The sequence below is a fragment of the Papio anubis genome, chromosome 7, assembly GCF_008728515.1.
Source record: "Papio anubis isolate 15944 chromosome 7, Panubis1.0, whole genome shotgun sequence".
NCBI lineage: Eukaryota > Metazoa > Chordata > Mammalia > Primates > Cercopithecidae > Papio > Papio anubis.
The window spans coordinates 141,915,362-142,054,058 of NC_044982.1; the positions used below are offsets into that span (position 1 = coordinate 141,915,362).

General features: G+C 50.8%; 5 protein-coding genes and 4 non-coding genes across 16 annotated transcripts; 6 read left to right on the forward strand and 3 right to left on the reverse strand.

The window, feature by feature from the left end:
* The first annotated feature begins 2,723 nt into the window (after positions 1 to 2,723).
* On the forward strand, positions 2,724 to 2,852 carry LOC116276241. The gene has a single exon (XR_004185669.1). It is a non-coding gene; the product is annotated as a small nucleolar RNA SNORA11 (small nucleolar RNA).
* Positions 2,853 to 16,091: 13,239 nt separating this feature from the next.
* Positions 16,092 to 16,163, reverse strand: TRNAH-GUG. Its single transcript has one exon. It is a non-coding gene; the product is annotated as a tRNA-His (tRNA).
* A 667-nt stretch (positions 16,164 to 16,830) lies between these two features.
* TRNAH-GUG lies at positions 16,831 to 16,902 on the forward strand. The gene has a single exon. It is a non-coding gene; the product is annotated as a tRNA-His (tRNA).
* A 1,290-nt stretch (positions 16,903 to 18,192) lies between these two features.
* Positions 18,193 to 55,232, forward strand: SHF (Src homology 2 domain containing F). Of its 7 annotated transcripts, none has more exons than XM_021940528.2 (7): positions 18,193 to 18,500; positions 37,923 to 38,060; positions 40,785 to 40,991; positions 42,498 to 42,638; positions 43,909 to 44,080; positions 44,225 to 44,344; positions 48,085 to 49,002. In XM_021940528.2, the coding sequence occupies exons 1-7, from the start codon at positions 18,197 to 18,199 to the stop codon at positions 48,269 to 48,271; spliced, it is 1,269 nt and encodes a 422-aa protein (XP_021796220.2). In that variant the 5' UTR covers positions 18,193 to 18,196; the 3' UTR covers positions 48,272 to 49,002. The 7 variants fall into 7 exon arrangements, with proteins under 7 accessions (XP_021796220.2, XP_009208350.1, XP_031524621.1 ...); XM_031668760.1 differs by lacking the exons at positions 18,193 to 18,500; positions 48,085 to 49,002 and adding exons at positions 28,347 to 28,846; positions 55,210 to 55,232 and having other exon boundaries at positions 37,919 to 38,060; positions 43,909 to 44,078; XM_009210085.2 differs by lacking the exon at positions 18,193 to 18,500 and adding an exon at positions 28,347 to 28,846 and having other exon boundaries at positions 37,919 to 38,060.
* Positions 18,591 to 18,662, forward strand: TRNAH-GUG. Its single transcript has one exon. It is a non-coding gene; the product is annotated as a tRNA-His (tRNA).
* DUOX1 (dual oxidase 1) lies at positions 50,585 to 85,693 on the reverse strand. Its single transcript, XM_031668762.1, is given in 36 exon segments — positions 50,585 to 51,389; positions 52,251 to 52,379; positions 52,482 to 52,637; positions 53,782 to 53,940; positions 54,189 to 54,421; positions 55,155 to 55,308; positions 60,225 to 60,352; positions 62,462 to 62,511; positions 62,980 to 63,079; positions 63,936 to 64,166; positions 64,443 to 64,621; positions 65,224 to 65,349; positions 65,775 to 65,844; positions 68,090 to 68,265; positions 68,543 to 68,636; positions 68,883 to 69,108; positions 71,477 to 71,662; positions 72,322 to 72,521; positions 73,224 to 73,337; positions 74,582 to 74,719; positions 75,286 to 75,404; positions 75,623 to 75,798; positions 76,948 to 77,120; positions 77,379 to 77,481; positions 78,536 to 78,626; positions 79,973 to 80,072; positions 80,193 to 80,250; positions 80,641 to 80,794; positions 80,899 to 81,014; positions 81,017 to 81,097; positions 81,284 to 81,396; positions 81,399 to 81,450; positions 81,453 to 81,469; positions 82,267 to 82,431; positions 82,628 to 82,711; positions 84,539 to 85,693. Coding segments are annotated over 36 exon segments (4,632 nt in total). The 5' UTR covers positions 84,597 to 85,693; the 3' UTR covers positions 50,585 to 51,266.
* Positions 85,694 to 86,696: 1,003 nt separating this feature from the next.
* DUOXA1 (dual oxidase maturation factor 1) lies at positions 86,697 to 99,305 on the forward strand. Of its 2 annotated transcripts, none has more exons than XM_021940524.2 (7): positions 86,697 to 87,531; positions 93,625 to 93,800; positions 94,428 to 94,485; positions 95,446 to 95,580; positions 95,863 to 96,076; positions 96,348 to 96,565; positions 97,305 to 99,305. In XM_021940524.2, exons 2-7 carry the CDS (start codon positions 93,654 to 93,656, stop codon positions 97,562 to 97,564), a joined length of 1,032 nt encoding a protein of 343 aa, XP_021796216.1. In that variant the 5' UTR covers positions 86,697 to 87,531; positions 93,625 to 93,653; the 3' UTR covers positions 97,565 to 99,305. The 2 variants fall into 2 exon arrangements, with proteins under 2 accessions (XP_021796216.1, XP_021796217.1); XM_021940525.2 differs by lacking the exon at positions 97,305 to 99,305 and adding an exon at positions 96,736 to 97,296.
* Positions 98,571 to 102,503, reverse strand: DUOXA2 (dual oxidase maturation factor 2). The gene is made up of 6 exons (XM_003900878.5): positions 101,948 to 102,503; positions 100,823 to 100,880; positions 100,417 to 100,551; positions 99,945 to 100,158; positions 99,366 to 99,580; positions 98,571 to 98,940 (listed from the first exon to the last, which is right to left on the reverse strand). The coding sequence occupies exons 1-6, from the start codon at positions 102,092 to 102,094 to the stop codon at positions 98,747 to 98,749; spliced, it is 963 nt and encodes a 320-aa protein (XP_003900927.2). The 5' UTR covers positions 102,095 to 102,503; the 3' UTR covers positions 98,571 to 98,746.
* Positions 102,504 to 103,192: 689 nt separating this feature from the next.
* On the forward strand, positions 103,193 to 123,724 carry DUOX2 (dual oxidase 2). The gene is made up of 33 exons (XM_021940526.2): positions 103,193 to 103,371; positions 103,642 to 103,727; positions 103,996 to 104,160; positions 104,756 to 104,943; positions 105,126 to 105,327; positions 105,434 to 105,600; positions 106,014 to 106,074; positions 106,203 to 106,299; positions 106,747 to 106,837; positions 107,107 to 107,209; positions 107,786 to 107,949; positions 108,516 to 108,691; positions 109,291 to 109,409; positions 109,783 to 109,920; positions 110,112 to 110,225; positions 110,416 to 110,618; positions 110,910 to 111,095; positions 112,369 to 112,594; positions 112,681 to 112,774; positions 114,718 to 114,908; positions 115,426 to 115,495; positions 115,862 to 115,945; positions 116,485 to 116,663; positions 116,821 to 117,051; positions 117,229 to 117,328; positions 118,355 to 118,404; positions 118,672 to 118,799; positions 119,022 to 119,175; positions 120,355 to 120,587; positions 120,819 to 120,977; positions 121,318 to 121,473; positions 121,719 to 121,847; positions 122,138 to 123,724. The coding sequence occupies exons 1-33, from the start codon at positions 103,298 to 103,300 to the stop codon at positions 122,258 to 122,260; spliced, it is 4,641 nt and encodes a 1,546-aa protein (XP_021796218.2). The 5' UTR covers positions 103,193 to 103,297; the 3' UTR covers positions 122,261 to 123,724.
* The last annotated feature ends 14,973 nt before the right edge of the window (positions 123,725 to 138,697 follow it).

A 138,697-nucleotide genomic window follows, 5' to 3' on the forward strand; every position in this document is an offset into this window, starting at 1 on the left:
TACTTGGGAGACTGAGTGGGGAGGATCACTTGAGCCCAGGAGGTTGAGGCTGTAGTGAGCCCTGAACACACCGCTACACCCCAGCCTGGGTGACAGAGTGAGCCCTTGTGTCAAAAAGAAAAAAAAAAAAAATATATATATATATATATATATATAAAATATATAGTTTTATGTATATAAATATATATTTTTATATATATAGAAGAAAACATAAACATAATAAGGAGAGAAACACAATACAAAAAGATATAAATGGAACTTCTAGAGATTAAAAATATAATATCTGATACAAAAAAATAGACTGGGTGGGATTAACTGTGAACTTGAAGATACAGCAATATAAACCATCCAAAATGCAGCACAGAGAGGAAAAGGAAAATGAATCAAACCTCAACAACTGGCCGGGCACAGCGGCTCATGCCTATAATCCCAGCAATTTGGGATGCCAAGGTGGGCGGGTCGTTTGAACCCAGGAATTTGAGACCAGCCTGGACTACATAGGAGAATTTGTCTCTTATTTTTTAAAAGAAAAAAAAATTTAAAACGTAAAAAATAAAACAATAAAAATAAAAACAAATCTTAACAACCTGCAGGACAATAGCAAGCAGTCCAACATACATGTCCATAAGATGGAAAGGAAAAATACTTTAACAGGCCCAGTGTGGTGGCTCACGCCTGTAATCCCAGCACTATGGGAGGCAGAGGCAGGTGGATCACCTGAGGTCAGGAGTTCAAGACCAGCCTGGCCAATGTGGCAAAACTCCGTGTCTACTAAAAATACAAAAATTAGCTGGGTGTGGTGGTGGGAGCCTGTAGTCCCAGCTACTCTGGAGGCTGAAGCAAGAGAATCGCTTGAACCCGGTAGGCGGAGCTTGCAGTGAGCCAAGATCGCGCCACTACGCTCCAGCCTGGGTGACAGGGCGAGACTCTGTCTCAAAAAAAACCAACAACAACAAAAGAAAAACAAAAAGTAGATTTCAGAGCAAGAAATATTTGCAGGGATAAAAATGATAATTTCTTTTTTTTTTTTTAATAGTTTAACATATTTTAACAGCAAACTTACAGGAACAGCACAGAAGACAGACAACATTAAACACATGTGCTTGCATGTAGGACAACTCAGAAAAGTATAGTGAATGGATAGAATCTCCTATATGATAAAAATGCTATCAACACTATTTACTTGCTGTCAATAAGAAATTTACTTGTTTTAAAAAAAATCCGGCCGGGCGCGGTGGCTCAAGCCTGTAATCCCAGCACTTTGGGAGGCCGAGACGGGCGGATCACGAGGTCAGGAGATCGAGACCATCCTGGCTAACACGGTGAAACCCCGTCTCTACTAAAAAATACAAAAAAAAACTAGCCGGGCGAGGTGGCGGGCGCCTGTAGTCCCAGCTACTCGGGAGGCTGAGGCAGGAGAATGGTCTCAACCCGGGAGGCGGAGCTTGCAGTGAGCTGAGATCCGGCCACTGCACCCCAGCCTGGGCGACAGAGCAAGACTTCTGTCTCAAAAAAAAAAAAAAAAAAAAAAAAAATCCAAATGCTGGCATTGTCCAGAAAAATGTAACAGGTTTATTTACAATTATTATAAAGTTGAACTGCTGAAACTTGTTCACTGAAACATTTTAACTTGCATTCATGCTTTACATCCTCTCATTTATACTAAAAATTCACACACAAGCGAAAATGGAAAAACTGCCCCAATACCTGATTTCTGTCTCCTATTTTTGCACTAGTAATTCATATATACTTAGGTACCTTTTGACCTTATGGGGGAAAAAAAAAAAAAAATCTAACGTTCAGAACTACCAATAACAGGAAGAAGATTTTTTTGTTTTTGGAATGAAATGTTTCCCATCATAGTGGATTCTTAAGCACGTTCTCTACGTGTGCGGAGTGCTAGCTGGATATCTTTTGGCCTAATTGTTACACGTTTGGCATGGATAGCACACAGGTTGGTGTCTTCAAAAAGGCCAAGAAGATAGGCCTCACTTGCCCCCTGCAAAGCACCAATAGCTGCGCTCTGGAAGCGCAGATCTGTTTTAAAGTCCCGAGCAATTTCTCTTACCAGCCGCGGAAAGGAAAGTTTGCGAATTAGTTCAGTGGACTTCTGATAACGCCTAATTTCACGGAGTGCCACAGTAACAGGCCTATAACGATGAGGTTTCTTCACCCCTCCAGTAGAGGGCGCAGTCTTGCGAGCGGCTTTTATAGCCAGTTGCTTCCTGGGTGCTTTACCACTGGCCAATTTGCTGGCAGTTGGCTTTGTACATGCCAAGGTATAGAGATTTCCTTACTTATCCCCTTCTCCTTCGACTGGAGCTCGGCGAGGGAGAAGCGGCTTTGGCGTTGGTGGCTGGGCGGCGATGGCGACTGCGAACACAACTCGATAATTTCTTTTTTCTTTTTTGAGACAATTTCTCGCCCTGTCGCAGGCTGGAGTGCAGTGGCGCGATCTCGGCTCACTGCAACCTCTGCCTCCGCCTCCCAGGTTCAAGCGATTCTCCTGCCTCAGCCTCCCAGGTAGCTGGGACTACAGGCGCTCACCACCACGCCCAGCTAATTTTTTTTTTTGTAGTAGAGACAGCGTTTCACCGTGTTGGCCAGCATGGTCTCGATCTTTTGACCTCGTGATCCGCCCGCCTCAGCCTCTGAAAGTGCTGGGATTACAGGCGTGAGCCACCGTGCCTGGCCTCGATAATTTCTTCATAGTAAAGAGGTCAGGGATGTGCTCAGAGCAGGGGGCCTGAGGAATGGTTACTCTGTTTACAACACACCCAACAGGAATCGGATCCTTGTGACGAGAGGTACTAAAAACTTGTGGCCTTCCTATGAACAAATGCCCTACATGTGAAGGGAAAGAATAATAATAAAATAATAATAACGTCAATTCATCAGATAATGTGACAGTTTTAAATTGTATACATCTAACAACAGAGCTCCAAAATACACGAAAGCAAAAACTGAAAGAGTTGAGAGATATACAAAACCAACTCAATTAGATTTTCCAACATCTCAATCACTGATAGATCAAGTAGAAAGAAAATCAGTAAGGATTTAGAAAACTTGAATAACACTATAAAACACCTTGACCTAACTGACATTTATAGACATTTCATCCAACAACAGCAGAATACATATGCTTTTCAAGTCCCCTCAGGACATTTACCAAGAAAACCTGTATTCCAAGTCATAAAACAAGTCTGGATAAAAGATTGAAATTCCACAATGTTTTCTAATAGCAACAGAATTAACTTAGAAACCAAGAACAGAAAGATAACTGGAAATTCTCTAAAAATGCCATTTATAATAGCATAAAAATATTGAACACTTAGGGATAAATTTGGGAAAAGATATCAAATTAAAGAAGATCCAAGTAAATAGAAAGATGTGCCATTTGCATGGATTGCCGGACTCAATATTGTTGCATGTCAATTCCTCCACACATTGATTTAGTCATGCAATGCCATTCCAATCAAAATCTCAGCAAGTTTTCTTGTAAAAATTGACAAGCTGATTCTAAAATGTATGTGGAGATTTTTTAAAAGGCCAAATAATTTTTAAAATAAAAAATAAAGTTGGAGAAATACTACTACCTAATTTGATTACCAATATAAATCTACAGAAACTAAGACAATGTTGTTTTGGCATAAAGATAACCATTTAGATCAATGGAACAAAAAGAGTTCAGAAATAGACTCACACATACATAGTCAACAGATTTTTTTTATTTTTATTTTTTATTTTTTTGAGATGGGGTCTCACTCTGTCACCCAGGCCAGAGTGCAGTGGGGTGATCTCGGCTCACTGCAGCCTACACCTCCCTGGCTCAAGGGATCCTCCCACCTCAGCCTCCTGAGCAGCTGGGATGCGGGTACCACCCACCACATCCCGCTAATTTTGTATATTTTTGGTGCAGACAGGGTTTCACCGTGTTGCCCGGGCTGGTCTCAAACTCCTGAGGTCAAACAATCCTTTCACCTCGGCCTCCTTTGGCCTTGGCCTCCCAAAGTGCTGAGATTATAGGTGTGAACCACTGCACCCAGCCATCAATTGATATTTGACAAAGGTCCCAAGACAATAAAATGGGGAATGAATAATCTCTTCAACAAAAAGTGTTTTAACAATTGAATAGCAGTGTATTGTTAAACAATTAAAAACACTTACCTCTTAACTTACAGAATATACAAAAATTAACTCAAAATGGATCATAGGAGGGTTGGGCATGGTGGCTCACGCCTATAATCCCAGCACTTTGGGAGGCAGAGGCAGGTGGATCACCTGAGGTTGGGAGTTCGAGATCAGCCTGACCAACACGGAGAAACCCCTTCTCTGCTAAAAATATAAAATTAGCTAGGCATGGTGGCACATGCCTGTAATTCCAGCTACTTGGGAGGCTGAAGCAGGAGAATCTCTTGAACCTGGGAGGCGGAGGTTGCAGTCAGCTGAGATCATGCCATTGCATTCCAGCCTGAGCAACAAGAGTGAAACTCCGTCTCAAAAAAAAAAAAAAAAAAAAAAAAAAAGTCATAGGCTTAAATGAAAGTTATCAAACTCAGATGTTTGTTGCCAAGAAGCCTCCACTCTCTGCACAGGGCTGCTCGGGTGTCCTCACATCATGGCAGTTGGCTTTAGTGACCCAACAGAGACAGCAAGAAGAAAGGTGCAATGCCTTGTATGACCTCACTTGGAAAGTGACACACTGTCACATCTGCCATATTCTATTTGTTAGAAAGGTCACTAAATCCAAATTTCTCTCTAATGGGGAGAAATTAAGCTCTATATCTTGAAGAAGATACTTGGAAGAGTATCAAGGAATTTGTGGATATATTTTTAAACCACCATCTGGCCACAAATTATTTGTAATTTTCTACACAATATATATTCACTCCTTTCCTAAGGGTCCCAAAAGTATCTTCTCATTTCAGTATCAGTTCAAAATCCAGAGTCACAGCATATAAACCAGGTCCAGAGGCAGACAGTGCTTTTCAGGTGTATTTCCTTAAAGACAGCTTCTCTCAATCTGAACACCTGTGAACTGGAGCTAAATTATCTTCCCCAACATACACAGACACCCACACATACCACACAATGGTGGGATGGGCATACGATAAACACTATAAACACTCCTGTGCAAAAAGGGGAAAAACAGGACTGATCCATAGTGGTTCTGAGACCCAGCTAGGCAAAGTTTGGAGACTCTTTTATTAGGATTCATTCCTACTCATCCCCATGACTCTTGGCCCCTACCTTGGAGCTCTTGGTTCTGCTAAGTCATCCTTCCTTTTCCATGAGAGAGAACTCATGTTTTTCAGCTGTGGAGTTTTCTGTCTGATTACAGCAGGTGGAATTTTGGGAATTCAAAAGTCTCTTCATTCATGTAGTCTTTGTCCCTTTCATTCCAAGCTGTTTCTGCCCATATGGTTCTAAAATGTTGTGAGTCTTCTGTGAATCTTTCTGTGGTTCGTTCCATAAGTCTAAGATAGCAGCCACAAACCTCTCTGCAATAAGGCCTTCTCAATATTGGGCTTCGGCTGAGGTGCAGTGCTCTTAAGCTTTTGAAAAGCGCCACTGTTTAATGGAGAGTATCTAGAAAGCATACCCTTAAAATCTTTAGAGGGCCTTTTGTCTTACTGAATGGTACTCTGAGGCTCTACCTTGGATCATTGTGACACAGCATTTTACTTTGTCTTTAGATCATGTTTTCCCAGTAGTGCCCTAGATTTAATCTTTGCTCAGAATTCACTTCTTGGCCAGGCACGGTGGCTCATGCCTATAACCCCAGAGCTTCAGGAGGCCAAGGCAAGAGGATTGCTTCAGTCCAGGAGTTTGGGGCTACAGTGAGTCATGATCATTCCACTGCACTCCAGCCTGGACCTCAGAGCGACGCCCTGTCTCTAAAAAAACAAAAACAAAAACAAAACCCCAAAAACCGAATCTATCTCTTACATTTAGCCAGTTAGAGAGGCTGAAAATTTTCAAACCCCTCATATTCTGGTTCCTTCGTGTCCTTCATGTTGAATAGTTCTTGACTTACCTCTCTCCTCTTGCATTTTACTATGAACAAGAAGAAGAAACCAGGAGACGCTTTCAACAGGTTGCCTGGAAATCTTTTCGCTAGATCATGCGGTTCATTTGGTACATTTTTACTTTCTACATTACCCCAGGTGGCAGTGTTGCTACACTTTTTGCTGCTCTATCATAATGACCCTTTTCCTCCAATTGACAGCAAGATTTTCCTCACTTTCCTCCTTTGTGCTCTCACTTACAATCTCCTCAAGGGCCCTGAGGCTTCTTCAAGGTGTTCAGACTTTTCACTAACACTTTCCTCCAAGGCTCCCCAATTCCAAAGCCACTTTCACATTTTAGGTTTTTGTTATGGCAGTGCCCCCACTTCTAGGTAACAAAATCTGTATTAGTTACTTATCACAGTGTAACAAATTACCTGAAAACTTAGCAGCTTTAAAAGACAGACATTGATTTTCTCACTTTTTTTCTTTTTGTAGACAAAGTTTTGCTTTGTCACCCAGGCTGGAGTATAGTGGTGCGATCTCGGCTCACCGCAACCTCTGCCTCCTGGGTTCAAACGATTCTCATGCCTCAGCCTCCTGAGTAGCTGGGATTACAGGCATGCGCCATGAAGCCTTGCTAATTTTTTTTTGTATTTTTAGTAGAAACGGGGTTTCACCATGTTGGTCAGGCTTGTCTCAAACTCCTGATCTCAAGTGATCCACCCACCTGGGCCTCCCAAAGTGCTGGGATTAAAGGTGTGAGCCACCATGCATGGCCTCTACTTCTTTAAAAAAAAAATTTTTTTTTAGAGATGGGGTCTAGCTATGTTGTCCAGGTTGGAGTGCAGTGGCTATTTACAGGCATGATAATAGTGCACTGTAGCTTCAAACTCCTGGGCTCAGGTGATCCTCCCACTTCAACCTCCCAAGTGGCTGGACTATAGGCTTGTGCCATCAAGCCTGGCTAAGCTCTACTTCTTGAAGGGAGAATTTGTGAACATATGAACTTGTGAATCACTGTAAGTTTTCTTGGAGCATTTGGCCAAAGAGAATTAAAGGAAAAAGAAGTTATTTGCAGCTTTGATTATATGATTAAAAATAATTTATCTAGACTCAGGACGAGGCCAGTCAACCAGAGTAGTCATGACACAGAAACAGTTTGACTTTTTGAAATTTATTTATTTATTTATTTATTTATTTATTTATTTTTTATTTTTATTTTTTTTTGAGACGGAGTCTGGCTCTGACGCCCAGGCTGGAGCGCAGTGGCCGGATCTCAGCTCACTGCAAGCTCCGCCTTGCCATTCTCCTGCCTCAGCCTCCCGAGTAGCTGGGACTACAGGCGCCCGCCACCTCGCCCGGCTAGTTTTTTGTATTTTTTAGTAGAGATAGGGTTTCACCATGTTAGCCAGGATGGTCTCGATCTCCTGACCTCGTGATCCACCCGTCTTGGCCTCCCAAAGTGCTGGGATTACAGGCTTGGGCCACCGCGCCCGGCCGAAATTTATTTATTTTTATTTTTATTTTTGAGACGGAGTCTCTCTCTGTTGCCCAGGCTGGAGTGCAATGGTGCAATCTCGGCTCACTGCAACCTCTACCCCCTGGGTTCAAGCGATTCTCCTGCCTCAGTTTCCTGAGTAGCTGGGATTACAGGTGCACGCCACCACGCCTGGCTAATTTTTGTATTTGTAGTAGAGACAGGGTTTCACCATGTTGGCCAGGCTGGTCTTGAATTCCTGACCTCAAGTGATCCGCCTACCTCGGCCTCCTAAAGTGCTGGGATTACAGGCGTGAGACACCGTGGCCAGCCTGACTGAAATTTAGAAGAAAGTTTGGAAAATAAAACAAATTCAAGTCAGATTGTTGCAATTTTTGTATGTATCTCTCCCTTTTAACTTAAAATTACATTTGAAATTTGCACATTGTACCATCATGTCAAATGCTCAAAACTAACAATGATATCAGTATAGCATGGATACGTCTCTTTTCATGCTGTTTTGGCTACACTGACTCTAGACTCTAGAAAACATTATATACTTGATATTAGATCTTCCTCTTTTGATCTGAGAGACCAAAATAGATGCCCCTTTATCAAGTAAGATAGACCCAAAGGTTAAGGGAAGTAACTTATCTATGGATCCAAGGTTCAAGCTGGCATAGCAAATTGCTAAATTCCTATGGCTAAGGTCCCTAACAATAGGAGCTATGAACTCTGATTTAAAACCCAGACAACAGTCTGATTAGACAGAAGACCAGCCTTACAAATACTCTTTTCTCAGAAGCTATTGCAGACCTTAAGCCAGTTTCAGACAGTTTACAGAGGCTGTGCACAAATTGCCTTTGTGTCCTATAGTTCACCTTTTGATGTGCAGCCAATTCCACCTCATTTTAATGCCAAAACCTTACCCCAAAGTAAACGTGGCATGTATGTTACATACATGTTTACTCATTGCACATACACTCAGTTCCCCTCATAAATATGTATAGCTTTTCCCCAAATCTGCTGAATATGTATGACACAAACTCTGTGAAGCATAAAACCCAACCTGTCCTTCCCCTCCTTGAATAAAGAGCAGGCCGGGTGAGGTGGCTCACACCTGTAATCCCAGCCCTTTGGGAGGCTGAGGTGGGTGGATTGCTGGAGCACAGAAGTTCAAGACCAGACTGGGTAACATGGTGAAACCCTGTCTCTACAAAAAATACAAAAATTAGCTAAGTGTGGTGGTATGTGCCTGTGGTCCCAGCTACTTGGGAGGCTGTGATGGGAGGATGGCTTGAGCCCAGGAATTCAAGGCTGCAGTTAGCTGTGATCACACCACTGCACTCCAGCCTGGGCGACAGAATAAAATACTGTCTCAAAAAAAAAAAAAAAGAAGAAGAAGAAGAAGAAGAAAGAGCTCCATTGGCCCAGGTTGGAGACTTTCTCTTCCCAGCTGCATACTGATATCACCAATATAGCTCTCCTTTCTATTATCTAGCCATCCTGGTGATCTTCTGGATGACACACTCAAGCCTCATATCCATTTCTTTTTTCATCCAACATGTTCATCCCCTGTACCTCCACGCTAAAGATAAAACATCTATGGGTGTGATTTGAGGGAAGAGTCCCTCGTCCATCCCCAGATGACTATTAAGTCCCTACACTCCAACATCAACTACTAGTCCAAGGAGCAGAAATTATCTTCTGTCTCTCCTGAATAAAGACTTTTATCAGGATATAATTATCCATTTACACCTAACATTTCTAAAACACAGATATGACTATGTCTCTCTTCTGCTTAAAAATGGGAACTTAAATGCCCCTCTCACCGCAATGCCTGACACAAAGCCTATGGACAGCCTTCAGGAAATTTGTGAATTCCTGATATTTTATCATAGGTGTATTAGTTTGGAGAACAAGGCTATGGCTGTCAATGGATTCCCAAAGCAATGTTATCAGCCTCCAGGAAAGAGGCCTGACTCAATAAGGATAAGAGATTCATCACGATTTGGCTCCACCCTCTCTCACCCTCCACTCTCTCCTTCATATCTTTGTTGTTTCTTTGTTGATTTGTTTAAGGGGAGGTTACAGGCATGTGCCATTGCTCCCAGCTAATTTTTGTATTTTCAGTAGAGATGGGGTTTCGCCATATTGGCCAGGCTAGTCTTGAACTCCTGGCCTCATGTGATCTGCCCTCCCTGACCTCCCTCCCTTCCATATGTGATGTTGTAGCTACAACTTGTCTTTTCCTATGCTATCTGTACATTCATACTTCCTTGCTTTTACTTCCACCTTTCTCTTTGCCTAGAATACCCTTCCCCTCTCTGCTTTTTTTGTTTGTTTGTTTGTTTTTGTTTTTGAGACAGAATCTCATTCTCTCACCCAGGCTGAAGCGCAGTGGAGCTATTTCAGCTCGCTACAACCTCCGCCTCCCGTCCTCAAGTGATTCTCCTGCCTCAGCCTCCCGAGTAGCTGTAGAATATCCTTTCCCTTTCTTTTCCAGGAAAAGTACTATGCATGCCTTGGAACTCAGATCAAATGTTGTATCCTGGTAGAATCAATGATCTAAGCTCCAATACACTTTGTATATATGTCTGGCATAGTTCTAATTAGTTCTTCACCCATCTGATTAACCCCGAACTAAAATGATCTCAGAGTAAGAATGGATCTTATTTAATTCATATCTCCAAGGCCTAGCACAGATTGTACTAGGCACTACTGGTTGTTGGGCGGGAGGATAGGTGTCAGCATGGACCATTGCCCAACAGACCAGGGACACATCTCCCTCTGAGCATGCCTCCTCAGACCCTCTACTCACCCAGGACCATTTCTGCTCAGCCTGATTCTTCTGCTCTCTGGGCTCTGTAGTGAGCTTTGTATTTGCAGATTTTACTGGCCAGTAACTCAAAACTAATTTTGGAGGCCAACATTGCCAATTTAAAATGTTTCCAAGAAAAGATGTTTTTTAAAACCTATCACTGGCTGGGCGCAGTGCTCACACCTGTAATCCCAACACTTTGAGAGGCTGAGGCAGGTGGATCACCTGAGGTCAGGAGTTCGAGACTAGCCTGGCCAACAAGGCGAAACCCCATCCCTACTCAAAATACAAAAATGAGCTGGGTGTGGTGGCATATGCCTGTAATCCCAGCTACTCGGGAGGCTGAGGCAGGTGAATTGTTTGAACCTGGGAGGCAGAGGTTGCAGTGAGCCAAGAGCAAGACTCCGTCTAAAAAACAAACAAACAATCACCTACTTTCTCCATAGTTTTATTTTTTTTTTTATTTTTTTTTTTTTTGAGACGGAGTCTCGCTCTGTCGCCCAGGCTGGAGTGCGGTGGCGCGATCTCGGCTCACTGCAAGCTCCACCTCCCGGGTTCACGCCATTCTCCCGCCTCAGCCTCCGAGTAGCTGGGACTACAGGCGCCCGCCACCACGCCCGGCTAGTTTTTTGTATTTTTAGTAGAGACGGGGTTTCACCATGTTAGCCAGGATGGTCTCGATCTCCTGACCTCGTGATCCACCCGCCTCGGCCTCCCAAAGTGCTGGGATTACAGGCTTGAGCCACCGCGCCCGGCCTCTCCATAGTTTTATAAAAGTCACTTTAATACCTCAAAAATAAGAAGGGCATTGTCTCAACCTAGAGGACGGTCCTTTGAATTAAATGTATTTAGCATTTCAAAAGCTTACCACATTGACCTCATTTTTTCATTCAATGGTGAAAAGTTTGTCCTAGTTTATCAGTTCTAAAATGTTTGGAAGCCATTGATTTAGACTTTTGCTTCTGCAAGGCAGCTCCTGCATTCTTCCTGACTCAGGAATTAGTTTCAGGTCTCTTGACAGCAATGAAGTCCTGCACGATGTCTCCCCACAGTTTCTTTTTGTGGATATGGAGAGAAGTACCTAAAAACAAGAGACCAACTAATGCATATTGAACAGTCTATGCTAGTCACTTGACTTTGGATGAGGGGCAAATCTCAGTTGACAAACTCAGCTCAAAAATAAACTACTCTGGATAAGAAGTATCTTATACAGCTTTGCAGCTCCCCGTGACTTAAGAACTAAAAGATGCTAGTTTATGGGAAGAATGAATGAATGCATGAATGATGAATAAGTGGGTGGATGGATGGATGGATAGATGGATAAGTAGACGGATGAAATTTGAGTCCTGAATATCCAGAGAATCCCTGTGGAACAGGCTCAGTTAAGTTACAAGTGGTATGTTGCAAATTAAATGAGTCTTTTCCAGCCTCAGCTTTTCACAACTACTTCCTGGGGCACAGCGCCTTCTAGTGGAAATCCAGATGTGCTGCCTCCTCCCTAGACGGCCCTAAACATGGGCCCTTTGATGACCCCCTCCCAGATCACCATCTCCTTACTGTGAAAACCTCAATGACACCCCCATTGATGAGGCTCAGTAGATTTAGGCAGGTTCCTTCTAGTAACCCAAGTACTCACAAGATGAACAATGAAGGATTCCATTAGAGCTTTAGGCTGGAGCAGCACTTCTCAAATTTTCCTATGCAGATGAATCACTTGGAGAGGACTCTGTTAAAAATGAAGACTTTCGGCCGGGCGCGGTGGCTCAAGCCTGTAATCCCAGCACTTTGGGAGGCCGAGACGGGCGGATCACGAGGTCAGGAGATCGAGACCATCCTGGCTAACACGGTGAAACCCCGTCTCTACTAAAAATACAAAAAACTAGCCGGGCGCGGTGGCGGGCGCCTGTAGTCCCAACTACTCGGGAGGCTGAGACAGGAGAATGGCGTGAACCCGGGAGGCGGAGCTTGCAGTGAGCTGAGATCCGGCCACTGCACTCCAGCCTGGGCAGCAGAGCGAGACTCCGTCTCAAAAAAAAAAAAAATGAAGACTTTCACTGGGTAATTCTGAGTTGTGGATCAAGATTCTGAATTTTGAACAAGACTTCCAGGACCACAGCCTGCTGGTCCAGTGGCATATGGCTGCTACTGCAGCTGCTCAACACTGTGCCCCTGTGGGGGCTGGCAGCTCCCAGATATATAAGGTATAACCAGGAAGTATAACCAGGAAGCCATGGGGTTGATGGTTTAAGCAGACAATCTGAAGCTTGTAAATTACTGTTGTCCCTTGTAGGTTTGCCCTTTGAAGTCTACACACTCCTACCAAAAAAAAAAAAATTGTTTTTCTTTTGCTGGAATGTTACTTATAAAACATTTCTGGCATTGTCATTGACATTTTTGCATCTTAAAAGACTCAGTGGTGACATTTTTCTCTTTGAAGGTGGCTTTAAAAGCAGTCATAAGTTATTTCAAAATAGAATGTGATTATAAATATTGAGGTGGATGTACTCATATGGCTTATAAATTAGCCCTGAAAATAATCTGCAAATAAGAATTCCAAAAATATTTTGGGCAGCTGTTTGGAGAAAGTGGAATGCCTGATTTGAAACACAATACTCATTTGGATGTTTATGTTCCAGGGTGCTCATTTTTAAGGAGTTGATTTCATTATGTTATATTCTCATCTACTGTATTATTTAAGTAAAACTTCAGTAGGCCTTAGTAAGTGCCAGGCACTATTGCTTTACAAATATTCATTCATTTAATCTTCATAACAATCCTTTTACAAATGAGAAATCATTTTACAATCATTTTACAAATGAGGCAACTGAGGCATGGAGACATGTTGATCCCCCAGGGTCACCCAGTTAGTAAGTGGATGAGTTGGGATTCAAATCTTAAGCAGCCTACTTTCGGGGGCTAGAGGCTTCATTTCTAAGCTATGCTAGCTCCCCCAACAGAGACGAGGTCTCACTATACTGTCTAGTCTGGTCTTGAACTCCTGGGCTCAAGCAATCCTCCCACCTCACCCTCCCAAAGTGCTGGGATGACAGGCGTGAGCCACCGTGCCCAATTTATGCTACCCCTTAATTAGAGTTAGGACTAGTCTAGTACTGTCAACTACTGTACCTCAGGGTCTCTCAGATGGAAGGGAAAAAAAGTCAAAGTGACTTAGAGGTTGGAAACCTGCAGAAATTCACAAATCCAACCAAGATGGGAACAACTGGAGCTGGAATGTGTGAACAGGGTGCTGTTATCCTGCCTACCTCTTTCCTGGCACTGAGATCTAGAGAAGAGTTCCAACCTCAAGCTGGAAGTGACAAGAGGAAAGATTACATTCCCAGAATCAGAAATCATAAAACAATTTTAAAAGCAAGAGACCAACAGGAAGGGGGTGCTGACTGATTGCTCAGAGAGAGTGTCCCAGGGCAGCAGGGTCTTGATGAGGTCATTCCAGGCCAGGGCCTCCAGCTCTTGGCTTTGCCAGCCCAGACACTCCATTTTGTCGGTGTACCTAGAGATAAGTAGGCATAAGGGAAATTAATTATGCTAACCAGACTCTTAAGAGTCTAAACCAAAACACCCACAGTTAGGAGAACAGTGCCAATAAGCTTGTTCAAAGCAATGCTTTTTCCTGTAGGGAAGTCATTATCAAAGTTTGTTTTGTAAGGAAAATTGACTGACCTCAAAAGACGATGTCATGAAATGTTGAGAGCCGGATGCGCCCATCTCCTGGACTACTGTGTAGCTGCCAAAAAGGCCATTAGTCCGAAGTGCAGGAGAGCACCCTCCCCTCGTGTCACTCTTCCTGCAACTAGGTCACAATACATTTTCAGTTCGGCTTTCTTCAGCATTCCTGACCTCAGACACGGATGGCTAGCAGGTTATCTCAGATGGTGAATGCTTGTGATTTTTGTTTTATTAGTTGACTCCTTTTTTTTTTTTTTTTTGAGACAGGGTCTTATTCTGTTGCCCAGGCTGGAGTTCAGTGGCATGATCATGGCTCACTGCAATCTCCACCTTCCAGGCTCAAGCAATCCTCCCACCTCAGCCTCCCAAAGTGCTGGGATTACAGGCATGAACCACCATGCCTAGCCTCTCGGTTGACACTTTTTCCTTGTAGTACTCTTAGAGAGTGGCTACTCCTGACTTTCTCCTCAGTATGTGGGAGCAGCTCATTGCCTACCGAAGCACCTACAGCAGGGCAGTGGGGGCAGGTCTTCAGGGGAAAAGCCAGAGCCTTTCCTGGCATCCCACCTTGACACCTTATTCCAGTTCACAGATTGAAATCTGTCAAGGCAGTTATTTGGTGAGGGGCTGGAGGAATATAAGCCACCACCTTCCTGTTGGTCAGTTCTTTTTTTGTTGTTGACGATGTTGATTTTCTAGACATATAACTCTTGAATCAGTCATCCAAAGCTTGGCAAGTTCTCAGGCTCACCTTTCCCCATTCTATTTTGCACAGAACACTCTCGTGGTCTGAGCCGTCCTGTTGTGCATCATTAAACCCACCAAATGTAGGGAACTGGGAGACTGGAGACCTGAGAAGATTACAGCCCCCCAGCAGTGCTTTGCCTTTATTATTATTATTATTATTATTATTATTATTATTATTATTGAGACAGGGTCTTGTTCTGTTGCCTAGGCTGGAATGCAGTGGTGTGATCTCAGCTCACTGCAACCTCTGCCTCTTGGGTTCAAGCAAGCCTCCCACCTCAGCCTCCCAGGTAGCTGGGACTACAGGCACACGCCACCATGCCCTAATTTTTGTATTTTGGGTAGAGACAGGGTTTCGCCATGTTGCCCACGCTGGTCTCGAACTCCTGAGCTCAGGAGATCCACCTGCCTCGGCTTCCCAAAGTGCTAGGATTACAGGCGCGAGGCCAGTGCCTTGCTTTTAAGTGCTGTTCAGTCATTCTTTACTGATTGATTGTGGGTAGAGGGGGTGCAATCCCACTGCAATGTCTATCTCTCCCAGGAATGATCTCGGATTTGCCTTGCCACCCTCAGGATAGCTGAGAGGAGCTGGAGAGGCTCATTCCTCAGTCCCCTCTCATCCCCTCCTTGACAGTGACATAGCTGCCACCAGCTGCCTGAAAGTCAAATCCAAAACTCAGTTCCATTTTGCCTAATGCCAAATGACAGACCTGAATTTGTTGAGTTTGGGTTTTTTAGGTCCACATAAAACAAGCAAAGAAAATGTGCTTAAACTTGAGGTAGATTAGGGGAAAACCCTCCAGGAGAAAACCCCCTTTCACCTAGGAGACTGTGGAGATGGAGGGCACAAACCTCTCATTAGCACCCCTCACAGTGGCTACAGGAACCAGCACCTCTAGTGCAGTCAATATTTTCACTTGTCATGGGATCTGAAGCAAGCATGGTTCAGGGTATGGTCTAGTCTGCATTCTTCTAACCCTTAATTAATGCTTGCACATTGTTCCTGTCACCCGTTTGTCCCCAAAGTATTGAGGTTTTAGCTAGTGTGAGGTTTTTTTTAGAGGACCCAACATATGATTTGATCATTCACAAGGGTAAAATAAAGAGTACCACACAGAAGCTACACAAAAAGAAAATAATCACATATTGGGGAAGGTGGGGGATGACTGATTCACTAGCAGATGAAAAATTAAAAACAGAAAGGAAAGCCCCAGAGTGTCCATGGAACTTCTTGTGCACACTTAATTGTCCATTATAATTTCAGCTCTGGCCTTATGACAAGTAGCAGCTTTTAGAGTTGGCTTCCCCAGTCTAAAAAGACGCCCTTGCCGTGCCATTGTTTCCACAATGCCGTGACTCGGATTCGAACCGAGGTTGCTGCGGCCACAACGCAGAGTACTAACCACTATACGATCACGGCGAGCTACCGGGACGCCACGATGAGCAGGTGACCCAGTGTTGCCCTTCTCGTCTAGATGGCGGCCATTCCAGGTTTCCTAAGCTTCCATTATCTACCAGGTTCCTCTGGCACCCACGTTCACCCGCAACAGCAGCCGGGAGCGCTGTGGACTCCCTAGCCCGAAGTCTCCTCTTGGCTGTACACACGGACCGCAAAAGAAGGGACATGAAAGCGCTTTGCAACCAAAGGATTCCTATGGGTCCGGGCCTGCAATGGTGTGAAGCCCCTGGGGAACGCCGGAATGCTGACCCGAAGTCTCTCTGATGCTCACCATGCCCTGGCTATCATGCTAACTGAACGACTTTAGCTGGGACTGGAGCTGTCTCTTAAATTTCACAACAAGGAAAATCAGTTCTGACCCACCACCATAAAACTTCCTTGAGGTGCGGGATAAGAGGAACCCCGAGAGCAGCCTCCACGGTGGAGAAACCGGGGTGTCTGGTCCGCAGGCAAGTGTGGACCAGAATCGGGCGAGCAGAGATTAATGCGCCTGCGTGCCCTCAGATGGCTGCGAGGGTGGAGATAGGCGAGAACAAACAGTGACAAATCAATGACATTGCAAGGGGGCGGGGCTTGCAACAGAGAAGAGTTCAGGCGACAAGTCGAGGCCCCGTGTCCCCAGTAGCTCGCCGTGATCGTATAGTGGTTAGTACTCTGCGTTGTGGCCGCAGCAACCTCGGTTCGAATCCGAGTCACGGCATTGTGAGGACAATGGCACGGCAAGGGGGCTACGTTTTATTGTACCAATCCGTTTTTTAATCCTGAGTTAACAACATTGTGGAAAATGGACCCCGATCTCCTTGTGACATTTGAGAGCGACGTTTACGCTGGCTCTGGCTAAATTGGACTTTGGAAAGATATAGGCTTCTGGGTCCTCTGAGCCTGGGCGCGTTCTTGAAGACAAAGCACAGAGCACTCGCCAGTCTAAAGAGTGTTATAGACCTATGTATAAATTTCCACGGAAGCCCTGGTAGCAGATTCCTAATGATAGGAAAAGAAGGCTTAGCAAAGGAAGTGAGGATCAAAGTAGCTCTTAAAGGCACAATGAGAATTTGTCAGGCAGCCAGGATAAAGGGAGTCTTGAAAAGGAAAAATCTTTTTCTTTCTTTTCTTTTCTTTTTCCTTTTTTGAGATGGAACCTTGCTCTGTCACCCAGGCTGGAGTGCAGTGGCTCGATCTTGGCTCACTGCAACCTCCGCCTCCTGGGTTCAAGCGATTCTCCTGCTTCAGCTTCCCGAGTAGCTGGGACTACAGGCATCCGCCACCATGCCCGGCTAATTTTTTTGTATTTTTAGTAAAGACGGGGTTTCACCAAAAAGGAAAGGTCTTAATTCCTCTTTATAAGTCTTCTGTCTTCTTTGTAAGTCCCCACCCCAACAACGCCCAAAGGCTCTAGCCTGACAGGTAGTAGGCGCTTCTCAAGGACGTGTAGAGTGAATGAGTGCAATTGAGGAATGGGGAACGACCCTGAAGGAGGGCCAAGAGATGAGCTGGAAAAGGCAGACAAAGTTTCTGCCGTCCAGGGGTGAGGGTGAGGAGGGCCAGAGTGAAAATATTTAAATCGTGTTTAGCAAGATCCCTCCAGCGGCTCTGCACAGGGAAGACTGATGGGAGCGGGTGACACTAGAGAGGCAGATGGTCTCTCTGGAATTCGCTTGTTAAATACCAATGGTACGTTCTGAGTTTAGCAAATAGCCAGTGCCTGCTGTGTACTCGGCAGGTTCTAGGCGCCGTGGGGGCGAGAGCACTGGTGGACAATAATTAAAATAGGACTTAGTCCCTGCTGCCGCCCCGGGACACAGCCTAGGTGGGCACCTGGCATAGCGGGGGCATTCAGGAAGGAGGAGTCAGGGCGGTCAGGGAAGTATGAGAGGCTGGAAGGAAGTGGGTGGTGGGAAGATGGCGAGATGCGTTTGTTGATTTTTTTCTACGTGGAACCCGGTTCTAGGGCGTCCACAATCTCCACAGAGGCGGCATTGGGTCACCGCTGGAGGATGCAGGAGGGAGGACCCGTGAGGAGCGCCCCCTGCAGGCCCGGAACCCTCCACGGGTCGCGGCAAGGGTCTCCGGGGCATACGAAATGGGCATCCCCCAAGGCGAGTCTGAGTTCCACCCAGCCCCATTCCTGGATGCTCACGCGGTCTCCCCTAAACTTCCACTGCGCTCACAGGGAGCCCAGGTCATCACCACCACCGCCCGTGGCTAATGGGCCAAAACAGAGGAAGAAAAGCAACTGGCGGAGTACAACGCGCCTGCGCGTTATCAGACTCAGCGACAGGCTGGAACCCCGTCCCAGAAGTAGGACGTTTCATGACGCGCAAACTGGGAAGGCCTACGACTGTTGAAGAGGGTAATCAGAAGCGGAATTCTACGGGTCCCCGGTAGCTCGCCGTGATCGTATAGTGGTTAGTACTCTGCGTTGTGGCCGCAGCAACCTCGGTTCGAATCCGAGTCACGGCATTGTGGGAACAATGGCACGGCAAGGGGCTCGGCATTTTTTTCCACTGGTTTGTAACATTTTATATAAATGATAATTCACTTTCTTGAACCAATGTTTCTCTCTCCTTTGAAAATTGAGCCACTCTGAGGATCGCCACCTACAGTAACTCTCATATAATCCTCTGATGCAGCTTCAGACCAAGCAGTTATCATCCATTTCTTACCAAATATCGTTCTCTGAATCATTCCACACCAGCAAAACAGCTCCCCCATGACCTTGTGATTTTTTTCTTTTCATGTACCTTTTTTATTAAGTCATAGATTTTTATTTTTATTTATTTATTTATTTATTTTTGAGACAGAATCTCTCCTGTTGCCCAGGCTGGAGTGCAGTGGCGCGATCTTGGTTCACTGCAGCCTCCGCCTCCCGGGTTCAAGCGATTATGCTGCCTCAGCCTCCCAAGTAGCTGGGACTACAGGCGTGTACCACCACTCCCGGATAATTTTTGGTTTTTTTGGTTTTTTAATTTAAAAAAAAATTGTTTTTGAGACGGAGTCTCTGGGCATTTATTTTTAAATAGGGAATACATGCACAAAAGTCTACTAAAAAGTACAGCTCTTCTTCATTTTTCACCCTATCCACCAATTATTTTCAGTTTCCACTATATCTTTCCACAACAGTCCTTGTATGAACACATATTTATATATGCATATACGTATGTGAATGTATTCCTCCTTGCTTTGTGCATAAAAACAATGTGCTCTCGCTTGCCTGCTCTTTTTTTTTTTTTTTCCCTGAGTTGATGCAATGTGAACGGAACATGAGGTTTGTATTGGTAGGCAATCTCCCTTTACTGGGACGAGTTCACATACCCTGAGGGGTGTGAATCTCTACCTATTTCTGGTCCTGTTCCTCTTTTTCCCCCGGCCCTGACTCCAGGCTGGGGAGATGGGGAAACAGTTTGTGTCGGTAAGATAGGGGAAAGGGACTCTTTACTATAAACAATATAAACCTTTGGATGGGAGCCTGGGCTCTGTTAGGAAGCAGCCCTATTTTGATTTCAGGTGGGAAGGGCAGGGAAGCATCTTGAATTTGGAGTAAGATAGAGGAACTTGACTTGGCAGGCCATTTGGAGACTCTCCACTCCCATGTCCCCCTTCTGTTATTATCAGGATCCAACTTTAGGTCACAAACCACTACAGTTAGAAAACTCAAAATTCAAGCTCATTGAAGGACTGGATCTTAACATATGTTTGTGTTCCAAGCACACAGTCTCTCCATAAATATTTGAACAGTGGTTTCTTATGGAGTCCATAATGAGTGAAATGGCCAGGTTTGCTTTTTTTTTAGAGACAGGGTCTTGCTCTGTCACCCAGGCTGGTGTGCAGTGGAGCAATCTTGGCTTACTGCAGCCTCGAACTGGCCTCAAGCAATTCTTCTACCTCAACCTCCCAAAGTGCTAGGATTATAGGTGAGAGTTGCTGCATTTTAAATTGTGTCCTTTCAACGCAGAATCATGTTATTTTCATATCAAATAGAAATAGTCTGTATTTCCACTAAAAAGAAAAGTGTGTGCTCCTATTTTTCTAGTAATTTGTAGCCCTTTTAGGTCTTTCTTTCTTTTTTTTCTTTTACTATCCTTGATAGGGACATGACCGGGAGAAATAGTGCACTTTCCTCTTAACTCTATAGTAAGGAGGGAAGAAAAAAAGAAAGTTGGTAAAAGTAACTGACTTGGGGCTTCGGTGAAATCCTAGGAAGGACCTAGGACAGCCTTTGGAGATGTGGCCTCATCTGAAACCAGTCAGGCTAAGGATTTAGCCTTGAAATATGCACAACTTTAGGAGGTTGAGAGGGGAAACAAGAATGTGGCCTGAGGCTGCTCTGGGCACACTGCCTATGGGGTAGCCCTGTTCTTTAAAGGAGCAGTATCTCTGCTGCTGTATTAAATTTATTTAAATTATTTATATTAAATAACCATTTTAGAATTACAGGCCAGGCACGGTGGCTCATGCCTATAATTTTGGTACTTTGGGAGGCCCAGGCAGGAGGATCATTTGAACTCAAGAGTTTGAGAGCAGCCTGGGCAACAGAGTGACACCTCATCTCTGCAAAAAAATCAAAATATTAGCTGGGCATGGTGGTGCATGCCTGTAAGTCCCAGCTACTGGAGCAGCTGAGGTGGGAGGCGTGCTTGAACCCAGGAAGTTGAGGCTGCAGTAAGCCATGATCACACCACTGCACTCAGCCTGGAAGACAAAGTGACAGCCTGTCTCAAAAATAAAATTAAATTAAAAAGTAAAAAGTCGGCCGGGCGCGGTGGCTCAAGCCTGTAATCCCAGCACTTTGGGAGGCCGAGACGGGCGGATCACGAGGTCAGGAGATCGAGACCATCCTGGCTAACACGGTGAAACCCGTCTCTGCTAAAATACAAAAACAGCCTGGCCGGTGGGGCACCTGTGGTCCCAGCTACTCTCGGGAGGCTGAGACAGAATAAAGCGTGAACCAGGAGGCAGACTTACAGTGAGCTGAGATCCGGCCATGCTTACCTCCAACCTGGTGATAGAGCCGAACTCAGTCTCAAAAAAAAAAAAAATAAAGAAGAAGTCAATTTTAAGGCGAAATCATGCTCAAGCCTGTCCCAGCACTTTGGGAGGCCGAGGCAGGAAGCGGATACAAGGTGGGAGATCGAGAGACCATCCTGGCTAACACGGTGAAACCAGTCTCTACTAAAAATACAAAAACTAGCGAGTGAGGAGTGTGAGCGCCTGTGATCCAGCTACTCAGGGAGGGGCTGAGGCAGAAGAATGGCGTGAGCCAGGGCCAGACTGCAGTGAGCTGAGATCGGCCACTCCAACCTAAAGAGGCACGACCAAGTGAGACTCCGTCTCAAAAGAATCGAATTTTAAAATACCGTTTCCCAACTAAAAGGAGTAAGATTTCTTTCAAGAAATGACTGATTCTAAGACTGCAGCAGGGGAAGTGCAAAGTGATTCTGGAACATCTTGTGTGAGAAAGCACGGAAAAGCTTAAACACTAATGGGACCAAGTCAAAAGGACACAGGAGGCCGGGTGCTGTGGCTCACACTTGTAATCCCAGCACTTTGGGAGGCTGAGGAGGGCGAATCACCTGAGGTCGGGAGTTTGAGACCACCCTAGCCAATATGGTGAAACCCCATCTCTACTAAAAATACAAATATCAGCTGGGTGTGGTGGCAGGCGCCTGTAGTCCCAGCTGGTAAGGAGGCTGAGGCAGGAGAATTGCTTGAATTCGGGATGTGTAGGTTGCAGTGAGCCGAGATTGCGCCACTGCACTCCAGCCTGGGCGACAGAGCAAGACTCCCTCTCAAAAAAACAAAACAAAACAGAAGAAGGACACAGGAACCTCTTGAAAAGGCTCCCAATAGCCAAATTTTGGGTAATTTGGGCATCAAAAAGAATAATAATGTCATAGTAATGGATTATATCATGTTGAATTAAAAAAAAATCACTCCATGGAGAGGGAGGTTGGGGGAGAGGTAAGAAAGCTCTCCTTTACAGAAGAACGCCAGCTAGGAACAGTCAAGCTGGGAACTGTGTCAGGCAATCCTGCCTATCTTTTTTTTTTTTTTTTTGAGACAAAGTCTCACTATGCTGCCCAGGCTGGAGTGCAGTGGCACGATCTCAGCTCACTGCAACCTCCACCTCCCAGGCTCAAGCAATCCTCCCACCTCAGCCTCCTGAGTAGCCGTGACTACAGGCTCATACCACCACACCTGGCTAATTTTTTTTGTTAGAGATGGGGTTTCGCCATGTTGCCTAGACTGGTCTCTAATTCCTGAGCTCAAGCTCTTGAACTCCTGATCTCTTGGCTTGCAAATGACCTTCGCTCCTTTGCTTCTTCTGTCCAAATCCTACCAGTTCAGGGCTACCTCCTGTCCTGCATGAAGCCTGCATAAGGCCGCTCGCCTTGGCCTCCCAAAGTGCTGGGATTATAAGCGTGAGCCACTGCACCTGGCCCCATTTTATTCCTAAATAAGATAGCTACGAAGATTCTAAAAACCAACATACTTTCCTCCAATTTGCCCACGAGGAATTTCCTTGTGGAACTCAACCATCCCTCTGAGGCTTATTATTGAATATTATATGCATTTGAGACAAATGCATATCTGATTGTTTCCTCTGCCCTATTGTTTCACTAAACCAGACTAAGGCATAGGTGACTATTCCTCTCCTCTCCTCTCACATGTATATTGTGTATTCAGTGAAAGGCTAACCAGAGACTTAAAAGAATACAACCATTTGTCTCTCATCTACCTGTGAACTGGAAGCCCCCTCCCTGGCCTCCAGTTGTCCCACCTTTCCAGACCAGACCAATGTACATTTTATACACATTGATTGGGCTGTGACCATCTTGGGCACATGTCCTCAGGACCTCCTGAGGCTGTGTCATGGGTGCATCCTTAACCTTGGCAAAATAAACTTTCTAAATTAGTTGAGACCTGTCTCAGATATTTTGAATTAATAGAATTATAGAATTAGAGAGTCACTATTTTGCAATCCCCAATGTAATAGCAAATGTAAGTATAGATCATCAATGTGGGGGACAAAACCACGGGATAAAATGTTGCTTGAAGAAAACAGATAAAAGATCTCAGAATATCATTCCACAGCTTTCTTTAAATTGTAAAGTGGAGAGATCTGGTGGACTCCAGCTTAATCAAGTGATCAAGCCTAGAATCACCAATAAAGGGACAAATGGGCATTATGGGTCTTCTGGTGTAACACACTAAAAAGTCAACAACATCCCCTACGTAGTGCTCCTTTCAGAAATGTGTAACCTGAATCTAACCATGAAGAAACTATGGAAAAGTCCAGAATGTGGGACATCCTACATGACAATTGGCCCAGATATTTCAAAAGGATAAATGTGATGAAAAACAAAACTAGCAACAAAAGAGTAAGGGACTGTTCAAAATTAAAATAGACTGAAGGAACTTAGCAAACAAATGAAATGGGGAACCTTAATTAAACTGGAATCAGGGCTGGACACAGTGGCTCACACCTGTAATTCTAGCACTGTGGGAGGCCGAGGCAGGCAGATCACCAGGTCAGAAGTTCGAGACCATCCTGGCTAACACGGTGAAACCTTGTCTCTACTAAAAATACAAAACTAAAATTAGCCGGGCATGGTGGCGGGCACCTGTAGTCCCAGCTACTCAGGAGGCTGAGGCAGGAGAATGGCGTGAACCCGGGAGGCGGAGCTTGCAGTGAGTCCAGATTGTGCCATTGCACTCCAGCCTGGGCGACAGAGCAAGATTATCTCAAAATAATAATAAATAAACAAACAAACAAACAAACATCTGGAATCAGGAAAAAAAAAAAACTGTAGGGAGTTTCTCTGAGCCTACTCTGGCTCAGGAGGCTGCCTGAAGGAAAATTTTAAAATGTTTTAAAAACAAACAAACAAACAAAAAACTATAACAGACACTTTCAGGAAAAATCAAAAAATTTAATAAGATTTGTATGATAAACAATAGTATTACATAAATATTAAATTTCCTAAATGTGATAATCATCTTGTAGCCTGATAGAATTCCTTATTTTTAGGCAATGCCTGCCAAAGTATGTAAAACCGAAGTGTCATGATATTTGCAACTTGTACCAAGTGGGTAAGAAAATGAAAGAAAAAGGAGAGGAATACGGCAAATATGCCAAAATTTAAAAAGAGATGAATCTAGCTGAAGGGTAAGTAGGTTTACACTACACTTACTTTTTTTTGTTTTTTTTAATAGAGACAGGATTTCCACCATGTTGCCTAGTCTGGTCTTGAACACCTGAGCTCAAGTGATCCGCCTACCTTGGCCACCCAAAGTGCTGGGATTACAGGCTTCTGCCACTGTGCCCAGCCTCCACTATATTTTCTTTGGGTTTTTCTGTAGGGTTTATAGTTTCCCCAAAAATTTTGGAAGAAAATAAGCCTACATGACAAAAATGGGAAAATTATGATATAATGTTAAGTTAAAAAAGATATAAAATTATGTGTATACCACAATTATAGCTATATAAAACTAAGAATAAGAAAGAGAAATTGTCTTTATCCATTTCAGCATTTGTTAAACCGATGCCATGTGATAGCTCTGCACTTGGTGGTGGGAGCACCCATGCTTCCTTACAGAATCCTGATACTATGGCGAACTGCTTAACACGCAAGAATTTGAATCTAAGCTGGGTGCAGTGGCTCACACCTGTAATCCCAGCACTGTCGGAGGCCCAAGCGGGAGGATCACTTGAAGCCAGGAGTTTGAGACCAGTCAAAGCAACATAGCAAGACCTTTGTTTCTAGAAAATAAAATACAATAAATTAGCCAGGTGTGGTGGTGTGCACCTGTACTTCCAGTGCTTTGGGAGGCCGAGGTGGGAGGATTGTTTGAGGCCAGGAGTTCAAGACCAGTCTGAGCAACGTACTGAGGTCCCATCTTTACAAAAAATTAAAAATTAGTTGGGCGAGGCGGATCACACTCGGGAGGTTGAGGTGGGAGAATCGCTTGAGCCCAGAAGTTCAAGGCTACAGTGAGCTATGATTGTGCCACCGCACTCCAGCCTGGGTAAGAGAGTGAGACCTCATCTCTAAAGGAAAGAAAAGGTAAACAGAATTTGAATCTAGAAAATTCCCCCCAATACTCAGAGGAGCCTTGCTGTGATGGCCTCACCTCTGTATCCTTGGTTCCTTTCAAGCTGCCTGGCCCCATGAGGTGCTAAAACTGCCTGCTTTTAGGAGCTCACACTCTGGTAATGGAGGAAAGTACATTAGCAGATCTTTTAAAACAAGAGTAAGTGTATGGTTTACACAAGTTATTATAATTTTGAAATTATTGTTTAAACCCTACCTTTATGACATCTTTCCTCCTTCCCATCTAATTTTATTCCTACTCTTCCCACCATGAATACTCCCCTTCTTTATGGTGTGCGGGTTCCCACATCTATGCCTTTGTCCAGCTAATGCTGATCTCCTGTCTTGGAATGACCTTTCACTCCTTTGCTTCATCTGTCCAAATCCTATCCAGCTCAGGTCTACGTCCTGTCCTGCATGAAGCCTGCAGACTTGATTGATTTCATTCCTCTGAGCTGTCAAGCAGTTTAACTCATGTCACACCTTCCACTGTGAGCATTTTACAGTTTTCAAACCTTTTTCATATTCATCATCTCCCTTAATCCTCACTCAATGATTATCATGCCCTTTCCAGAGATAATGAAAGCAAGGATCAGTAGCATTGAGTACCTTCCCCAAATACTTGGCTACGGCCCACAACTATTGGATTTCTTATTAGTTACCTATCCATGCCCTCACACCTGGTAACCATGGAAACTCTCTGATATACATTAACTGGACCATTCTTCTATATTTATCATCTCTATGTCCAGCTTTGTTTTGCATCATTAGTCAATTTAACTGCACATTTTAAAAATACGCACGGTATTTTCTCTATTATACTTCATAAAACCAAGTGCAACATCAGATTCTCCAGTATCGCCTACAGTCCAGCTACTTAACATGTAGTCTGGGGCCAGCACCATCTGTATCACCTGGGACCCCACCCCAGCTAGACCTAGAGAGTCAGAATCTGTAACTCGACAAGATCCCCAGGAGATTAGTGTCCACTTTAAAGCTTGAGAAGCACTGTCCTAAATACAAGCAGCACTGTCTGACCAGTGGCACAATCATAGCTTATTGCAGCCTTGAACTTCTGGGTTCAAGCAATTCTCCCACCTCAATCTCCCGGGTACCTGGGACTACAAGTGTGAGCCACCTTGCCCAACTAGAATTTGCACAAAACAGGAATTCAACAAATATTTTGAGACTTGATGCCCTGGGAATCCCAGGACATTCACAGTTTTGCCATTACATCCTTCTTTACACCCCCTGCTTTGAACTACTTTCCTTTGGGGCCTCTTGGCTTTTTGCGCCCTCAAAAGGCAGACATGGCCAGGTGCCCTTAGCTCACACCTGTAATCCCAGCACTTTGGAAGGCCGAGGCGGGTGAATCACTTGTGGCCAGGAGTTCGAGACCAGACTGGCCAACATGGTGAAACTCCGTCTCTACTAAAAATACAAAAAATTAACCAGGTATGGTGACACACGCTTGTAATCCCAGCTACTAGGGAGGCTGAGGTGGGAGGACTTGAACCCGGGAGGTGGAGGTTGCTGTAAACTGAGATCGCGCCACTGTACTCCAGCCATGGAGTGAGACTCTGTCTCAAAAAAAAAAAAAAAAAAAAAGAGGCAGACATGAGCCTAGGAGTGCGGAGACACTGAGGCAGTGGGGGAAAGGGAGTGGGGTAAGGTGAAGTGAGGCAGCTACTTTCCCAGCAGAGCCAAAAGCAAATGTTGATGTTGGCTTCAGGGCTACATTTATGGTGAGGAACTGGCTTTATTTCTTTTCTTTCTTTCTTTCTTTCTTTTTTCTTTTTTCTTTTTTTTTTTTGAGACGGGAGTCTTACTCTGTCGCCCAGGCTGGAGTGCAGTGGCACGATCTGAGCTCACTGCAACCTCTGCCTCGTAGGTTTAAGCGATTATCCTGCCTCAGCCTCCCGAGTAGCTGGGACTATAGGTGCCCGCCACCACGCCCCGCTAATTTTTTTTGTATTTTTAGTAGAGACCGGGTTTCACCGTGTTAGCCAGGATGGTCTCGATCTCCTGATCTCGTGATCCGCCCGCGTCGGCCTCCCAAAGTGTTGGGATTATAGGCGTAAACCACCGCGCCCAGTCGGAAGTGGCTTTATTTCTAAGACAAAAATGCCTAGCACTTGAGCATCCAAGCTTCAAGAGGATAAGGAGTTGGTGACAGACAACACTGGGACTGTTTCTAGACTTGATTTATTGACTTGTCTGTTTCCATTCTGTTATTAATCTGATTGACAATGAAGCCCGGGATGTGGCTGGAAGGGATTTCTGCGTGCGTGCGCATGCTACCGTCAGGGCTGGGTGGGCCCGCTCTGGGCAGGTGCTCCCGTGGGTGGGGGGTGTTTGAGCGAGGGCTGTTTGCGTGTGAGAAGGGCGTGTGTGGAAACGACACGGGAGAAGTGGGCGTCTCTAGGGAGTTGTTTGTATGTGATGTGAGATGTGTTTGCCGGGATTGGGAAGTAACATAGGTTCGGGTATGTGCAGTGCGTAGGGTTGGATGGGAGGAGGTTGTGGGGCTCCCAAGGTAGCACGGGAGGAGGAGGCTTACAGACACATCTTACAGAACAGCCCCTTTTCTTGCCCGCCTAGGTTTTCCCCCTAGATTATAGTTTCCCAGTTGCGAGATCCTGGGAGAGGGAAGAGGAGAGGCGGAAGGCGTCCTAGAGTTAGGAGTCTGGGGGCTCCCCTCTCTGCGTCTCGCACGACCTGGGAGCTGGGGAAAAGAACAGATGGGGATGGATGCGCGCCCCACAAGGGATTGCGTAGCGACACGTGAAGGATTCAACCTCAGTCCAGTAGTTGCATCCTCTGCCCCAGGGCTGCCCACTTCACTTCTTGTGTGCCCACACTGGCTGGAAGCCCGCGTCCGCTGCTCTCAGCTACGCCAGGAGGAAGACCCCGTAAGGGAGCGGAGTCCCGCCTCTCCCTTGTTACTGACGCGCCCCGCCCCCTCCCCGCCCGGCGGAGCCCCGCCCCCCTCCCCACCCCCGCCCCCGCCCCCCACCAGCCGCTGCGCTCCCCTCGCTCAGTCTGGCGGGCCCCATGTTACTGAGCGGAGCTCCTCCGGCGGGCTCCCGGCCGGGGCCGCGGGCCCAGGGGAGCGCTGGGGGCGGCCCAGGGGGGTCCCGCCGGGGCGCCGGGGGTGCGGGAGCCGGCCCAGGAGGGGGCGGCAGCGGCGGAGTAGCCAAGTGGCTCCGGGAGCACCTGGGCTTCCGCGGGGGGGGCGGCGGCGGAGGGGGCAGCAAGCCGGCGCCCCCTGAGCCGGATTACCGTCCCCCTGCGCCCTCTCCGGCCGCGCCCCCCGCGCCGCCTCCGGACATCCTGGCCGCCTACAGGCTGCAGCGGGAGCGCGACTTCGAAGACCCCTACTCCGGGGGGTCGTCCGGCTCCGCCGCCCTCGCCACCCCTGCCGCCCCCGGCCCCACGCCGCCCCCGCGCCACGGCTCTCCCCCACACCGCCTTATTCGGGTCGAGACCCCGGGGCCCCCGGCGCCCCCTGCTGATGAGCGGATCTCCGGACCCCCCGCCAGCAGCGACAGGGTGAGTGCCGCGCCGGGCCGGGATGGCGGGGAGGGGAGGCGGTCAGGGGTCTGGAGGTCGCGAGAGGGACAAAGGTGGCCTGACTCAGGCCCCTCGGTGTTTCAGCGACTGGCAGACGCGAGCCCCTGACCCCGGGGCTCCGAGCCTTCACCCACCTTTGTTCAGGTTCTCAGCCGACTCATCTGAGACGGAAGCCCCAAACTCTGCCCCTCTGCCCCATTCCCTGTAATGGCCCCAGGACTGGTGACCCTCCCCCTCCCGGGCTGGCTCTGCACTTCGCAGCCCCCTCCAGCCTGATCCGTGAGCCTTTTTCTAGCGGGAATTGAGGCGCACCTCCCAACCCCCACTGGTTGATGGCCTTTCTGCCCCTCTGGAAGCAGCAGCTCACTGCCCTTTGATCTCTGACCCTTCCCCCAGGGCATAGCCAGCACAAAGCTCTTCCCTCCTGTTGCCTCTTTGCTTCCTCCTCCTCCTCTTCCTCCTCCTCTTTCTCCAGCCTAAGCATCCTTGCAGGTGCCGAAGCCCCAGAAAGGAGGTGAAGGCGGGTTTCTCCTTGCGGACACAGCACGAACTGGCCTTTGCCCTGTGGGCTGTTGTTCTCAGGAGGCCAAGACAGGCAGCTTACAGTTCTTGCCAAGGGGGCTTCCTGGGGTCCAGGCCCACTCCTTCCTCCTTCCCTTGTCCTATCACGTATGAGGATAGTCAGTGCTCAGGACCTGTTGCCCACATGGGGCTAAGCAGCTGAGCCCATTCCTCCTCTCCTCCTGGCCTCCCTTTCCCCCGGGTCCATTCTGAGGGAGGCTGGAGCTTTTCCTGGGTCTGCAGGCACCAGGATAGGGAGGAGAACAGGACATCCACCATGCCTCAGGGCCCTGCCCTGACTCGGGTCGGCCTTATTCCTCCCTGGCAGAGTGAGAGCTGAAAGCCATTCCAGGCCCCTCAGTTCTGTGATGATGACTCTGTGGGCTGCCTTGGCTCTGTTGTCCTTCTTCACTCGCCCCGGGAGCTCAGTTCTGGGGCCTACCCGCCGCTCCTCAGCAGAGAACATTTGTATTTGATTGGAGTGCAGAGTTGCTTTCCGAATCTGTTGGCTCCAAGACTGAGGCTTTTTAGCTGAGAGAGCGCCGTTCCGCCACATTTCCTGGATGAGAGGGATCTGTCAGGGCCAGAGCAGAAGCCTCAGGAATGCAAATTCTTTTTCCCCTAGTTTTTGCTATGGGGCATGGCTGCCCATCCCGGGCCAGGATACTTGTTCTGCAGAGGAAGGTTCAAGGGCACTTCTCCCAGGCTGTGCTTGTCTGCTTCTTGTCCCCCACTATTGTGTGATGTGATGGAGGTGGTGACAGTGAGGCAGAGAGAGGGGGAGGCCCTGTTCTTCCCACTGACCAGTCAGTCTCCTCCTCTCTAACCACTGCCTGTTTGGCACAGGCAACATGGGCCTGAGCTGTCTTTGGCCTTTCTCCTCTCTACAGTGGCTTGGATGACCTAACAGGCTGCCCACCAAGCCATGGGCTCCTCCAGGACACGGACCATGTCTTCTTGTGTCTCCCAAGTGCCTGACACAATGCTTGACATAAAGAAGGGTGCATAAATATATCCTGAATGGGGACTGTCCATTATCAGGGTGGCCTGAGGGTCAGGGACTCCCCTAGCCGCAGCTTCCCTTGCACATTTTCCCAGACACCCCCAAGGAAGGGGCTGTACCCACACAGTTCCATGCAGCGACTCACAGACTCTTCTTGCCAAGGGCCTCCATGCCTCAGCTTGGGTCAGCCCTGTGATCTGTGTGCTTTTCAGACTTAGGGGCCAAGAGATGTCTGACTCCTTTGTCAGCTACAGGGACAGGAATGAAATCCAGCAGGCTCTCCCAGGAGCCATACAATCTGTGGTTTCTTTAATGGGTGTGATGAGAAAGACCCAGGATGCCATGTGAGTTGGCCCGGGGCAGGGATGCTGTATCTCTATGGGCCCTGACCTGGGGCCTCCCACCATTTAGAGAGAGCAGCTCCCCACCCATTTAGGAGCAGAGTTTGGGGTCTGAGTCTTCCCCTAGGAAAAGCTCAGACAAGGTTCCTGAGTCCCTTACCCTAAACCTAAGAGATGCTGCTCCTGGATGTGAGCTGGCGCATGCCCCTGTGGCCCAGTGGAGCTGGTGTTTATGTACTATGTGGCCGCTTTCTCACTGTTTTCTGTTCCTCATTCTCTCAGGCCTCCTGGCTTGCTTTGAGGTCTCCTCCTCACATGACATGAGGCCTGGGAACAGGGATGTGCTTTGTGCTGGCCTATTCTCTCCTCTGGAACCCAGTGGCTGGGGCTGGGGGAGTCAGAACCCTCTGAGAAGGGATGGGTCATGAGATTTGATGGAATGGGTGGAGGTGTTTCTATGACAAGCCAGAGGGATTGAGCAGAAACCCAGTTAGTATGGGGACAGGAGAGAACCAGGTCCTGGGCAGTACCCTGAGAGGCCCAGGGGGGCTCAGGACCATTAGCCTTCTCTCCACGCGGGGTTCTGGCTGCCGGCCCATCCTGGGACCCACTGCTGTAGTTGGCAGGGGTGCAGGGGTGGCCATCTGGGCAGGCCTAGCAGGGCAGGTGTGGGAGCAGCAGGAGCCGCGCCCTGCAACGGGCAGGCAGGGCCTTGCCATCTGGCCAGAGGAAGAGCTTCTTCATGATGCTGGGCCCTTGTCTGGCCCCCAGGCCATGCTCTGGCAGGGGGGCTAGAGAGCTGGGCCTTCCCTTGCTTTGCTCCCTTTTCTCAGACCTTCAGCAGGAAAAACCTGGTGTAATTAGGGAAGGGGATGGATATGGAAACAGGGCTCTGATTGGACGAAGCTCTGAGCTGTCTGTGACCATCTGTGCGGTGTGTCCTTTGCCTCCCTCATGCCAAGATACATGTTTGGGGCTGGGTGGGGAGGTAACATGGACAATAAGACAGTCAGGCACCCTGGATTAAAACCAGGGCTCTTCTTAGTTCATGGAGAGGTTCCTGGGCTTCATGAACCTCCAGAAATTGTGTGCAGATATTTCCTATTTTTCTGGGGAAAGGTATAGCTCTTAGATTCTCATAGGGGTTCACAAGCCCCAAAATGTTAAGAACTTAAAAAAATAGTTGTATCTCACAGATGATATCCACAGGACTTGGATCCTCCAGGCACAGATTTGGAAAGGAGGAAACAGACAGAGGTAGGAAGAGTTAAGTGAGGGATACAGTGAGGGCATCTGAAGTTGAACAAGACATTCCTGCCCTGAGGTTAGGAGGATTGATCGGGGCTGCCAGTCAGTGTAGGACCATCCCTTAGCCAGTGTTCATTAAGTGTATGTCATTAGGTGCTGAAAGGGACACAGCACCTGGAAGACCTGGTGCTTGCTTTTTTGGAGTTTGTTTGCTTGTTTGTTTTACTGTTCCTTCTTAGGACTTCCACAGAGTCTGTAGGTCCGATCTGCTTATCTTGCAGATGGAGATAGAGGGAGGAGGAGAGTCTGGGGAAGGAAGGGAGGAGAAGGGAGGAGTCCAGGTGAAGGAACTTTTGTAGACTAGTTAAATCTCTTAAACCTCACAGGCTGGCCATCTGTGCTGCCATTGCTGCTTTGAGGATGGCTGAGGCCTGCAGCTACTGGGGGACTGGATGGCAGGCCTGACCACTCCACCCAGTGCCGTCACCCCACACTGCGGCACCAACTCTGTCTGGAAGACATCTGTGCTTCTTACCTTGGCTAGTGAATGACTCAGTGACAACTCAGCTCTGGCGCTTTGCCTGTTGGGAGCTGGGAACCTGAGGACCATGGATGGGAGCTGCTGGCTAGGCTGAGCAAGCCCTGGCTGGGGCCCAGGGCTTGAAGGGGTACCTGCTGCCCACTCCATTAGCCCTCACCACAGAATCAACATATTATGTGAGAGCAAAAGTGGGGCCCAAACCCTGCATGTGGTGGGCCTGTGGGTGCCCCCAGAGCCTGGTGCCTAGCCTTAGGGCTTCACAACTTGGAGCTTATTTTGTGTCTATCACTGTGGGCCTCCTCCAGAAGGACTCAGAAATTTGGTCTTTTTGTCTTTAATAATATGGTGGCTGACATTTACTAAGCAGTTCCCTTGTGCCTGGTACCATTTTGAAGCAGCTGACATGTGTTAGACCAGTTGATCCTGAAAACAATCCTGTGAGGAAGATTCTACTACTATCCCCAGGTTACAAATGGGGAAACCAGAGCACAGGATGCTGAGTCACACTTGCACAGTTTCTCAGCCAGCAGGTAGTAGAGTGAGCCCAATGCCTGGACCCTCAGCACCTACCACCAGGTGCCTGGCAGAGAGGAGGTATTCACTAAGCATTTGCTAACGAACAAGAGGAAGCAGACTCTTAGGGAAGGAATGAGGGGTGTGTTCTGTACTGAGTTTACCACTTCCTGAATGCTGGGGACCACCACTTGCTCCCCAGTCCTAAGGTGGCACCAGACATACCCAAGGGTCTTATGAGGGTTGGTAGGATCGACTGCATGTCTGTAATGTGTGACTGTTTTATAAACAAGGCATTGTTCTTGTAATTAGAAAAGGGAAAGACATTTGTTTTATGTCAAGGGATTTCTCAGATAAAATAGGAGAAGGACATTGCAATAAGCAGGAACCATGGGTATAAAAAGTTTGATCTCGAGGAAGGTAAGTAATGTACCATTACTTCCCAAACTGTAACGGGTTAATAGATTTTCAGTGACAAAGGGCTTCCATGGTTAAATATTTTTGAGAAATTACAGGATTAAACAAAATTAGACTGATTTCTTTGCTGCAGGACTCCTTAGATTTAAAGTGTATTTTAAATCTACAAATAGAGGAGAGAAGATGCTGCATTTCCCAAATGTTTGGAAAATCTGTAGTAAGACACTACAAGTCAGGAAGCCAGGGTCCCTGTCTTGTCTCTGCTGCTGACAAGCTGCATACCCTGGACAAACACCTAAACTCTGAGGCCTTAATACCTGAATGTAAAAGATTATCCTCAGAGCTAACATTTGTTCAGCACTGACTCCATGCCAGCCTCTGGGCTAAGAACTTTTGCAAATTAATTTTCCTCTTCCCAACCCTATGATATGGGTACTATTACCATCCTTTTTCTACAGATAAAAAGACAGAGGTCTACAGATAAAAAGAGGTTTCCAGACACTCAGTGTAAGCTAAAGAAATAGAGGAGGGGGCAGTAGTAGACTTTGGGGACCTTGCAGAGCAAGGCGCGCATTGTAACGCGTGCCCCTCTTGCTCCTCCTAGATCCACACCCCCCTGGAGCCCCGTGGTGGGGGTCAAGAATGTGTTGCTTGGCCCAGTTGCAGAGTGGAAGAGGAACCAGATGGCGGGCCTGCTAGCTACCACAGGAGAGGCTTGAGCAGGAAGGAGATTCAAAGTATGACAGCTGCTCTGGGAGGGGCACTGCCCAGTTGGAACAGACACAATAGCAGAGTCCTGGAGACACCCTGCCGGGTGGCAGGAAGGAGAGGGATGGGATCCTCTGGGTAGTAGATACTTTACCTACTAGTTTGGCAATCTTTCAGCATTTCAGCAGCATTCTGGCTATATCAGAGAGTGTGCCTAAATACCAGCCGTGGTTTTAGGTGTCTTCCCCAAAGGTCCTTTGCGGACAATTCCTCCCTTTGGCCTTTGCGCCACAGTCTTTGATTTCTATTCAGATGTAGATCTGCTGAGAGCCTGATCCTGCAGCCATTAGAGGTCAAGGTGAATAGGGATCTGAAAGGTGATGTCACTCCAGAGAATGGAGTCTGGAGAGGACACCTGTTGAGCGTCCCTTAGTATACATTGAGTATCTACTGTGTGCTAGCCCTGAGATTGATGCAGGATACAGTAGTGAGCACGTCAGAGTGAGGCAAAGGGACCATAAACAAAACAACAAATTAGGGTAGGTCAAAGGGGTCGGAAGCCTATAGGGGCAGCTTCCTCCACTGAGCAGTTTATCCTGGGGACCTAGAAGCCACAGGAAAGCAGGCCTGGGTTCTGTCCGGGATCTTCTGTGCCCAGGGTGGGTACCTGTCCTGCCATCCTTCCCAACTGGCATCTCTGCTGCTGCTCCTGACTCCCAGCCCTGTGGGCGGCTCCTTTGGGCATCCCAGCCCAGGGTGTGGGGCCGGGGCTTCCTGGAGCTGGGTGTGGAGCCAGGAATGGAACAGAGGAGCCATTGAGCTGCCCACAGAGTTGCCACCGGGGCGCCCACGGGCACTGCAGGCTAGAGCTGAGGAGGCCCACGCCAGCCTGGGAGGGGTCGCGGCTCTGGGCATGGGCCCAGGACTTGGGTAAGAAGGGTGCTGCCTGCAGGCTTGGTGAGGGAGAGGCTGGAGGGGCTCTATGGAGTGGAGGAGCAGGGGTGGGGGGAATATCGGGGGCTTGGACCAGCTACTTCTGCCGGCCAAGCAGCTTCTGATGACACAGCTTCGCTTGGAAAGACTGTCCCCTCATATGACCCCACCCAATCCAGATTTATGCTTCCTCTGCTGAGTGAACAAGGAAAAGTACTTCCTTTGTCCATTCTTCCTGTTTTATGTGAATGGAGTTAACACATATTTACGGAGAGCTTTCAGGAATTTGACAGTAAACATGGTTCCTGCCCTCAGGAAGCTCACAGTCTGCAGGAAGACATGGAACAAAACAAATATTTACCATGCAGTGTGATAATAGCCCAGCACAGAGACACCTAACAGGCCTGGGGGAGTATCGAAAGGCTTTCTAAAGAAATAATCTATAAGAGTTAGCTCTTGAGGAGGAAGGAGAAAGCGATCCAGGCAGAGGGAAAGCCTTTGAAGTAGAAAGAACATGCAGCTTTCTGGTAACAAAGTGATCCAAGGTGAGTAGAGAGAAACTAAAGAGGAAAGTGGAAGCTTTCAAATCTCTTTAACTACAGACTTTTTCCTGAAGCACTGGAGAGACGTCGCAGGGTTTAAGGATAATGTGTTGGTTGATTCAGACACTGTTGAGCGGCTGCCACAAGAGTGTGATGCTGGCTGCCGACCGACAGAATTACCGAAGGTGGGCTGACCACAGAGCCCCCTTGGTCAAAGGGTGGGGCTGTGGGTGCCAGTTGGCCTGGAAGGAAGCAGCTTGGGTGGGTAGGGGTGAGTGGATTTATTTTCTCTACTTCCTGGTGGAAGCAGGACTAGGGGTGAAGGCCTCCAAGGGGAGATAGGTGATAATCAAGGAGAAACATTTGTCTAGTGCCTACTGTATGTCAGGTGCTTACTGGAGTTGGAAAGACAAAAATGACAGAGTTCCAGGTATGGATAGCCCGGTGGTGGTAATGGGATGATCTGAGATGGTGGTTATCCCACAAGCAGGCAGAGATGCAAGGGAGGTGGTAAAGTAGCTGAGGGCATGAATAGAACAAGGTGGGAGCTGAAGAGCCCAGATGAGATGGTAGGAGCCGTTGGGAGGTGCCTCCGAGGGAATAGCGGGGTCGAAGGAACGTGCAGAAGGGGTCTCCGAGGCGGAGAGTCTCCTTTCTTCATCTCTGCCTTGCTAGCGGTCACCATTCCCAGTTCCTGTAACCCAGAGCAGGCCAGTCACCCCACGGCCTCCCAGCCCAGCTGGCTCCTACAGCCCTGATCTGGCTCAGAATCAAAGCCTAGACTGAGATTTAAGGAAAGGCAAGAGTGGCCTCTCCCCATGCCACAGGCCCTGGAGCCACCTCCTGTCATCGCCTGTCAACCCACTGGTGCAGTGCTCCCGGGGTGCTGGCAGCCTTGGGTGAACTGGGCTCAGTCTCTGCCTCAGCCAGCGCCCCATCAGGAGAAGCCCAAGCCCAGTTTGGAGAAAGGTTCTATTGTCCTCAGCTGCGCCCCGCCCCGAGCACCTTGAGCGCCTCTTCGGAGTGTGTGGTTTGCAGTTCACTCTGCGTTGAATGACAGCAGGCATAGAGGAGTGTCCGTGAGCCACTTGTGTGGGAGAAAGGGGCAGCGTGGGAAGTGAAGGGCCAAAGGGAAGCCTTTCCTGTCCCTGCCCTCCAGGACCCACAGGGACTTCAGCACAACTTCAGGACTGCCCCAAAGCTGACTCCATCCAGCATTCTCTCTCCCAGGACAGCCAAGATGCCCCCTGGTGGCAGGTTGGCAGCCTTTTGCACAAAGGGCATGGGTTCCAATTCAACTTATGTAGAATGGTCCTGGACATGTTCCCTAACTTCCCTGAGCCTCTGACTCCTTAAAATGGGGACAGTAATACCCACATAACAGGGGTTGTGAGGATCCATCAGCAGAACTGAAAAAGTGAGTACTCAACCTTCCCTTCCTTGATGATGAGCAGCTGTTTATTCGTTCACCACCTGGAAGTGCCCTCGTAAGCATGGACCATGCTAATCTCTGAGTTGTCTGCCTGTTCTTTGCTTGCTCTTTGAACTCTTCCAACACCTTTGTAACTGTTTCTCTGAAGTAATTCCCTTTGTTGAACCACCTGGTGTAGGCTCTGGTCCTGCTTGGACCCTGACTTGAGGCAGGACCTGAGGCCCATTAGCCTCCTTCTGGCCATTTAGCCTAGGAGATGGCCTAGAGGCACAAAATTAGTGGAAAAGATGTACCACTTGGGGCCGGGCATGGTGGCTTATGCCTGTAACCCCAGCACTTTGGGAGGCCGAGGCGGGCAGATCACGAGGTCAAGAGATCGAGACCATCCTGGCCAACATGGTGAAACCCCATCTCTACTAAAAATACAAAAATTAGCTGGGCTCAGTGGCACGCACCTGTAGTCACAGCTACTCGGGAGGCTGAGGTAGGAGAATGGCGTGAACCCAGGAGGTGGAGGTTGCAGTGAGCCGAGATCACGCCACTGCACTCCAGCCTGGCAACAGAGCAAGACTCCGTCTCAAAAAAAAAAAAAAAAAGATGTACCACTTGGTTGGCGGCCTAGTTGGGAAGGCCTGCAAAGGAAGAGCCAGAGCTTGTCCCCATCCAAGCTCAGAGCCTGTCCTTGAGTACCTGGGGGTCTGGATTGAAGGCAGCCTACTTGGGACTCTTGCTCCCATGGACAGAGTATCTTGGGAGAAGCAGAGTTGCCTCTCCTCTCCCTGAAGCCCAGTGTCTTCACTCTCCTCCCACAGCTAGCAATCCTAGAAGACTATGCGGACCCGTTTGATGTTCAGGAGACTGGTGAAGGTTCAGCAGGAGCTTCAGGAGCCCCAGAGAAGGTCCCTGAAAATGATGGCTACATGGAGCCCTATGAGGCTCAAAAGATGATGGCCGGTGAGTGACAGGGGCAGGGGAGGTGCTCCCTGAGGCCTGGGCTCTGCAGAACAGGCTTTGTGACTCACAAGTCTAAGGACTGATTCTTTGGTCCCTGGCAAATATGGAGAAAGTCTTTTCCAGGTCCTTGGGGAGGATGGTCACTGCCTTTCAGAGTCATTTTGGAGAAGCAGCTGTAACCTACGAGACCTGAAGTGGTACAGGAGGCCACGCAACTGAAGTGCAGATAGAAGCATTCAAGATAGGAAGGAAAAGATAGTGGCGAGGGCTGGGAGGATCAGTGATCCCAAAAAGAGAACCACTAGCCTTGGGAGGGGGGATGAGTTTGAAACGAAACATCTTCATGGCAGTTGGAGAAAGATGACTGGAAATGTAGTTACAGTGGGTGTCATGAGCCTGGGCAAGTAGTCCAAAGAGTGAGGCTAGGGAGAAATGAGTAGACGTGGTCTTGGGAACAGAGGCTGAGAGAGAGTCCAGGGGAAAGAGATCAAATAGGGGTGATCAGAGAGGACAGGGTGGGTCTGTCCAAGCCACAGCCCTGAGGCAGGGTGAGAGGAAGTTTGTTCAGGGGCAAATGATGTTAGCGCTGGGTGTGCATGGGAACCTAGATGAGAGAGTCCGAGACGGGCAGGGCAGTGCTTCGTAGGCTGGAATGAGGTATCTGGACTTGCTTCAAAACGGGGAGTGGAGCCATAATGAATTCTTGAGCAAGAGAGGAACAGGACGAAAATGTCAGCTTTATTACTGATAAAGTTGATTAGAGAACATTACTTATGTTCACCACAATGGGCCTATGTGTCACCGCAATGGGCTTCTTAATACTTCACCACAGAATTAAACTTGCCCACTCAGGCTTGGGCAACTCAGTAGGCCTAGTGGGGGAACCCTGCAAAGGAAGAGCCAGAGCTTGTCCCCATCCAAGCTCAGAGCCTGCTCTTCGGTACCTGGGGCTCGGGGTCAAAGACACACAGGAGCAGGCCACTGACTGCATGAACCAGAATGTTCTTTCTCTTCAAGAGCAGGAGAGCGTGCATTCACTGACCAATACAATAAACTGCTCTTCCTACTTGGGAGAGGTGGTAAGGGAGGCAGAGAGTGGTCAAGAATATCCCAGGAATATTATTCCATGGAGCCCTTCGAAACATGAGCCTGCAGAATGCAGGTTCACCCTAGCAGTAACCTACACACGGAAAGATGAGGGTGAAGGTCACTGGGTATTGGCAAAGAACAGATGGGATTTGAAGAATGAAGGAGGGCCAGGTCCAAGGAGAACAGTGTAGTAGATGGAAATGGAGAAAGTGAGAAGCTTACTACCCCATTTAGGTCAGAGGGTGTGGACCCCAGGAAGCCCCCACAAAACCCCCATGAATGCCCTGAAATTATATGTGAAAATATAGGAGCACATTTTTCTGGGGAGTAGCTCCATAGCTTTTATCATATTTTCACTGGGGTCAGTGATCCCAGTAAGAGAACTACTAGCTTTGGAGAAGGTGGTCAGTTTGAAACGATGGTATGTCAAAGCAAAAGGTCTTTATGGCAATGGACACAAATGACTGGAAATACAGATGCAGCAAGTGCCATGAGGCTGGGCGTATATTTCAAGGAATTAGGATAGGGAGAGATACATAAGACCTGGTCTTGGGGAACAGAGGCCAAGAGAGGATCTAGGGAGAGGCCAGCTGGGGGTGATCAGAAAGAAAGTATTTGCCAGGTCCTTGGTGAGGATGGTCACTGCCTTTCCAATAGTCACTTTGGAGAAGCAGATGTGACTTGTGTGACTTGAAGTGGTACAGGAAGCCACACAACTGAAGGTCAGATATTAGCATTCAAGATAGTCAGGAAGGACAAAATAATGGTGGGGCTGGGTCAGTGATCCCAAAAAGAACCAGTTAGCTTTGGAGAAGGTGATGTGTTTGAAACCATGGAATGTCAAAGTGAGAGGTCTTTATGATGATGAATGTACCTTGTCGAAGGGAAAGTTTCAAGGCGGGGGCGGTCCACAGTGTCTGTGCAGCAAAGAATAATTCTGTGATTGTGAAATGATATCATTTGCGGGCCGGGCGCAGTGGCTCACGCCTGTAATCCCAGCACTTTGGGAGGCCAAGGCAGGCGGATCACCTGAGGTCAGGAGTTCAAGACCAGCCTGGCCAACATGGTGAAACCCCCGTCTCTACAAAAATTAGCCAGGCATGATGGTAGGTGCCTGTAATCCCAGCTACTCGGGAGGCTGAGATGGGAGAATCGCTTGAACCTGGGAGGCGGAGGTTGTAGTGAGCTGAGATCGTGCCATGGCACTTCAGCCTTGGTGACAGAGCAAGAGTCTGTCTCAAAAAAAATAAAATAAAATAAAAAGGAATGATATAATTTGAGACAGAAGGAAACAAATGGAACTTGGCATCAGGGAGGAAGTGGACAACGGGAGGATTGTGCCTCAGTTTCCTAAACTCATAAATTTTACCCAGCCCTCACTGACTGTCGCAGGATCCTTTTCCTGTCTTTTACTCTGGTGCCCACCCGCCCTTGCCTTCATTGGCCCTTGCTTTTAGTGACCCGAAGTGTTCTGAGTTTGAGGAACCCAGGATGTGTAGTTGCTGAGCTCCCCTCAGAGCCAGGGCATCTTCTCTGAAGGAGGCCTGGCTTGTTGCTGAGAAGCATTGTAGGAGGAGGGGAGCCAGAAAGCCAAGGCTGAGCCCTCACCTCTCCCTTTCTGCCCTGCCCTGGCAGAGATCCGGGGCTCCAAGGAGACAGCAACTCAGCCCTTGCCTCTGTATGACACACCCTATGAGCCAGAGGAGGATGGGGCCACCCCGGAAGGTGAGGGGGCCCCCTGGCCCCGGGAGTCCCGCCTGCCAGAGGATGATGAGAGGCCCCCCGAGGAGTATGACCAGCCCTGGGAGTGGAAGAAGGAGCGGATTTCCAAAGCCTTTGCAGGTGAGTCCTGTTGGAGAGGGCAGGTCAGCCGGGGCCTCTGAGCAGCTTTCCAGGCTCAAGAGAATGGAAGGAGTGGACCCTAGGAGCCCAGGGAGGCCCAGGATCAGGACTCTAGGGAAATGTAGTTGAGTTCTGTACTGCAGGGGGTGGGGTTGGCAGTGTGGACACAGCGCTGTGTTTAGGGTCAAGGAATGGGTACAGGAGAAGGATGAAGGTATTGCCCTGCTTCACCACCTCTTGGAAGCTAAGAGGCTTAGACTACTTCTATCTTTTGGGGACTAGGTATATTTAAAAATAAATTCCAAAACAAACTTATGAAACTCGTGACATGTGTTAAAATACTTACATTTAACGAAAGAAGGCACTTACTTCAAACAATGAAGACAGCTATGGGTGTAACCTGAATTCTAGGGCTCTGCCTCCCAGTGGTAGGCCCTGGCAGACCAGGGGTGTCTGGCCCCAAGGAGATTTCTGAGGAGCAGAGTGAGGCTATGAGAAATCCCTTGATTGTCAGATGAAGATCAGGTTTCTTTTGTTGCAGCCACACCACTGTCCATCCCAAGTCCAAGCCCACCATGGAAAAGTTCATGTTAGCTGTCTGAGGTGGGTGGAGCAAGAGCCCGGAGCAGGGAGAGGGCTTTTGCTCCTGGGTCCTTGATTCAGGGAGAACATAAAGGGCTCAAATGTCATTCGACTTCACTCCTGCCCGCATATGCCCCTCTGCCCTGCTTGGGCAAGGGGCTCATCCTGGAGCTGGACCCAGCCCTCCTCTGCCCTCCCCACCCTGACAGCCAGACTGGAAAACCACAGGATTCTAATACTCTTCCTGTAAAGCACACACCATTGAGGACGGGCCGTTTATCTCCAGAAGTCTCCTTGGAGAATCAATACTGTTTGGATTGCTTAATGGGAAAATCTATGCTCGTCATTAGGAAACCTCGTTAGCAGTCCAGCAGCCGGAGTGGCATCACTCTTCTCAAGATGGGGGGTGGGCATTAAATTTCAGTAAAACATCTGCCCCCAAGTCTCAGTAATCCTGACAACCTGAGGCGAGGCTGGCTTTCTCGCTGCCTGCGAGTTCCCAGGCTGTGGGGAAAAGGAGAAAGGGAGGCAAGGCTGTGGGCGCCAGGAGGCTATGGGAACCCGGAGGTGGTGCTGGTCACTCCTAGTCCTGCATTTCCTTTGTTCCTGGTATCTGTGGGCCCTGGAGGCTTGTAAGAGGTCAAATGAAGGGGACCCACGAGCTGGCAGAGCAAGACCCTGCATCCTGCTGCTTGCCACCCGAGCTTCCCACCCTCTGACCAGGCCAGCCTGGTGTGGTCAGTGTTGGCTCCGCCCAGTCCTTGAGTCCCTCCCCAAAAGCTGACCTGCCTCTGCCTCTGCCCCTCCCCCTCCTCCTTTCTAGGCTGTCCTGTGTCCTGGCTCTGGGTTTTGGTGTCTCAACCTTTACCTCTTTCTGTCTCTGTCACTGTCTGTCTCTCTTCTCACTTCTGCTGCTGGCTCCAGTTGACATTAAGGTCATCAAAGACCTACCTTGGCCTCCACCTGTGGGACAGCTGGACAGCAGCCCCTCCCTGCCTGATGGGGACAGGGACATCTCCGGTCCAGCCTCACCCCTCCCTGAGCCCAGCCTGGAGGACAGCAGCGGTGGGTCCTGGGGGGCTTCTGGCCAGGGTGACAGGTCCTCACCCCTCCAGGCCCTGCGGGTTGGGTTGGAGGAGTTGAGAGGTGGGGCAGGGTTTGGAGACCCCAGGAAGAATCTCATTTGGGAATAAGAAGAAAGAGACAAAATGCACGTTCCTCCCTTCCCCATAGCTGTGGGATGGTGTCTCCTACAGGGAGGCCCCTTTCTAATGTGTTCCTCACCACGCTACAAAAATCCACCATTTAAAATTCACTTTGGGGGGAGCTTTGCTTGGCCAGATCCTTCAGCAATGCAAATATTCCTGAGGTGGGGGTGGGACAGGCACAGGAAGTGTGGAACTCCTTGGCACAAAGGAGCAGATCTGACCCTTGCATCTGGTGGCTGAAAGACAATAAGGGCTTCAAAGGGCTACAGGGAGAGAAAAAGAGCCCAAATGAGGAGAAAGAACGCACTTAATTTTTCCTCTATGTTCAGTTCTGTCCAGAGTGGGCACCCAAGGGTGTGTGTGCAGAGGCATGAGCATCTGGTTGTACATTTGTGCCTGAATATTGTATTTTAAAATATGGGATGAAGGAGGGTGTCTATCTATACGTGCATGTGTGCATGTGTGCCTGTGTGCCTGTGTCCAGGGGACCCATGGGGGCTCAGCCTTTCCTTATGTAGGCTCAGCTATCAGGCTGCCCTGGTCTGGGAGGGCAGAGGTGCTGCCTCTGGGCCTCTGTGGGTTGGGGAAGGGAGCCAGTGGGCAGCAACGTGGGGGGTGGGGGAGGGGCGAGCCGGCTGGTGGCTTTGGGCGGGATTAGCCTGTCAGGATGGCACCAAGGGGAATCAGATAATTGTTCTCAGATCGATAAGTCATTTCTACAGAATGGCTTGGCAGGGTGATTTGGAGAACGGTAATGAACTCTGAGGAGGAGAAAGAAACAATATTATCAGCGCTGAAGCCACCCTGAGAGGATGGACTGGGGGAAGGCAGTCAGCTGCTCTGGAGGGAGAAGTGTGCATGGTTTCTCGGGTTGCTCCTCTGCCCTCTCCTCCCACAGTGTGGAGACTGCGAGGCCCTGTGGCACAGAAGGCCCACCCCCACCAGGGGATGGATCCAAGATTATGTCCCCAGAGCCAGTCAGGCCCTTGAGCATGGGCTGCCCTCCTAGAACATTCCTTTGATCATTTCGGGGCTGGAAGAAGTAGGGATTGGGCACTGGCTATTTAGTAGGGACCTCTGAGGACCTCTAGGGTCCTTAGAGTCCATGACTGATATGTTCCCCACAGCCCAGTTTGAAGGATCGGAGAAGAGCTGCCTATCACCTGGCCGGGAGGAGAAGGGGCGGCTACCTCCCCGACTCTCTGCAGGGAACCCCAAGTCAGCCAAGCCCCTAAGCGTGGAGCCCAGCAGCCCCCTGGGGGAGTGGACAGATCCAGCACTGCCTCTGGAAAACCAGGTGTGAGTGTCTGTGTCCAGCTGGGGACTCCCTCTCCGCTCCTCCCCTCCTGGCACTGGCTTCCCTACAGGGAACACCCACAATGGGTGGGCCTGGACGGCGAGGGACCCAGCAGAGATGCCCCCCTTCCTCTCTCTCATCCTTAGCTGGTATCACGGGGCCATCAGCCGAACCGACGCCGAGAACCTGCTCCGGCTGTGCAAAGAGGCCAGCTACCTGGTACGCAACAGTGAGACCAGCAAGAATGACTTCTCCCTGTCTCTCAAGTGAGTGGGGACGGTTGTGGGTGCAGGGACAGCCAGCAGGGTGGAAGGGGACTCCAGTATTCCCCTTATGCCCGCCAAGCTGGGGAGGTCCCCATCCCCCATGAATGATCCCCAGGCACTGGGGGTCCTGAGATGTCTGAGACTCAGCCCCTGCTCTCAGGGAGCTCAGAGTCCATTGGGAGAAATAGTTGATCCGCAGCATGCAGCTCAGAAGGGTTCTGTTCTAGCTGTGTGGCCTGGGCCCCCTTAACCTCTCTAGGCCTCAGTTTCCTTACTAATGAAATGGATGGGGGATGATATAGGGAAGGATTAGGTGAAATAATGCATGAGAAGTGCTTAGCATAGTGCTAAGGGCTCAATAAATCATCACTGTCATTATTAATGGAAGCCCAAGATGTTCTAGAAGCATAGGCAAGGAGATAGGAGCTTTGCCTGAGGGAGTCTATAGGGTATAGGGTGGCGAGGGGGCGGGAGGGGGGCTGGGTGCTGGAAGGAGGGCAGGGTAGTGGACACAAAGTTATTCCTGTTTACTCTGAGGAAGAGTGTGTGTGTCTGTGTGTGTGTATTTGAGGACGGGGGGCGGGTGTCTGAGCTTTTGGATCCTGGAAGAGGTAGGGGAGGCAAGGCCCTCCCTTCCCATCAGGCTTTCCTCCCAGGAGCAGTAGATCAGCCTCCCAGACTCCCTGGTAGCATGGCCAGCCCTGCCCTGGGCAACCAGGAGTTCTGCCTGGTAGACCCTGTACCCCATGTTAGGAAGCCAGTGGGGTGGTATGTTCATTTGCCTCCCACCATCACTAGTAGGACACCTGCACCACTTTCTACCACATTCTCTGGGACCATCAAACAAATCCAATCTATGGAAACTTGGGGCTACTAAACCAGACATATCTGGGGGATAATTATTCAACTTCACTAAAAGATAATAGAAAAAGTGGTGGGCGTGTTGGCTCACACCTGTAATCCCAGCACTTTGGAAGGCCGAGGCTGGTGGATCACCTGAGGTCAGGAGTTCGAGACCAACCTGACCAACATGGTGAAACTCGGTCTCTACTAAAAATACAAAAATTAGCTGGGTGTGGTGGTGCGCACCTGTAATCCCAGCTACTCAGGAGGCTGAGGCAGGAGAATTGCTTGAACCCAGGAGGCAGAGGTTGCAGTGAGCCAATATCGTGCCATTGCACTCCAGCCCAGGCCAACAACAGCAAGAATCTGTCTCACAAAAAAAAAAAAAAAAAAAAAAAAAAGATAATAGAAAAAGTGCTGGACTATAGTCAGGTAACCTGAGTTCTATTCTTGGATTTGATAAACTAGCTATGTGATCCTAGAGAAATCACTTAATATCGCCAAGCCTCGGTTTCTACCTTTGCCAAATGAATTGATAGATACCGCTTTTTTTCCCTCAGCTGTCATACTCTAGGAGTCTTTGAATTATAAAATCAAAGAAGCATTTCCCAGAAGAGTTTTTGTCAAAAATTTGATGTATATAACCTCAGAAATGTGTATTGCCTTAAAAATTATAGTTAAAGTTCATGGAGCACACCAAGCAACCTATGTGCCATTTCTAAAGCAACTACTCCCCTGCAAGATAGATCTCTTTTTTATAGACAGAAAATAAATTCAAAGAGGCTTGTTACTTGCCCAAGGCCACCAGGTAATAAAGTCCCAAAACCAGGATTTGAACCCAGCTCTGTCTGACTCCACAAACCATGGTATTCCACGGCTCCACCAGTGCCATATTATTGTTTGGTACAGGCTAAGGTAAGGGGAGATGCCAGGGGTCTGGCTCCCAGAGTGGAGCCCTGCCAGCCTGCCTTAGCCTGGGAGGTAAAATGGCAAGGCAGGCCTGGAGACCTGCTCCCGCCCTGGCTGACCTGGCTCCACATCTGTCTGCCAGAGCCTCGTTTACATATAAATTGCTTCTCTGAAATATGATTATGGTTTCTCTTCTCTCCCTAATGGAAGGGCTTTCACTGGTAATTAAACAACTTCCTCAAAAAGGCTCTACAGCCTGGTCCTGCAGCCCAGCTGGTCCTAACCCCAGTACCCTGAGGGTCTGGCAGGGGCTTTGCTGTGTCCTAATGGACCCTTGGGACTTTGTCCCAGGAGGCGGGAAAGCACAGCCATCCCCTCTGCAGGAGGTTGGTTATCCAGATGGCTGCTGAGCTCTCTGGCCACTTGTCCTTCTTAGGCAGATCTCTTTTGAGAAGATAACAATGTGCAGCTTTTAGGAGAGACAATTCCCCAGGGGGACTAAGGGGGAAGCGGTCAGCCCCAAACTGAGAAGAGGTGAAGGAAAGCAGGGCCCATGCTGCTGATCACAGCCTTGGGCCTGACAGGGGACACTGCCTCCCCTCTCCACCACCCACAGGGGCCGTTTGCCTCAGGCCCCTGGCTCCTTTTCCCAAGGGCCTGAGCTGTCAGCCTCAGTTATCTCAGACCTACACATGGCCCCCGCCACCCTGCACCCTGACACGCCCAGCCCTGGGGCCCCAGGCCTTTTCCCAGAAGTCTGCTAGGCTCCTGAGGACACCATGCCTGGGGAGACAGAGGGATGGAGTTTGGGGCCTCCTTTTCTCCTCCCATCTGTCACCTCCCTTCAGCCTCCCCACTCTGATTTCTCACTTGTGGGCCTGGTGAAATGGGTCTTTGTACCCAGACAGGGGAGGCAAGTGATGAGGATTGCCAGCCTCACCTCTCTGCGGGGTGGACCTCAGGATGGAGGCAGCCCCCTCACTGGTTCTGCTTTCCACACTAATCTCTAAGCCCTGTCCTTGTCCCCAAGTAGGCTGTGGCCAGCAGTATATAACACTTAGGCTTCAGGGCTCCCCAAAACATGCCTTACTCCTTGCCTGTGGTTGGGTTTCAGACCTGAGGCCTGACAGACCAAGCCTGTGGTGGTTTAGACAAATGTACTTGGGTACTCCCGTGCCCTCTCATGGGCCGAGGGTCCCTGGACATTCAGGAGCTAGCCAGAGCTCTGAGCAGTGGGGTCCTTGTCTTGAGGGCAGAGCCAGGCACTGATGCTGATTTCCTGGTTGTGGCAGGGAGATGGGAGAGGCAGGAGCATGTCCCTGAGCAGGGGAATGAAGTCATTGTAGGCTGAAGGGCCAGATAAATGAGCTAGGGGCTTGGTCGAAGACCCAGAGAGCAAGAGAGTGAAGGGATATCCCCAGGAGGAGGCAGCTGAGCACTCCCAGCTTTTGGGGGGTCTTCCAGATCAGCTTCTCCCTTCCCCCTAGTCTTTAGAAGGGAGAGCCCCAACCAAGACTAGCTTGGTTGTCACATCTGTCCACCCTCCTGCCAAGGGTGTATGTGGTTCCACATGAGCCACCAGGAGCCCCTCACAGGTGTCCTACCATACAGCTCACGAAAGGTGAGGTTAAACTGGCCCTGGCCACAGAGGCTGGAGGGCCAGGGTGCCTGGACCCCAGGGTTGGCCAGCAGGGGTCGGGGGTGGTGTTGGTCACTCAGTTTCCACCTGCACACACCCTGTATACTCCCTGTACACACATTCTTGGCACACCCAGTGGCCTCACCACAAAGCCAATGCCCAGTGCTACCTACTTACACCACCACCACCCCTGCTTTCTGGACTGACCTCCATCTCCCCTAATCACCTCACATTCTCAGCTGGCTTTGGAACCACCACATTTGCTGTAGGGTTGGGGAGGGTTACTGAATGGCTGGATGGGGGGCTGAGGAGAGCCCCCACTCATCCAAGTCTCCTCTCCTCTTCCCAGGAGCAGCCAGGGATTCATGCACATGAAGCTGTCCCGGACCAAGGAACACAAATATGTGCTGGGCCAGAACAGCCCGCCCTTCAGCAGCGTCCCAGAAATTGTGCACCACTATGCCAGCCGCAAGCTACCCATTAAGGGGGCCGAACACATGTCCCTGCTCTACCCTGTGGCCATCCGGACTCTTTAGATGTGAAGCCAGGGCACTGTGATAGACCTGTACCCAGCCCTGTGCCCATCACCTGGCTGAGGGCTGTGGCGCTTGCCAGGGACATGATCTTTCAAACCTTTCTTCTCCGGGTATCGAGCAGAAGCTGGAGATTCCTTAACTTATTCTAAAGGGAAAGGGCTCCTGGGGCCTTGGAGTAAGGGGTTGGCTGGAGCTGGGGATAGAGGAAACCCTGGAGAGAAAGGATAGCCCCTGGAGGAAGGGGGTTCTAGAGCTGCTGGGGTCGTAGGGAGTTTCAGATTGGCAGCTCCGGCTCCTTTCCGACCTTAGGGCAGAGGTGGCGACCTCCACCACCACCATCTTCTCCCCACTGGGTCCCTGCGAGGTGGAGCAGAATTCGGCCCCATGGGGCGCCTGACCATCTCTCTGCCTCCATCCCCGACTTCCACCCCAGACCGTCGGAAGGCTCCTCCCAGAGTCTGTTGGGGTTTGGGGAAGGCAGGCCCCTGGGAAGCAGCCCGCTTTGGGGGGTGGGGAGATAAGGGGAGGGGCTCGGGCAGAGGGAACTGTGCAGTCCCCAGGCCGCCCCGGCTCCGGGCCAGAGGCAATAAATAAACCCGATCCTGCCGGGCACAGCCGCGCCCGCGCCTCCGGCGCCGTCCCCGGGCTGACGGGGGAGGGAGCGGAGAAGAGAGCACGGATTCTGCTTATAAATCAGCTCTGGAGCAGACACAGCCCGGCTGTGAAAAGCACTTTCGAAGCATCAAGTTCCTTTCTTTGACGAGATGTCAAAACATCGCCGCCGTCCCCGCCCTGGCTGGGGGCACCCAAGGCCCGCTGGCCGCGCGGCGCCCCCTCCCCGCGGCGCGCGGCTTCCCCGGAGCGCGTCCAATTTCCTGCCAACAGCCATTTGTCTGGGAGGAGGGGAGGCGCAGAGAGACAAAGAGGCAGCGCGCCAGGCCGGGGAGCAGAGCGGCCTGCCACGCGGAAGCCGCGCGCCGGCGGAGGCGGGAAAGCTGGCGGGGCGGGCCGCGGGGGCCGCGCTTGTCTCCTTGGCCAAGGAACTGAGGGCCTGCCGCGCCTCCCTTGCCCCCCTGACGGAAGGGTTTGTCCCGGACAGACCCGCGGGCGGGGCTGGCCTGCGAGCCCCTAACCACCGGCCCGCGGCCTAGACCGCACCCCGGCCGGCGCCCACCGCTGGAACCCGCCCAGGCCTGTGGGCCGGCCGGGGAAGGCCCACTGGGCCGCCAGGCGGAGCGGCTCTCAGGCCCGCCCCATCCCGCGGGCAGGCTGGTCAGGACCCCCGGACGTGCTGGGCAGGCACTTTCGGGGGACCACTGCGCCAAAGGGCCGTCCGAGGGCCTCTTCCAGAACCTAAACATGCAACCTCCAAAGTGTGCTGTGAATCACAGTACTTGAGAGTTTCTAAACCAGTGGCTGTTTTCTCGAAATTGAGGATATGTGGTATGTAGGGGTTTAAATTGGGCACTCTCTTGCCGGGCGCGGTGGCTCAGGCCTGTAATCCCAGCACTTTGGGAGTCCGAGGTTGGTGGATCACCTTAGGTCGGGAGTTCGAGGCCAGCCTGACCAACATGGAGAAACCCAGTCTCTACTAAAAATACAAAATTATCCGGACCTGGTGGTGCATGCTTGTAATCCCAGCTACTCGGGAGGCTGAGGCAGGAGAAATTGCTTGAACTCGGGAGGCAGACGTTGTGGTGAGCCGAGATCGTGCTGTTGCACTCCAGCCTGGGCAACAAGAGCAAAACTCTGTCTCCAAAAAAAAAAAAAAAGTCCCTCAGAGGGTTGTCCTGTCTTTAAGACGACTAGGAGAGCATTCAGCCATTTTGCAGATGAGAAAACAGGCCAGAGAGGTTGGGTGATGTGTTCATTTGTCTCCTTGCCCGCATCTCACTGCCTGGAAGAGCCATGTAGGCACAGGTGCCCAACTCTCCCTTTGCTCAGAGAAGGGCTGGGAGTGACTGAGGTCCTGGAAAAAGCCAGATGGCTCTGGCTCCCTATAGGCTCCAGCTGAGTCTGCCCCTCCGGCGTTCTCTTCCCCAGCCCACCTCCTCCAGAAGCTTCCACACCCTCTCTGCCCCTCCTGAGCAGGCTCACCAGGCCTCACACTAGTGGCTGACAGACCCTCTGTCAGGAAGGGCACCCCTGGGCTGGGGAAGGGATCTCTAGCTGGGGCGCTTTACCTCGGGCCAGCTCCTTTACTCAGGACACTGGCCAGCTTGAGAGGTGTCTGGGTCAGCCTGGTGAGCTGGCTGGGTGAGTGGCTTCGTCTCCCCATGCCCCATCCGGTTCTAGGGCAGAATAAAGAAACCCTGAACACAGAAAAGTGATTTATTTGTAAGGGAGACTACTGGAGCAGGGAGAAGAGGGCTGAGGAGCATTGCATACATAGGTATTGGGCCAGGGTCTGATGAAAGAACGTGCTTAAAACCTTGGGTGAAATCAGTCGTGGTGTTAGGCTGTGGTGCTGAGTGAGTTTCTGTAAATGGCTTGCCATGGGTCCAGCCTCTACCTCCTGCAAGGCAACTGCCAGCCCTTCTGACAGTGGGGACCCCAGAAGAGGAGGAGGTCTGGGAGTAGGGAGGGTTCTAAGATGTCAGCATCCATGCTCCCAGTGCATCCTTACACTCGCCACCCCAACACACATACAGACCTGCACACACACGGTACTTGTCGGGTCAGTTTGTCTTTTGAGATTTGTTTCTGAAGTTTGGAAACAGAGGTTTTACTTTGCCCCAAACCAGTAGCTCCCCTACTTCTCACTCTAGACCCTAGACACGGCCCCCCTCCCCCACCATTTCTCCAGGCTGAGACACATCCTGGGCCTGGAGGTCCCTGAGCCCACACCTGGTGACTGACCATGGCCACCTGGAACCAGGTTGGGAGGTGAGAAATGAGAGAAGGCTGAGGCAGCCAGAAATAGGGAGAACAGAGGTGAGCTGTGGGCCCAAACCTCTGCTCAACTGGGCAGTGGGCAGAACCCCTGGGCAGGGGCCTAGAAGTTCTCATAATGGTGGGAGAAGTGAGTCCGGTCCTGCCTGTTGATGAGCTGACAGGCCTTTTCCACATTCTTGGTCATGCCAGGGGGGCCACAGCTAAACACCCCGATCTTCCGGACCTGTTGCAGGAGGAATAAGTGAAGGCTAGCTCGTTGCTCAGAGGCAGAGGTAGCTCAGTGTTCAGCGGCAGGAATAACTAATGTTCAGAGGAAGGGGTAACTCCTCAGTTCAAGACCAACCTGGGCAACATATCAAGATCCCTGTCTCTTAATTTTTTTTTTTTTTTAATTAACCGGGCATAGTGGTACACTCCTGTAGTCCCAGCTACTTGGGAGGCTGAGGCGGGAGGATTGCTTGCACCAAGGAGTTGGAGGTTACAATGAACTGGTACTGTACCACTGCATTCCAGCCTGGGCAACAGAGCAATACCCATTCTTTTTTTTTAAAAAAAAAGCAAGCCAGCAGGGCTCCTGATGGTTTGCATGGTGAGGGCTGGCTCAGTGTTTATAAGTCTAGTGGAATTTTGCTAAGTGCTAGATCAACATTGCTAATAGGGGTTGGGTTAATCAGTGTTAAAGTTGAAGAACAGCTCAGTGTCTCATGGAGGGCTAGCCCAGTATTTGTGAGTAGTGACTAGCCCAGTGCTCACGGTAAAGGTTCTGTCAGTGTCCAGGGTGAGGACTGACTCAGTATTGGTGAGGGTAGCCCTGAGTTTATGGTGAGGACTAGCTCAATGATTGAGCTCTTCCTTCTGGACAATACATCATGGCTTCAGAGATGGCAAGTCCCTATTGCCTGCCTCCTTCCTTAGCACCTAAGAGTGACCCCCACCTATCCTTTCCATTCCGTTACCCCACTAATCTCCCAGGGGATGGGTTCTCATCGGCAGTCAGTTTCTTCCTTGATGGGGCAGGTTTGGGAGCTTTGCTCAGACCCCAAATGATAAAGAGGAAGAGAACCTGGATATGGGTTGGACTGACCTGGGGGTGGACCTCCTGCAGGGAGTTGAAGAAGGACTCAAAAGGGGGGCGGCCAAAGTGGGTGATGGAACGCAGGCCCGTGAATAGACTCCGGTTCAGAACCTTCTGGAAGTGCCGTTCACAGATGTACTATGGTAGAGAAGGGTGGAACAAAGTTCAGCCACGCACGGCTAGGATCAACTCCTAGCTCAGACAGTGGCCCACATACCCTCCTGGTGGGCCCTGACATACCAGCATGGTGGTCCTGAGGTCGAACTTCTCAGCCAGCTGGGTGATGTAGATGTGCACAGACACCAGGTCCTGGTGGTCGTTCTCCTCCACCTCTCGGATGATATCAGCCAGCCACTCAAACTGACGCTGGGTCCGCGTCACCCAGATGAAGTAGATCTGGGGACACATGGCTGGAGCTCAGGACCCAGCTCAGCTCAGCCTCCCTACATCCCAGGGGTGTCCATACCAACAGAACTCTTCTGACCTCAGCCAGCTTGTGCCCTTCCCTAGACAGCCGGGGGAGAGGGAGTGTATGGGCCACAGGGCCAGGCTCTAAGGCCAGAGATGGAGTTGGCCCAGGGCCCAGTGAGGTGGAAGTGAGAGAACCCAGGGCCATGGGAAAGGTCCCTTGGTGATGGGGAGGTGAAGGTCTGTGGGGTGGGAAGCAGCTCTCATGCTCAGCCTGTCCTACAGCTCCCTCCAGTGGTTCCTGCTCAGGCTGCCAGGCACCTAGTGGCTAAAGGGCATTTCACAGAGCAGCTTCAGGGAGACCCAGCAGCTGCCTGGGCAGATGGGAATGGGCTCAAAGAGAGACCAGCGGGTGGAAGCTGCCCTGCGGGGAGCCCTCTGCAGCTTCCGAGAGGGGTAAAGTGGGGTGTGTAGTTAAGAAGCAGAGGGCAGAGGAGAGCAGGGGAGCTGTCACCCTCTGAATGCTGACAGCACATGGGCTGGGCTTCTGCCCTGCGCATTCCAGCGCCCCTGACTCACCTGCCAGGCCCAGAGAAACGAGCAGGGACCTGCCACCAGGTCCAGGCTGGTGTGAAAGGACCCGTGTGAGGACCTGAGGGTTTGTTGCTGGGGCCAACCTGGCCCACCAGCCCTGCCTTGCCACCACTCCTCCTCTTCCTCTTGAGAGCTGAGCCAGTTTCACTTGTGCCCCACCCAACATGCCCTTCCCTCTCCCAGCCCAATAAGGCTGCAAGTGCTGGGATCCTCTGTAAGAAGGAATGGGTTTTTTTTACCCCCTCCAACCTTGCCTGGAGGAACTCCCAGAAGCAAATCCTATGTGGAGCACCCCTAACTGAGGGAAGGAGTCTTTGTAAACCAGGCAGGATCCTGGAGGCATCCGCAAACCAGTTCTGTCCTTCAGGGTCTAGGGATATTTTGATACCACCCCACCCACCACCAACCCCAGGTTTCAAACCAACTTGTACCTGCCCAGTTCAGGGAAGCCAAGAACAAAGGCAGAGGAGAAAGGCACAGATGGGTACCATGACAAGGAAGAAGGGGCCATGGGTTGGTGGGAAGAGGGGGCACTCACCTTCTTACAGCACACTTGGCAGCTGACAGATGACTTGAAGACCAGGTCTTTGAGGATGGAGGCAAAAGGGGTGACCCCAATGCCCCCTCCCACTAGCACTGACACCTCAAACTTATGCCACTCCTGGTGGCCCTCTCCAAATGGTCCATCAAGGTACAGCTGTAGGGAGGGGCGTGGGTTTGAGTTAAGCTTGGCCACCACCAGAGATTAGAAGCCAGAAATGAGAGAAAGGGAAAGGCAGATACGTATATGGAGTGAGGGGAAGAGGAGGGTTTGTGGTATTATCTGGAACAACCAGTCTCTGGATGCACAGAGGGGAGGAACAGAGCGGGGAGTCTAGTGCTGGCGGACCAAGGCCTTCAAAGGGGATAGGGAAGCATGTGGCACATCTGGCCTGGGTCTGGTACCTTTGGGTATCTGGCACATCTGTCACCCGTCGGGGCTGAGTAGATCTCCCTGAGGCGAGTGGTCCAGGGCCCCGCCGCCCGGATGTGCAGGCTTAGCGTGTCCTCATGGGGTGCAGAGGTCAGTGTGAAGGGGTGGTACTCGGTGGTCCCCAGAGCCAGGCAAGCGATCCGCACCCACTGCCCTGACTTGTACTCAAAGCCCTGGGGCCGCTGGAACCGCAGGTGGGTCACTCCTGGGGAGGGACGGTGGGTGAGAGGCTGCTGCCCTGAACCCAGCAACAATGTGGCCTCCAGAGAGCTCCCCACCCCAGCCTCAGCTCTGCTTCTGGAATATGACAAGGGAGGCCTCCCCCATCAGAAGCTCACCCTGTGGGGGGCAAGGCAGCACTGGGGCTGAGGGTCAGCTGGGCAAGGGGCAGCCTGGCCTGAGCTTCTCTGCTCTCTGTGATGAGACAGGCTCAGGTCCTCTGGCAAACAGCTCTTCCTTCTTTCCTTCCTTCCTTCCTTCCTCCCTCCCTCCCTCCTTCCCTCCCTTCCTTCCTTCCCTTTTTTTTTTTTGGAGTCTTGCATCTTGCTCTGTTGCCAGGCTGGAGTTTAGCGGTGCGATCTCAGCCTCTCGGGTTCAACTGATTCTCCTGCCTCAGCCTCCCAAGTAGCTGGGCCTACAGGTGTGCACCACCACACCCAGCTAATTTTTTTTTTTTTTTTTTTGTAGTAGAGACAGGGTTTCACTATGTGGGCCAGGATGGTCTCAATCTCTTGACCTCATGATCCACCTGCCTTGGCCTCCCAAAGTGCTGGGATGACAGACGTGAGCCACTGCACCTGGCCCCTACCAGCTCCTTTGTCCCTGCCACCCAAGGCCCCTGCCAGCTCCACTGGGCCCGAATAGGAGACTGTGTGGTCTAGACTCTGCCTCGTCAGTTCCCTCAGTGCCACCAAACTGATCTCCTGCCAGGCTAGTACCTGAGGGCAGCAGCTCCGCCTTCACCACGCTGATCTCCACCTTCTTCCGGCTCAGGCTCACCAGCTTGTCACCCCCATAGATGATTGCCGGGACCAGGAAGAAGATGTGGAAACGGGGCAGCTGGATCAGAGCAAAGCTACCATGGATGATGAGCTGGATGGAGGAAAGAGCTCTGCTGAGACCTAGCGACACCCACAGCAGAGTATGGGGCCAGCTCAGGCCTCAGACCCTGCATCCTTCCCCGCTGGCATATCCAGCCCCCACCTCACCATGTACCATGCTCCTTCTAGGTTGCAAAACCTCACCATTCCCAACTCCATCCTCCGTAGCATTCCATGAGGAATGAGAGTGTTTTCTAGCTCCCTGACACCACCTTAGACCAAGTGATGTCACCTGTCACCTGGACTCATGCAGGAGCCTTCCAGTGGAAGGAGGTTTTCCACTGGTCTTGCCTCACTATAATTCCTGTCTCTTCAAGGCAGCCAGTGTGACTTTTAAAAGTTCATTTTATCCTGTTCATCCCCAGCTTTAAAAGCTTTGGTGGCCTTCCCATTGCACTACAAGGCCTCGCAAGTACTCTGACTTCTGCCTGCCAGCCATTCTCCCCTCCCTGTTCCTCAAACATGGCAAGTCCTTTCTCTTCAGGACCTTTGCATCTCCTACCTGGAATGCCCTTCTCCTGGTTCTTCCCATGGCTTGCTCCATCTCATTTTTCAGGTCTCAGTAGAAACATCACCTCCTCAGGCCTCCCCTCAGTCCTCTCTACCACATCTGCCTGTTAACTCTCTTAGTGCATGCATTGTCATCCACAGTACTTTCGTTTTTGTGGAGTCGGGGGGACACAGTCTCGTTCTGTCACCCAGGCTGGAGTGCAATGGCATGATCTCGGCTCACTGCAACCTCCGCCTTCCAGGCTCAAGAGATTCTCCTGCCTCAGCCTCCCGAGTAACTGGGATTATAGGTACCCGCCACCATGCCCAGATAATTTTTGTATTTTTAGTAGAGATGGGGTTTCACCATGTTGGCCAGGCTGGTCTCGAACTCCTGACCTCAAATGATCCGCCCACCTCAGCCTCCCAAAGTGCTGGGATTACAGGCGTGAGCCACCACACCCGGCCAACAGTACTTTTGCTTGCTCATTCATTTACATGTTTACTGTCGTTTTCCCCACTGGACCGAAGGGGTAGGGACTGTTGCCATTATAAGCTCCTAGCAGTTTCTGCCTGGCATATGATAGGCACTCAATAACTGTTGGGGAAAGGCACTTCCCCAGTTATCCTCTCCTTTTTCAGGATAAGAATACCTAAGTCGTCTCCCTTTTCCATGTAATAACTGACCAGTATCATCCAGCTCTGGTCCTTTCCCTAATAAGTTTGTCTAACATGGTCAGACACTACTTGGCCACATCGTTCCCACTTGCTTGCTCCTGAGTCTGGCTCAGTCTGACTTCTGCCTCCACCTCTCCTTAGGACCTTCCCACTGAGGGCCCAGCAGCCCCACAAATGGCTAAACTTCAAGGTATCCTTTCAGGCCATGTTGGCTCCTACTCTTGGAAGCCTGAGGCACTAGTGACCACCTCCTTCTCGCCGCTTCTGCGACAATGGTTCTACTGGTTCTCCCACTTTGGGCCACTCGCTTTCCATCTCCTCCACTGGCTTCATTCCTTCTGCCACCCCCAGTCATGGGTGTTGCCCAAGCCTGGTTTTGTCACCCTCTGCTCATTTCTATGCTCTGCCATGTGGCGTGGCCTCTCAGCTGAGCCACAGCCCCTCAGTTTCAACTGCCACCACCACATGATCACCAGCAGCATGTCCTGCCACCATCTAATGCCCTATGGCCATCCACAGCCAGGCCTGTCCCCTCTGTCTCCTGAATATCCTATCACCATTTCCACTTCTGCCTATGTTCATGCCCTTCCTTTTACCTGGATTGCTCTTCATTTTCCACTCTGCCCTGTCAAAGCTTAGCTTATCTCTCCCAGACTCTTGGCCCAAGTCCAATCTTCTCCTCAAAGTCTTCCCTAGCCAATTTAGCCCAAGTGAAACTCCCTTCAATGAACTCCTATAACTTACTGTTTGGAACACTCCACTCAGCAATTAATCCTTTATCAAGTGTTCATTTTGATCACTTCATGCATATGCCACTTTTTGTCACAGCGAATCCTAAGTTGCTAAGGAAGAGATTAGAGTCTCCCTTCTGTTGCTGGGCCCTACAGAGAGCTAGGACCTGCTAGACCCTCAACAGATAGTTTCTTTTTTGTTTTTTAGTTTTTTCTCTCTCTCTCTTTTTTTTTTTTTTTGAGATGGAGTCTCACTGTCACCCAGGCTGGAGTGCAGTGGTGTGATCTTGGCTCACTGCAATATCCACCTCCCTGGTTCAAGCACCTCCCCTGCCTCAGCCTCCCTAGTAGCTGGGATTACAGGCGCATGCCACCATGCCAGGCTAATTTTTCTATAGAGGGGGTTTCACCATTTTGGCCAAACTGGTCTCCAACTCCTGATCTCAGGCAATCCACCCTCCTCGGCCTCCCAAAGTGCTGGGATTACAGGGCATGAGCCATAGCACCCGGCCAACAGATAGCTTTTAAACTGAACTCTGGTTTGCATTCAGGAGTTCCCTTCCCCCAGCTAAGTCTTCCTGGATTCTTGAACCTTTCCCTAAAAGACTAACTTAAACCTCTCTGAGCTCTTCTTTGAACTGGCTCTTCCTTCCCCAAGTTCGCTGTTTCATTATGGAGCCCACACCCACCCTCAAGGCTTTCTGAGCATCCAAACAGGCTGAGTACAATGGTAGGGTGACGTCATGCTACTCTGTTTCTACACCCTATTTTGTGCTGGCTTTCCTTTTAAACCACAAAGCTGCTGCAGATTCCTTGTTGGCTGGTGGGATGGGGTGGCGGCTCAGCCAGCTCAGCCTCTGATGTGCTAACCCTGCCCTCTCCCGCCTGGATCAGAAGCCTGGCCATCCTTCCCCAGGGTCTAGTCTATCCTGGGGTCCTTTACTTGTAATTTCTCTTTCTGCTTGAAGTCAAGTGGTCACACCTGGGACAAGTGGGAACAAAGAGGGTGCTTTTGCCCTGATCTCCCCGAGATGAGATTGTCCCAAACTGCTGGCGAGGACAGCCTAGCATAGAGGCCTCCACCTTTCTTTTTTCCTTTTTTCTTTTTTCCTTTTTTTAAACGGGGTCTCCATCTGTCGCCCAGGCTAGAGTGTAATGGCAAGATCTCAGCTCACTGCAACTTTCGCCTCCTGGGTTCAAGCGATTCATGCCTCAGCCTCCTGAGTAGCTGCGACTATAGGCATGTGCCACCACACTCAGCTACTTTTTGTATTTTTAGTAGAGATGAGGTTTCGCCATGTTGGCCAGGCTGGTCTTGAGTTCCTGGCCTCAGGTGATCCACCCGCCTTGGCATCCCAAAGTGCTGGGATTACAGATGTGAGCCACCACGCCCAGCCACACCTTTCAAGCCCCTGACTTTCGTGCTGGCAGGAAGGGTGACTTGGAATCCTAGTGATGCCTATACCCCAGGACAAATCAGAAAGGGCTCTGGGTCTTAGGGAGCCCTCCTGGCCACTCTTCTGGATCTCTCATCTGGTTCAAAGTAGCTGCTTTATCACCAGGAACAAGAATATCATTTCCACCCCCAACAGAAGCAGTAGCCGAGAATGCTAGGGCTCCACTCATTATTAGGAAGCGGAGGAGAGAGGGTAAATTAGTCACAGCTTCCCAAGAAAGAGATGTTTCTTAGGAAATACACATCATCAGTTCTAGGAAGCGTCCTAAGCCAAGGCTAAGTAGTCATCTTCAGAACTGTGAAATGCTGAGCCACAGGCAAGATGAAACAGACCCTCCTATCTGTCAGTGAAGACAGAACTGCACCTGAGAGAAGGCAGGTCAGACAGCAGGAGCCAACCTGACCGAGGCCATGGTGCAGTGTCTCTTTGTCTTGGCACAAAGGAGAGTCCTGTGTGCAGTTCTGCTGCAGGGAAGAGCTGGAGCCTTGGGACTTGGTTTAGCTTCTAAGTGAGGCCCTCAGAATACCCTCTGGGGAAATGCCTGTGTTCATGAGGAAGGCAGACAAGCAGAGCCACAACACAGGGACACAGAATCAGCCCGAGAACTAACCAGCTAAGCAGCCGATGAGAAACCCAGGGGAGGGTGAAGGGAACATGAGAAGGGAGACAACATGGAGAGAGAGAGAGGCAGGAGCCAAGGTTAAGGAGAAGGAAAGGGGATAGGTAGAGTCTTAAAAATCCATTTGATCGGCCTGGCGCGGTGGCTCACACCTGTAATCCCAGAGCTTTGGGAGGCTGAGGCGGGCGGATCACAAGGTCAGGAGTTCGAGACCAGCCTGGCCAACATGGTGAAACCCCGTCTCTACTAAAGATACAAAAATTAGTTGGGCGTGGTGGTGCGTGCCTGTAGTCCCAGCTACTTGGGAAGCTGAGGCAGGAGAATTGCTTGAACCCGGAAGGCGGAGGTTGCAGTGAGCCGAGATCATGCCATTGCACTCCAGCCTGAGCGATAGGGCGAGACTTTGTCTCAAAAAAAAACAAAATTTTTTTTTTCATTTGATCAACAATCCAACTGAAGTCATTTTGAACAAGCTTATATACTGTACAGGTGTCACTTAGTGGGTGTGACTAATACCCCAAAAAACAGGATCAGAACAAAAGTGGCAGAACCCATTTAAGATAAGTTTCTTCAAAAAGGATGATGCTCTCTTGGGTGCAGGTAGTCCACCCAGGAGCCAAAACCAGCCACCCAAAGTGGGGAAAGACTAGCTGGGAAGAAGTGATGTGGAAGTGTCTATGAGGAATGGAGATCAGTCTGGCAGGGCTGTTACTGCAAAACCTGTCCCAGGGAGCCGACCTTCCAAGTGCTGCATATTGGGGTCATCCTACTGGAGAGCCCTGTACTATCATCTCCACCTTCAAAGAGAGATGTTGAGAAGTGAAGAAGATGCTTCAAATACCTTGAAATAGAACGAATGTCCCAGCCCTCCTTGCTTCCCTGGATATGTCCTGCCCATACCCTCCTGGCCTGGCTCACAGCCAAAAGCCCTCACCAGGACGTAGAGCAGGATGTAGAGGTGGTGGGTCAGCCAGAAGCCCCGGAAACTGCGGCGGCGGAAGTGGTGGGAGGCGAAGACATACATGATGGCCAGGACCAGGAGCAGCACAACCCCTGTGAGGCCTGCAACGTGAACACAGGGAGGAAGGTGGAGGATCAGTGCCTTGAAAGGGGACTGTTCTGGGGCTTCCAAGGTCCCCTTTCCACTCCACTGCCCAAGTTGGGGTAAGAATGTCCCAGCATTCTCCTCTGGTTCTCTCCCCTACACCGCTGATCACAGGTACCTTTCATTTCAGCAGACATTATTCACTTTTCATAGCCTTTGTCACCATGATTTTTTTTTTTTGAGATGGAGTCTCACTCTGTCACCCAGGCTGGAGTGCATAGGTGCAATGTTGGCTCACTGCAACCTCTGCCTCCTAGGTTCAAATGATTCTTCTGCCTCAGCCTCCTGAGTAGCTGGGACTACAGGTGTGCACCACCATGCCCAGCTAATTTTTTTTTATTTTTAGTAGAGACAGGGTTTTGCCATGTTGGCCAGGTTCGTCTTGAACTCCTGGCCTCAGGTGATCCACCCACCTTGGCCTCCCAAAGTGCTTGGATTACAGGTGTGAGCCACCACACCCAGCCTATCTTTCACCCATGTCATTATTTGTTTTTTGTCTGTCACTTTCCTGACTCTCAGGTTCTCAAGAACAAGGAACAGGCTAAGCTAGTTTGCCACTGAATCCTAGTGCCTAGTGCAGGGGCCTGGCACACCGTGGGCCCTATATAAAATTGTGCTGGGCCAGGCACGGTGGCTCTAGCCTGTAATCCCAGCACTTTGGGAGGCCGAGACGGGTGGATCACGAGGTCAGGAGATCGAGACCATCCTGGCTAACACGGTGAAACCCTGTCTCTACTAAAAAATACAAAAAAAAAAAATAGCCGGGCGCCCGCCACCTCACCAGTAGTCCCAGCTACTCGGGAGGCTGAGTCAGGAGAATGGCGTAAACCTGGGAGGCGGAGCTTGCCGTCAGCTGAGATCAGGCCACTGCACTCCAGCCCGGGCGACAGAGTGAGACTCCGTCTCAAAAAAATAATAAATAAATAAATAAATAAAATTGTGCTGAATGAATGGATGCACAGCATGTCCACTGTGGGCCCTCTGGGCCAAACAATGGAAATAGCAGGCCCTGCCCTCATCGAGTCGAGGTTTGGTCCTTGTCCCTGCACCACTCTTCATTGGCTGCCACAGCACACAACATGAGCACTGGCACTGTTAGTGACTGGGCAGGACCACACTGTCCCTGCTCATCACCAGGGTCCCCAAATATAACCCAGAGTTGGTGGGAGGCCCCTCCTCTCCCAGGGGATCCAGGCCATGGGTATACAGGGGGATAATACTGGAGCCAGGGCAAGATAGAGAGGACAGAGAATGGTCCCTCAAGTGATCAAGGAGGAGAGAGGCAGAAGTTAAGAAGATTAGAGCCCTGAAGTATAAAAAAGTAAAGGTTAAGAAGGGATCTAACCAAAGCCTGTAAAGTCCTAAAAGGAGAGGAGAGCATAAACACAGCCTTATCCACTAAATCTCAGTGTGCAGGAATTAGCAAGCACCCTCTGAAGTTCAAAGCAGATCATTTTAGGATTAAAAAAAAAACACCCATGCCGTGTTTCACAGAGAGAAGCCAGTATAGAAATTGTGTTACTCCAAGGAAGGAACAGACTGAAAACATAAATAGGTTCAAGAGAGTTTGAATAGATTCACAGCTAATAGCTCTAAGATGGGTGATTATAGGGAGTTAGGAATATCCCCCAAGCGCTCTTTTCAAGGCATACTGGGTAGGCACCTCTGTCTGACTTGACAAAGAGCCCGCTCCCTCCCCCATGCAGCTGGGGCACAGTACTCCTCAAAGCTACTGTTATGGTATGTGTGTGTATTGGGGGAAGAGGTAGCCACTCGTATTCCACTGGAACTAGTCCAGAGTAGGAGATACTTCTCCCACTAACCCTACTAGAGGAGGAAATAGCCCAAAGTAGGAGCAGGAATCCAGCTGAGCTCCTGGGAGGAGGACTGGAATGCAGAGTAGCCTAAGTCTCTTGCCACCAAGTAGTGTCGTCAGGCCAGAGGGCAGAGCCTGGGTCACCAGAAGAGCTGAGTGAGTGAACCTGGGCTGCTCTGGGGTGCAGAGAACCCAGAGCCTTGAGCTCACAGTCAGGTCCAGAAATTCATGGATCAAGGAGAGGTCTCACCTGGTACGGTCTGGAAGAACCACCAGTAATACTTCTGGGGGAACTCAGACCTGTGTGGAAGGGACAGCAAAGAGACACCTTGAGAGGAGATCTCTTTTTTTGTTTTTTTGTTTTTTGTTTTTTTTTTTTGAGGCAGAGTCTTGCTCTGTCACCCAGGCTGGAGTGCAGTGGCATGATTTCGGCTCACTGCAACCTCCACCTCCTGGGTTCAAGCCATTCTCCTGCCTCAGCCTCCCCAGTAGCTGGGATTACAGGCACACACCACCACGCCTAGCTAATAAAAGGAGATCTCTGGGTCTTCCAGATGGGACCCTTCAGGGGAGGCACCCCAACTCAGACACCAGTCTCTCCTGCTGACTTGGCATTAGGGGCTCAGGCTGGTCACTGTGTGTCCTGTAACCCAGAAGGTGACACTCTGCTCTGGAGCCAGAGAATTTGTTTCTTTCCACCCAAAAGGAATCCTCCCCATTACACACACACACACACACGCACACACACACGCACACACTCACACTTACCCATCATCATGGAAGAGGCCAGGAAAGAGGCAGGAGAGGACGCTGAGGGGGCTGATGGAGAACAGGTACACATTCACCACATGGCCTACACTGTGTAAGACTAAGGAAGAGCAGACCGTGTGGTGAGCTTGGGGCAGCCCAGGGTGGGTGCTCACTCATTCAGCCCAAGGTGGAGGACGCTGGCCAGAGTGGGGGGCCTGAAGAAGCACCTAGGAGTCTCGACCTCTGACCTGTTTTTTTTTTTTTTTTTTTTTTAGATGGAGTCTTGCTCTGTCACCCAGGCTGGAGTGCAGTGGTATAATCTCAGCTCACTGCAACCTCTGCCTCCCAGGTTCAAGCGATTCTCCTGCCTCAGCCTCCTGAGTAGCTGGGATTACCGGCATGCGCCACCACACCCAGCTAATTTTTGTATTTTTAGTAGAGACGGGGTTTCACCATGCTGGCCAGGCTGGTCTCGAACTCCTGACCTCAAATGATCTGCCTGCCTCGGCTTCCCAAAGTGCTGGGGTTACAGGCATGAGCCACCGTGCTGGCCCGGACTTCTGACCTCTAAACAATCTCCTGGCCCTCCCCAACACCCCAGAGACACACCATGCACACAACCATGTGAGTCTGGAATTCCAGCATTAGAAGTTCCCTCCTTTGCTTTCTCTCATAGAGTCATGCTTTAAAACATAAAAATTGGGAGAAATGACACATTATGCACACTCATTCCGGGGTGTTAGGAACTTGTCAGCTGAGGCTGGTGAGGTGCCCTGGAAAGTGCGGGAAGAGGCACTTGGCAGTGACCAGTGACAGGCTCCCGGGCTTACTTCACACCCTGGCCCGGGCCAACTCCATCCTGATGGAGAAGGACATTAAAGGTGAGTGCCAGCAGAGAGGGGGTCTCTCAGAGGAGGGGAAGCCAGCGGGGACTGGAGGCCCTGGAGAGCCTCCCTGGGACACCCAGGCCTTGCCTGTGAGGACGATGGCGGTGGAGGCAATGAGGCGATGAAAGTCCACAGCGGCGTCGAAGGGCACGTAGCGGTTGAGGAAGGTTTCTCGCAGGAAGGTGATGAGGTTGCGGCACATGGTGAGCAGGATGTAGGAGAACATGAAGGAGATGCTGGCTGCCGTGCCCCGCGACAGGATGATTCCCACGCGGGTGGTGTCCGTGATGCCCGTGTGGTGTGCGGCAAAGGCGTAGTCTGTGGAGGGGGCCCAGGCAGGCAAGCGAGGGGCAGTGCAGAGGAGAGAGAGCTGGTTAGGGAGGTCATCAGCGGTAGGCCCTGGCCGGCTGCCACTCACAACAGGCCTCCCCCTCACAGTCTTCACTCAGACAGGCTCCACTCACCCCACCCAGGGCTGGCACTTACCGCAGGCCTCGCCCCGGGGCTGTCGGTCACTCACAGTAGGCCCCACCCCCAGGGCGATCACTCATTGCAAGCCTAGGGAAAGGGCTTGTGGTAAGTGAAGTCACTCACAGTAGGCCCTCTCCAGGAAAAGCCCCCCAGCGATGGCGTAGAACACGGCCACGCAGCCGATGTGGCGCCGGTAGTTCTCAATGAAGCGCTTGAACTGTTGCACCGTCTGGTGGAGACGGCTGCGTTGGAACTTCTCTCGGTGCGCCTCAGTGAACAGCAAGGGCTGGAATGACGTTACCCTGGGAGACAGGAAGCCTTAGCCCTTGGCACCTACCATCGGACCCAACGCTAGTGGGGCCCCGCTTCACGGAGGGGAGCCGCCCAGAAGCGAGGGAAGCCGAGTGAGCCTTGTGGAAGTAGAATTTAGACCTCATCGTATCAGGCTATATCACACTGCATAAGCAAGCTGGCAGTGGAGGGATGGCCTGGAGTGGTCATTTCTTCCCGGGGGATGCACTCCATCCACCCATGTTCGTTCACACTCAGTCTCTCTCCTTCCAGGCTGTCGCTCCCACCTCCCACCCAGCACCCATATTCAGCCTTTACTAGAGACTCAAAGGACACCTCTCCCATGAAGGCATCTCTGACCTCCCTGGCAGAGGTGAGTGCTTCCTTGAGTTCCAAAGGCCCTCGCTCTTCCCACTATTCAAACAGTCATCAGTGGGACATTGAAATGATCAGTGTAGCAGACTATCTCCTTAGAGTGTGATGTTCTTGGGCAAGGACTATTCACCCTGCCTCTACCCACGATGTTTAGCACAGTGCCTGGTACCAAGGAAAGGATGTTTGTAAGCTGAAGGAATGGATGCACTGCCTGGCTTAAGGGGAAGAGCAGACGTACTTCTTGCCAAACCTCCGCCGAATCTCCTGGGGAGGGTCTGTGTCCGTGGGGCACTGCAGTCTCTGAGGTGTCAACTCCGTCTCTATGTCGCTGTGGGAACAGTGGGCACTCACTCTGGGAGAGGGACTAAGACAAGAATGGTAAGAGATAGGATGCTGGCCATCTCAACCACTCATTCCTCTGCTGTCCTGGTCTGCCTCCAAACCCATTCTGCTGAGGAAGGATCAGAGCTGTCAGCAAGGGGACAGCAAGATTTCCACAGACACCTACAGACAGAATGAGTCAGATCTTGGGGGTCCCCACTAAGGCTGTTGCATATGCCTTTACCCTTCACAAGGGCATCTGGGCCAGGCCGTAACTGAGAGCGGAAATCCAGCAGGCTTTCTGCGTGCTCCGGCACGGGGCTGTGTCTGCCTAGAGAAAGGGGTGCCTTTTTCTAATTTGTTTGAAGGTGCTGCATGGGCTAGCAGTGGCCCTGATCCCAACCATTCAGGGGAGAGAAATGGCAACTCCCCAACTCCCCCCTCTGACATTCCCAGATGGGGGCTCACCAGATCATCTCCTGGCTGATGTAGGAGGCTCGCCGGCAGAGGTCCTTGATGACTTCAGGCACCTCCACCCCTGCAAAGCAGAGCCGGGCTAGGGAGCAGCTCAGGGTCCAGAGCCCAGGAAGGCCTGGCTCAAATGCACAGCACTCCTACCATCCCATGTTCAGACACAGTAGACAGTCCCAGACCGATGGAGGCCCTGCCTTTGGGTGCCCCAACCTCAGCCCTTGTCCCCAGTGGGAGCTGGACCCAGCCATAGGTGGGCAGGGAGAAGGCCTGAAAGAAAGTTGGTCAGGCAGCCTTCCCTAAAGTGTGTCTCTCATCAGTCCCACTTCTGGGACTATGGGGTAGAGTTCAGGAACTGTATATAACCTGCCCTCTGAGCCTGCTCTGCCATAAATATTCGGCTTAAGATCCTCCAGCTTAAAACCTCCAAGAGTTACATGTAGAATCTAGGTGGTAGGTATACGGGAGATCATACTGCAGTTGTTTTACTTTTCTGTGTTTGAAAATGTTCATAATAAACTATGCAGGAGAAAAGCTCTCCCAGGAGTCACCCCATTGTTCCTGTCTAGGCTGAGCACTGAAGGCAGGGCAGGACTAAGCTGCAAAGCCACGTTCTTACAGGAGGCCTGGGAATCTCTGGGTTTCTTCCAAGTGCTGAACCAAGCCTGAGGATGACCCTGGTCTAGAGTTGAGGTCAAAAGAAAGTAAGCTGAACTATATTAAAATTAAATCAGAATGTTTTAAACAAAGTGTTAATGCCTGTACTCTCAAATGTTCCACAAACAGCAAATGTGGTGAAATGGTAACAAATGTGGTGAAATGGTAACAAATGTGGTGAAATGGTAACAAATGTGGTGAAATGGTAACATAGGTGAAAAGTGAAGGAACATCTCTTTTTTTGAGACAGAATCTCTGTTGCCCAGGTTGGAGTGCAGTGGCACAATCTTTGCTCACTGCAACCTCTGCCTCCTGGTTCAAGCGATTCTTGTGCCTCAGCCTCTGAAGTACTTAAGACTACAGGTGTGTGCCACCACACCTGGGTAATTTTTGTATTTTTTTTTTTATAGAGATGGGGTTTCATCATGTTGGCCAGGCTGGTCTTGAACTCCTGACCTCAAGTGATCCTCCCGCTTTGGCCTCCCAAAGTGCTGGGATTATAGGCGTGAGCTATTGCACCTGGCCCTTTTTTCCTTTTCTTTAATTTTAAAATCTTTCCAAAAAAAAAAAAAAAAAAAAATCTGGACTCAACAACAATGAAAAGAAAACAATACTCAGTGCTAATCTTCCTCAATCCCCAAGCCTGGTCCTACCCTCAATCCCAGGTGTTGGATGTCCCTGGGACTCTGGTGTGGGCTCCCTTCCATGTACCTTCCTTGTCCCTGCCCTCAGGCTCAGGTGCCTGCTGCCCTGGCTGCCTGGGAAAGGTAAAAAGCTGCAGAATCAGGAGTGCTGGCTTCCCTCTCTTCCAGCTCTCCTTACTCCCAGGGGGAAGCCCTGACCAGAGGCTCGTCTGTGTCTTGTCTAACTTGCCCCTCTTCCCTGTGGAGGCTGCTCAGCCTACCCCTTCTCATAATTCTGGGAGGGGCTTGGTTTGGTCTCAACATGCCCCAGTGAGAGTTCTAAGATGAGAAGATACCATAACGGCTCAGAGCAGGCCACAGACAGACCCTCCTGCCTGCTGCTTGCCCCTTCCTCACTCTAACTCTAGCCCCCACCCACTTGAATCAGACATAGGTGGGGCAGGAAGTAGGGGGAAGGACAACAGAACCGGGTCTTCATGTACTCAGCAAACATTTACTGAGCACTCAGCCAGAAGATATAGCGGCAAAAAAGCCCCCAAGAGATACCACCCCACCCCCACAACCAGACACCCCAGCTGAAGGCAGTATGGCCTGGGTAGGGCTGTCACAGGGAGACAGTCTCCCCCTACCCTGGGCACCAGGCACAGGGGGCTTTGGCAGGGAGCCAGGGGAAGCAGAGTTCCAACCACCATTCCCTACCCTATCCTGACCCTGCCCGCCCCACCAGCAGAGCTGCATTATGACTTTCACTGGCCCTAGGCACTTTCACCTTTGTGGGCCCTTTCCTCCATAATAAAAAATAAAAATACTTTCAAATTATATTGTATAATTATGTTGATATAAAGAAAACTACAATCCAGACTGGATCCATTATTATATATCACTACATTCATTTTTTCTCTTCTGATTTTAATGGAAGTTAAAACATTTCTGTGGACTCCTAAAAGTATGTGGGCATTGTGCCTACTATGCCTAACCAATGAGTCAGTGCTGCCTACCAGGCTGCCCCACCTTTGACACAGAGCTGCGTGAAGCGGAGCTCGCTGTTGTGGTCCCGCAGCATGAAGTGAAAATCCTCCCATGTCAGCTCCTCCTTGTCCTGGAATCCCGACTCCCGGAACATGGACTCCACCACCTCGGCCAGCTGGGCCTTGGACAGGCAGTTGTTGGAGATCTCGATGAAGGATCTGGGGTTGGGGGAGAGGAACCATCAGGCTCTGACTGGGGCCTGCGATCCAGACACAGGACATAATGACTCCATCGCACCAAACTGTCTGTGCCCACATGGAGGGGCCCCGACTGGCCACATCCCAAACCCCCTGCTAGTTGGAACAGCCTCTGGTTACATGGGTAAGGAGGAGGCCTCTGCCTTCCTTGGCCCTTCTGCTCTCTCCTTCAGGTCCCACCTCTTTGCCCTGGCGTCCCTGCCCTGGCCCATTCTCCTGGCTGTCCCAGAGAACCAACCTCAGCATCCTGATGAACTCATCCTTGGAAATGAGGCCATTCCCATCAAAGTCGTACATGCGGAACATAAGGCGAGACTTTTCCTCAGGAGAGCCTGGGAGAGGGAGGACTCCATAAGGAGAGCCCCCGCCTGCCTGCCTGAACCCCCAGGCTGGCCAGAAGGGGTCTCACACCAGTGTGATGACCCACTGCTGGACACAGCAAGGGTCGCTCTGCTTCCTGACCTCTGCCTGGGCACTCCTGGGCATCTGCCATGGCTGGAGACCTGGTCCCAGGGCTTCTCCACCTCCAACAGATCCAGTCCCTGTCCAGCCTCTCCTATCGTTCCCTCCTCCCTCACCTTTCATGAAGACCACCAGGATGTCCAGGAACTCTCGGAAGGACAGGTAGCCATTGCCATCCTTGTCAGCCAGAGAGAACATCGACTCCACAAACATATCCTGGGGCTTGAGGCCCAGGGACTCGGCAAACTCGGCCCTGCTCAGCTCGCAGGTCAGGGCCTCCCGCACCTTCTGGGAGGAGTCCAGGGGTAGGGTCCCTGCGTCGGCCTGGTTGATGTCCAGCACCTGCACTTGGGCAGTAGCAGAGGGAGGGAGAGGAGACAAGGCTTCCTTGACTTGAAGTTCAGCTGAGCGCTGTAGGAGCCACCTTTTGAGGTGTCTGCCCAGGACCCCCTCTGCTAGGCGGCACTATGATGGTGCCTGAAGCCATGTTTGTTCTACAGAACCCTGACTCTCTGCCTTAGCTGACTGGACAGGGAGCTCACTTGGAATTAAGAAGTGTGAGGTCTGTCTTGACCTGAGCACAAGAAAGCTCAGAAAGTGTGGACCACTTTCTTCCTTCAAGTGCTCAGCCACTTAGAGACCAAGTAAGGCAGAGGCAGCCTAGGAGAGCAGTGGCCTCATTGGCTGACAGCTTTCCTTTTCTAGGTCCTCCCTTTGGAATTCCTGAGACATCTCTGTATTCTCAGAGTCAACTGACCCTTTGTCAATGCTAGCTTATTGGGGTTTCTCTTATTTATACGTAAAATAGTTTTAACTAAGACATGGCGTCTGCTGGGTTGAGGAAAAGCTGGGCTTGGAAAAGGGGAATTCTCATTGTGGCCATCCCCAGCCCACCCAGGGGCTGTCCCAGCATGAGAGAACAGACAGTGAGGAAGCAGGCAGGCCACAGGCCACAGTACCTGTCTTTCCTGCCTGTCAAGTGAGGTGCCTACTCCAAGTCTGGTGATGGTTTCATGAGGTAAACCTTATAGCTTCAAACAAGGTGCTGTAGTGGAAAGAGCCTAGGGCTGAAGGCAAGAGACCCGGGTTCATGTCCCTGTCTCTGTCACCTGCTTGCTGCATGACCTCAGGCAAGTCTCTTCGGTTGCCTGGGATTCATTTCCTCATCTGCTCTACTTATCTCACAGGTTTACTGTGAGAATCAACGAAAGTGGTTGTGTTGAAAATGTTCTGAAAGCTGAAATCACTGTGCAGATATGAGACACTGACAGCTACCCGCAGGATATATCAGCACCCTTCATGTCTCAGCACAGGGAGTTCCCATAACCCCAGTGGATCCTCAATGAGTGAAGATGCCCAGTCCTGCCTGGGCTCTGGCAAGAAGTCACCCAGCTGAGGGTCCCTCTGTTCTTGTACATATTCAAGTTCAACTTGTTTGTCCTCAAATGACTTTAAATCATGTTCCCGGTACAGAGTAAATGTCTGTTCAATGGATGCTTCTTTCATGAATCCTCTCCCCAGCCACATGACCCTGCTCTTTCTCCTCAAACATTAATTTTTTTGCTCTTCCATGGAGACCACTGTTCAGTCCCTCCTGTTCCTTTCCTCTGAGCCAAAACTTCTCCAACTTTAAGTCCTTGCCAAATATAACCTCCATCATGACCTCGCAGCATGCCAAAGGCTCACTGTCTTCTCTGAGCTCCTGGATCGCTGATTTCCTGAATCACTTCTGTAACCTTCATTCTTTGCCAGTTATCTTCCTTTCTGTGCACGTTCTGTCTTCCCAGTGGGATGATAAGCTTCTTCAGTGGGAGAACCATGCTGTGTGTGTGTGTGTGTGTGTATATATATATATGTATATATATATTTCTTTTAATTGAGATGGAGTCTCACTCTGTTGCCCAGGCTGGAGTGCAGTGGCGTGATCTCGGCTCACTGCAACCTCTGCCTCCCAGGTTTAAGTGATTCTCCTGCCTCAGCCTTCCTAGTAGCTGGGATTACAGGCACCCACCACCACACCTGGCTAATTTTTGTATTTTTAGTAGAGATGGGGTTTTGCCATGTTGGCCAGGCTGGTCTCAGACCCCGACCTCAAGTGATCCACCTGCCTCGCCTCCCAAAGTGCCAGGATTACAGGTGTGAGCTACCGCACCTGACCATATTTATCTTTATCTACCACGTTTCTCCACTCCACTACCCTGCTCCCAGGCTGCCTTTATTTTTGTGCCAGCTGTGGACTCAAGTCTCTGAATTTTTGTCTTGTTTCTCTATATCCTCCCAATCTCTCTCAGAAGCCTGCAAGGTGGACATCAATGCCCCATGGAGGGCTCTGGCAGCTGCACTCCCCCAAGGAGGGGTGAACAATATCCCTCATGGTGCCCACACTGCCCTGGGTCTCTGCAGCCTTTGGGGCAGGCTGAGATGAGTGAGGATGGAAAGTCTGGGCAGCCCTGAGGAGAGCGATAAGCAACAAATGCAGAGAAGCCCATTCCTGGGCATCCCCCCACTGAAGCCTCGTAGCTGGAGGTGGGGTTCAGATGGGGGCGGGGCAACTCCTTATGATAAAGTCTGGTGATTCATCCAGAATTGCAATAAACTTGATTATTAGCTGAGAACTCTGGGCTCTGACTTCCCCTGGACTCATCTCATGGCCTCACACAGGTAAGGATGCCACCACAGCATAAGGATTGATCTGATCCCATGTACACACCTGGGAGAAAAGGTGCCTGAAAAAGGTCTCCAGGAGGTGGCTCCGCTGCTCCCGCGTCACAGCTGCTCTCATCAGCTCCTGCTCCCGCAGCTCCCACTCCTGGATGCTCAACCCGCTCTCCTTCAGAGCTGCCCGGAGGTTTTCCACCAGCGCCTGCCGCTCTTCCTCCGAGTTAAACAGCAGCACCTAAGGGGGCAGCCCGAGCAAAAGCAACCATTTGCCAAGGCCTCTTGAGGTTAGGCACTTTATGTGGATTATGTCAGAGGGGCCACTGGAGTGACCTTGCAAAAGAGATATTGTATCTCCTTTTACAGAAGAGGAAAGGGGCTCAGTAGGGTTAAGTGACTTGCTCATAGGTGCAGAGTTTGCATTTAAAGGCACGTGTACAAGGACATTCTTCCCTCTGTTCCATACTGGAGAAGGGAGAGGAGGGCAGGGAGGCCAGAGGATGGAGGGGATCATGGGCCAGGCCTCTGATTTAGCTCTCCTCCAAAATCTCTAAAAATTCACTACATCCTGAGATAAGAGGACAGGGAAGAGGGCTTTGCTTCTTCCAAGGACACCCAGCTGGGACCTGACAGGTTGTCCTCAGAAAAGGAGGAGGCAGACTGTGGTTGCAAGAGTTAGGAGGAAACCATGGAGATTATGTCATCCAGCAGGCCCGGAGCAGGATAAATGTGTCCAAGTTTATCTCTCTATCAGGTACTCCACCGGGGAACAAGAAGCCGGACTCCTGCACAGTAACTACCACTTCCTGCCTCCTGGCCCCGTGCTCCTTCCCCTCCCCCTGGCTGCCTCCCTGATGTTGGCTGTGGACAAGGAGCCAGGTGCCAGCTGAGCAGTACCAGGTCATACTCCTTGGGGATCTTGAGCAGCAGAGTGTGGCGTCCACGATTGCTGGACAGGACGAGGTTGACCTGCTGTGGAGGCTGCAGCTGGATGGTGCGGAGCATGGTGAGCCTGCCGTCTACCACACGGATCTGCCCAGGCTGCAGGTGCACGAGCACGGGCCGGCAGGGCTCCTTGCGGCCTTGCCATTCCAAAGCTGGGGGGAGAGAGACAAGGCTTCGTCAGTTGGGATCCGCCAGAGGGACATTGGGAGGAAGAGGGCCAGCTCAGGGCTGAAATTAGATCGAGGCCTCCACAGTTCATTGTCCCCTTCTGGGGTACTGAGGGTCATTCCCTCCCTGAAAGCCTGGCTGTGCCTGTAGCCACATGAAAAGAATAGTAACTATCATTTCCTGAATGTTTTCTAAGTGCTCTATACCAAGTGCTTTGCATGAACTATTTCATTTCATTATAAACCTGTGAGGTAGGTGCTATTATTATTCCTATCTTATGGATAAGAAAAAAAAAAAGGTTTAGAGAGATTCAAAAATCTGCCTAAGGCCCTATAGCCCATAGTGGTGGTGGAACCAAGATTCCAATTCCAGTCTGACTCTGGACCTTCATTAATCACTTCTCTGTTGCCTGGAGTTCCAGCGTGAGATGCTACAAATCAGCAGTTCCCAGGGAATCGTCAGTCATAGTAACCCTGTAAGATCTAGGCAGGGTTCAATGACTCCTGCACGTGAGGAACTCCGGAGGCTGCAGGACTCCAGGTCCAACTTCTGCTTAATGCCACTGTGGCCTTGCCTACAGTCCTAGAAAAGGGAGGCCTTTTCCTGAGGCTGCTGGGGTGGAGGTGGGTAGCTGTAGTGCTGAGCCATGTCCTCCCTACCACCACCCTGGCCAGCCCTAGGCCTACCTTCCATGCCTCCCACGAGTTTCTCAGACACGATGCTCTGGCGGTCCTGGCCCTGGAGCCTCTTGAAATTTCTCATCCGGAGCCGGGCAACAATCCAGGCGCTGAGCAGGCTCACTGGGAGGGCAGAGGCAGTAGGACACTCAGGGAGAGGTGTGGCTCGGGGGGGTGGAAGTGGCTCCTTTCTCAGCCCCTTTCCTGGCAGTACCACCTATTGTCCCTACCCCCTAAGTCAGCTTGCTCAATTGTTTCAAATTGTGAAGGTCCCTGGGGGAAGCTGCTCTGTATCCCATGGGGAGCTTTGGGTAGCATCTAAGATGCCCACCCTGCCTCCTCATATTCTACCACTCATGTCCCTTACTAGCCAGAGACTAAGTCCAGAGTCTTTGTGTCAGAGCCTAGACTCACCCCACCAGGCTGCTAGTTGACCCACACACAGCCTTGCCAAAGACTAAGCCCCAAGCCTCACTCCAGTGACTAGATCTGCCCCAGCCTTCCCTTCCTCCCTTCCTCCCTCCCTTCTTTCCTACCTTCCTTCCTCCCTCCCTCCCTCCCTTCCTTCTTCCTTTCCTCCCTCCCTCCCTCCCTTCTTCCCTCCCTCCCTCCGTCCCTCCCTCCCTTCCTCTCTCTCTTTCTTTCCCTTCCTTCCTTCTTTCCCTCCCTCCTTTCCTCCTTTCCTCCCTTCCTCCCTTCCTCCTTTTCTTTTGTTTTTTTTTCTGTTCTTTTCTTTTCTTCAGAGTTTCCCTCTTGTTGCCCAGGCTGGACTGCAATGGTGCAATCTCAGCTCACTGCAACTGCAATGGTGTGATCTCAGCTCACTGCAACCTCTGCCTCCCGGATTCACAGTGTAAATACCTCAGCCTCCCGAGTAGCTGGGATTACAGGCATGCGCCACCATGCCCAGCTAATTTTGTATTTTTAGTAGAGACAGGGTTTCTCCATGTTGATCATGGCTGGTCTCGAACTCCCGACCTCAGGCGATCCGCCTGCCTTGGCCTCTGAAAGTGCTGGGATTACAGGCGTGAGCCACCGCGCCGGGCCTTAGCCCTTGTTCTTAAACAGGGATTTGCCTCTGACAGTCCTCTAGGCCCAGGCCTGCAAAAAGCTGTGGATTACAGATTCCCCCTGGCTCCTGACCAATGCTGGGCCCTGCGGGGAGTCCCAGGAAAACAGGGGGGCAATCCTCCCTGGAGCTGACTTCTCTGTAGGTCACACTTCTCTTGTCCCTTCCTCCTCTAGTGTTTCATTCTCCTACCCAGAGGGACCATGCTCTGCGTGGTTTGTTGTCATTAGTGGAACCACCCAAACTGCATCCCCTAGCTTGTATCTCTCACCCCACTCCACTCTGTCCATCATTTTACCCAAAGGGAAGCAGCAGAGGGTCCCGATGGTGACCCCGAAGCCAAATCCACTGCCCTCAAAATAGTCACGAACAATGGAGGGAGCACAGGCTGGCAGGCCTTCAGTGCTGAGCTGTCTTGGCTGCGGACAGGGGTCTCCTGGGGAGGCAGAGGAAGCCAGAGTCCTGGGTGCTGGGCCACAGGTGCTGGCACAGGATCATTGAGGAGGTTAGGGTGGCAGAAAGGGGGTGGGGGCACTCTGGGTAGCTGAGGGGAAGGGGCTTCCTTGGGTAACAAGTGGGGTAAAAAATGAATCCCAACCTCCATCTCACCCTCACACACACAAGTGTATGTACACACACACACACACACACACACACAAACTCTTCCCTCACTGCTGTAGAGTTGGGATATCCTCACCGCACAAAGCCCTCCTAATATTATACCCAGCCCCAGCTCCATCTCAGCCGAATGTGAACCTCCTCACCAGCTCTCTCTGAGTCTTGGTTCTGCCCTCACTCAGTACTTTCCGGAGTTGTGCAGAGGGGACCCTACACAGCTGCAGGTGGCGGCCCTGGCACCTGGAGTTCCCAAGGGCAGAACCACAGCTCACTCCCCTCTTGGAGCACAGAGGTTGACGTTCAGCCACACTGAGCCAAGCCCAGAGCTGAAGAGGGACGAGGCTCCAGACCCACCACTCCTCCAGTCACCCCTTGGCCACTCACCTTTATGCCAGACAAAGACATTGGGCTGCAGAGCACCAGGGTCAACGTTGATAACAGCGACCAGCACGTCCCGCAGGGAGGTATTTCGGATTTCTTCAATCTCCTTCTTGGAGAACAGCCTAAGTTGGAGGAAGTAGAAGTCACTGGGATGGGAAGGGAATGCAGGCCTCCAGCAACCCCAGACCCAAGGAGCCAGGTGAGAAAAGAGACCCAGAGGTGTTGGGAAGGGGGTGGTGGGCTGGCTTGGAATCAAGGGCGCAGGGGGGCTGTCTAAGGCCAGGGAGAGGGTCTGCGGCCCAGGCTGAGGTAGAGCCTACCTTACCCTAGCAGGCCTTACCCATTCCTGGTGTTCTCAAACCAGTAGCGGTCACCATCCCGCAGCCGCACAAATTGGTCAAGAACGATGGTGCTGAACAGGGGTCCAGGGTCCCGGTGGCTCTCCAGGAGTCCCCCAGGGAGCAGCTCCAGCCAGGACAAGTCCTGCTTGTACAGGTCAGCTGTGGCCTCCAGTACCTGGAACCAAGAAGGGGCAGGAGTAACAGAAAGGACACAGCACCCACCCTCAGGCAAAGAGGTGGTTCACAGGGATTAGCCCCAGAGATGATAATAATAAATGTCAGTAACAGCAACTCACTCCTCTATAGTGCTTATTATGCCCCAGGCACTGCTCTGAGTGCTTTACATAAGTGAACTCCATTATGGGAACCCTCTCACACATTCAGCTGCCTATTCTATAAAGTAATAAAACAGCCAGCCATTCCCATTCATAACTTGTTCTTGAAAAGGTATGAAAGTTGAAGGGACAAAACCAGAAGTGCAAAAGTTGAATGGCAGAATGATGTGTTATAAAAGGTTTCTATTCTTTAGAACTAATTTTTTTAATCAAATGCCTGATTATATATTGCCTTTTAGAGACAGTTTTCAAAAACATATCACCAGCATTACCTGACCTTTACTTTAGTTTTTTTCTCCACAGTGTAAATAGCACTTGACCAGCTTAATTCCACTGAGGCCCATTTGAAGCTAAAGATTTGCTACTGTTGGTATGCCTGGTGATTCCTATCTATATATTGATTTTATAAAGTTTACGAGCCCCCATGCTCATATCACTTCTTTATTGGCCTTTCAAACCTCCACTTTCCAATAATTTTATAAAATGGTAAGGGCAAAATGCAATAGAGTAGGCACACAATTGTAGAAACACTGCTGTGTCAAGATGGTAAGGTGTCCCAGTCTGGTCTCTTGGCTAGCAGGCATGCCACCAGTCCAGGTGATAGCTCAGGGTGTAACAGCTGACTCCTGAAAGGCAGCTTAAACATCAGTGCAAGAAAGCACAGATTGTTCCTAAGTCAAGGACCTTCTATACCCACTCAGGAGGGTGGAGAGAACAGTAAATGAGATAGTGCCTATTAAGTGCCTGGCAAACAATAGATGCTCAATACATGCTTGCTGGATCTGAACAATCAGAGTGCAAAGCCAAATCTTGCTGGTCTGGTAATCTTCATCCTGATATGCAATATTGGGAAAAGTGACCTGGGTAAGCCCTGCCCCTCCCACTAGGTGCTTGTCTCTGTGCTCAAGTTTCATTACCTATCTCCCATGACTCAGTCCCACGTGCCTTGTCCCTCCCACCCTACCCTCAGGGTCCTGACCCCTCCTCACAGTGTCATTGCTCCGGAAGAGCACAGGGTTGATGTCCTGCCAGCGGGTAATAGGAGACAAGCCCAGTGCTGCCCTGGCCTTGTTGTAAGAGGGCAGGCCCAGATCCCGGCCCCGCTGCAGGCAGCTGGCCAGGTGGTCTGTGCGGGAAAACTTCAGTGGCCCAGGCCAGAAATCTGGAGAGGAGATACCAGACAGTCTGAGGGAGCTCAGGGCCACCACAGCAGTCTCCAGTTCAGGCCCCAGGCTCCAACCAGCCCCAGAAGACTTGAGCCAGAAGAAGCCATGATCAGCATGCCAGAAGCTCTCTCATCAGTGAGTGCAGTGCAGGCTCCCAGCCCCAGGTACCCCCTCATACCTGGCTCTGGAAGTCCAGCTGAGCCTCTTCCCAGAGGCCAGGAGTTCACAACCTGCAGGGACAGCCTCAGACTCACCCCGCACATCTTCAACCACCACGTGGTCCTCTCGCTCTGCGATCTGGGAGGCCATGCCCAGCAGCAGTGCGTCCACATCTTCAGCACTTTGTAGGCTTGGGTGCTTTATAGATTGTGGGTAGGGAGGAGAGGGGCGTGGTTAATGGAGTCAGAGGTTAGATAGCCAGGCTCCCTCCACACCATCATCCTTATCCCTGAGCCCACCCAGTCCTACTGTGTGCTCCCAAACTGGCGGGACATTCCTGCTCTGCAGGTTGATTCCCCACTCAGGGTGAGGGGTGTCCCCATCCAAAGTCAATACTGCCTGACAGAGGTCTATACAAGCACAAGGGATCTTAAAATTTTACTTTGACCTTGGGAGACTTGACAATGTGGTTGGCAAATTCACTAGAAGATCTAGGTCTCAGTCCTCTGTTACTAACCAGCTGTATGACTTTGGGCAAGTCACAGGCCCTCTCTGAACACAGTTTCCTTCCCTTAATAAAAAGGGACTTTGATGAGGGGGACACTGAGGCCTCTTTCGATTCAGCTCCAGGCTCTGATTCTATGGCTTCTTTTCTCTTCCTCCCTACTCCCTTCCCCTTAGTAAACACTTTACACAAAGTATCTTGCTTTGCTTTAAATTCATGATCAATGCTCTTCATCCATGCTGGCCTGATTTGGACGGATGGGCAATCCTCAATAATCTCTAAGAACCCCTGCTTCCTCCCCTAATACCCTCACACATACGCATTCACACACCGCCCGGGATGTATGTCTAATAGGAAGTTTCCTTGGGGCAAACGAGACTAGCTGGGGTACTCCAAGGCCTACAGGACAACCAGAGCTGTCGAAGGAGAGGGAAAACATGGGAGGCAGCAACAAAGGCAGAACCATACTTGCACAGGCCCCACTGGCTCTCCCACAGCCCTGAGGTTGGGGTGGTGGCTTGACTTTTGGCCATGTCCAGCTACCTGGTCACCTCAGACTTTGTAGGGGAGATGCCTGAGGTCCTCCAGGCTGCCTCCTTCACCCCAGCCTATCCCAGCTGTCCGCTTCAGCCTTACTGCCTGCTTTCACCATGCACTCACACATACACACACATACACACACACATACGCACACACACACGCATGCACACACACATATCCACCACTTATGTGGCCCCCAGCTCGGACCTTACGGCTCCAGTAGCTATTGCAGACCCGGAGAGCTCTAGAGACACTTGAGTTCCAATTGATGACCACCTGGAAGTGGCAGCTGGCATTTCTGAAATGCAAAGAGCAGGTAGATGGTGATTGAGGTAATGGGGTTATACTGTCAGGCATCAGTTCTGGTCTCTGAGGCAGTAGCCAGGGACCCCAGGCCTTTCTGAGGTGGTGTGTGGTTCGGACCTTAGTACGTTCTGGGGGATCTGACTTTTGGAAGGTCCTGTCCACAACATCAGACCAAATATCTAAAATGTACTCCCTCATTAACAACATCAGACCAAATATCTAAATGTACTCATAGCTCACTCTCTCTGACTCTCTCTCAATATATGTATATACGCACATATGTAAAATACATATATACACACAAAATTGTATGTACAACATATGTGTACATATATACCTTTTCAAAGGATTCAAAAATTGTTCTTTTGAAACTACTTGTCTGTGAATAACTCAATTGTCTATGTCTCGTACATCATCAGGCATACCCCAGAGATTATTCTAGAGTAAATCTAATCTATGAATTGTTTTAAATTATAAAGCAACTGTAAAAAAAAAATGGACATGCTTTGTTTCATATACACTTATTTAAATATATGTTTTTTTTTTTCTGAGACAGAGTTTTACTCTTGTTGTCCAGGTCAGAGTGCAATGGCACGATCTTGGCTCACCACAACCTCTGCCTCCCAAGTTCAAGCAATTCTTCTGCCTCAGCCTTCCGAGTAGCTGGGATTACAGGCATGCACCACCATGCCCAGTTAATTTTGTGTGTGTGTGTCTGTGTGTGTGTGTGTGTATGTGTGTGTGTGTATATATATATGTATTTCTTTTTTTTTTTTTAGTAGAGACGAGGTTTCTGCATGTTGGTCAGGCTGGTCTCTAACTCTCAACCTCAGGTGAACCACCCGCCTCAGCCTCCCAAAGTGCTGGAATTACAGGCGTGAGCCACCGCACCCAGCCTGTGTCTTTTTCAAGTTCCCTTTTCATTATTTTGAAGCCAATATTTTCCTTCAGATTGCACACATTTTAGAACCCTCTGCCCCCAAAAGGTTGCAGGCCCTGGGCCCTGTGATTATAGCTAAAAATGTCCCCAGTGTAGTGTCAAGACATGAGGTTTAGACCAGTGGGGTTTGTGACACCCTCTGAACCTTTATTACTCTATATTTAATGGGTGGGGGGAGGGTAATATCTACACCAGCAGCAGGAGAAGGGAAGTAAAAGTGCTTAAAAACCACAGTGATGTATCTTTTAAAACAATTGCTTTTCTTCCCCTCTCTATTCATCGTTCCCTTGGGGACACTTCAGACTGATAATCCTGTAGAGAGAGCTCCTGAGGGCGGATTTTCTTCAGTTGACAGCCCCATCCCTCCCAGCACACAAACCTTTGAGCCCCTCCCTCACCTCATGTAGACGCCAGGGGGCACCATGGTGGAGAGGAACTGCTCAGAGGCCGCCACGAACTCCGAGGAGATGCTGGGGTCCAGAAATGGCCGGTATCCTGGGGAAACAGGAGAAGAGAGGACAAAAGAATTTAGCCCTGAAATCCCCAACGTACTCCCCACCCCACCCCACAAAACACACTCACGCAAGCCCTCCCATCCTCCTTCCCCACTGCCTCACCTGTATACTCCGGGGTGTTTCTGCAGGAAAGCTGGGCAGCCACCATACACAGCGATGTTCTGAGGGGCAGAGAGGGAGGCCTGAGTTGGATGAGGCCGGGCCTGGAAGGGTCTGGAGCCCAAGGACGGCTTCCAGGTGGAGATGAGGACCAGGCAGGGTCAGTCAGCGGGAGAAGCAACTCAAACAGGAGTGCGGAGGCCTGCCTCCCTCGGGTGGAACCAGGGACGGGGGAGCGGGGTGGCTGGGAGGTGATAAATAACAATCACCAGCCAGATTTCTCCTATAAACAGCGCCAGCCTCCCTATCATTTACTGGGCTCCTGTGACCGGGCTGTCTGGGGAGGGGTTTCTGCGGAAATTGTCCATGATGGGGAGCTCCGTGGGCAGCGGAGTCTCCCCGTGGACTCTGCCTGCGGGGCTGGGGACGTCGTGGGCGCGGACGGAGCTGACCTGGTAGGTGGCGATGACCCTTCTGCTGGAACAGCCTCGTCCCCCCAGTCTGCGCTGGCGGGCCAGCCCCGCGCGCACAGAAGCGTGATAGCGGAACCAGAGCAGACCCAGCGCCTGCAGGAAATTCCTGGTTCCCGCTGCTCCGCCCCGAAGGCTGCATCCGACGTGGGGCGCAGGGGAAGAGATGAGCGGTAGCGTGATCCGGGAGCCCACACTCGCAGACCCCCAGCCGTCCTGTCCCGCCTCTGGCGGCCTCACCCACAGCCCCTGGGTCCGCTCTGTCCGGTGGCGGGGTCGGGCGTCACTATTGGCTAACAGGTGCTTCTGCGAGTCTTGGGGGCAGGGTCGGGCCCCGACGCCAACTGTCCTCTCGGAGAAGCTCCGCAGCGCGCTCGCCCCAGGAGGCGCGAGAGCCATAGATGGCGCTGCTGTCCAGCCAGCCCGCCACCTGGTTGGTCTAAGTGGGCACGCGGTGGGTGAGATGTGGGGTCGAGGGGCGGCGGCGGGCCAGGCCGGGTCCCAAAGTGGTTGTCCCATGGGCTGGGGAGGCGCCCCTCCCCATCAGGCCCTGCCAGGCCTGCAGCCCTGGCCCCACCTGGCTGGTGCGGCTCTCTCCTCACTGAGCTTCCCCTCGGGCTTTCACCAGAATCTCGGGATTGCTGGGCTCCGTCCGGTCTTGGGGGTCCCAGCGGCTCCTCTGAGGGCAGCACCACATCCCCACGCTGGCTACAATGAACACGGGGTCTCCGGCTGGATGTGGATGTTGAGGAACTCGGCAGGGCAGCCGGGCGTTTCCACGCTCACCAGGTCCGGGAGAGCAAGTGATAGCCTGTGGGCAATGCAGGAGGGCGTGCTAGGGCCAGCGGAGGGCCACTTTGCCTCCTACCCTAGGCATCCAGCCTCCTTCCCTCCCCTGAAGCTTCAAAAGACTCAGCAGCCCTTATGGGCAAGTCCAAGCCTTGACCTCAGGCACTCCCTCCCAGTCCTTTGTCTCTTCTGCCCCTCTGCGCCTACACCTGCTCCAAGCTGTTGTCCTTGACAGTTTGGCTTTCTCCTTGGTAACTGGGAGGTGCCCTGTGAGTGTGCCTAGGCAAAGGGGCTGGCAGCACCAGCTCCAACACGCTGCAGGAACTAGGCATTCCTGATGGGCCAGCCACCAACCCTCAGTCACTGGGGTCAAGCCACCCTAGCACCCCCACTTTGACTTCCCCTCAGTCCACTCTGCCAGAATCAGAACCCTGCCCTGAGCCTGTCCTAGAAGCCATGGGGCAATGCCTAAGAACAGGGTCCCATGGAGAGTCCCGCCCAGATTATTTTCATGTTTCTATCCCTGCCACCCTCTTACCCCTACCAACAACCCAACATGGAGGGATGTCCCCTTTCCCTAACCCCACCCCTCATCTTTCTGCGTGGGGCAGATTTCTGCCTCCCCAACCAGAGTTCACTTCAGCATGGATCCTCCCTCCACCTGCTTCTACCTCTACCATACCCCACTGCCCCCTCCACCTCTCACCCTCATCCCTCAGGCTCTCTGTCACTTCTCTCTCATCCTCTGACCCCTCTTCACATGCAGAGGTGTCCAGCCAACCCCACTGGCTTCCTTCCCCCAGAGGTTGAAGTTCTCACCAAAGAAGACCGCCAACACTGTGCGGTTTCGCAGGGAGGCCAGCCCTGCAGGGCCCCTCGAGATGGTGTTGCTAAGGTCTCGGGGATTGGGCAGGTGGGGTTCTCCCAAGGCCTGGTACACACCATCTGCATAGCTGGCTGGGACCAGGCGCTGCAGCCGGGAGCCTGGGGCAGGAGTGGTAAGGATAAGGATGAATCTTCAGAGGGCATTCTAGACCCCCTCTGTCCCAGGCTTCCCTCCATGTCATGGATCCTAAAACCTTGGAAATGGATGGCCTTTGCTGGTACTTGCCAGCTCTTGCCTCGCAGCAGCAGTACCCCCCTGGCCCTGGGGTTCTGTCCCCACTTGGCTCTCACTCACCTTTGCTGCCCCATCTGTGCTCCATGAGGTTGTTGTACCACCCATCAAATCGCTGCACCTCCCACGAAATGGGGTTCTGAGCTCCTGTGTGAGAATGGAGGGAAGGGGCAGCTGGGCAAGTCACTGCATGAGAGGACAGGCAGGCCTGCCGGATATGGGTGCTGTGAGCCTGGCACTTGGAGCAGCAGAAAGTGGATACTTGGAGTGGATGTGAGAGGTAGGGTACAGAGGGAAAAACCAGGGCAAAGTGTGTCCAAACTCAAGCCAGATCTTTAAGCCGCTCAGTGGGGGAGACATGGCAGGGAGCCAAAAAGTAGTGGCGCAGGGTGCAGTGTGTGCTGACAGATGGCCTCAGAGAGGGAGAGGGGGCTGGAGGAGAGCAGTGGCGGTGGGCAGTAGGATGCAGAGGACTTTACTCCCCTCAAACTTCAGTTCCCTGAGGGGACACAACAGGACAGAATCCATCCCCAGTCCTAAGACACCACACAGAGCAAGAGCTAGCCACACTCCACACCCGAGAAGGACATGCCATTCTGTGACCCATCCCTGGGCAGGGTCAGTGTGGTGAGGGGACTAGTCCTCTCTGGCTGAGCAGAGCCCAGGGCAGGGGTGTGGTGTTGCTACTGCTTTTTTCCCCAGTTTCTTGGGTAGGACCAGGGACTGGACTGGTGATATGGATGACTTTGCCCCTTCTCTGGGGCATCTTGTTCCCCACACAATTCCTCCTCTTGATCCTGTCGTACTCTCCAAAATGAGGGTCCAGGAGGGAGCACTCAGCTGCTGGGCAAAGAACTAAGGAATGAGGGATAGAGGGAAGATCCAGAATGGATCATGGAATCGGGGATGGAGCAGGGATCTTTCTGATCAGTAGATCAGATGGCCGGCCTGATTCTTTCCCCCAAACTAGGGGGGCTTCCTCTCTGCTCACCTCAGAGAACAGACACACACATTTGCACACTCACTCAGCAGAGAGTTAGGGGGGAACATGACTTAGAGCCTTATGCTTGAGCAAAGAACCCAGCTAAGGGTCCAAGACTTTGGGCAGGGTCACACATGTGATCTCTAAAATAAAATGAGCCTGTGGCACATAAAGGAGCGAGCCTTTGCAGGACAGTACAGGGAAAGTGCCTCTTGGGGATAAGAGGTGAGAGCTGAGGGAGAAAAGGAAAATCCAAACCAAGGAAAGAAGAGGGCTGGAAGGAGTGTGGAGGTGAGCAGCTCTGGCAAGGGAGAAGTTGTAGGGAAGGTGTCACCATCCTGTTACCTCCAGCCAAGACAGATCCTTCTACAAGTTTTCTCTGCTTTCTGCTTTTGCATCTCCCATCCCCAGTGATCAGAGACTTGATCTTTTAAATTTAACTTATGGCACTGTAAGCCCACTTCCCTCCACAGAGATCCGGACTACAGAGAGCAGCCTCAGATTCCAGCAAGAAACTGTCCACTGAAGGCAGCAACATGAAACTCTTGTGGAAGACATTGCTTTTGTCTTTGATCATAATGTTTAAAAATATTGATGACTCCCTTTCAGCTTTGGGTCCAATCTGATCCCAAGATCCTTTATTGTCTTGTGTGTCTAATCAATCTTTTCCTATTTTGAGTCAGAGGCCCTCACTTTATGGAAAACAAGAGAAGACAGAGGAGAGAGAAAGGGCCCCCAAACTGTAAGAATAAAATAGAAAGTGCTGATAGCAGCTGAAGGCTCCCTAATTCTGTGTATTTGGGGATAATTTTCATTCCATTATCCATCCATTTCTTCAACAGCTAGAAATGGGCAACTCTCACTTGCAGGGCACTGTGTCAGCTAGAGACTAAGGACACAGATGAATATCACACAGATCTTGTCCTTGGGGAGCCCAGAGGATGCTGGGTTCCTCTGCTCCTAACCATGCTTCTCCTCCAATCTGTACTCACCCACAGGGGTCCATGCCCCAACCAGAAGTGTCCATGCTAGAGCCAGGCAGAAGACCATGATGAAAATAATAGGGGCTCAGGGATTAGAATGTCCCAAAATGGAGACCCTAGAAAAAGGACAGAGAATGAGCCCCAGCTACTCAAAAGAATCAGGTCAAGGACTCTGTAGGCCTCTGTGAATCAAGGCCTGGGGCTGGGCCAAGGTCACAGTAGGTAGCAAAGTTCAAGAGACTCACTCTTTCCCAAAATTCTTTAATTCATTCAGCAAATACTTCATGAGCACCACTACAAACCAGCCACTGACATAGACACTGGAGATTAAATGATGAAAAAAACAAACAGAAATCCCTGGTACATACCTTCATGGACTTTACCTTCTAAGATTAGTTGGAAAACCCTGCTTTGGCCCAGCACTCCACAGAGTGTATTCCTTGTACAGAGCCCTGGTTGGGGATCAGGAGACTAGGCTGAGGTCTCAGTGCTGCTCCCAGTCCACTGTGGGATCTTAGATAAATCACTTCTCCCATCTGATCCTTGGTTTCCTCTTCCAGCTATGGGAGCAAATATGCCTGAACTGTTTACTTCTCAGCGTGGTTACCAGAATCAGATGTGAGAATGAGGTTGAATTCAAAGCACGAAAAGTGACAGGTGTTGTGCAAATGTGATATAGAGAGGGTAGGCGGGAACTTGGCTCCTCTGGTTGGATCCAGAAGGGATGCACTACGAGGTGCTCATGTATTTAGTGCAAGCTTCCTGCTCTCTCTCTCCACCCAGAGTCAACAGGGAAACAGAAGCAGCAGAGGACTCAGGCTGGGACTCCTGAGTGGAGCAAGGAGTACCTAAAGCCAGTGAAGACCTCCTAAAGGCAACCTGGAGATTGGGGATAGGATAGAGGAAGAAAGGAGCTCAGGGAAAGCCTCATCCCCAGCCAAACATCAGGGTTCCTGGATGGGTTGTCTAGAGGAGAGAACCCAGGGAATGACCTCATCCCTACTCCATCTCCTGTTAAATGAAAAAACCTAGGCCCTGCCATAACCGGAAAGCTCAGTATCACCTGCTGCATTTCACAGAATCTGTCCAGGTGCTGGCCTTTTAATAGTGAGTGAAGAGCTGGGCTCTGGATGGTTGAAACTGTAAAGCTGGATATACTGAAGTAGCCACAGCGGTCCTTCCCTGATCCCAAGATATCCTTACCCCCCTACCCCCCGGCCCCGCCACCATGTCTTCAGGATCCTGGGCCCCAACGCTAATGTACCACTCAGCCCTTAAGGGCATGAAATGGGCTTTCAGACCAGGCTGTGTGGGGATGAGCTGAAGAAGAAGGTGGACATGCTTAATCACCACTCCTTGTGGGTGGGTTGCCCTTAATGATTTACAAAACGACGGGGCAGTAACTTCTCAACAACCTTGACAGGAAGGCACAACCCCAGGACAGGGCAGTGAAGCCCCAGGCAGAGCCAGCGGCAGAACCAGAGAGAGAACACAGGCCTGCCTGTTCTTGCCCCACATGGCCGCTTTTCCAGCCTGAAGCCCTAGAGTGGTGACCCTGGTGGCCCTGAGGTGGGAGGAAGATGGTTCAACGCCATCTTGGTCCCAAGGGAGGGCTGAGGGGGAAAGCTTGGATCCTAAAGCCCAAAGCTCCCTCCCTGGTATGTTGTGCTGGTGCCAGGAGAAGAACCCGTAGGCCCAGGCAAACTAGGCCACCCAACATTCCCAGGTCCCAAAGAACCCAGTCTCTCGAAACCTTGATTGGGCAGAGGACAGGCCCTAACAGGGCCCGTTTTAACCTTAAGATAAGATCGGAGGCGCAAGGGGCTAGCATTCCCCTTCCTTCCATAACGTGGAGGAGTGGCGGCTCCCCCCCCCCCCCTGCCCCTGGAGCTCCCTCCCCTGGAGCGCCCAGGCCCGCGGGCCGGGAAAACCCCTGCCCGATCTGACCTGCGGCCACGGCGTCACCGGAGCCCGGGACTGCAACTTGGCTCCGGCCTGGCTCCCAGCTGGGCCCGCGGAGCCCTCTCTCGTCCGGTGCCTCTCCAACTCTGCGCCGGGACGGGCGGGGCTGGGGGTGAGGAAGCGACGGCGCGGCCCGGCTCAGCCACAGGGCGGGGCTCAGCGAGGCGGGATGGAGGCTGGCGCCGGGGAACCCGCGGAGGTGCTTCCAGGGGACCGCAGCGCGCGAGGTGAGACGGCGAGGGCTCGCGGGGCGCAGGTAGAGACGTTCCGTCGGTGCTGAAGGCCCGGCTAGTGCGGTTGTGTGGGCGGCGAAAAAAGCAAGTCCGCCTTCACAAGTCCCACGCGGCTGGGGAGAGGGTGGGAGGCGGAGAGGGTATGGGGAGGGGAGACGCTCCTCAAATCCTCTCGACACCGTCGGGTCTGGGCTCCAAGTCCGAGACCATCGATCACCTGCCGCCCATAGACCAGGCGAGGCGTCAAAGCAAGTCACCCATCCGACCTAAACTCCTCTAAGAGCCTGGGGTCACGTGTCCCTCCGGGGATCCTCGTGAGATCTCGGGGGTCCCACCGCCCTGCGAGCCGCGCCGGCGCCCCGCCAGACCCGGAACTGCGTCTCTAGGTTTGCGCTGGAGCTGCTGGGATTGCTGGGTATGGGTGGGGGGCGCAGAGGAGGAGGGGGATTGGAGGGACTGCTGCGGAGCTGGCAGACCCCGGCACTACGGTCCTGGCGCACCCAGCCTGTTCTGTACTAGGCCGGGAGAGGCAGGCGGCGCCGCAGAGCCTCGGTGCAGTCTGAGAAGTTTGGGAGTGACTTGAAGAGTGACTGGAAGCACCCCAGACCCGGTTTGTCCGGTCACAGCCAGGTCCTTACGTGAGTTAGGAGAGGAGTGGGGGTCGGACAGGAGCCCCCACTGAGAGTAAGGTGTTTGTTCACAGAACGTCGGACCTGGTTCCCTCTTTACTCACATCCCTGGGGGCGCTTCGTGTGAGGTTCCACGGGAGAAGGCGAGAGGCGCAGGCGGCCACACACAGAGGCGAAGGTAGGGAACAGTGGTCCGGATGTGGGTGGTGGGGGATGCGGCTGCTTAGCACTCTGCGGTCCAGGTGATTTTGGAGGGGGTCTTGAAGTGCTTGCTCCCACCCTGGCACCTAGGGCTACACTTCCAGCTTTCATCCAGACAAAGTTCAGATCAAGTGGGAGTTCTTCAAAGAGAGAGTTTGGTAAGAAACTGGGGAGGCAAGGAAAACCTCTTAAGGCCATAAGTGCCACAAAGATATACATCGAATCATCATCCCAGTTTAACTCGAGTCTGGATAGTTTGGCTTGCATAATTCTGCACCCTTGAATTCCTTAGCCACATTCAATCCACTTTTCAGATCTTGTTCCATTTTTCCACTTAACTCCTACTTTTGTGCAACACCACACATATACATTCATACACAGATACACACATACACACAGACCCTTTCCTTGAAGAGGAAAGTCTAGGACATCAGTTCCTGACAGGGTCCCCATGGCTAACCACAGCTGTAAACGTTTAATGGGGTCTACCCCACTCAGAGAAAAAAGCATCACATTGCAGTAGCTGTGCATTACCAGTCAGAGGTCTTGGCAACTCCAGCCATGTCACCCACTCCCTGCTTGTGGAGAATTAGTGGCCCTTACTCTATGGGTTCCAGCAGATGGGGGAGGTGGGCAGGGGGGAAACTTCAAGAAGAAAGTCCTGTCAGGCTACAAGAGAGGCCACAGGACACTAGCACATAACTTTGAATGATGAAGGCTGGAGGTTGTTCTAGGCTGAGTTTTCTTAAAGATTGTAACTTTATGTTTTACTCACCCCTTATACACACATAGGAACTCCACTTCAACCTGTGGTACGTAAGGATTGGGTAACTGTGTCTATAATAAGATTGAGCATAATGAAGTCTTCAGTACATAAAGGGAGCCCAGAAAGGGAGGATAGTTCCTCCTCCTCCCTAGGCCAGGTGAGATAGGAGGACCCTAAAGTATGGGAAGCTCCCCCCACCCCATGAGAAAGCATCCCAATTTTGTCACACGGGTCACTGATGAAGTACACAGGTGTCTATATTACTGAGAATGACAGAGTCTGGGTGGTTTTTGTGTCTGTGTCTTTGTTTATCTAAATTTGTAGGTGTATGTTTGACTATCTTGTGTCTGTTTATTTATAATTTATATCAATGTACACAGTGCATACATCCTAGTCATGGTGGTGAGGTAGGGGAGGAGTGGGTCAAGTTAATATTGATATGAGATTTTCTCACATTAAAACTAATTCTACTGTCAGACGTTACTTGACAAGCCAGAAAGAAAGATGTTCCCCAGGGAAACAAGCTTTGTAGGAAAAGCAGGACTGCTGGGTGTGGGGTCTTCTCATTTCACTCCCACCTCTTCATGCATAAGCCCTGTTAGCTTAATAATGAAAACCAAATTAGGGTCGGGGTCATGAAAAATTAACTTTAAATTAGGCAATGCAAATAAAGGAGGACCTAAATTATGAAACTGAACAAGAAGAAATTCAGAAAGGCAAATTTCATTTACCAGTGGTCTTTTCGCTTCTGTCATATTTAATAAATATGACATTTTGTATTTTTTTTAAATAGAGATGGGGTTTCACTGTGGTCTCAATCTCCTGACCTCATGATCCACCCGCCTCAGCCTCCCGAAGTGTTGGGATTATAAGCATGAGCCACCACTCCCGGCCTAAATATGACATTTTGGAGAATTGGAAATAAGTTAACGTTGTTCTTCTATACTTAAAATACAAAAAGCCTTTTGTTAGTGTTTATTTTAAGCATATGTTAATAGAGATGAAACGTCCTTGTAAATTTTTTTATAACCTCCCTTTAAAATAAATGCAGGAATAATATTTAAACCTGACCAAAATACATTATATTATCTCTTATTCACATATATTAAAAATACTCCTTTTTGAATTCCAGCATATAACACGTGTTCTTGCTGTTAGCCTCACTTTATCTTCCTATCTTATTAGCCAACATATTTTACATTTTATAGGCCTTCCTCCTATGGACTTTTATTTAAAAATATAGTAGCTTCAGTCTAAATGTCATAAATAAAGAATTCTTAGGTCAGTGAACATCTGCTTTAAAATAAATATCACTATCACATATTTTATAAAAGAATTTAATTCATGAATTCTTAGTTACTCATTTCAGCTAAGATTGAGATGTATGTTTCTGATTCAATTAAACACGAAAATTTGTGTCTGGGTCTTTATTAGTCTTGGAGACTCTAACTATTGGAAGAGGCTTTCTGAGAATTTTAAGAAATTACTAAAAGTTGACAGAATTAGTCAAATCCCTTTGTGCCCAGTCCTTAGCTCTGTATTGGTGATACTCAGTTAATATTGACTTATAAGTATAGGGCAGGGTGATAAGGGAGCATAGCTCCCCCTTGTGTGCAAAATCAGAAGAAGTCACCTGTGGGGAGAGGAACTCATATTTATTCATTTGATCCAGAGACTGATTAGTGTACTCTACATGCAGGGGATGCAAAGATGGAAAGATTAAATCTCTGCCCTCAAGGAGATTACAGCCTAATTGGGAGACAGATGTTCAGACAATTAGAGTACAATGTAATCATTGTTATCATGAAGGCATGTTCAAAATGCAATCAGAATGTTCCAAGTGGGAACCTCTATATTGGCCCAGTGGCATCAGAGGAAACTTCACAGAGGAGGTAACACAAGCTGAGACTTGAAGGGTGAAAAGGCATTTGCCAAGAGAGTGAGTGCATTCCAGGCAGAGGAAATAGCATATCCAAAGGTACTGAAGGCTTGAAAGAGCATGTCAGATTCAGGGAGAGGCCAGTCATTCATATGGCTATAAATTAGGCTGGGCAAATGATGGAGAGAGTATAGGTGGGACCAGGTTATAAAGCACTTTCTATGGGATAGGAAGAAGATGAGATTTTAGCCAGAGCAGAGAAGTGAAATGATTATATTTGCTTATTAGAAAAAAATGATTCTGGAACCAGGTAAGAGAGGATGAGCCTGGGTTAGGGCAGAGGCAGTACAGAAGGAAATGCATGGATAGTTTCAAGAAATATTTAGGAGGTAAGATGGTTCAGGTGTCTGGCTTATTTGATTGACCAGTGGTGATGTTGCCAAACATACAAAGACAATAGAATAAAAAGCAGGGCAGAGACAATGAATTCCATTTGAGGGGCTGTTAAATTTGAGGCATCAAGGGAACATCCAAGTGAAAATGTCCACAGGGTGATTGGCCCTTTTGAGTTTGGAGCTCAGGTAGGAGGGCTACCTGAAGACATTTGAGAACCATCAGCCATGGGAATGGATGAGATTGCCCAGGGAATCGGGAATACTGCTAAAAGAAGAGAGCCACCACAGATTCCTGGGGAGCATCAACATTTAACAGGGGGGAAAAGGAACTAGTAGAGGAGCCACAAAGAGATGGCCAAAAGCAGGAGCCCCTGGAGAACATGGTGTGATGGAAGTGCAAGGAGGTAAAGTTTGAGGAAAGGGGACATGGTCTGCAGTGTCAAATACCACAGAAAGGTCAAGAAGCATGAAAAGTGAAAACTGCCCCTTGGATTTAACACTTAGTGACCTGGTGGAGAAGACAGGGAGGAGGAAAAGTCAAGACTGTGATAGGTTGAAGAGATAAGGCAGTGGAAATGCCAATATACACTGTTTTTTTCAAAAGCCTGGCTGTGACAGGAATAGAGTAAAGTAGGATGGTAGCTGGAGGGGACCAAGAAGATCAAGGGAGAAGGTTCTTTCTCTGTGTGTTCTTAAGGTGGGAAAAATGTCAGTATACCCTTGAGAGAAGGAGCCAGCAGAGAAAAAGAAGCAGGACACTATGAAGGGAGGGGGGACAACGGATGATAAAGGTGATGGAGAAGGCAGGCATGAATGGCTAGAGCCCAGGAGGATGGATTCGCAGAATAGGAAAGAAGAGAGACGCCTATTCCTCAGGGATGGGAGAGTTGAATAGTTAAGAAAAAGCAAAAAAGTTCGTGTTAAAACTGACACTCAGGGGTTAAGTTACTTGCCCAAAAGACAGGATTAGAAGTTAAAACTGTCTTTCTGTCTCTTTGACTGACACCATGCTACTCCCACAGACAGCACAAGAAGGTGGCCAGCTTAGAAGGAGAGAGGAAGGCTGGGAGCTAGAGCATATTAGGAGAATCCCAGCATTAGAACTAAAAGGGACCTGGAGATTATGAAATCCATTTACAGATGAAGAAACCAGGGACTCAAGAGGTTGTTGCTTACCTGTCCGATATCACAATATTAGTAAAGAACTGAAACTAGTCCCAGAATGGATTCCAGCTCAGGGTTCTCTTCAAAAAAGATTGGAGAGGCCGGGCACGGTGGTTTATGCCTGTAATCCCAGCACTTTGGGAGGCCGAGGAGGGTGGATTGCTTGAGGTCAGGAGTTCAAGACCAGCCTGACCAACATGGCAAAACCCGTCTCTGCTAAAAAAAAAACTTAAAAATTAGCTGGGTGTGATGGTGCGCGCCTGTAATCCCAGCTACTCAGGTGACTGAGGCATGAAAATTGCTTGATTCTGGGAGGCGGAGGTTGCAGTGAACCAAGATCGTGCCACTGCACTCCAGCCTGGGTGACAGAGCAAGACTCTGTCTCAACCCAACAAACAAAAAACACTATGAAGCTTAAGAACTTAATAAAAAATTTAAATGTACTCCGTTTTTTATTTACTTAAAATAAAAAGAAAGATTGGAGAAAGAGATAAATGGAGTAATGAAATGCCCCCTCTTTCCCCACTTGGGAGCTTATTTGTTTCCAGTACCATTCTTAGCACTTGATATACACAATCTCATTTCATGCTCACAATGATGCTTATCAGATAGACATTATTATCTCAAATTTTTAATAAAACTGGGTGTCTGTAGAGGTCAAGTGACTTGCAAGAGGCAGAGGCAGAGGCAGAATTCAAATCTTTTGGAGCTACTTGACTCCCAAGCTCATTCTTTCATTATAACATTTAATAAGACAATGTGTGGTCAGACTACATTATGGAGCCTTCTGGGCAAACTGAAACCCCAGTACAGATCACACTGCAGGAAACGAGGAAAACTGGGATCATTGACTCTAAGATGCATTTTTTTTCCCCACATTTTGACATCTCTGAAATTAGGTATATCTCACCAGCAATGGTGGCCATGGTTTAATGGGCAAGACTTTTTTTCCCCTTTATTTGTGCTAAAATAGTAGTGTGTCATGCAATGCATTCTGTCTGAGATTTAACTAAACACATTAAGTTCAGGTACCATTTTCCCAATATCCTGCAGAGGATCAAATAAGAGTCAAACAAGTTCTCAGATCAGGGGACAGGCAGAGAAGACCACAGCTAGGGTTTGAGCTGAAACTTGGCCTGGGAATTTGAATCAAAGAGAAGGGCCAATATTGATAATGTGTGGAATAGAAGGACATCTGGCCCCAGCACTGCCTGATAGAGGATAGGTGCCCCTTCAGTGCTTATTTAGGTGAACTCAGTGAAGCTCAACTGTTCTGCAGTTACCAGAACAAGAGCCAGGGTGCTTGAGAAAGCTGGACAGACCTGTGTGGGCAGTGCTAGGTCTGGAACTCAGTGATGTGGCTGGATTATATACTCAGCACAGAGCTGCCTGGCCTTTGTTCCTTTGGGGACTGAGGAAGAAAGCCAATCTTTTTGTAATCTGTACTATCTTTCACCTTATGCCTTCACCTGATAGTAAATATAGCTCCTTTTATGTTCTGTGATCTATCTGTGCTAGGGGCCTGAAGGAGAGAGAAGAGAATTTTATTTCTTGAGACAGACCCAGAAGAAACAGAGAAGCCTCAAGGGTGGTGGTAGCACTGATTTATGGAACCTGGGGGTTAGGAGAGGAGAATGGGGCAACAGAGACTGATGGCAAAGACCCTCATTCTGTCACCTAAAAGATGGGGAGATGGATGGCTGAGTGGCAGTGGAACGGCAGTAATAGCAGAGTCTGATGATGCACAAAATGTGAGCTCCAGAGAAGAGGAACCTAATGTGGCTCATTCTGTGCTGTATCTCCAGCACTAAAAACAGTGCCAGGTGCATTGAGGGCATGCAATAAATGTCTGTTGTTGTTGTACAGCATTGCCTCCCCTGTACAACCTCACCAAGATGGCTGCTTTGGGACACACATTCCCCTTCTATGCTGGCCCCAAGCCAACCTTCCCAATGGACACCACTTCGGCCACCATCATCATGATCTTTCTGACTGCACTGGCCACTTTCATCGTCATTCTGCCTGGCATTCGGGGAAAGACGGTGAGAAACCCAGTCCTGGAGACCCCAGCCCAGAGAGACCTCAGCCTCAGGCTGAGGAGTCCAGAGTCTCTGACTACAACCAGACTAAGGAAGGAGACCCCAGTGTGGAGAAAGCATCACCACCATCCCAGGCAGAGAGCCCCCCATTCATTGATTCAACAGTTTTTATTGAGCGCTGGTGCTGCATGGTGGCGCATGCCTGTAATCCCAGCACTTCGGGAGGCTGAGGTGGGAGGATTGCTTGATCCTAGGAGTTCGAGGCCAGCCTGGGTTTATAGTATAGACCTCATCTCTTAAAAAAAAAAAAAAAAAATTAGCTGGGCATCGTGGTGTGCATCTGTAGTCCCAGATACTTGGGAGGCTGAGGTGGGAGGATCACTTGAGTGACTGCAGTGATTTGAGATCGCATCACTGCACTCCAGCCTGGGCAACAGAGTGAGATCCTGTCTCTAATAAATAAATAAATAAATAAATAAATAAGCACTTATTACGTGCCAGACACCCTGATTTCAATTGACCAAGTGATCTCAGCTTTAGAATTCCCACCCCTCCCCCAAGTCTGGAAACAGGAAGGGTAGATGTGGAAGGAGGGCACTCCTTACTTAACCCACCCACCTTGTGACTCAGAGGCTGTTCTGGCTGCTGCGGGTGGTGACCGGCTTATTCATCGGGGCTGCGATCCTGGGTGAGTGCGAAGTGCAACTGACTTGGGCAGCTGCCTCCATCCCTTCAACTCCCTCAGCAGCCTGCCTCTCCTCTCCTTGTTTCCCCACAGCGGTGGGCCCTTGCTTCAAGGTGGCTTCCAGACCCTGCCCATACGCCTCTGTCACCATGGCCTTATCTCCTCACTCTTACCCTTGCCTGGAGAGGTGTCACCCTGGGAAACAAACTGGATGCATCTCCTCAACCTTCCTAACACTTTTATTCAGGGGGGAAAGAAGGTCAAAATGAATGTCTGTGGGGAGAGGGCCCCAGAGAGGAAGGGAGGAAATGGGAAAGGGTGGTTTGCTTTGGTTTGGTGATTAGGCAAATAGAAGAGATGAAAGTCTCTGTGAGGCCAGGCATGGTGGCTCATGCCTGGAATCCCAGCACTTTGGGAGGCTGAGGCGGGTAGACCACCTGAGGTCAGGAGTTCAAGATCAGCCTGCCAACATGGTGAAACCCCATCTGTACTAAAAATGCAAAAATTAGCTGGGCGTGATGGCAGGCACCTGTAATCCCAGCTACTCGGGAGGCTGAGGCAGGAGAATTGCTTGAACCTGGGAGGCAGAGGTTGCAGTGAGCTGAGATCATGCCATTGCACTCCAGCCTGGGAGACAGAGCAAGACTCCGTCTCAAAGAAAGTCTGTGTTGAAGCTATCTGCTTTTGCCTTGCCTGGCATGGTTTAGGTTCATGCTTCCTTCCCAGCTCCCTGAGTGACTCTCCCTAGAGCAGGGAGAAAGGGAGGGAAGAGGTAAACAGAATGTGGCCAAGGGAAATCCCACATATGGTTGGCAGACTTACCATGAGCCAGACCCTGGCTAGTTAACAGGTATCCAATTATGACCAAAACAGACATGGACCCCTTGTAGTTCTCCTTCGGACTCTAACCTAGTAATGCCCAGACCTCTCTGAGTTCCCATATGTCCAACTCCCCAACCACAGCTGTGAATTTCAGTTCTGAGTGGTCTGTGGGCCAGGTCAGCACCAACACATCATACAAGGCCTTCAGTTCTGCGTGGATCAGCGCTGATATTGGGCTGCAGGTCGGGCTGGGTGGAGTCAACATCACGCTCACAGGTGAGGGAGGGCTCTTACCTGTGAGGGAGGGGAAGGCTCTGCTGTCTTTGGGATCTATGTTTGGTGTGGTCCAAAGAGCTATAGGTTGCCTGGCACTGGGGCTGGGAGGATGTGTGAGGTGGGAGGTCAGAGGCATGGTAGGAAGGGAAGTTCAGGGCCTTGGAAGCTGCTTTCTCTCAGTTGAGACCACTTCCTGTCCCTCTGCCCAGTGTGAGTGAGTCCCTACCTAGGCCCCACTCTGGCCCTTGGTTTCCTGCTGAGCACAGCTGCCTTGTGCCCCAGGGACCCCCATGCAGCAGCTGAATGAGACCATCAATTACAACGAGGAGTTCACCTGGCGCCTGGGCGAGAACTATGCTGAGAAGTATACAAAGGCTATGGAGAAGGGGCTGCCAGACCCTGTGCTGTACCTAGCGGAGAAGTTCACTCCAAGAAGCCCATGTGGCTTGTACCGCCAGTACCACCTAGCGGGGCACTACGCCTCGGCCATGCTGTGGTGAGGATGGGAAGGGGACAGGGTGGAGGCCCTGGTAGCCTAGATTCAGGAGCAGGGTTTCTCCCCATCTCTCCTCCGCTCCCGTGCGTATCTCAGGTGGGGTGGTCTGGCACCAGTCACCACAGTGCTGCCTTGGGAAGTCCGTGGGAAGGAATCCCCACCTCATATCTTTGGGTCACTCTTGGGTCCCTGAGCCTCCACCTGGGCCCGACCAGGTTCACCAGCAGGTAGAAGTACCCGGGCCAGTCCTCACTGGGTCCTGGCTCTCCAGGGTGGCATTCCTCTGCTGGCTGCTGGCCAATGTGATGCTCTCCATGCCTGTGCTGGTATACGGTGGCTACATGCTATTGGCCACGGGCATCTTCCAGCTGTTGGCTCTGCTCTTCTTCTCCATGGCCACATCACTCACCCCGCCATGTCCCCTGCACCTGGGTGCTTCTGTGCTGCATACTCACCATGGGCCTGCCTTCTGGATCACATTGACCACAGGTAAGACCCAGCCCTAAAGACAAGCACTGGAAGGCTCAAGCCCAGGGAGGGAGGGCCTGGGGGCATCATGTTGGTGGAGTTGAGGGTCTGCTCCTGGGGGCCAGGATGGCTTTGCCCTCGTTAAAGCCCCGCCCTCTTGTATCTCTTATCTCCTGATTTTCTCTCCCCAGTGCCACTTCCCCTCCCTCCTCAGAGATGCCCACTCCCTTGTATCTTCTCTGTCTCTGTCATCCCCTAACTCTCTTCACTCAGCAGCTTCTAAAATCTTCCAACCCCCTGTCCCCTCTTGCTTCCTCCAAATACCCTTCTCTGGGTCCCCATTCTTACACCCTTCTCTGACCTGCCTTACACAGCCCTAAATTGTCCTGCAGTCTTATCCTCCTCTCCTATCTCACTGTCTACTCCCTCATGTGCCTCCTCATGCCTCCTCCTCTGTGCCCTGCCCTTCCCCAGGGTTTTTTTCTTTTCTCTCCCTATTTTCAGAGTTCTCTCTCTCCCCCTTTCTCTCTCTCTCTCTCCCGGGATATAACAGAAGGAGCACTGGGCTTGGAGTCTGGAAACTCAGGACAACAGAGCTACACCAGCCACATGCCCCTCAGCCAGTCTCCTCTCTGAGCCCAAGTTGCCCTGAAGCAGGGGCTGCAGGCTTCCCTTAGAGTTGTTCTGACACTCCCAGGGGAAGATGTCCTCGGGTGGTGTTACTAGCACTAAAGTGGACAACTGTTGCCCTCGTCTCCAGGATTGCTGTGTGTGCTGCTGGGCCTGGCTATGGTGGTGGCCCACAGGATGCAGCCTCACAGGCTGAAGGCTTTCTTCAACCAGAGTGTTGATGAAGACCCCATGCTGGAGTGGAGTCCTGAGGAAGGTGGACTCCTGAGCCCCCGCTACCGGTCCATGGCCGACAGTCCTGAGCCCCAGGACATTCCCCTATCAGAGGCTTCCTCCACCAAGGCATACTGTAAGGAGGCACACCCCGAAGATCCTGACTGTGCTCTATAACATTCCTCCCCGTGGAGGCCACCTAGACTTCCAGTCTTGCTCCAAACCTCATTGGAGCCCCATAAAACCAGCAGAACTGCCCTCAGCGTGGCTGGTACCAGACCCCCAGCACCAATCTACAGACGGAATAGAAAAAGGAGGCTCTACATACTGATGTTAAAAAACAAAACAAAAGAAAAAGCCCTAAGGGGCTGAAGAGATGCTGGGCCTGTCCATAAAGCCTGTTGCCATGATAAGGCCAAGCAGGGGCTCTCTCGTCTCTGCACAGCAACCCAGCCTTTCCGTGATGCCTTGCCTCTTCAAGATGCTATTCACTGAAACCTAACTTCACCGCCATAACACCGGCAGTGTGGGGGTTACATATGATTCTCCTATGGTTTCCTCTCATCCCTTGGCACCTCTTGTTTTCCTTTTTCCTGGGTTCCTTTTGTTCTTCCTTTACTTCCTCAGCTTGTGTGGCCTCTTGGTACAATGAAAGACAGCACTGGAAAGGAGAGGACACCAAACTTCTCATCCTAGGTCTAACATTAACCAACTATGCCACATTCTCTTTGAGCTTTAGTTCCCAAATTTGCTAAATAAGATTGCAGGACTTGCCAAGAATCTCGGGATTTATATTTCTATGCCTTGCTGACACCTGCCTTGGCCCTCAGACACCACCTCACAAGAAGTCAGGTGGGAAGTTAGTGAATCAACTCCAAAATGCTATTCCTTCCCACCCCACTCAGCTGGGCTAGCTGAGTAGCGTCCAGGACAGGGAGTGGGTGACCTGCCTCATCACTGCCACCTAACGTCCACCTGGGGTGGCTCGGAAAGATGCTGTCTCTGGTAGGGTCCCACTGGCCTCACTAGAGGGCACCCCTATTACTCTGGAGTCTCTAGACGCAGAGAATCCGGTTTCACAGCACAGCGGAGAGTGTACTAGGCTGTCTCTAGCCCAGGGAAGCTCCTGAGGGCGTGGGATCCCGGAGCGGAGAAGTCATGAAAATTAGTGGGGAAAAAAAAGTTTTTAAAAAACAAAAGAAAAAAGTTTATTTACAGCTCTCCCCAGGAGACTTTACCTGGTGCCTGCGGATGTCGGAGGCCTAGCGCCAGCTGCGCGCAGTGCCCTTCCCGGAGCTCTCCTGCTTCCCGGCCTGCCAGGTCCCAGGTCCCGGGGAAGGAGTCCAGATTGGGTCCCCCTCACAGGTTAGTGGTGATGAATTTTAAGTCCGGGAGCGCGGCCTGCTTGTGCGGTGGGTTGCCGAGAATAAGAGGTGAGCCCCCTTTTGCCTGGCTGCAGTCCTCCGGGCTTTGGTCCAGAAGGGTGCGAAGAGCGCTGGGCCGAACATAGTGGAGACTCACCACCGCCCCTCCGAGGAAGAGGCACAGGATGCCTGTGGCGGCGGGGACGGAAAGAAAGGAAGGCATGTGGAGTCAGGGCTATGTTGCCTAGGCTGGTCTCGAACTCCTGGCCTCAAGCGACCTTCCTGCCTTGACCTCCCAAAGTGCTGGCATTACAGGCTTGAGCCACCATGCCCGGGCCCTCTTCAATCTTTTGGAGCCTACCCCTTGTATTACCTCCCCGGGCCCTACACACACCTCTAATCTGGATTACATGAAACACGGCAAGACACCCACCCCTTCTAAGAACCCCTCTTTTCATCTGTAAAATGGTCATAACAGTGCCTGTTTCTGTGAACTATTGAGAGGGGCAAATCAGATAATAGATGTGAATTCATTCTGTAAACTGGAAAGTGCACACCGGGTATGAATCCTGTCCCCACCCTTAGCCCCCAGGGCCCATTCCCTCGGTCCTCACCGGTTGCCAGCGTGACCCAGAAGGCGGCTCCGTACTGAGCGGTGAGCACGGCGGAGCCTAGGCGGAGCGGGCAGAGCGGCACGCTGGAGATGGAGGCGAAGGCGAAGATCCCGAAGAGCGCGAAGGCTCCAGTGGTCAGCAGTGCCAGGCCTCCGTAGAGCGGGGCCGGCGTGGAGAGCAGCACGTTGGAGAGCAGCCAGAAGCAGAATGCCACCCTGCCGGGGAGTGGGGGGACCGGCCGTGAGCCGGCTTCTCCCAGCCCCTGGAGTTCCCAGAGCCTCGCGCCCCTTTGTCCCTACCCCAGCGCCAAAGCCACGGGCTGGGATGGCAGCTGCGCAGGGGAATTCCCTGGGGGAGAAGCGTGCTCCCGAGGTCCAGGCGGTGGATGGAGTCTCTCCGGATTCCGATGGTCTGTGGAGACCTCGTGGATCTTCTAACCCCCGAGGCTGTCATGCCCACCCCGAGCGCGTCGGGTCTGGCTGCAGCTGCTCAGTGCCTCCGAGGTCTGCATCCTCCCGCTCACACGGCCCAGCTCCCGGCACACACACACATGCACACAGCCTTCCCTCCAGCGCTTACCACAGCGTGGCCGAGGCGTAGTGTCCCGCCAGGTGGTACTGGTGGTACAGGCCGCAAGGGCTACTCGGTGTGAACTTCTCCGCCAGGTAGAGCACAGGGTTCGGCAGCCCCTTCTCCAGCGCGTTCGCGTACTCCGCGGCGTAATTCTCTCTCAGACGCCAGGTGAACTGCTCGTTGTAGTCAATGGTCTCGTTCAGCTGATGCACTGGGGTCCCTGTGGGGTGTGGCGGGCTCATGGGGCTGCGCGCGGTCGGAGACCTCGCAACTAAGCGGATTCAGACAGGAAAGTGGGAGTGTGGCGCTCTCGGCGGGAGAAATGGGTTCGGTCGTGGTTGGAGAAAACGCAAATCCACGAGGACCACAAGCTATTTGAGCTTGTGGGATGTGACAGGCCCTCCAGCTATCCCTGACACACTCTCCTAACCAGGGGATCTCCCAGCCCCAGGAGTTTATTTAGCCCCAGCCCCCTCACCTGTGAGTGTAATATTAATGCCCTCCAGGCCCACGAGCAGACCCACACGGGCTGTAACGCGCGCTGCACTGAAGGCTTTGTAGGATGTGTTGGTGTTCACTCTACCCACGAACCATTCTGCACTGAAGTGCACAGCTGTAGGGAAGGGCACACAGTGGGGTGGGGGAAAGAGGGTGGGAAAATGGAATTAGGGAGTGGTGATGGGAGGTGGGGCATTGTAGAGAAATGGGGACTTAGAGGTCCAATGTAGTTGCATGGTAAGGGCCAAAAAGTGGGCCCTAGAAGGAGCTGGAGAGTGGGAAGAAGGAGCAGAAAACCAACCCCAGTTCCCTATTGTCCCAGGTGCCCTCTGCCCACCTCCTTTGTCACCCTGGTCCTCTCCCCTTGGGCTGCACCACACACTCACCCACGATTTCTGCGCCTATGAACAGACTGAGCAGAACTCTCACCAACCAAAACCAGCGCTGCAGGAATAGGCACCGGGTCAGGCCTGAGCCCTGCCCAACCACAGTCCCCAAGACCACCCTTGACCCCACTTCACCTGGATCTTTAGTTATATCCAGACCTTTGAGACTAATGTTAGGGGAGCTTTTCCTGCAAGTCCCTCTGGGCTACTGGCATTTCTAATGTTTTGTGACCATGTACTTTCACCTCCCTAGCCCCATTTCCCATCTACCCTAACAGTGCCTCCCCCTACTCCCACTTCCTGGCACTCTTCCACCACCTTCACTCCCCCAGCTGTCTGGCGCCTGGTCCTGGTTCTGTCTCCTGGTCCAGTCACTGCTTGGTGAGGCTCAGTGAGTCCAGAAGTGCTAGGCATGCAGGGGTCACCTCCCTCAGAAGAGGGAGGCCGCAGGGCCTGGTCTCCAAGTGGAGGAGGTGGGAATGCAGATACTCCTAGGTGCACCAGTCCAGGCAAACCCACACAGATTCAGATGCGGAAAAGCTGGGTCCTACCAGAACTGAAAAATGCACAACCTAGGTTCTGGGAGAGGGGGAAAGTCTAAGACAATGCACCCAGTTGGCTCTAACTTCTAATCCAAGGTGGGAGTCTCAGTCCTTAGGATAGGGCACCCGTACACATGCGTCTCAACCCAGTGCAAAGGGGAACACCGCAGTCTGAGCTGCTGGCATCTGTCCTTTTGGTCTGAAGGTCATCACCCACGGGATGGGATGAGAGTGCAGCTTTAGTCCTGGGAGAGGTGGGAGACCCTCCAGTACATGAAGCCTAGACTCTGCCTCAGAATGACTAGACTCTGCCTCAGAATGACTCAGAATGAGCGCCCATTCTCTGCAGCAGTCTTCCCAATGACCCAGCTGGGGTCCTTCTCCAGGATGTCCTGGATGGGGAGCTGTGCCTGTCCTTGGAAAGGGGTGCTTGCTGCACCAGACTCCTGATTTCGTTCCATCTGAGCCTCAGTTCGACTATTCATGGAGGCTTTTGTACAGTCTTACCTGTTCTGGGTCCCTCAGGAGACAATCTGCCCATGAACCTTCCCCCACTCTACCTGAGGTAGGAGGACACCCTTACCGAGTGGCCACGGATCCCCGGCAGGATGAGCAGGAAGCTTGCTGCTAAAGCCAAAAACACTAGAATAACGATGAGCAGTGGAACGCTGAAGCCTGCGGCATGCCGGGGCTGGGGGTAAAAAGGCAGTACCCCGTTCCACAGGGTCATGCTGCACGCTGGCCGTGAGCTGCACGCAGAGGGGCAGGCAAGCCAGCCAGGTGGGGCTACCTGGACGCGGGAGAGCGCGTCCTTGGCGTCTCTTCGCGTACAAGGCCGGGATCCACTGGGCTGGTGAAGTCAGTTCTGCACCTCTCCGCTAAGGAAGCGTGGAGGTGGGCTGCTCTCAACGCTCTGGGGTTGGTACCGAGAGAGTTGTTCTAGTCGGCGAACGAAACTACTTCTCACTGTCTGTAGCCCTTACTTTCCTGGTTCTGCGGGTTCGCCCTGAGTTTGGAAGTCGCGCGGACCCCTTTTATAGTAGCGTGGGCGGCGTGCCGCAGGGGTGTCCCAGCCCAGCGGCTGGTCAGAGCGGGAAGAGGTTATGCAAATAAGGGCCCCACCTCCGCAGCAGGAGGGTGAGCCCTGGGTCCAGATGCTCACACTCGGCGCAGGTCTGTCCTGAGCAGACACCCACACAGTGGCGAGACCAAGGACCCAGAGAGAAAAGCGACAGTGCAGCCGGGGTGGCTGAGGATCAGCGGAGCTGGATGAGTGAGGTTCGTGAAGGCAAGAAGCAGAGCACAGAAGCAAATATTTTAAGAGGAAAGAAGACATCTGAAGGCAACACCACCCTAAACCACAGGTTAGATCAGCGTTTAGGACCTGACGTTAGCCCTCGCCCATCATGCACGGGCGTCCATTGCAGAAGGGGAGTTTACTGGGGAAGGGGGGATTCATTGTGGAAGAGTGCTGCAGGTCCCTAGCTCCCAACTCAGTAACCTCTTTCCCTTGCCGGACTCCTGGAGGAGAAGCGGAGCCTGAGGGATTGGGGGCGGGAGTCCGGGTGGTGGAGGTAAGACATTAGAGACATTGAGCGCACCCTGGGAGGCTGGACCAGTCCTGCCCTGGACTGACATGCCCCAGAAGACTCCTGCCCATTGGGTTTCTATGGTCGGGGGTTAACTGTGATGGGGTGGCGGATGGGGAAGTGTCAATGCCTCCAGAGCTGCCGATTGTCCTGTAAAGAGTGGCGTTTGGATGCAGGCCCTCGGTGATGCTTCTAACAGCTACTTTTCAGAAGTGGAAACAGCTGGCGCTCCTCCTCCAGTACTGGCTGTAGGAACAAGAGGGGAGGGATAGAGGACGCCCTAACAGTGGCCTTCCCATACCACCTACCACCCCCACCCTCACCCCGCAGGCTGCAGGGCTGGCATGCTCCGTGCAAGACCAGAGACACTGATGCTCCTAGGAGCTCTTCTGACTGGACCCCTGGATCCAGCGGGCAAGTATCAGGCTCCTCTAGCGGCGGGGTGTTCCCCAGGATCCCCTGGGAGGTGGGGAGGAGAGAGGTGCGGCAAGCGGCTCCCTGAGTGAGACTGGAAGGTCATTTCGCCGCGCAGCTCAGCGGGATGGGAAACTTCTCAGTGCGGCCGGACACTTGGGTCCCGTTAGGGGCGCTCCGTGAGCTGGGGAAGGACTGGCCAAGGCCTTTGTTGCCAGGGAGGGATAGCTGGGAGCGTAGTGTTGAGGCGGCCCTTCTCTGTGCCCATAGGCAGTCAGGACGCACTCTCACTGCCCTGGGAAGTGCAGCGTTATGACGGCTGGTTTAACAACCTGAGGCATCACGAGCGTGGCGCTGTTGGTGCGTTTTGCGGGCTCGGGTGTGCTGGGGCCGTGGCTCGCGAAGGTCAGGGGCGCGGGAGGCCCTGAGAGGAGAATATGCGGGGAACACGCGCCCAGCAGCTCCGCTGCCTACACAGCGCACTCTTACGCGCTCCTGGGTCCAAGAGACCCTTGCGAGAAGGTTCTGTCAGTGAAGGGGGATGGGGGTTGAGGGAGGCTTAGGGCGAGGTTTGGGTGATCCTTGGGGATGGAGTGCTTAGACAGAGCCCCACTCCCTGCCTCCGCAGGCTGCCGGTTGCAGCGCCGAGTACCAGCCAATTACGCCGACGGTGTGTATCAGGCTCTGCAGGAGCCGCAGCTGCCCAACCCGCGCCTGCTCAGCAATGCAGCCACACGCGGCATAGCTGGGCTGCCGTCGCTCCGCAACCGCACCGTACTGGGGGTCTTCTTTGGTGAGGGCAAAGGGGGAGACCAGTGGGGTTGATCTGGCGCTCTGCTCAGCCTTGGGGAGGGGCCAGATCCCCTCTGCGAGTCCACAGGAGACCCATCCAAGACTCCCAACCACTTCCTCTCTCTCTAAGCAGCACTTCAAGACTGCCTTCATCTCGGAGAGATTTGGGATGTTGATACAGAGATATTCACTCCCCTTTCTCTTACGCCTTACTCCAAACTAGGGGTGTCACTGGACCCCCATTATGGCTCTTGGGAACTGAGCTCCCCAGCCACCGCTCTCCTCACCATGTGTTTGTAACCATCTTACCTCTCCCTAGCCCAGAGGGAGGAGGACTGACTTGGGGTACTCCTACATAAATTATATCATTTTGATTCTCACAACAGCTTTATGAATTGGATAGGAAGGGAACTCACTATAGTCTCACTTTGCAGATTAGAAAATTGAGGCTCCCTGGGGCTAACCTGCAGAGCTGGTGGTGGAGCTGGCACTGGGACCTCTGTCTTTTGGCACTTGAGGACCCTTGGAGGCCGCCCAGGCCGTGGGGAGAGCGCGATTTGGACGGTTTGTCACCTATTTGCACCCCATGCCCGCAGGCTACCATGTTCTTTCCGACGTGGTGAGCGTGGAAACGCCCGGCTGCCCCGCCGAGTTCCTCAACATCCGCATCCCGCCCGGAGACCCCGTGTTCGACCCCGACCAGCGCGGGGACGTGGTGCTGCCCTTCCAGAGGAGCCGCTGGGACCCCAAGACCGGACGGAGCCCCAGCAATCCCCGAGACCTGGTGAGGCGGGGAAGGCGGCGGGAAGGGGCCGCACCCCAGCCAGGTGGGGCCAGGGCTGCGGGCCTGGCAGGGCCTGATGGGGAGGGGCGCCCACTCCCCAGCCGCGGACAACCGCTGGGACCCGGCCTTTCCTGGCCCGCCGCCGCCCCTCGACCCCATCTCACCCGCCGCGTGCCCCGCAGACCAACCAGGTGACGGGCTGGCTGGACGGCAGCGCCATCTATGGCTCCTCGCACTCCTGGAGCGACGCGCTGCGGAGCTTCTCCGGGGGACAGTTGGCGTCGGGGCCCGACCCCGCCTTCCCCCAAGACTCGCAGAAGCACCTGTTAATGTGGGCGGCGCCCGACCCCGCCACCGGACAGAGCGGACCCAGGGGGCTGTACGGTGAGGCCGCCAGGGCGGGACGGGACCGGCTGGGGGTCTGCGAGTGTGGGCTCCCCCGATCACGCTACCGCTCATCTCTTCCCCTGCGCCCCCACGTCGGATGCAGCCTTCGGGGCGGAGCGAGGGAACCGGGAGCCCTTCCTGCAGGCGCTGGGTCTGCTCTGGTTCCGCTATCACAACCTGTGCGCGCAGAGGCTGGCCCGCCAGCACCCAGACTGGGGGGACGAGGAGCTGTTCCAGCACGCGCGCAAGAGGGTCATCGCCACCTACCAGGTCAGCCGTCCGCGCCCCGCGACGTCTCCCCTCCCGCGAGCAAGTCCACGGGAGACTCCGCTGCCCCACGGAGCTCCCCATCTGTGGACAACTTCCACCCAGAAACCCCTCCCCAGACAGCCGAGGTCTAGGGAAGCCCCAGTAAATGATAGGGAGGCACAGCGCTGTTTATAGGAGAAATCTGGCTGGTGATTATTATTTATCACCTCCCAACCCCCCCCCCCCCCCCCCCCCCCCCACCTCCCCTGGTTCCTTGAGGAGGCAGGCCTCACACCGCTCCTGTTTGAGTTGCTTCTCCCATGACTGACCCTGCCTGGTCCTCATCTCCACCTGGAAGCCGTCCTTGGGCTCAGACCCTTCCAGGCCCCGCCCCATCCAACTGGAGCCTCCCCTCGCCTCTCTCTGCCCCTCAGAACATCGCTGTGTATGAGTGGCTGCCCAGCTTCCTGCAGAAAACACCCCCGGAGTATACAGGTGAGGGAGTGGGGGGTGGGAGGATACCTGTGTTGAGAATCCTGAGGGGATAGGAGACAGGTGGGTGTGATGGGAGGATGTGGAGGCAAGGAGCCTATCTCCCTATCATCTCCATCTTCTTCCTGCAGGATACCGTCCTTTCCTAGACCCCAGCATCTCCCCGGAATTTGTGGTGGCCTCTGAGCAGTTCTTCTCTACCATGGTGCCCCCTGGCGTCTACATGAGGTGAGGGAGGGGCTGGCAGAGAGGGGGCATCACACCAAGAAAGGTGCAGAATGAACTGCCTTGGAGGCTGGGGCCTTTCACACTCCTTTGCAGTTTCACTGGAGAATGGGAAGCAAAAATCTGGGGCCCTGAAACAGAACCCTGGGGTAAGATGTGTGGGCTTAGTAGGGAAATCCCCCCAGCTCTCCTAAGGGCTGAAATTTGGTTGCTGGGTGTAGGATTTGTCCAGCAGCTGAGTCATTCCCTTCCCTCCTCTCTCCACCCTACCTGGACTAGGAGCGCACACTATCTTCAGTAAACACACATTGCCAAATGTCTGCCATGTTCAAGGAAGTTCCTGGGCTGCTGCTCAATCCTATGAACCCCCACTGAGTCCCTCAGCCCACTCAATCCCATCCTTGACTCTTCTCTGAATTCCCTCATCACATCCTTTGTTCTCCATTTCAGAAATGCCAGCTGTCATTTCCGGAAGGTCCTGAACAAGGGTTTTCAAAGCTCCCAAGCTCTCAGGGTCTGCAACAACTACTGGATTCGGGAGGTCAGACTGGGGTCAGGGTCATGGGAAGATGGGTCAAGGTCAGTCTTCACACAGGCTGGGAAAAGCAACAATCCCAGTTCTTGGGTGTTGCTACCCCAGGTTCATGGGAGATGAAGGATAGAGGAAATTATCCGGGGACAACAGCTCAAGAGAGTCTGGAACTGGCCAAGGGCTCTTTGTCCTGGGGTACTAAAGTGGCCCAGGCTGAGAAAGACTGGGTTTTGGGTAGGGGCCCTAGAGCCTATCTTGAGTGCATTGTTTACTTCCAGAACCCCAATCTGAACAGTACCCAGGAGGTGAATGAGCTGCTGCTGGGAATGGCCTCCCAGATTTCGGAGCTGGAGGACAGGATAGTGGTTGAAGATCTGAGGGGTGAGCTCAGAGCCAGAAGGGGTGGATGGTAAGGGGCCAGGAAGCCTGAGGATCCTTCTGGGTTCATCAACAGCAGAACTAGGGCACCCACGATGCAGGAACACAGATACAAACAGAGATTTCAAGGAGTCATAAGAAGAAAATGAACTTTGAACTTTTTTTTTTTTTTTTTTTTTTTGCTTAATTTACAGTTTTGTGTTGCTTTTATTTTAAATTAACTGTGAGTATTGATGGGGGGGGTGGTACCACAATCTCTTTGGTGCTTAGTTAGGTCTCTAAATTTTTTCATTCAGCCCTGTCTTGAAATTAGGGAGGCATAGGACAGGGTATTTACTGCTTGGTGACTAGAACAGTCTTGGTCTTAGAGGAGGGGTTTTACTGGAAAAACTGGCCCTGATCACATATAGTGACACTGTGTGGTCACCACACAATGGTCAGCATGGGCACAGATCTCATGTGGATCGCTGGGGGTAGCCAGGAAGGAAGAACCATAGTGCTAATAGCTGGATACAAGGCTGCAGGGCAAAAAAGGGTGGAGAGGGCAAAGCCCAAAGTCTGGTCTTCTCTCCTCTTCAGATTACTGGCCTGGCCCTGGCAAATTCTCCCGTACAGACTATGTGGCCAGCAGCATCCAGCGTGGCCGAGATATGGGGCTGCCCAGCTATAGCCAGGCCCTGCTGGCCTTTGGGCTGGACATCCCAAGGAACTGGAGTGATCTCAACCCTAATATGGACCCCCAGGTCAGGAATACTAATGATAATAATGGCAGCTCAAGCTTTCCTATGGCAATATTGTTCCAAACCTTTACATATGTTGACTCATTTAGTCTACATAATAATATCATAAGGTACATATAATCATTTTCCCCATTTTACTGATGACATAGTTGGTAAATGGTAGAGGCAGGACTTAAATTCAGCCATATGATTCCAGAATCTATTCCTAACCACTGCATTGTACCATTCCTGCAGGGTGGCTTCTGGGTTGGGTGCCATTGTCCTGTTGCTGCAGGGTCCCACTCCAAGGGCTGGGTGCCCCTGAAGCTGCTAATCATTGAGGTCAGGCAGGCTGGTGATAGTCACAGGATACACTCCTCGGGCACCTGACCACGGTCTTACCATGGGTAGGGACACACTGATCCTTCCACCAGACTTGTCCTGCCTGAGGGGGCTTGCCTAGGAAGAGGAAATCAGGCCTGAGCAGCAAGCCAGGCAGTTGCTGGGGTCCTGTGTCCCAGGGATGGGGCAACAGTGGCTGCCCTCCTCAGCAAACACATACTCACCCCTTATCTTCTGTGGTGCCCCAGGTGCTGAAGGCCACAGCTGCCCTGTACAACCAGGACCTATCCCAGCTAGAGCTGCTCCCTGGGGGGCTCCTGGAGAGCCATGGGGACCCTGGACCCCTGTTCAGCGCCATTGTCCTTGACCAGTTTGTACGTCTGCGGGATGGTGACCGCTACTGGTTTGAGAACACCAGAAATGGGTAAGGCTTGCCTGGGTCCCCACCTCAGATTCCTCCTCAGCCTGGGCCCTAGACCTTCTGTCTGGCCTTAGACAGCCCTTATGAGCCCTTGATTCCTAGTCAGTCCACCACACCCTTCCTAACCCCTCTGGGTCTCTTTTTCTTTTCTTTTCTCTTTCTTTCTTTTTCTTTTTCTTTCTTTCTTTCTTTTCTTTTCTTTTTTTTTTTTTTTTTGAGACAGAGTCTAGCTTTGTCACCCAGGCTGGAGTGCAGTTGCGTGATCTTGGCTCAATGCAACATCCACCTCCCAGGTTCAAGTGAGTCTCCTGCCTCAGCCTCCTGAGTAGCTGGAATTACAGGCATGCACCAACATGCCCAGCTACTTTTTTTTTTTTTCAGTAGAGATGGGGGTTTCACCATGCTGGTCAGGCTGGTCTCGAACTCCTGACCTCAAGTGATCCACTCCACTCACCTTGGCCTCCCAAGTGTTGGGATTACAGGCATGAGCCACTGCACCTGGCCCCTCTGGGTCTCTTTTCTCACCTGGCTCCTTGGGTCTGGGGTTGCTGGAGGCCTGCATTCCCTTCCCATCCCAGTGACTTCTACTTCCTCCAACTTAGGCTGTTCTCCAAGAAGGAGATTGAAGAAATCCGAAATACCTCCCTGCGGGACGTGCTGGTCGCTGTTATCAACGTTGACCCCGGTGCTCTGCAGCCCAATGTCTTTGTCTGGCATAAAGGTGAGTGTCCTGGGAGAACACAAGTGAGTGACAGTGGCCAGAGAAGGATCAAGATTGAGGGTACGGTGGAATCACTTGGTGCTGTCCAGGGAGCCAGGCACCTTCTGTGTTGGGCTAGGAAGCCTGCATTTGGTTGGCTCCCACACCAGGGACCTCAACGAGCACACAAGCTGCACCCTACAGTCAAGAAGGGGTGGATGGGGTAGATGCCAAGAAACAGGATGTGGATGGGGACTTTGTGAGGGAGACAGTTTCAGGGAGGTGGGCCTGGGGAAGACAGGACACCTTGGTCCTTTATACGTTAGAGGGGAAAGGGGTCTGGCCACACAGCGGGATCCTCAGACTTTGAGATCTTCCATGCCCTCTCCCTCAGGTGCACCCTGCCCTCAGCCTAAACAGCTCACAACCTACGGCCTGCCCCAGTGTGCACCCCTGACTGTGCTTGACTTCTTTGAGGGCAGCAGCCCTGGTTTTGCCATCACCATCATTGCTCTCTGCTGCCTTCCCTTAGGTGAGCTCTTAGGCAGCCTCTCTGCAGACTGGCCCTGCCCCTTGTTTCCCGCTGGCCTGAGGGGCTGGCTATTTGGTACCGTTTCAGACCAGGCTCAAGGAACCTCTGGAAGGGAGGGGCCATAGCCGAAGCCACAGTGAAGCTCTAGGCGAGGAGCTCCCTCCTCACTGGCTCCTTCTGATCCCCTTCAGTGAGTCTGCTTCTCTCTGGAGTGGTGGCCTATATCCGGGGCCGAGAACGCAAGAAGCTACAAAAGAAAGGCAAAGAGAGCGTGAAGAAGGAAGCAGCCAAAGATGGAGTGCCAGGTGAGAAGGGGCTGGGCAGAGGAGGGAGAAGGGAGCGGGGAGGGGAGAGACAGGAGTCTGGGAGAAAGAACCAAGTTACAGAGTGAGAGGAAAGCCAGGGCGCCTTTAGGGTCTTCACAGTGGAATTGACCTGAAGGCAGGGACCTGGGGACATCTACTGAACTACCCGGCCCAATCCTCCCTTCCCCAGCGATGGAGTGGCCAGGCCCCAAGGAGAGCAGCAGTCCCATCATCATCCAGCTGCTGCCAGACAGGTGTCTGCAGGTCCTGAACAGGCGTCTCACTGTGCTCCGCGTGGTCCAGCTGCAGCCTCTGCAGCAGGTCAACCTCATCCTGTCCAGCAACCGAGGATGCCGCACCCTGCTGCTCAAGATCCCCAAGGAGTATGACCTGGTATGGCTTGTCCTGCCTCCCCTGCCTGGGCTGCCCTCACACGACTCCATTATCACAAGCGAGGCCACCTCAGCTATAGACCTCACCTATGACAGCTGCTGCTGGGGAGAGGGGCTCCTTTCAGAGGCCCCCAGACTCAACCTGGCCCCCTTCGGTCACACACCTGGCCCCAGCCTGCATGGATGGGAAGGAGCTTTTCTCCCTTCCCCTCAACCCAAGATCTGTTGAGGGGAGGCTGAAGCAGAAGGTCCAGCAAGCTCCCTGCGTCGGTGCCGCCTTCCTCCCACCCAGGTGCTGCTGTTTAGTTCTGAAGAGGAACGGGGCGCCTTTGTGCAGCAACTACGGGACTTCTGTGTGTGCTGGGCTCTGGGCCTCCATGTGGCTGAGATGAGTGAGAAGGAGCTATTTCGGAAGGCTGTGACAAAGCAGCAGCGGGAACGCATCCTGGAGATCTTCTTCAGACACCTTTTTGCTCAGGTGCCAGGGTCTGTGCCTTTTGGAGATGGGCCCAGCCCCAGAAATGGAGGAAACTTGGGCTGGATAGAACACCCTGTGGGTGGAAGCTTCCACTCTGTGGCCTGGAGAGAAATAGTCTTGCTTGAATCCTGGCATTGCCACTTTACTTAGCCCTGTGACCTTAGGCAAGTCACATTATCACTGTTCTGTATCTCTGTTTCCTTATCTATAAAACAGTGATGAAAACTGTATCCATCCCACTGCATTGTTGTGAGGATTCGGTGAGATCATCTACATGCGTGGTCCACAGAGGTTGGGCCCTGGACCCAAGGGCATCAGCCTCACCTGGGAACATGTTAGAAAAGCACCTACCCAGTCAGACTGAACCAGGAACTCTGTGGGTGGGGCCTGGCAATCTGTGTTTTAACAAGCTCTCCAGATGATTCGGATACACTCTTATGTTTGAAAAACATTGTTTTATGTACAGTGCTTATTGGCCCAAGTGCTGGGTCAGTTGTAGGCATTTAACAAATGGTTGTGGCCAGGTGCAGTGGCTCACGCCTGTAATCTCAGCACTTTGGGAGGCCGACGTGGGCAGATCACCTAAGGTCAGGAGTTTGAGACCAGCCTGGCCAACATGGTCAAACCCCATCTCTACTAAAAATACAAAAATTAGCTGGGCATGGTGGTGGGCACCTGTAATCCCAGCTACTTGGGAGGCTGAGGCAGGAGAATCGCTTGAACCCCGGCGGCAGAGGTTGCAGTGAGCCGAGATCCTGCCGCTGCACTCCAGACTAGGTGACAGAGCAAGACTCCATCTCAAACAAACAAACAAAAAACAATAAATGGTTATCACATGTGACTTTTAAACATTTTGCACAATGGACAAATCATAGGCACATGGCAGCCTTATCTGAATTGGCAAGAGAGCACAGCCCCAGCCCCTTCCTGCCTGTCTACCATCATGTCTCTACACCTTCTGTCCCCAGTGTAGGCTCTCTCACTTTTCATTCCCCTCAACTTTTCACTTCCCCTTCCATACCCCAGCACCATGCTCACTGTATGAAGTTTCCGGTTCTTGGGCCCAGGGAGAAATGGGCAGGCTGCTAGAGATTTGATTCCCCCATCTCTAGGACAACAGAGGCCCCAGTCAGTATATCTAAGGATCAGGAGAACCTTCAGGGTTCAGCCTTTCTGATTTGGACTTTGGGGAGATGTAAAGGGTCATTGAACTGCTTCCAGCATAGGCTTCACCTCCTTCTCTTTCCCTCCCTCTGCTGCTGCCCAAGTGCAGGTGCTGGACATCAACCAGGCCGACGCAGGGACCCTACCCCTGGACTCCTCCCAGAAGGTGCAGGAGGCCCTGACCTGCGAGCTGAGCAGGGCCGAGTTTGCCGAGTCCCTGGGCCTCAAACCCCAGGACATGTTTGTGGAGTCGATGTTCTCTCTGGCTGACAAGGATGGCAATGGCTACCTGTCCTTCCGAGAGTTCCTAGATATCCTGGTGGTCTTCATGAAAGGTAGGGGGCTGGGAGGTGGCAGGCTATCCAAGAATCTAGGGATCTTTCAGCAAGGAGATGACCTGCATCCCTTTTTCTCTTCCCAGGCTCCCCAGAGGATAAGTCCCGTCTAATGTTTACCATGTATGACCTGGATGAGAATGGCTTCCTCTCCAAGGACGAATTCTTCACCATGATGCGGTATGGGGTGTGCCTTTCTAATCCTGAGACTTCCTGGTGTGTTTCAAACAGGAAAACAGGTTGAGTCAGAGGAGGGCTGGCAAAGAAGCTATGTGGTCATCTGTGTTGAGAGGTGGCCTAGACACTACATCCTAAACTCTCAGAGCATTCACCTTTAAATGTTTACGTGACTGGCTTCTGCCTCTAGGAGAGTCTCTGTCTGGACTGTCAACACCAGCCAGAAAAGTCTCCCTGGTTAAAAAACAAAAACGAAAACCCAACACCAATATGGCCAACAACAAAAATCCACAAATCCCTTTTGGGTGCCCTTGGATCTTTGTGAACTCTTTTACAGCATGCCCAACACTGTGCTTTACCCAATGAAACAGTGAATGGATGACCTTGGTCGCTGCTCCAATATTCATCACCATGATAGGAAGAGAAACGTGGAAGGCTTCTCCATATTCCAACCATTCTTTCTTCCTGCATCTTAAGCCATTTCTGGTTTTGTTGTGCTGGTAAAAAAACAGCTTTGTGCTTCTCATTCCTGAACACAATGAATGCGTCAGTAACACAGCTCGCCTCCACGCCATAAGGGCAGGGCTTGTTCCCTGTTGAATCCAGCTTCTCCACACTGTGATTGGCACAGTGCAGGCATTTCATACATAACTGAGTAAGACAAAATGAAATAAGTGAGCAAATGAATACAAAGTATAGATGTAACAGCCCACATTATTGTAATTTTTCTATCCTGTTAAGCCTTAACATTGCGTTAAGCATTCGCCTTAACTGCTACATTCCTCATATAGTCCAGATACCCCGACCGGACAAGGGTTTCTAAAAGGGCAAAGCTATTGCGGTCTGTAGCTCGCTGGGTATGTCATTGCAGGCCCAGCCCCAGGTGAGGCTCAAGGGAATCTAGGAGAGGGTCCCTGCCTCCAAGGGCTGAGTTCCCACCTTCTTTGTTTGTTTGTTTGTTTTGAGACGGAGTCACTCCGTCACCCAGGCTGGAGTGCAGTGCCATGATCTCAGCTCACTGCAACCTCTGCCACCCAGGTTCAAGTGATTCTCCTGCCTCAGCCTCCCAAGTAGCTGGGAGTGAGCCACCAAGTCCAGCCAGTTTTTGTATTTTTAGTACAGATGGGGTTTCACCGTGTTGGCCAGGCTAGTCTCGAACTCCTGACCTCAGGTGATCAGCCCGCCTCAGCCTCCCAAAGTGCTGGGATTACAGGTGTGGGCCGCCGCACCTGGCGAATTCCCACCTTCTTGTCCTGTAACTCAGTGTGTATCTTGCTTACTGTCGGAGGGACGATGTTTTTAATGTGATGGCTGTGCTCACTGTGTTGTACCGGCCCAGCATGGCACAGCTTTGCTGCCGGACCTACACAAACTTGCATAGTGTGTCTGTTTCTGTCCCGAGGCACAAGCTGTGAATAGAGCTTGGCTATTGCAGGTGCCACTGTGGGTGCTATCAGGTTGGGCATGGAGATGTTCCCGCCTGTGCCCAGCGTGTTGGCACAAGGAAGCAGTGGCATTGCAGCTAGGTCCCTCCCTGGCACCCTGCTGCCTGGTGCCCCCACTGGACTATGAAAGGGGGAGCCCAGGGGTGATGTGGGAGGCATCAACAAAAGAGAGTGGACAGAGAGCCTGCCACGAGAGAGGGCCATGCACACCCTGGACACAACCCTGCACTCAGTGGACTATCTTCCCAGTTGTAGGTGCCCCCTGTTTGAGGGCTGCTTTCTCTAATTGGTCAAGGTCACTTTCAATTCTGTTCTGCCTTTTGAGTCCATGGCCACCCCACCCAGCTTAGTGTCAGCTGCAGGATGGATGAGTGCCTTCTCAGTGCCATTTCCCGGGTCACTGGTAACCACATTAGATAATCCAGGGCCTGCCCCACCCTGAACCTACCCAAGCCTGACCTTGCTGGGTGACAGGCTGCTGTGTCTCTGGTCCTCCTCCAGGTCTTTCATCGAGATCTCCAACAACTGCCTGTCCAAGGCCCAGCTGGCCGAGGTGGTGGAGTCCATGTTCCGGGAGTCGGGATTCCAGGACAAGGAGGAGCTGACATGGGAGGATTTTCACTTCATGCTGCGGGACCACAACAGCGAGCTCCGCTTCACGCAGCTCTGTGTCAAAGGTGGAGGTGGAGGTGGTGAGTGTGTGAGGAATGGTTGGTGTCAGGGAGGGGGGCATGTCCTCAAAATGAGAGTTCCCGGTGGGCAGGGCCCAGGGCTTATTCTTTTCTGAGTCCTTGGTACCAAGTACAGAACCAAGCACATGTAATTGGGGTGGCACATGTAGGTGTGCAAGTTGTCTGCTGCACAAGGATGCCCACTGAGATCAAGGAGCAGGTTGAAATCTATCCGACACACTGCTCAAAGCCACGGGCATTGGTCTAGGATGTATCTGGCCAGAAGAAGAGGCATTGTTTCTTTTACTCAAAGGACCTGCAGGGTTGCATCCACCTAAGAGGACATTCCCTTTCTTGCGCAAAGTTGTTACATTGTCTGCCCTGTGCACAGTGAGTGCTTAGTGTGGGGAAGGAGGGAAACAGGACTGGAGTCAGAGATCTGGACATGACTTTCCCAGAAGGGAGGAGGGTACAGTCTCCCATCCTACCCCACTGCTCTTGTGGGGAAGCCAGTCCTGCCTCTTGTTCTCTTCTCTAGGTATTAGAGATATCTTTAAACAAAACATCAGCTGTCGAGTCTCATTCATCACTCGGACACCTGGGGAGCGGTGAGCAGGAATGGGGCTCTGGCGGGTGGGCCTGGTTGAGCCCCCTGCAGAGAAATGAAGGGAGTAGGACTGGCTGATCAGCCTCGGGTAAAATCAGGCATTTGCCCTTTGAAAGTAGCTCTTGGTAGCACAAAAATTCCAGCTGCCTCTCTCACCCTATGCTGCTCGGATGCTTGGCTCTCTCCCTGCCACTCCAGGCCAGAATCATTCTACAAAACAAATCATGAGATCCTATTAATTCATTTTGCACCTTGCCCCCTGCCTGGTCCCAGGAGCCACTCCCTACCTCTACCCCATCCTCTGACCTGGGAGTTCTTCTCCTGGCTGCAAAGACAAGGGGAGAACAGCCCCATTTCTTTTTCTCAGCTCCCACCCCCAGGGACTGGGGCCGCCTGCCTCAGGAGCCCCAGAGCTGGGAGGCCCTGGACTGAAGAAGAGGTTTGGCAAAAAGTGAGTGTTTCCCAAATCCCTGGGCCCAAAGAGACATGGAGAGAAGTCTCAGGGTCCCTAGGCCCCACCTACATATCCTTGACATATAAGGGACCATCCTGAGTCTCATTCCATTTTTGTTCCTGACCTGACTGGGGGGTTATAGTGTTGAATGACTGTTCATCCTCTTCCAACCTCTGCACCCCGTTCTTCAGGCAAGGGTCCTGGCTCAACAGGATGATAGTAAGGGGTCTCTTGGCTCCTGCCTGCTTTGGGCACAGCCTTGAGGCCTGTGCTGGGATCAGGAAGAAAGAAGGATAGAACAGACTGGAGGAGGGGGAGTAGCAGGGAGACAGCGAGTGGGTGGATGGAGCCAAGGTGGAAGTCAAGGGTTGGAGGAGTACGAAGTCCGCAGATTGCTTTTTTCCCTTCATCTCTTGTGGCCCATCCTGATGCCTGCCCGATCCCCAGGTCATCCCCAGGTCACCTTTCATGGGGTGGCATTAAGGGAAGGCCAGAGGGCCCTTACCACACTGCTGCCCTGCCTCCCCTTGCTATAGGGCAGCGGTGCCCATTTCCCGGCTGTACACAGAGGCGCTGCAAGAGAAGATGCAGCGAGGCCTCCTAGCCCAAAAGCTGCAGCAGTACAAGCGCTTCGTGGAGAACTACCGGAGGCACATCGTGTGTGTCGCAATCTTCTCAGCCATCAGTGTTGGCGTGTTTGCAGATCGTGCTTACTGTAAGAGTTCCAGGCTGTGGGCAGTGGGCAGGGAGCAGGCCCCGACCCTTGGAGAGGAGTGAAAAGCCCTCTGATCCTAAGAGTCTGCATAGGAGAGCCCAGGGCTCAGGACCCTGGCCTCTTGTGCCGAGCTGATCTAACCTCACTCCGGCCCCAGACTATGGCTTTGTCTCGCCACCCTCGGGCATTGCACAGACCACCCTCGTGGGCATCATCCTGTCGCGGGGCACGGCGGCCAGCGTCTCCTTCATGTTCTCCTATATCCTGCTCACCATGTGCCGCAACCTCATCACCTTCCTGCGAGAGACTTTCCTCAACCGCTATGTGCCCTTTGACGCCGCGGTGGACTTCCACCGCTGGATCGCCATGGCTGCTGTTGTCCTGGCTAGTACGTGACTCCCAGGCTTTTTCCTCTTTGCTGCAGCACCCTGGCTTTAGTTGGGGGAAACAGTGGGGAGATGGAACTCCTTATACCTCCATCTCTCCTCCCCATGCCTCCTCTCCCTTGGGATCGGAGGCAGAGTCTGTCCTGGTTGGCATCTCTAACAGGGTCTGTCTCTTTCAGTTTTGCACAGTGCTGGCCACGCAGTCAATGTCTACATCTTCTCAGTCAGCCCCCTCAGCCTGCTGGCCTGCGTATTCCCCAACGTCTTTGTGAATGATGGGTCAGTTCTGGGGAAGGTTTCTCCTGGGACTCACAGGGCGGGCCTAAGGGTATAATAGAAAAAGAAATCGGCAGAGCACAGTGGCTCACACTTGTAAGCCCAACAGTTTGGAAGGCTGAGGCAGGAGGATCGCTTGAGGCCAGGAGTTCCAGACAAGCTTGAACAATAAAGTGAGACTCCATCTGTATAAAAAGTAAAAAGATTAGGGGGGCATTGTGGTGCACATCTGTAGTCCTGGCTACTTAGGAGGCTGAGGCAGGAGGATTGCTTGAGCCCAGGAGTTTGAGGTTGCAGTGAGCCATGATCAGTACCACTGCATTCCAGCCTGGGCAACAGAGCAAGACCCTGTCTTTAAAAAAAAAAATAAAAAGAAAAAGACAAAAAGAAATCAACAGTCCCAGACACTCAGCAAGAAGCTCAGTGCTAAGCTAGTCCCCTGGGGGAAGCTGAAAGGTAAACTTCTTGCCCTCAGGAAGGAAGCTGGCTGTGATTGGCCAGGAAAGGTGTTTGGGAGATGAAGTCAGAGACTCTTTCTCATATATGCCTGACACACAGCTTGCCATCTCTGCCTTCTATCCATTCACTGGGCAGACATTTATGGAGTGTGTCCCATGTGTCCACCCAGATGCCAGAGTAGGGGTGTCAAGATACATGCAGTCATTCAACAACTACTTACCGAGATTTGCTGTGTGCCTTATGTTGTTCTAAGCCTAGGGATAGAGCAGTGAATGAAACAAAAATCTCTGCCCTATGGAGCTTACAGAATAATGAACCAGGGACTCAGGGAAGCAGGGGTCAACCACAGTAAGAGAGTTCAGGATAACACAGAAGGAAAAATTGCTGAGTGCAGAGGGTGGAACCGTGGACGGCTGGGTGCCAAGTTCCTTGGAGGGATCCCTGACCATCTGGGTGGAGGCCCCATACCCTCAGCAGTCAGGGCCAGCAGGAAAGGAGTCATGCTGTGGTGTGACAGTGCTGGAGCCCCTCCTACCCCAGCCAGAGGCTCAAGGTGCCTTTGCCCCCCAGGTCCAAGCTTCCCCAGAAGTTCTATTGGTGGTTCTTCCAGACCGTCCCAGGTAGGAAATGTGGGATCTGGGGGTTCTGTCTGAGGACTTCTGCTTTTGTTTCCATCTCTCTGTGAATACCCACTTGTCTATAGTGGCCATGGGGTCTGTTTCTAGCCTTCAGGACAAGCCCCAGCTCCATTCCCTCCAGGCAGTCTTTTCTGGGGGCCCTGGAGGGATGAGAGAGGAAGGAGGGCAGGATAGGGGAATGTGCCATTGTCTTTTCAGCCCAAGCTGAAGTCCTGAGACTACTCACTGGCCCTGTCCTCCTGCCCCCAGGTATGACAGGGGTGCTTCTGCTCCTGGTCCTGGCCATCATGTATGTCTTTGCCTCCCACCACTTCCGCCGCCGCAGCTTCCGGGGCTTCTGGCTGACCCACCACCTCTACATCCTGCTCTACGTCCTGGTGAGGGACTTCCCTGGGCCAGCCCATGGAGCAGGGAGCTCAGGATGGGACAGGAAGGTGAAGGAGGGAGACTTGGATCCAAGATCTCAGAATGAGACCTTGAGATTTAAGACCCCAGACCTCAGCCCTATCTCCCCGGCACAGGCCTACTGCCTGGGCAAGAGGGGGTGCCGGGAAGGGGCCTGGCTGGGCCTGAGCTGTACTAACTGGCCATGTCTCCAGCTCATCATCCACGGCAGCTATGCTCTGATCCAGCTGCCCACTTTCCACATCTACTTCCTGGTCCCAGCAATCATCTATGGGGGTGACAAGCTGGTGAGCCTGAGCCGGAAGAAGGTGGAGATCAGCGTGGTGAAGGCGGAGCTGCTGCCCTCAGGTACTAGGCCCCGCCTGACATGGGTTGGGAGTAATGGAGGCCAAATCTTCAGACATGGGGAGACAGCTCACCAGGCCTCCTGACCCCATTACTGCCTCTGACTCTGTGTCCAAAAACAAACAAAAAAAAACCACTCTCGGAGATTCCTGAAGGTTTCCTGATAGAAGTAGACCAGGAAGGGCTGTGCTTAGCTCCCTGGAGACTTGGAGATGGTGAGAAGTGACCCTGAGAAGAGGCGGCTGATGGTGCATACAGAGGGGTCTGAGGATGGGAAAGGCCCCCACACGTGTGGCCTGGGTACAGGGAAGCGCAGGGCAGGAAGCCACATATGCCTGTCCCGTTCCTTCTCTCAGAGACAGACAAATGCCCAGATTGCCAGCCTGTTGCTGAGAGTCAGCGTTGGCCAAAGTCGGGATTGGTATCATCGTAGAGGGTGGCAAAAGATGATTTTCTGTATCCCAGGACTGTCTAACCTTCAGGACTCACATTGTAAAAAAATTAATGTCACTGCAATATTATTTCAATTGAGATTACTTAAGGACAAAATCTCAGAGTGGAGTTAGTATGCCTTTCTACTCTCCAGCACTTGCTAATTTCCTTTTTTTAACAGAGAGATCAGGCCTGAGACTCAGCTATGGTCAGATAACAAACAGTATCCAGCTAAAATTTGGTAACAAAATATGTTGTTTTCTACATGGAACACATGATACTGGTTTTCCACTTACCTTAGCAATAAAGTTCCCTGCCAAGATAAATTGAATCGGAAAAGTTAGTTGATTTAAAGAAAAGCGTTAGATAGATGATAGTACAGGAGGTGTGTAGAAAGGTAACCCTCAAATGGAGGTTTGATAGCCACTGAGATGGTCCTTGGTGAGCCTGAGTCCTTTTACCCAGCAGGCTGGTATTCAAGGCAGTGCTGGGAGGCCTGGGCCTTCCGTGGGAAGAGGGAGTAGAGAGGAGGAGAGGGGCTGGAAGAGGGGAGCGGAGAAACCCAGCCCTTGCATTACCTGGAAAACAGAGAAGGGGACCCTCCTACTCCCAGCCCCAGGAGCCCCACCTGTTTAGACCATGTGACTACTCCCCAGGCCTCAGGCGTGTGGAGAGGACAGGCACCTGTCAGTCCTCAGGTACCAGGAGCAGGCCTTCTGATCTGTGCTTTTCCCTGTCTATGACCTCCAGGAGTGACCTACCTGCAATTCCAGAGGCCCCAGGGCTTTGAGTACAAGTCAGGGCAGTGGGTGCGGATCGCTTGCCTGGCTCTGGGGACCACCGAGTACCACCCCTTCACACTGACCTCTGCGCCCCATGAGGACACGCTCAGCCTGCACATTCGGGCAGTGGGGCCCTGGACCACTCGCCTCAGGGAGATCTACTCAGCCCCGAGGGACAATGGCTGTGCTGGATACCCGAAGGTGCCTGTCACCGGGAACCCTGCTTTTGGGCCTCTGGCACTGGCAGAGGATCTCTACCCTTCCCCATCCTGAGACTAGAAGCTCCAGCCATCCCAAAGCCAGCCTGGGAGAGGACTGGGGTGCCTCAGAAAAGACTAGGATGTTCTGTATCCTCCCTCTGCCTGTGTCTCTGTTTCTGGCCTCAGAGCTGGGGCAGGGCCAGGCTCATTTCATCTCCCCCTCTCTTGGCAGCTGTACCTTGATGGACCATTTGGAGAGGGCCATCAGGAGTGGCATAAATTTGAGGTGTCCGTGTTGGTGGGAGGGGGCATTGGGGTCACCCCCTTTGCCTCCATCCTCAAAGACCTGGTCTTCAAGTCATCCTTGGGCAGCCAAATGCTGTGTAAGAAGGTGAGCATCCCTCCCTCATTCATCAAATGGGGCTAGGCGGCCGAATTGTGTCTCCACATCACAGTGGTGGAGCATGAGAGAAAGCTTCTGGCTCCAGGACTGAGTCTGAAGGGGTCATTCTTACCCAGTGGTTGAGATGCCAAACTTGGAGGGACGGTGGTGGTGTAGCCAGACGGGCCTCTGCTAGGACCTGTCAGTTGGAAGCCTGGGATCAGGCTGGTGGGTCCTGCCACAGCTTCGATATCTGCAGGTGGTCTGGGGCTTTCCAGCCTCTCAGGTGAAGGCACCTGGGATGTAGGGAGGCTGAGCTGAGTCCTGAGCTGCAGCCATGTGTCCCCAGATCTACTTCATCTGGGTGACACGGACCCAGCGTCAGTTTGAGTGGCTGGCTGACATCATCCGAGAGGTGGAGGAGAACGACCACCAGAACCTGGTGTCTGTGCACATCTACATCACCCAGCTGGCTGAGAAGTTCGACCTCAGGACCACCATGCTGGTATGTTAGGGCCCACCAGGCAGGGCAACTTGGTGGGCAGATGGATTGGCAGCATAAGGCAGGATGGCCTGGGCAGGTGGGTGGATGGCCAGGCTGAGCTGGCAGGAGGCACAGAGCTGGTGGCCCTGATCCTCAGCCTCCAGCTCCCTCCCCTCCCCAGTCTCTGTCTCCTGGGCTATGTGGGCTGGCTCGGGCTGAGTGCTGGCCCTAATTGTCTTTGGTCTGACCTGCCCCTGTGCCCCCAGTACATCTGCGAGCGGCACTTCCAGAAGGTGCTGAACCGGAGTCTGTTCACGGGCCTGCGCTCCATCACCCACTTTGGCCGTCCCCCCTTCGAGCCCTTCTTCAACTCCCTGCAGGAGGTCCACCCACAGGTCAGTCCCACTCCCTCCCACCCTGGGACTCTGGCCTTCCCCTGCCAGGACATCCTGGCCCAGAAGCACCCTGCCGCTCTGTTCTGAGCAGAGAACTCCACCCGCTTGCCTGGCCCTAGGATGGGGTCAGGTCTTAAAGGGGCACTTCCACCCCCTCCACCTTAAGCCTCCTCCTCAAGGCCTGGATTTGAAGCCCTGGTCATTCCAGCCAGGCTCAGGAAGCAGCTTTTTCCAAGGAGAGTGAGCACCTCCAGGCTGCAGGTCCCCCTCTCTCTCCAATCTCCTGACAGGTGCGCAAGATTGGGGTGTTCAGCTGTGGCCCTCCGGGAATGACCAAGAATGTAGAGAAGGCCTGTCAGCTCGTCAACAGGCAGGACCGAGCCCACTTCGTGCACCACTATGAGAATTTCTGAGCCCGTCCTCCCTGGCTGCTGCTGCCAGTACCCTGCCTTCCCCTCTGTGCACCTAACTTGCCCAACCCTATTGGCAATCTCTCCATCAGAATCCACTTTGGGCCTCGGTGGAGGACTGCAGAGCCCCTCCCAATATTGGGAGCAATATTGGCCCAGACAATTATACAGATGAGAAAAGGCAGGAGACTATGTTCTACAGTTGCAGTGCATGATGATCATAAGTCCACCTAGTTATCAACAGCGTTCCTGCAGCCCTCCAGCCTTCCTGCCCTTACCAAGTGCACAATCAGCCAGGATCTCCTAAAGAAGATAAAGACCACTCCCCACCCCAGCTCAAGCAATGGCGGGTGTGGCAAGCAAAGTGGGGAGGAGACAGTCCCTGCTTGTGACAAGTATGGAAGTGAAGAGGTACAACAGTGCTTGTCTCCAATGGCCCCCACATCTCCACAGAATTGATGCATTGCTTTGCTATTTGCTTGGCCCGACATTTGAGGGAGGAAGAGGCCAGGATACTCTGGCTGAGAATCTCCTCAGAGCCCAGTGCAGAAACCGTGATGCTTAGAACCTGGACAGCTCGACTGCCTCAACTCTGTCTCCAGGTCTTTTCCCTCTGGCTCCAAAAGGAGCAGCCCTACTTCTACCCCATCCCACCCCCAAAGTGTCAGCAACCTTGAGGAGGGCACCAGGAAACAAAGATGCCTCCCCAACCCTGATATTCCTGATGTCACCAGTGACGCCCACTGCCCTGACCCCTGGGCAGGCCCCTCTCTGCATCTACTGGAGTGGTCCCTGGGCTCTGGGGCTGAAGGATTCCAGCCTCTCTGCCAGATATTCAGAACTCGCTCTCAATTCCCCTCTTCCACATGAGTTGGGTGACCAGCTGTCCTAGTTTGCCCAGGACTCTCCCTGTTTTAGCACTGAAAGTCTCTTGCCCCAGGAAACCCCATCAGTCCCAGGCAGATTGGGACAGCTGGTCACCTTATGCAAGAGCCAGTCTGAAACATCCCCTCCATACTCAGCTCTTTAACTTTTCTTTTCGTTTTCCATCTGACTCTTTCCTAAAAAGCTGAGCTGTAAAATATTTTACATCGACATATAATAAGTAATCATGTACATATTTTACCACGACCCAGGTCAAGACATAGAACATTTCAACATTTCCATCACCCCAGAAAGTTCCCTTGTACCCGCTTCCACTTAGTCTCCCCTAGCTTCTAGAAGCAACCACTGACGTGATTTCTACCAAATCCAGTTTTGGTCATACTAAATGTACTCTTTTGAGATTGGCCTCTTTCACTCACCATAATGCTTTTGTAATTCATCCACGCTTTTGTGTGTATCAGCACTTTGTTCCTATTCCATTGTAGAGATGTACTCCAGCTTGTTTATTCTTCTGTTGATGGACATTTGGGTTGTTTCTAATGTTGAATGATTATGAATAAAAATGCTGTGAGTTTTCTTGTACCTATGTTTTGGTGGCCATCATGCACTCATTTTTCTTGAGTATGTATCTATGAGTGGAATTGCCGGGTCATACAGTTCTCCATCCAGTAGGACCTGTGGAGGGAGAGTTTCAGACCAGGTTTGTCTTCTCATTGGCCCCACTCTACCTCTTCAGCCAGGCCAAATGCCTCTGGTTCCCAACCTCCTATGTTGAAGGTATCTCTCTGACAAGGCTGGAAGAGCACCAATCAGAAGTCAAGAGACCTGGATTCTAGCACCCAATTTATCTGTAAATAGCTATGGAGGGAAATCCCTTAACTCCTCTGGGCCTCTTCCTCATTTATTCAAATGTCTGTGAGATTATTGGGAAGTCAACAATATTGACCCAGACAATTATGCAGATGACAAAAGGCAGGAGACTATGTTCTACAGTTGCAGTGCATGATGATTATGAGTCCACCTGTTTATCAACAGCATCATTCCTGCAGCCCTCCAGCCTTCCTGCCCTTACTAGGTGCACAACCAGTCAGTAATCCTGAACTCCAGCCTCTTCAGTCTCAGCCTTAGCTTTACTCCCAAATCTGACCCTGCAGTTCCTCCCTATGTCTTTCTAAAAACTGTGCAAAATATTCATTCTATCTTCATTCACCCATCCTTGCTAGACTTGAGAATGGCATTAACATGGCTATCACGATTATCCATAACACTCTCTGCTTAGCCTGACTTCCCTGCCATGCTGAGGATCTCCCAAAGACTTTGTCATCACCAAAGATGTATCCCCAGCCAACTTTTGCCCAAACCCCAGGCAATGCCAAGTGTATGTCCAGCTGGATAGAGGGACATGCTGCCATTATCTTGAGTCAGTTCAGATGGCACTCAGCCTGTCTAGCCTCAGTCCTGACTCCACACACCAGTCAGGTTGTAGATGTCAGCCCTAAGCATGTATTCATGTGATCTGGCTGCTCTAACCCTGCACAGATTCCCAGAAAGCCACCAAATGAAAGGGATAAAAGTCAAGGACTTGCAGAGACATTACAAGTGTCTTCAGTCTCAGCACATGCCTGGATGCTAACCTGGTCCTACCCTTCCTGAGGCTTTGTGACCAACTCTTTGAGAAGTGGGCTAGAAGGCAGGATCAGGCAGCTATTGGGTGATCCCTTGGGTTGAGAAAGCGAGGTCATTGCATTAGTATGTGTCAGGGAGGGATTAGACTGAAAAATGTGCAAACAAGGGAGGCTACAAAAATGTCCCAGAGAAAGATGGAAGATGAGTCAGAGGGAATTCATGGAAATGATCATATAAATAGTGCAAAGGAAAGCAAATCTTCCCTGCTCTGGGTTACAGAGATGTTGGTCTCAGGCTTTGGGACAAAGCCCAATCCAAACCCTGCCTCCCAGGAATAGGGATGAAGATGAGAATGAAACAGGATGGACAAGGAATCGGGTGGGATTGGATGGTGATGGGGTTGTGGGTGGAGAAGAGGAGGACAAGCAAGAGATTGGATGGAAGGGCTTTGGGGCCTGGGGGAAAAGGAGTGGATGAGGACAGAAGGGGCTAAAGCTGAGTTCTGTAGGAGAAGAATGAAGGTTGGATCTTTGCCTCTTTTTCCAACTTCCCAGACCCAACTTCTGCCTCAACTGAAAGAGAAGAACATTGCTAAGGTGTGGCATAATTCCTGTCTACTGATTAAGAATTTTTGTTTTGTTTACACATGTACACACACATGCTGTATTTCAGTACACGTTATGACTGAATCATAGTTCATGTACTGTCCTGACATTAACTTTTTTGCTTAGAAAGAGGTCTAAATATATATGTATATATTTTTGAAGGGGAGAGTATCCATCACCTCAAACATTCATCCTTTGTGTTACAAACAATCCAATTATACTTTTTCAGTTATCTTTAAATGCACAGTTAAATTATTTTGTATTATAGTCCCTCTGCTGTGTTAGTAAATACTATGTCTTATTCATTCTTTCTATTTTTGTACCCATTAACCATCCCCACTTCCCCCGACACCCTCGACGCTGGTAACCATTGTTCTATTCTCTATCTCCATGAGTCCAATTGTTTTGATTTTTAGATCCCACAAAGAAGTAAGAACATGCAATATTTGGCTTTCTGTGCTTGGCTTATTTCACTTAACATAACGCTCTTCAGGTCCATCCGTATTGTTGTAAATGACAGGATCTCATTCTTTTTTTATGACTGAATAGCTCTCCATTTTTTCTTTATCCACTCATCTGTTTATGGACATTTAGCTTGCTTCCAAATCTTGGCTATTGTGAACAGTGCTGCAATAAACCTGGGAGTGCAGATATGTCTTCATTTATTAAGAAATTTTGAGTAAGAGGAGCCAATCCAGCATAGTACTTAAGAGTGAGGGCTCTTAAGTCAAACTGGGTTTGAGTCCTAGCTGGGTGACCTTGAGAAAACAAAGAAAACTCTCAGGGCCTCAATTTGCTCCTTCATAAAATGGGGATAACATGAGTACCTGCCTCACAGGGTTTGGGAAGATCTAATGATAGAATTCAATTCAACAAATATGTGTTGAGCATCTGTTATGCTCCAGGCACAGGCACAGCTTCTAGGGAACTGAAATGTTAGTGGAAGGAAACAGACAATGAATAAGATAGAAGGAAGAGGAAGAGGAAGGGAAGAAGGAGGTCACAGGTCACAAGTGCTTTGAAGATAATAAAACTATGACATGACAGTGACACTAAGGGGACCCCTTTAGATAAGATAATTAGAGAAGCCCTCTAAGACGATGACAACAAAACGATGACAATTAGTGCATACAGAGCTTGCTGTGTGCCCAGTGCTGTCATAAGTACTTGAAATGCATTAACTCACTTAATCCTTAGAATAACCACAATCCCCATTTTACAGATAAGGGATACTGAAGCACGAAGAGCCTTAAACAACTTGCTCAAAGTTATCTAGAATGTAAGTGAGAAGACAGACTAGGTTTTTCTTTTTTTGGAGACAGGGTCTCGCTCTGCCACTTAGGCTGGAGTGCAGTGGTATGATCATAGCTCACTGTAACCTTGAACTCCTGAGCTCAAGCGATCCTCCTGCCTCAGTCTCCCCAGTAGTTGAGACTACAGGCATGCACTACCATACCTAGTTAATTTTAAAGTTTTTTGTAGAGATGGGCTACTCACTATATTGCCCAGACTAGTCTCGAACTGCTGAGCTCAAGCAGATCTTCCCACTTTGGGAGGAGACTAGATTTGAACCCAGAAAGTTCAACCAGAGATTATGCCCTTAACTACCACTTTATCCTGCCACTCAAAAGCAGGCTGCAAGCGTTCAGGTGAAGTTAATGTATGGAAAGCCCTTAATTGTGCCTGGCACCTAGTAATATTGTTAGGAGTATCACCTATCAGTAAGAGAAGCTGAAGCTCTGAAGGCAGAGCTCCATAGTCTGAGGAGTTTGCGGTTTGTGGGGCTTGAGTAATGGTAAGTGACTTGTTTCTAGTCCAGATTTATCCCCTATCTGATCATCCCTCCTTCTCATTTCCCCAGCTTCCCGCTCACTTTCTTGTGTCCCACCAGGTTCTGGCTCTGTGAAGCCAGGAGGAGGCCTGCTCTAACCCCCAGGGACACACTCCCCAGCCACCCCGATCATGTGGAAGTCAATCCATCCTGACCTTGCATGGCGCGGAAAATTACCAAGTGACCACCTCCCTGTCTTGACCCCAGGGAGCTATAAATTTCCTGGGAAGTGTCTCCCTGATTTCACAGGAATTCTTATCCTCTCTGGACAGTGACCTCAGATGAAATGTAACGTGAAGGCCCAACCTTTTCTAAGAGTGAGAGGCTGGCAGTGAGAATTTAGGAAAGGCTGCCCAAAATGCACTGGATGCTGGAATCAGGGGACCTGAGTTTTGTTTCCAGCATTACTGCTCAAATCACCAAGTAATCTGAGGAAAGTCACCTGAGTTTTATGGGCCTCTATTTGTCTTACCAAGAAAATAAAAGAATTAGGCTGACCAGGCACAGTGGCTCACGTCTGTAATCCCAGCACTTTGGGAGGCCAAGGCAGGTGGATTACTTGAGGCCAGGAGTTCGAGATCAGCCTGGTCAACATGGGGAACCCTATCTCTACTAAAAATACAAAAATTAGCCAGGTGTGGTGGCAGGCGCCTGTGATCCCAGCTACTCAGGTGGTAGAGGCACAAGAATCTCTTGAACCTGGGAGGTAGAGGTTGCAGTGAGCTGAGATTGCACCACTGCACTCCAGCCTGAGTGACAGAGAGAGACCCTGTCTCAAAAAAAAAAAAAAAAAAAAAAAAAAAAAAAAAAAAAAAAAGGATTAGGCTAAGACCCCTTCTAGACCTGAAACTTCACTCTTCCCTTCTGCACTCGGTGTCTCAAACGGATAGAAGAAAACAGTTTCCTTGGCCTCACAACCAAGGTTAAATTGTCTGGGGAAGGAACTAATATTTACAGGTTTACTTTGAGTTGGGTCCCGTAACACATTTACATAAATTGCCTCACTTAATCCTCACACTAACTCTCTGGAGAAGGTATTACTGCCTCCATTATATAGATGAGGCATGTGGGACTCAGAGTCCATCACCCACAGGCATTAAGCTAGTAACAGGCAAAATAAGGGTTTGAATCCTATGATATCTCAGCATCTCCGCTCTTTGTATCCTGATGCCTCTGAAGGTATAAGCAACCAAGCATTTTCATAATATATTTTCCATTGTTAATTGTTCTGATGGTATTTATTGAACAACTGCTGTGCACACAGATCATACTAGATCCCACAGGGTCCAGAAGAAAAGCAAAACATACTTCCTGCCCTCCAGGAGCCAAAAACCAATCCAACTCTGGGGAGAAAGTACAGTAACTCATCACACCGGCAAGCACAATGCTTGCTCAATGTTCCTCTTTCCTTCTATCCTGTAAGCCCCGTAGAGGGCAGGACTTCTGCCTATAGTTCACTGTCATTTTTCCCCTGCCTAGTAAAGTGCCAGACAGAGAGCACATTCTCATGGGATAGTTCAGGAATACATTACACTATGTGATAAGCAACTGATTAAATGCTAAGATGAATGGATTCAGAAAGGGAATTCAGAAAAGGTCCTTGCAAGACGAGGATTTTGAGCTTAACCGTGAAGGATAAAGAAGGTCCAGGTACACATTCATCACTGGGCTGGAGTACTCATCCTGCTGATTGGACTACATTCCTCTTCCACAGCCAGACCCTACAGATGGCATCTTTTGAAGGAAAGGGCATCTTTGGATTCCTCTTACCTTTGGATCTGCCAACACCCAGTGTGACATGGAAACAACACCCACTGTTGTTCTGGAAAACAAGAGCCTCACCTCGTCAGGATTCAGAAGAGGCTGACATCTTCGGAAGGCATAAGCTTTGGGGAATGTGCTGGAGTGGTCCCAGATGGGGAAGGGAGGCAGTTAGGGCTGAGTTCTCTGGGGGACAGGAAGTCCATTACCTGGAGTGATTGAAGCAGGGGGTAGGCAAAGGAATAGTAATGAAGATTTCCTCTGTGTCAGACCCAAGCTCTGGTTTCCTAATAGCTCTCTCTTGTAATTCTCTTGGCAACCCGAGGAAGCCATAATTGTCTGGATGTCCAACAATCAGAGAATGATTAAGTAAACTACACAATGAAATGGAATATTATATAACCATGTGCGATGAAAATTATTAGATGAGCAATCTTGTATTCAGGAAGTTTGGCAAAATGTGTCAAGAGTCTTAAAAGGTTTGTTCTACTAATTCCTTTTGTAGGAACCTGTCCTAGGAAAATAACCAGGAATCCAGACAAATATTTACTTTTATAGATGAAAACTCACCAAAATGGTAAGAGTGGGTATTTCTAGGTGATGATATATTTGATTTTATTTTTCTTTTTATACTTTTGTACATTGTTCAAAAATACAAAATATTCATAATAAGAAATAAAAAATACACATGAAAAGTTTGTTTTAAGAGCTGGGTATGGTGACTCACACCTGTAATCCCAGCACTTTGGGAGGCTGATGTGGGAGGACTACTTGGGAAGAGGAGCTTGAGACTAGCCTTGGCAACACAGCGAGACTCTCGCTTTACAAAAAAAATAAAATAATTAGTTAGGTGTGATGGCGTGCACCTGTGGTCCCAGCTACTCAGGAGGCTGAGGTTGGAGGATAGCTTGAAACCAGGAACTTGAGGCTGCAGTGACCTATGATGACGCCAATGCACTGCAGCCTAAGCGAAAAAGTGAGACCGTGTCTTAAAGATTCCAATCCAAACGAAAGTCTTTTTGGAAAAACTATAATTACAAATATTTTAAAAGCACATAAGAATGGATAAGGGTGTCCCAGTGCAGTGGCTCACACCTGTAATCCCAGCACCTTGAAAGGCCAAGGTGGGTGGATCACTTGAGGTCAGGAGTTCGAGACCATCTTGGGCAACATGTTGAAACCCTGTCTCTACTAAAAATACAAAAATTAGCTCGGTGTGGTGGCATGCACCTGCAGTCCCAGCTATTTGGGATGCTGAGTGGGGAGAATGGCTTGAGCCCAGGAGACGGAGGTTGCAGTGAGCCAAGATCAGGCCAACTGCACTCCAGCCCGGGCGACAGAGTCACACCATGTCTCAAAAAAAAAAAAAAAAAAAAAAAGATTTATCGTTTTATCGTTAAGTAGAAATAGTATTTCTATTTCTACTGTATACAGATAAAAGTTATATCTGTATTTTGATTGTGACTATGAAAATGTTTACTTATATATCATTAAGTAGAAATTGTACTTCTATTTCTACTGTATACAGATACAAATTGTATCTGTATTTTGATTGTGACTGAAAATATTTACTTATAAATTGTTAACAGTATGTCTAGGGGTGGAGTAGAACTAAGAGTGACTTTTATTTTCCATGTTACACATCTCTGAGATTTTAAAATAACAAGTATTACTTCTTTCATAATCATGGATTAACAGTAGAGATTTTTAAGATTATGATTACACACGCACGAAGACTGGAGGCAATCGAGAAAAATCCAAAGTTGATGTGTTACAGTGATGGCTGTTGTCACAATCAAACTTTTGTTGCTTTTTAATTATGATGATTGTGTCAAAACAAATTTAAAAGATCAGCGTTTCGCCATCAAAAGGAAAAGAGAAGCCAATGAAGGAAAAAACAATGGGACAAATACTGAAGAACAAATCTCCAACTCAGTAACATTTATTCTGAAAGAAAAAGAGAAAAATATGTTTGCCTACCCCCAAGGAAGCATAGGAGTGATGCTTGATAATTGTGTTAATATCCTTCAGCATAATGGTCCCACTTCTAAGAATCCTATAGAAAAATTTGCACTTATATGGAAAGATTTATGTACAAGGAAATTCATTGATTTATAATAGCAAAATATTGGAAGAAACCTAAACACCCAATAACAGGAGAATGATGAATGATGCATGATGATACATGGTGCATCCATACAACAGATGCTATGTTATGTGCAATGGCTGTCATGTTATATACATCCACTCAATAGGTTGGCATGAAAAGGAATAAATATGGTTTACATTTACTGACATGGAAATATATACGGTAATTCCTTGGTATCCATGGGGAATTGGTTCCAGGACCCCCTAAGGATACCAAAATCTGTAGATGCCCTTATATAAAATGGTGTAGTATTTGCATATAACCTACATACATTCTTCCATATATTTTAATCATCTCTAGATTACTTGCAACACCTCATATGACACCAACACATCACTTCATTTGTGTGGATTCAACATAATACTCAGTGCGCAGCAAATCCAAGTTTTTCTTTTTGGAACTTGGTGGAATTTTTTTCTGAATATTTTCAATTCTCAATTGGTTAAACCCATGGTTGCAGAACCCATAGATATGAAGGGCCTACTGTATAAACAGGATATAATCCCATTTTTGTAAAATTAAATTAATGTGTATGTATATGTATGTATGTGTAGTGTGTGTGTATATATATTTTATATATATGTGTGTATATATATATAGAGAGAGTATATATGTATGGGTATAGTGTTTGGGGTATGTCTGCAAGGATATAGTCTAAATTGTTAGCAATGGAGTCCTCTAGGAAAATGGGGTTTGAGGTAAGGTAGGGACTTTTTATTTTTCCCTGAGTTAAAACCTCATTATAGAAGACAGCAAATAATTAGCAATGCCAAGAATACCAGCATAGAAAGTCTAAATAGAGCCAAATTAAACAGAGTTGATCATAATGCAAAAAGAAAAATCCCTGATGGGTATAGCAGCTAAACAAAGAGAATACAAGATACAAGGGCAACAGGGTGACCAAGAATATCATGAAGAAAATACAGAGTCATTGTGGTTGAGGGAATGGCTTTTGGAGCAACCAGCCTGGTGCTCAAATCCTGACATGTCAATTATCTTTATTTGGGTTCCATTACTACTACGAGCCTCAATTTCCTGCCGAATGTGAGGGTAAAATGAGATAATGTTTGTAAAGCGAATGTGAGAGTAAAATGAGATAATGTTTGTAAAGTTCAGAGAGCAATATGATCCTCCACATTTCTCTACATATCTACTTCCCAACTCTGAATTCAGAGATGAGATCAAATAAGATAATACAAGTGTGGGTGTAGTATTTGTGAGTGGTTACAGGCGGCTAAGAACGAGATATTTTAAGAGGCTAGAATAAGATGTCTTTGGACATTATTTCTCAAGCCTTAGAAAAGAGAACAGTTTGGCCAGGCACGGTGCCTCATGCCTGTAATCCTAGCACTTTGGGAGGCTGAGGCGGGCGGATTGCCTGATCTCAGGAGTTTGAGGCCAGTCTGGGCAACACTGTGAAACCCCGTCTCTACTAAAATACAAAAAATTAGCCAGGCGTGGTGGCGCGCCCCTGTAGTCCCAGTTATTCGGGAGGCTGAGGAAGGAAAATTGCTTGAACCTGGGAGGCAGAGGTTACAGTGAGCCAAAATCATGCCACTGCACTCCAGTCTGGGTGACAGAACGAGGCTCCATCTCCAAAAAAGAAAAGGAAAGAAAAGAAAAGAGAACAGTTTGAAAGCAAAGCCGCACTTCCTAAAGGAAAATAAATTAGCAACATAATAAACCCAAGTTTATTTTTCCCCTTAGGAAGAATATTTGAAGAAATGGAAGGCTTGAGAGAATTAGCTACACGAGTCCTCAGGTGTAGAGCTAATCATTACGAACTGTGGGGACATGCACACGAAGAAGCGATTGGAAAGACTGGCTGGGACATGTCAAGTGGCATGAGGTCTGATTAAACAGTGTTATCAGATACAATACTGTAAGAACTACCTACGAGGTAAACAGCGAGGTTCAGCAGCTTTTAGACAGGGATATAATACCACAGGGTGAGTAAGGCTGGAGGAGAAAACACTCACATCTACATTTCCTTAAAACAAAGTCAAAAGATAACCTACTTATTAATAGATATCAATAGCAGGAATGATAAAAATTAGTGTATTAAAACTTCGTGGTTTTTGTTGTTGTTGTTGTTGTTGAGACAGAGTCTAGCTCTGTTGCCCAGGCTGGAGTGCAGTGGCGTGATCTTGATTGCGGCTCACTGCAACCTCTGCCTCCTGGGTTCAAGGGATTCTCCTGCCTCAGCCTCCCAAGTAACTGGGATTACAGGTGCGCACCACCACACCCGGCTAATTTTTGTATTTTTAGTAGAAACGGGGTTTCACCATATTGGCCAGGCTGACCTGACCTCAAGTGATCCTCCCACCTTGGCCTCCCAAAGTGCTGGGATTATAGGTGTGAGCTACCGCACCCAGCCAAAAAATAGTCTGTTAAAGTTTCTTAAGGTAAAACCAGTTGAAAAACTAGAAAGATAAAATAATGTTTCCTTCTGACCTAATTTAAAAGGACCCAGGAAACAAAGTCCTCTACAGAAATCGCAGGGGGTGATACAGAGGGGAAGAAAGCAAATGAAGGAAGTAATAAAGGTACATCCAAGGCAGGATGGACATGCAGGCATCATAGTCACAGCCATAAACCAGATGAACTCCTCAGAAAAGTGGAAGGCTTGTAATCTTGATTCAAAAACAAAACTCAGTGACTCAGAGTCCACAAAACATGACTAAAACCAAAAATACAGGCACACAACCTAAAAGGAGGTGCCAAGGACTGCCCTACTGTGGGCAGTTAGTCTGCTGACCATCACATCAAGTAGATGGTTAGTTGAAAGACTGAGCGCTAGTGAAAGGAAGCAGCTGGCTTCTCGGAAGCAGTGTTTTCGGGATCTGTTTTACTGTCCTCCCACGGTCCTTGAGGCCTCATAACATACCTGTGCGGTCTATGGTATCGCAGATCGCCCTGCCCAGGCTGCCCAGGGGTCCGCTAGGGTTGTAGTGGTGAGTGGGTGCTTCCCTCCCTTCCACTGCTCCTTGGAAATGGCTGCAGTCAAGGGCTTTCTGGAAACGAAAAGGTTGCACCTGAGCCTGAAAACCACAGCGAAGTGTGACATTCTTATTAATTTTTCTTAACTTACAAAAATGATACATGAACATGCTTTTTAAAAATTTTTCAAATTATAGAGGAATTTATACAGTAAAAAATGAAAGTCCTCCTGTCCCCAACCACCCCGCTGGGCAAACACCACAAAACCCCAAAGTCTTTTCCTCCAGAGCTAACTGCGACTAATGGTTTGAGGTCCATCAGCCTGGACGTTATTTTCTGCACATATTCAAACATACGTATGTAGGAAGTAGGCGGGATCTGGGGCAAATCATTTAATCCCTCTGTACGTCAGTTTTCTCAGCTTTAAAATGGGGACAATGATATTACTCTCATAGGGTCATTGCGAGGGTTATGAGTTAAGATATTTGGTATTCTCAGAATAGTGTCTGGCCTATAGTGGGCACCCAGTTCAGCTGTTGTGATTCATTCCTTATTCTTGGTCACAGAAGCTTAGCATTCTGCTGTAGTGATGATAACAATTCTGAGAGGTTTCACCAACTCCTACCTGGATACTCAAGAACATACAGAAGGCCGGGTGTGGTGGCTCACACCTGCAATCCCAGCTACTTGGGAGGCTGAGGCAGGAGGATTGCTTGAACCTGGGAGGAGGAGGTTGCAGTGAGCCGAGATCGTACCACTGCACTCCAGCCTGGGCAACAGAGCAAGACTCTGCTCTGTCTCAAAAACAAAAAACAACAACAACAACAACAACAACAACAACAACAAAAACAGAACATACACACTATTAGCTCTCCTAAAATTAATGGGTTGAGGACCCTGGCCCAGAACTCAGAACTCTGCCTCTGGTCCAGTATTGTTTTCACCACACCACAGGGTCCCCCACAATTTCCCCTTAAAAGCCAAAACTGGATGGAGTAACGGGTCCTACTCCTTGTCCCTCAGTGATGTCCAGCTCAGTTGTCTTATTTGGACCCTAGGCTGTCTCTGGTGAGTTTCTGGGGCGGGGGGCTCTAGGCCAGGTGAGCCCTCCTCTTGCTGCAGTCTCTGGACGTGGCCCTCCTGGTCCTTGAGGTTTAACTTCCCCTTCCACACAGTGAGTCACTGCGTGTTGAGACTGCCGGCCTGAGGATTCCCAGCTGCTCTGGGTTTAGCTCAGGCTAATGGGCAGGATGGAAATGGCTGGGGGCTGGGAGTGAGTCTGGTTGCTTATCAGGCTACAGACATTTTCAGAGCTACTTTTACATGCCAGGCACTGTGCCAGCCAGTTAGGGACACCTCCATAATGTAGGTGTGAGACTTGGTCATGGCTTCTGGGGTCCCTGTCCATGTGAACAAACCGCCCAGGGCTCCTGGGTACAGCGGCTCTTCGTGGGGGGGGCATTGGGGGAGCAGAGCAGGCCGGTAAGAGGCAGCTCCTACGTCTGACACCTGGTTCCTCTCCTCCTCCCTGCCTGGCCTCCAGGTCTGCTGTCATCTCTCTTTCCCTGGCAGGTTTGTGGAATTGCTGACAATGCTGGGTCAAGGCCAGGCTGAGGCCTTTTCTGCCACCCTGGGAACTCCTCCCATACCTTCAAGCACCTTTGCAGACTCAGGGCTCAGAGCTGGAAAAGCCTTGAAGGTCATTCATCCTACTCATTTAACAGGTCAAGAGAGAAAATGTGGTGAGACAAGGGCAGGGGCACAAGCACTTAATAAGCATAATCAGAGTGCCATTCACCAGGGGAAGAACATCAAGCTTCTTTATTCTGTCCCTACGACAAGCCTGAGGCTTCTTTTATTTTTCCCACTTAAAGGATGAGGAACCTGAAGCTTGAAGGAGTCAAGTGAGTTGCTTAAGGTCATCAGGAAGCAGAGTAGCCTAACGTGTACTCACCTATTTCTTACTATTGGGAGCCCAAGACATCTACACAACCCACTGGTCTCTTCCTTTACAGGTGCCTCTTCCAAATGCAGGTGAGCTGTCCTCCAGTCAGCCACAGGCCCGTGGCCAGATATGGACTGGATGACAGAAACATCCCCAGCCAGCCACCTTGGCAATGTCTGTCTTCCCTTCAGAAGCATCGTTCCTTCTGGAACCCCATTCCGGAGGAAGGCAGCATGGCAGGAGCAAGGGCCTTCCTCAGGTCCTAGTTTTGTTGGGCATTCAGCAAGGTGTGGGGATATAGTGTGTGGTACAGGGGAAGGCAAGTTGGGGTTGGCCCAGGAGAGCTCTGGCTGGAGCCTGTCTGTCCCTGTGCTATGCTGAAAGCCCAGCTGCTCCCCAGAACCAGCAGCCCCAGCCCCCAAAGGCCAGAGCTCACTCACTTTCTTCCGTCTGCCCTGGATGACTAATTCCTTGCCTCCCAGCGTTTTCCGCATTCACTTCCTCACACATCATGTATTGGACTCCTTCTGCTTACTGATAACAGTTTCTCCAGAAGTTCCTGAGAGTCACCAAACCTTAATAGTCAGCGCTGGCAGCCCTATCTCATCTCACATGATGGGTGACAAGAGACATGATTGCCTTTGGTATTCCTGAAAGCAGATAGTGCAAATATGCAAGAGCACTCAAAAATCTACACAGTATTGTTAAGCTATATAAGCACAGCGTTAAATACACATATGTGCCCACAGAATGAAACAGCAATGTGACGGATGCTTTCAAATCACTCAGAAGGCAAAGTTCCTTAAGGGTTCTACGAACTGCCAAGTCTCTTGGGGTCTGAGCATCTAAGATCTGCGTATTAACACCTGCTCTGGGTTGAGTTTGTCCCTACCAAAACTCATGTTGAAATTTGGTCCCCAGTGTGGCGGGGTTGGGAGCCGGGGCCTAATGGGAGGTGCTTGGGTCATAAGGACAGATTCCTCCTGAATGGCTTGGTGCCATTCTCAAGGTAAAGAGTTCTCACTCTGGCAAGACTGGATTAATTCTCTCAGGAATGGATTAGATCCACAAGAGTGGGTTGTTACAAAGCCAGGACGTCCCTTGAGTTTGGCCTCTTCACACGTGTCTGCTTCCCCTTTGACTTTTTCTGCAATGTTATGGTGTAGCACAAAAGCCCTTACCAGAAGCCAGGCCATGCCCTTAAACTTTCCGGCCCGCAAAACTGTGAGCTAAATAAAGCCCTTTATTTGTAAATCACTCAGTCCCACATATTCTGTTATAGTAACACAAAATGGACTAAGCCAGTACCCAATCCAAGTCATTTTATGCCACATGGATTTGCACCTACTTGGAGAGGTCAGAACCAATAAGGAACATGCTACACACAACACCTTACTTCTTCCTGGTGGCTTGTTAAAGTTTGGTGAATGGGCCGGGCGCAGTGGCTCTTGCCTGTAATCCTAGCACTTTGGGAGGCCAAGGCAAGGGGATTGCTTGAGCTTAAGTGACCAGCCAGGGTAACATAGTGAAACCCATTCTCTACTAAAATAAAAGCTAGCCAGGCATGGTGGTGTGTTCCTGTAATCCCAGCTACTCAGGAGGCTGAGACAGGAGAATTGCTTGGATCCGGGATGTGGAGCTTGCAGTGAGCTGAGATCGCGCCACTGCACTCCAGCCTGGGCGACAGGACAACATCCTGTCTCCAAAAAAAAAAAAAAAAAAAAAAAAATTTGGTGAATGGTCTTTCTTTAGAGTTGCAGGAACTCCTGCCCTGAACTTCTCAGTGAAACAGATCTCAATTGGTCTTATGCTCCTCCCTCTCACCCATTTTTTCTTTTGCTGTTTCATTGCTGACAGTATTCAACAGTAATACGCCCCATCTTTATGTATCGTAAGAAACACTAATTCTAGGTTATTACAAGCAGAAATATTTTTATCCTGAATAACACTGTTACTGGGCCAAAAGATAGATCAGGAGTTCAAGACTTTAGTTTCCTGAAATTGCCAGGTCAGGCACAAGGGGAAGGGCTCCTGGATATTGACTAACTTGGGTAGGCCTAGCCAGGAGAAAGACAGCAACATGTGTTCTGTACTTTCTGGGAAGATCCCTGAAGCCATCACGGAGGCTCCCCAACTTCCAAGTCACCCATCTGTTGCTGTGGCAGTGGGAATGGATTACTTAAGGTGAGGGCATTTTGCTGTAGGTGAGCAAGTTTCATGGGTTCTCTGTTTTGCCTCCCTCTGGCTTCTTCCTCCAGTGCCTTCTCCTTGTGTGCCACAGGGGATCAGGGATTCTCACCCTCCTGAGGCCCAGTGGGGAAGAGTGAACATGGCAGCCTCAAGATTAGCTGAGGCTGCCATTTGCCCAGCCTCTTCCATCCCAGCCATGTCAGTGAGCCCAGGTCTGGTGTAACTATTACAGAATACCTGTAGCAGGGAACTCTGGAAGTGTATTGGGCTGAGGTGGGATTTTCCCTCCCCACAGTGCCCTGAGCAATGGAAGTGGTGAGGGGTGAGGGAGCCATGCTGCTGAATTCTGGTTGGCATTGCCCCCTTGTGTAAAATGGGGAGTTGGGGTAGGGCAGCCTCTGCTTGGATTTGGTTGTAAGATAAACCTGGAGGAGAAAAAAAAGTTTGGTGAACGGTACCCAGAGTCCCCTGGAATTGAGGTGGAGGGGCAGGGCTAGGGAAGGCTTCC

What these genes read in the sequence shown, in the direction of transcription:
- SHF (XM_009210085.2), top strand. Translation starts at nt 28,349, where the DNA reads ATGTTACTGAGCGGAGCTCCTCCGGCGGGCTCCCGGCCGGGGCCGCGG. An exon ending in GGCTCAAAAGATGATGGCCG is followed by an intron (nt 38,061 to 40,784) that starts GTGAGTGACAGG and finishes CTGCCCTGGCAG; the next exon opens with AGATCCGGGGCTCCAAGGAG. An exon ending in GACTTCTCCCTGTCTCTCAA is followed by an intron (nt 44,345 to 48,084) that starts GTGAGTGGGGAC and finishes TCCTCTTCCCAG; the next exon opens with GAGCAGCCAGGGATTCATGC.
- DUOXA1 (XM_021940524.2), top strand. Translation starts at nt 93,654, where the DNA reads ATGGCTGCTTTGGGACACACATTCCCCTTCTATGCTGGCCCCAAGCCA. An exon ending in AGTCAACATCACGCTCACAG is followed by an intron (nt 95,581 to 95,862) that starts GTGAGGGAGGGC and finishes CTTGTGCCCCAG; the next exon opens with GGACCCCCATGCAGCAGCTG. An exon ending in CTGGATCACATTGACCACAG is followed by an intron (nt 96,566 to 97,304) that starts GTAAGACCCAGC and finishes CCTCGTCTCCAG; the next exon opens with GATTGCTGTGTGTGCTGCTG.
- DUOXA2 (XM_003900878.5), bottom strand. Translation starts at nt 102,094, where the DNA reads ATGACCCTGTGGAACGGGGTACTGCCTTTTTACCCCCAGCCCCGGCAT. An exon ending in TACGCCTCGGCCACGCTGTG is followed by an intron (nt 99,581 to 99,944) that starts GTAAGCGCTGGA and finishes ACTCCCCGGCAG; the next exon opens with GGTGGCATTCTGCTTCTGGC. An exon ending in CTGGGTCACGCTGGCAACCG is followed by an intron (nt 98,941 to 99,365) that starts GTGAGGACCGAG and finishes CCGCCGCCACAG; the next exon opens with GCATCCTGTGCCTCTTCCTC.
- DUOX2 (XM_021940526.2), top strand. Translation starts at nt 103,298, where the DNA reads ATGCTCCGTGCAAGACCAGAGACACTGATGCTCCTAGGAGCTCTTCTG. An exon ending in TCACGAGCGTGGCGCTGTTG is followed by an intron (nt 103,728 to 103,995) that starts GTGCGTTTTGCG and finishes CTGCCTCCGCAG; the next exon opens with GCTGCCGGTTGCAGCGCCGA. An exon ending in AACACCCCCGGAGTATACAG is followed by an intron (nt 106,075 to 106,202) that starts GTGAGGGAGTGG and finishes TTCTTCCTGCAG; the next exon opens with GATACCGTCCTTTCCTAGAC.